Consider the following 125,304-nt stretch of genomic DNA (forward strand, 5'->3'; position numbering starts at 1 on the left):
TAAATCCAAGTCCAAGCAAAAAGCCATTGAGGCATTGAAACGAAGCACGGGGGGCTTGTTTCAAACCATATAATGAACGTTTAAGGAGGCACACATGATATGGTTATGAGAATTAACAAAACCTGGGGGTTGTGTCATAAAAACCTCTTCCTCTAAATATCCATGTAAGAAAGTTGTTAGTGTCGAGTATGTAGGGGTAATTTTGTCTTTGTGCTTGTGTTTAGGTGCTGATGTGTAAGCTTATGTTAGATTTAATGTCCCTAACTTAAGTAGGGGCATATGTGACTTTTTCACTTTAGTAATATAAAATACATCTAGCCGAATGTGAGAGTGAACTTTTTCTCTCATTCGAACCAGAATCTTTTCTCCTTGTTTCTCTTATGCTCTTCTCCTTTCTCTGTTTCTCTCCTTCTCTCTTCTCTCTCTCTTCCTTGATTGTTATCAGTCTAACAGGCAGATTGAACACTAACATGGTATCAAAGCTAAACTGAGCAAATCGGATCTACCCAGAATTCTGTTATCTGCACACCCAGCCTAGGGTTTTCTCTTATTCTCTTCGCCATCAGCTAGAGATAAGGGACAGGGCTAAAAAGGAGTGATCGCCCTCTTCCCTTGGAGGTTTCTGTGCCTCCAGTTGTGGTGTGTGTGGTCGGTTGCTGCAATTTCTAAGAAGCCCTCCCCTAATCGATGAAGAGAAGAGGGTTGATTCGTGTGGTGCAATGGGTGTCTTGTGTGGTCTGATTTTCGATGATCAGGTAAGAGGTTTTATGCATTTTTTTTGTCTGAATCAAATGAGAAGTCTATTTCAGACTGTATGGCGGGATTTCAGATTGTAGTGTTCTAGGGTTTGTGCCCCCTTCAATGTGATTCGAAGGGGGGGGGGGGGGGTTCCTCAAACAGTGTTGGGAAGTTTCAGGCAGTCATAGAGTTAGGTTTGTGGTGTAAAGAGTGCAATTTGCAGCAGTAGTAAGTGCTGTAATCAAGGTGTAGTGTGATCTAGTGTGCAGTTTGCCGAATTGGCAATATCAAAATTCAACAATGGGAGACAACAGTGATAGCAAGACTAGTGTGATGGTCCCTACTGACTACCTGAATGTTCAAATGACATCCATTAAGCTGAATGGAGAAAATTATGTACCTTGGGCCAAATCTGTAGAAGTATTTCTTAAGGTAAAGAAGAAGGTGAAACACATAAGGGATGAAAAACCTTCCACCGATTCTCCTAAGTGTGATGATTGGGAGTAGGCAGATACACAGATCATCACATGGTTATGGAATAGTATGAAACCCAAGATTAGTGTAAATTTTATGTTCCTTGATACTGCCAAAGAAGTGTGGGACCATGCTAAGAAGTTGTATTCAGGTCAAGACAATATAACCAGAGTATATCAGTTGTACCAAGAATACTTTAGTCTACAACAGGGTAATCAGAGTCTTGAGGAGTACTATGATAGTATGAGAAACATTCGTAATGAATTGAATGTTTATCACCCCCTCACTTCTGATATCAAAATTCAGCAACAATAAAGATAACAACTTGATGTGACTCGGTTTTTGGTGGGGCTGAAATCTAAATATGAACCAGTGCGGGCTTCAATACTAGGAGGGTCAGCTCTCCCTTCCTTAGAAGAGGTGTTTGCTCGACTCAAGAGAATTTCCATTGGATCTACCGATAACCCTAATATTTCTAATAGATCAACCCTAGCAGTATCCAGAGAACGTGGTGTTAGAGTTGGAGCTCGGGGAGCTCAGTTTGGCCGTAGTGGTAGTAGTGGACCGCCATATGGCCGGAGTGGTGGTAGTGGACCTACATATAACTGTGGTGGTGATCGTATTGGAGGTCGAGATTCAAGGGGAGCCCGTGGCAAAAAACGTAGTTCTAGTCCAAGGAGGTGTACACACTGTGGTATAGATGGACATACCATCAATTATTGCTATGACTTGCATGGTCCACCTTCAACTTGGGCCAATCATGTCGTGACTAGTGATAGTAGCTTTAGACAGGAGAGTCATTTAGTCGATCAAGTACCTCCTACATCCACAAATGTTGTTAGGAAGGAGATGATGAGTATTCCCTGTGATGAGTATGAGAGGTATCCACAAATGTTGTTGGGAAGGAGATGATGAGTATTCCCTGTGATGAGTATGAGAGGTTAGTATAGGCCACATCTCAACAGAACACGGCCACTCTCACACACTCAGGTATGGCTTGTCTGGCATCCACACCCCATCCCTAGATTATTGATTTTGGAACCTCCAGTCACATGATTGGAACTCTAGGTGTGTTTTCTCCCCTCTCTCATTGCTCAACATCACAATTTGTTACCCTTGCTAATGGTTCCACATCCTCCATTTGTGGTGTTGGTAATATTGACCTGGACCCTGCATCCCTATCCTCAGTTTTGTACGTCCCTAAATTTCCTTTTAATCTTGTCTGTTAGTAAGTTGACCAAGTCTCTTAATTGCTCCATTACCTTTTACCCATCTTCATGTGTTTTTCAGGATCTCAAGACGGGGATGAAGATTGGTGGAGGGCATGAAGCTAGTGGATTGTATTATCTTGATGGTGGTGGAAGTACGTCAACAGCTCTCCAATCATCCCTCTCTCCTCTCTAGTGGCACTTTCGATTTGGTTATCCTTCACTGAAAGTTTTGAAGTCTTTGGTTCCTTCATTGAGTCATCTTTTTATTTTGTATTGTGAGTCGTGTCAGTTTGGGAAACATCACCGTGTTCCCTTTAGTCCTAGAGTTGATAATTGTGTATTGAGTCCATTTTCTTTAGTTCATTCAAATGTTTGGGGTCCTTATAAAGTGATTTCATACAATGGATATAAATATTTTGTCATTTTTGTTGATGATTATTCAAGGATGACGTGGCTCTAGTTAATGAAAGAAAGAAGTGAATTGTTTACCATTTTCCAAAAGTTTTATGCTGAGATTCGCAACCAATTTGGTGTTCACATTAAAATTTTTTGTTCTCATAATGGCCATGAATATCTCTCTTCATCATTTCAGGACTACCTAGACCAACATGGCATTTTCCATCAAACTTCATGTACCTACACCCTACAACAAAACAGGGTGGCTGAGAGAAAGGATCGTCACCTCTTGGAAGCATCTCGGTCCCTCATGCATTACATGAATGTTCCCAAGTCCTTTTGGAGTGATGCAGTGCTTACTTCCTTCTTCTTGGTTAACCGGATGCCCACGTCTATCCTTGATGGTCATTCCCCATCCACCACATTGTTTCCTACCTTGTCTCTATTTCCTCTCTCTCCTCAAGTTTTTGGATGTGTTTGTTTTGTTCATAATCTAGGGCCAAGAATGGACAAGTTAGATGCACGGTCTATTAAGTGCATCTTCCTTGGCTATTCTCGAACTCAAAAAGGGTATAAGTGTTATCACCCTAGCTCTTGACGTTCTTTTGTATGTGCTGATGTTACTTTCTTTGAGTCTACTCCATTGTTCTTGGGGTCTGATGATGTTTCTTCCTCCTCATCACTTCCTCCCCTTCCTCTTCTAGTTATGGACTTTGTTCCTCTTGTTCCCGTAGTGACCAAGTCTTTGCCTCCTTAGCCACCACCTGTTGAACGACCACCAATCCATCACGTGTATACACATCGCCCACATGTACTGGCACCTCCTCCAACTTCATCATCATCGACAAATCCAACAGTTGTTACCACACCAGCCCCGACCCCAATATCTGATCTTGATCTTCCCATTGCCTTGTGGAAAGGTAAGCGCAGTTGTACCCTTCATCCTATTTCTAATTATGTTTCACTGACTCACCTTTCCACTTCCCATCACCAGTTTATCTCTTTCTTATCCTCTGTTGTTATATCTAAGGATGTCTAGGAAGCCCTTGCCTCTCCAAGATGGTGTCGTGCTATGGAAGAAGAACTCTCAGCTCTGGCTCATAATCATACATGGGAACTTACCACTCTTCCCTCCTAGTAAGCAGGTTGTTGGCTGTAAGTGGGTTTATACGGTTAAGTACTTACCTGATGGTAGTGTAGAGTGACTAAAAGCTAGATTGGTTGCCAAAGGGTATTCCCAAACCTATGGTATTGATTACACAGAGACTTTCTCCCTGGTTGTTAAGATTGGTTTAGTCCATGTTGTAATTTCTCTTGTTGTGATGTATGAATTGCCTCTCTATCAGCTTGATATCAAGAATGCCTTCTTAAATGGTGATCTGCTCGAGGAGGTCTATATGGAGCAACCTCTAGGGTTTGTTGCTCAAGGGGAGGATGGTAAGGTGTGCCTGCTACTAAAGGCCATTTATGGGCTTAAACGGTCTCCTCGAGCATGGTTTGGCAGATTTAGTGAGGTAGTAAAGAAGTTTGGTATGAAACATTGCCAAGATTCCATCTTCAGTCATGACTCTCAGGTAGGGAAGATCCTATTAGTGGTGTATGTAGATGATAATGTCATTACCAGGAATGATAAAATGGGCATTGACAGGTTGAAGATCTTTCTGCAAGAACATTTTCAGACAAAGGACCTTGGTAAATTGAAGTACTTCTTGGGGATGGAAGTAGCAAGGTCCAAGCATGGTATTAACTTGTGTCGAAGGAAATATGCTCTTGATTTGCTTGAAGAAATAGGTTTTTTAGGTGTTAAACTAGCTGAAACTCCTATGGAAACAAACACTAAGTTGAGCAGTGATATGGGTGTAGTGTTTGAAGACCTTGGCAGATACCGACGACTAGTAGGTAAACTGAACTACCTAACCATTACTCAGCCAGACATTTCATTCGCAGTTAGTGTGGTAAGTCAATTCATGCAGAAACCTCTGGTTCTACATTGGGATGCGGTTATAAGGATTGTAAGGTATATAAAGGGGGTTCTTGGTCGCGGTTTGATATACAAAAGTGGTGGAAAACTTGAAGTAGAAGGATATACTGATGTTGATTGGGCCGGTTCTATATCTGATAGGAGATCTACCACTGGCTATTGCACTTTTCTTGGGGGTAATTTGGTGACATGGAAAAGCAAGAAGTAGACAGTGGTGGCAAGAAGCACTACAAAGGCAGAATATAGAGCTATGGCACATACTACTTGTGAATTAGTATGGCTAAGGAACCTTCTACGGGAGATGGGATACACTGTTGATACTCCAATGAAGCTCTACTATGACAAACAGGCTACAGTTCACATTTCCTCTAATCCGGTGTTTCATGAGAGAACCAAACACACAGAGGTTGACTGTCACTTTGTTAAAGAGAAGGTGTTGAGTGGAGTGATAGACACTGCATATGTCAACACAGGGAACCAGTGGGCAGATTTGTTTACTAAAGGGTTGAGTCGGGGGAGAGTGGACTACATATGTAACAAGCTAGGATTATATGATATATACTCTCCAGCTTGAGGGGGAGTGTTAGTGTCGAGTATGTAGGGGTAATTCTATCTTTGTGTTCGTGTTTAGGTGTTGATGTGTAAGTTTATGTTAGATTTAATGTCCCTAACTTAAGTAGGGGCATGTGACTTTTCCACATTATTTTAGTAATATAAAATACATCTGGCCGAATGGGAGAGTGAAATTTTTCTCTCATTTGAACTAGAATCTTTTCTCCTTGTTTCTCTTCTGCTCTTCTCCTTTCTCTGTTTCTCTCCTTCTCTCTTCTCTCTCTCTTCCTTGACTGTTATTAGTCTAACAGGCAGACCAAACACTAACAAAAGCATTGGAAATGTCTAACTGTCGAATTGTCCAATGAGAAGAAATGGCAAGTGAGAGAATTAATCGAATGGTTGTAGGTTTCACAATGGGGATAAAAGTTTCTTCGAAATCAGCTCCAGCATGTTGGTGAAAGCCCTTAGCCACCAAACGTGCTTTATAGCATTTAACATTCTCATTAGGGTGACATTTAATTTTGAAGACCCAACGGCAACCAACCACATTCTGCCCTTGCCCAGGGCGTGGTGGAACTAAGACCCAAGTTCCATTTTTTATAAGAGCATTAAATTCATCAGTCATGGCTTGACGCCACTTAAGATCCTTGGAAGCTTGTGTAAAACAAGTGGGTTCAACTTCTTGAGTAGTGCAAGCACCTGAGAATATAACTTTAGGGCACCAAGTCCCATCACGTGATGCCAAGGTGGTGGTGTTGTAGATGCACTAAATCAGCAGAAGAGAAAGATGTGTTTGTCAAGGGATGATCATCATGCGATGAGGAGCATGGAGATGTATCTCTGTGCTAATGAAGAATGGATGAAGAAGAACAAAGAGAAGTATCTGGATTGGAGATAGGAAAGATAAAAATACCTATATCACTTGGTGGAGAAAAACGATTAGAAGGTGATGCTCTTGCACAAGGAAAAGAGTATTCATAAAAAATTGCATGTCAAGAGATATACATGTATTTTGAGGATAGATAACAACACAAATAACCCATATGTGAAGGGTTGTATCCTAAAAAAAGACATGCAAGGGAGCGGGTATCCAATTTATTCTTGCTATATGGTCTCAGCCATGGATAAACAGTGCAACCAAAGATCTTGAGAAATCTATATATGGAATCTGAGAGAACATTTTCTCATATGGTGAGAAATAATGCAGTAACTTTGTAGGCAACCGGTTGATAAGATAAACTACAACTTTGAAGGCATAACTCCAGAAAATAGAAGGCATGGAGGCTTGTTGTAGGAGAGCTAAACCTATTTCAACCACATGACGATGTTTAGACTCTACAGCCCCATTCTGTTCATGGGTATGAGGGCAAGAAACCCTATGTAATATACCATTTTCAGCCAAATAGTTGGAGAGAGTCTGATACTTCCCTCCCCAGTCTGATTGAACTACTTTGACCTTACAACTTAAATAATTTTCAACCAGTTTTTTAAGGCAATGAAGATAGGAGTCACATCAGATTTACAATGAATAGGATATATCCATGAGTATTTAGAATAGTCATCCACAAACAACACATAATAGTGAAAGCCATCCATAAAAGAAATTGGGGCTGGTCCCCAAACATTAGTAAAAATTAATTGTAATGGCATAGTACTCAGTGAATTACTAGAAGGAAGAGACAATCTATGACTTTTACTAGTGTGGCAAGCCTCGCAAAGAGAAGGATCACACTTATTTACATATGGTAAATGATGACGATGAAGAACACATTTGATTATATTAATTGCTACATGACCAAGTCGATAGTGCCAATGTTGACTAACACATTCTCTTGTTGTAGCATATTTATTTGATGATTGTGTGATCTTGTCTATTAAGAGCTGATAAAGACCATTCTTACTCGGGCCACAAGCTAGTTCCTTCCCTGTCTCCCGATCCTTAATCAAAAATTAAGTTGGATGAAATTCAAAACACACATTATTGTCATGAGTAAATTGATGGACAGGTAAAAGATTTTTCTTGATTTCAGGAACCAAGAGAACGTCCTTCATAAGAAAAGGATGATGAGAAAAAGAAAATTCATAGGAACCAATATGAGATATCTTCAAACCTGCACCATTATCGACAGAAATAAGAAATTTGTTCGAGGCCTTGATATTTTGAATGGATAGAAAGATTGTTCATGTTGGCTCTGGAATCAGGACACCAGACATGATTGGATGAATTGTAATGAGGAGCAGTGGCCAAATTGGATTGCATATCACCTAAGAAGGTGTGGTTATAACATTAAGGGCAATACACAAAAACGTGCCCGGGCTGTCAGCAAAGTTGACAAAATATACGACGTGGGAAGTAACCATCATTATTTCCCTTTCCATTCTTGTTAGTGGTGCCACACCCTTGACCCCTATGCATATTTGGAGATCCAACATGATTATAATTTGGCTGACGGTAAGAATTACCTTGTGGTGGTTTAACTCTGTTCTTAGAGCTATTGGTTCCACTCCCTTGTTGAGTTTTAGATCAAATGGAGTTGGCAAGTCATTTTGTCGAATCTCTTGATTTATGAGCATACCACAAAAATCATCAAATGTAAGTATGCCAATACGGGTTGAAACTGGAGTTGCAAAGGCATCATACTCTGAGCTAAGCCCTCCTAGAGTGGAGAGGATAAGATCTTCATCACTAAGTGGTTTGTCAATTGCAAGCAGATTATCTACAATTGTACGTGTTGGATTTTAATCTCATAACAGATTAAATCCAATGGGTTTAATTGGTTAATTACATGAGAAATTGCACCTGCACACTTGATTAAAAAATTAGCTTTTCTCTTACAAAACCCGGTTTTGAACTTGTAACACATTGAAAAATTATAAGCTTTGTTTTCAGTATTTTAATAGGAGCTGATTTACACTCCTTAGAAATAGTAGAGGAGAGTATGGGGGTTTGATACTGCGCAACGCGTGCGCACGTGTGTGCGGCGCAATGAGGCGCTTTAGAGGCGCACTTTGCTCGCACTCGTGTAGCTCGCGAAGGGCGGCTTTGGTTTTGGTGTGATGCTGACCGTTGATCACCGTTGATGAGATCAATGGTCACGATTCAATCGGGTGTGATCAAGAGGCACAATTCAAAGTTAATAGTCATTAACTGTTAATTACTTTTTAAACAGTCACAATGTTTGAAATTGTGACTATTCAAGGTGCCTTCTCTGAACCAGCACCTACATTTTCTTCATACCTCTTCATAAACTATTTAAGGAGCATGAATCAGACTTCAAAAACCCACATTTTTTCGAAATCCACTTTCTCGCTCTCTCAGTCTGGTCTGATTCAGTCTCACAGAAGGTTTCTCCAGAGATTCTTCAACTTTTTTGGTTGCAGATTCTCGCCCAAGGCTCTGTTATATCTTGGGAACGGATTTGCCTGTAATCCAACAACAAACTCAGTGAAACTGAGTGGGGGCAAATAACATTCTAAAGACAGTGTCTTCAGACGCGTCTCAGAACTTCTCCTCCAAAGTTATAGTGACCCCATTTACCAACAATTTTAGAACGTTATTCTACAATGGAGGTGGAAGCAAGCATGACTTCGATCAAGATGATGAACCAAGATCTTGTTTGACTAGACCATTTCGATGGAGCAAACTTTAGTCGATGGCAAGACAAGATGATATTCTTTCTAACCACACTAAAACTATACTATCTGTTGGACCCGAATCTACAATCACTTCCTGAAACCACTGACAAAGACTCAGAAAAACTAAAGAAGGAAAGAGCAAAACGAGAAGATGACTCAATTATGTGCCGAGGACACGTACTGAATGCCTTATCAGACCGGCTCAACAATTTCTACAAGGAACTTATATCTCCAAAAGAAATCTAGAAGGCCCTAGAATTCAAATACAAGGTGCAAGAAGCATGTACGAATAAGTATCTTATTGCAGAATACTTTGACTTCACCTTGAATGACCATAAACCCATACTGAAGCAAGTTCATGACATACAGGTGATAGTCAACAAAATTTGATCCCTTGACATCATCCTTCCTGAATCTTTCCAAGTAGGAGCAATCATTGCCAAACTTCCACCCTCTTGGAAGGATTACAAGAATAAGCTTCTACACAAGTCTGAAGAACTTACCTTGGAGAAAATTCAGCAACACCTTCATATTGAAGAAGAGTCTCGGATTAGAGACAGTAGGGATAAGACCCTGGCCGGTATGTTGAACTCTAAGGTCAATTTTGTGGAAAACGGATCGAAGAAGACTAACCCTGCATTACAAGTAAAGAAGAAGGATGGGAACTTCAAGAAGAGCAATAATAAGAAAGGATCCTACTATGTTTGTGGAAAGAATGGGCATTATGCTCGAGTCTGCCGACATCGGAAAGGCGGAACCAAGTCTGCAAACATGGTAAAAGACAATCTAGTGGCCATGATTACTGAAATCAATATGGCAGAATTGTCTTCTGGATGGTGGTTTGATTCAGGCGCCACAATCCATGTTTACAAGGACAAGACCTTGTTCAAGATATATGAAGAAGTGACTGATGGCCAGGAGGTATAGATGGAAAACCAAACATGTGCCAAAGTTGCTGGAAGAGGCAGCATAGAGTTCAACTTCACCTCTGAAAAGGCATTGACTCTCCTGAATGTTCTCCATGTTCCTGACATTAGAAAGAACTTAGTATCAGTAAATCTTGTCTGTAAGAGGGGATTCAAAGTTATCTTTGAATCTGACAAACTAATCCTATCCAAGAATGAAATATTTGTTGGAAAGGGATATGGTTGTAATGGTATGTTCAAATTAGGTATTAATGAAGAAAAAGTTTTTGCTTATATTGTTGATTCTTTCTCTTTATGGCATGATAGATTAGCACACTTGAATTTTAAATCCATAAAGAACATGAGCAAACTTGGTATAATTGATTATAGTAATAAATCAACTAAAAAAATGTGAGATATGTGTAAAATCTAAAATGGCTAAGAAACATTTTCCTAGTGTTGATAGAAATTCTCAACTTCTAGAACTAATTCATTCTGACATCTATGAACTCAATGGTGTATTAACTAGAGGAGGTAAGAGATACTTCACAACATTTATAGATGACTTTTCTAGGTACACATATGTCTACCTTATGAGAACTAAGGATGAAGCCTTTGACATGTTTAAACTGTACAAGACTGAAGTTGAAAATCAACTAGAAAAGAAAATTAAAATCCTTAGAAGTGATAGGGGTGTTCAATACATTAAAAATGAGTTTAATTCTTTCTGTGAAGAATTTGGAATAATACATCAATGTTCTGCTCCCTATACCCCTTAACAGAATGGCCTGGCCGAAAGGAAAAATAGAACTTACAGAAATGATAAACTGCATGTTATTAAAAGCTAATGCACCAGTAAACCTGTGGGTGGAAGCACTCCTAACAGCCTGCCATTTACATAATAGAATTGTTTCTAGAGTTAATAACAAATGCCCATATGAATTATGGACAGGAAGAAAGTCTAATTTAGCATATCTAAAAGTCTGGAGGTGCTTAGCATATTATATAGTTCCAGATCCTAAAAGAATCAAGTCAGGACTCAGAACTAAGAGAAGTATGTTTGTTGGATATGCAGAACATAGCAAGGCCTATAGGCTTCTAGATTTAGAGTCCAACATAATAATTGAAACTAGAGATGTTGAATTCTTTGAAAATAAATTATATTCTAAATCTACGGAAAATAACAGAGAACCTGGAAGAGAAACTCATATCTCAATACCTATTAATAATAATGAGACTAAAAGAAAAAATGACACAACTATAATACCTACAATAGGACCTAGAAGAAGTTAAAGACAAAAAATAGAGAAACACTTAAGTTCAGATTTTATCTCTACTCAGTCAATTGTATTTTTTGTTGAGGATGATAGAGAGAAGACTTTAAATAAGATACCCATTGTCCTGAATATTGAAAATTATCCAAAAACCTACATTGAGGCATGACCTCTAGAGATGCTGCCTTTTGGAAGGAAGCTATAAATGATGAAATTGATTCAATAATGTCAAATAACACATGGGTACTAGTAGACCAGCCTCCAGGATCAAAACCAATAAAATGGAACTATACAAACTTTTAAGGATAGATTGGTAGCTAAAGGATTTAGTCAAAAGGAATGGATTGATTACTTTGACACCTATGCACCAGTGGCTAGAACAACTTCTATTAGAACACTCATAGCATTAGCATCCATTTATCACTTATTTGTTCACCAAATGGATGCTAAAACTGTTTTCTTAAATGGTGATTTAAATGAAGAGGTTTATATGGAACAACGAGAATGATTTGTTCTTCTTGGAAATGTGAAGAAAATCTGCAAACTGGTTAAATCACTATATAGATTAAAACAAGCACCTAAACAGTGGCATGAGAAATTTGATTCTTGCATTCTAGCTTTTGGTTTTAAACATAATAGTGTTGATAGATGCATCTACTCAAAATTCACTGAAAATTATGGAGTAATTGTATGTCTTTATAATATGCTTATTGTGGGTACAAATATGATTGGCATAAATGAAACTAAAAACTACTTATCCTCCTTCTTGAAGATGAAAGATTTAGGAGAAGTAGATATCATCTTGGGAATGAAAGTTAAAAAGCATAGTAGGGGTTATGCATTAAGCCAATCACATTATATTGAGAAAGTACTTGAGAAATTTAAGCATTTAGGGTTTAAAGAAAATAGCATGCCATATGATTTTAGTATAAACCTAGTAGAAAATGCTGGTAGAGCAATTCCAAAACTTGAGTATGCTAGTGCAATAGGAAGCTTGATGTATGTTATGCTTTGTACTAAACCTGATATTGCATTTGTAGTAAGTAAACTCAGTCAGTTTACAAGTAATCCCAGTGTAGAGCACTGAAAGACAATTGGGGGAGTTCTTGGGTATCTCAAGAGAATCTTGGAACTTGGCTTGTTTTACTATGATTATCCAGTTGTACTAGAAGGGTACACTGATGCAAGTTGGATTACCGGTAATGGAGATAACAAGTCCACCTCTGGATGGATTTTTGTCTTTGGTGGGGGTGCGATCTCTTGGACATCCAAGAGACAAACTTGTGTATCTCACTCGACCATGGAATCTAAATTCATAGCCTTAGCGGCTGCTGGAAAAGAGGCTGAATGGATTAGAAATTTATTATTGGATATAAAACTTTGGCCTAGTCCTATGCCTTCAATTTACATTTACTATGATAGCGAGGCAACTCTGTCAAAAGCCTACAGTGGTACCTACAATAGTAAGTCCAGACATATAAGTCTGAGACATGAATTTGTTAGGCAACTCTGTTAAAAACCTACAGTGGTACCTACAATAGTAAGTCCAGACATATAAGTCTGAGACATGAATTTGTTAGGCAACTGATTCAAGATGGAGTCATCACCTATGCGAGGTCAAGTAAAAACTTGGTTGATCCTCTTACCAAGGACTTGGCCAGAGAATTGGTAAGAATGACAACCAAAGAGATGAGATTAAAACCCTTTACTTAGTCACCTGTAATGGTAATCCAACCTGAACTGAAAAACCATCAGTATTGGGTTTAATCGGTAACAACAAGTTATAGCAATGTGAATGTTAGCACTGACATTGAGAAATTTCCCATCACAACATAAACAGTGTTGTTCGTTCTGATGAGATGTTGAGTTAAACTTTTAATGAAGTTCTGAAATGTGTCAAATAACGAAACACATAGTGGAAATTCACCTATGTGAACATAGAAGTGGTGCCGCTTCTCATGAGAGTTTGGGTTTGCTCTCGGGATTGTTCATGAAACCAGGAAAGAAGCACATGACCATAACAGTGCTGAGCAAAATTTGAAACTCTTGCAGAGACTGGACATTTTTGTGTGTATGGGTGTCTCCGGTTTGTCTTAAGAGTAATTGGTTTAAGGTCTTACCACCAATAACTTTGACAAGTCTCTGAGATATCTATACTAACAAAAGGTTTAATTTGATAAACACATTTTGTATGCATAATTGTGTCATAGTAGTTTGGATTGAGAGAGAACTATGTAATTGATCAATCAATGTAGGGGATGGTTGGATTTTAATCTCATAAGAGATTAAATCCAATGGGTTTGATTGGTTAATTACATGAGAAATTGCACCTGCACACTTGATTGAAAAAATAGCTTTTCTCTTACATAACCCAGTTTTGAAATTGTCCCACATTGGAAAATTATAAGCTTTGTTTTCAGTATTTTAATAGGAGTTGCTTTACACTCCTTAGAAATAGTAGAGGAGAGTATGGGGGTTTGATATTGCGTAACGTGCGTGCACGCGTATGCGGTGCAATGAGGCGCACTTTGCTCGCACCCGCATAGCTTGCTAAGGGCGACTTTGGTTTTGGTGTGATGCTGACCATTGATCACCGTTGATGAGATCAACAGTCACGATTCGATCGAGTGTGATCAAGAGGCACAATTCAAAGTTAACAGTCATTAACTGTTAACTACTTTTTAAACAGTTACAATGTTTGAAATTGTGACTGTTCAAGGTGCCTTTTCTGAACCAGCACCTACATTTTCTTCATACCTCTTCATAAACTATTTAAGGAGCATGAATCAGACTTCAAAAACACACATTTTTTCGAAATCCACTTTCTCTCTCTCTCTCTTTCTCTGTCCGGTCTGCTATAGTCTCACAGAAGGTTTTTCGGAGATTCTTCAACTTTGCTGGTTGTAGATTCTCGCCCAAGGCTCTGTTGTATCTTGGGAACGGATTTGCCTGTAATCCAACAACAAGCTCAGTGGAACTGAGTAGAGGCAAATAACATTCTAATGACAGTGTCTTCAAATGTGCCACAGAGCTTCTCCTCCAAAGTTACAGTGACCCCATTTACCAAAAGTATAAATAGTTTGAATATATTTAGTACAACTAGAGGTTCTTCTTTTAAGATTGGCTAGTTGGAAACGAAGTTGTTGAACCCGTACTCTAGAGGATGAAGAATAAGTGCGTGTAAGTTTCTACCATGCTTCATAAGCCATGTGTTGCAACTCACTACATGAGCCATGGAGGATTCTGTAAGAGTTGCAATGATCCAACTAAGAATCATTTGATCATTTTGTTGCCACTCGATATATTTTGGGTTGATACTTGAAGTGATGATGTTGGATGCACTATCACAATCACTTGAGTCACCAATAAACTGTGGTGGACATTTGACTGAACCATTCACATACCCCATCAATTGATGAAGTCGAAAAATAGGCATAAACTGTGCCTTCCAGAGATTGAAATTGTTCTCATTCAATTTAATGGGAAGAAGATGAGCAATATTACCCATGTTTAAAGGATAACAAGTGGCATAATTGACTGAAGCGGAAGCAACTCTACTTGTGGTAGTGGAGTTTCCTTTAGCCATTTGAAAACTATGAATTAGGGCAATGCTTTGATACCATCTCAGAATTGATTGCAGCTCAACTCAAAAGTTACACATTAACTTGAACAAACAACAATTATACATGATGACAAATTAATTACAATAAATATTTTCTAGATAATAACTAAATGCCTTGTTGGTCATCTGTGCTATTAGGGATAAGCCCCTAACCAAATTTAAATTAACTAACACTGATAGAACCTTCTCCATGTGATTCCTTCGTTTTTTTTTTATAATTTCTAGATAGGGAGACATTCGGTCTGGCTAATAAGACTTTGGAACCAAAAATCTACAGTATGAGCAAATACTAGCACCTTCATTGGCTTTTTACTCGCAAAGGCAAGATAGCGTAAAATGGCGATGTTTGGTAAGTCTTTTCGTACAGTCTTCCAGGTTTCAGCAAGTTCAAAAGACCTTCCATTTGGTAATCAAAAGCTGAAAAAATAAAGAAGGCGTGTGTGCGAAAAGACCCAAAAAGGCCAAAAATGTCAAATTTTAATAAGCTTTAAATGAAGCTTTCTAGTTCTTTGTGTGATAGATAGCGCCTCTAAATGTGTTTTTAAAATCTTGGTGAATAGAGCTTCTTACCAAATAGTCTTTATCTTTAAGGATAAGACCCTAAAAACTCAACATGTCTTTTGGGCATTTAGGCTGTTGGAAAATCTTTTCAAAAAGACTTGCCAAATGGCACTAATGTTTTAACATTTTGCATGAGCGTGATTATATAGTAGAAGAAATGGTTTTCTTATTGTTTGGTGATGCACCCATATTATTGAGCCACATGCATCTCACAATGCAATACATCCCAACGTGCATTTGAACATCTCCCCATGACAAGTACAGAAATGTTCCCAATGCACGTGTTGTAAGATGCATGTAGATGCAGTGACAGGATATAATAACAAATAAGTATGGGAGATTTTCCCAATGTATGATAGGATGTGGATGTGAGGCACTGGGTGTGAGGAACAGATTCGGTCTCGGGGATGCACTTAGTGTGGAGTAATATGTCAATAACTATTTACTGCATTATCCAATTGGGGTGATTTTGTGTCGCGGACAACTTTTGAAGATCTAACGGCTTGGGTTGTTTTATTCGAAGTTGAATTTATATTAAAGAAAATTTATGATGTTATTGGAAGAGTTTTTATCAATCAAAGCGCACTTACAAACTTTGATGAATACCATATCTTATCATAAGAGGCTCTTATATAAACGTTTTCTACTATATTTCATCTAGCGCTCGTGGCCTAATGGATAAGGCGCCTGACTTCTAATCAGGCGATTGTGGGTTCGAGTCCCACCGGGCGTGTGCCATTTTTCCAATCTAACGGTTTCATCAGTAATTATTTTCACTTCCAAGCTTCATTGGGCCTGGGTTTGAAAAATCGGGCTTCTAAAACTGACCTGGGTTTGGGCTGAAGTCTGGGAGAAAAAAACATTCAAACCTAAGTTTTGTTGTTTATAATATTAGTGGAGGAAGCTCGTGCGATGCAAGGTGAAATGAATAAAAAAATAATAGTTAAAAATATAATTAGATTTACTAATACAAATCAAGTATAATAAAGAAAATATAATTTGGGATGGAGATATCGACTTGACCCCAAGACTTGGATTTAGGTCATTAGAAAATGGTTTCTTTAATGTTTGACAACTTATGATTATTTCTTTGCTATTAATTTTTCATCTATTTGTATATCTTTCTCAATTATATTTCATGCACTTTTTCTTGCATTGTCTCTATTTTGCACTTTTCATTACTTAATCAAAAAATATATTTCAGCACCTTGTAATTCACAAACCTAAAGTCAATTTGCACATGTGCACCTACTTCATATGCTATAGTTATATGTTGGGTTTGCATTTTGCTCTTATTCATAATTCTTATATGCTCTTAATTTGGCTATGAAGTAAGTATAACTTTGTATGAAAGATATTTATACTTGATGTAGTAATGTAGAGGTTGTCAAGAGAATGGTTCTTAGATTTGACCAAATTGAGGTGATTAAGATATCACAACCATATAATTTTATGATTCCAATTGAATTGTAGTTTCAATCAGCTCAAATAAAATCAACATATCAAATGGTATAAGATTAAACAATCACAAATTTTATGATTTCTTCTTTGAAGAAGATATATTTCTTATGGTCCATTGAATGCAGGTCCCCTTTTTAGACAATCATAACATGGCTATAATAAATAATTAAAGCCCTTCTTATTGAGTCTTTACTACTATGTTTCACCTGTATCTCAAAAAATAAAATAAGAGACTATCCAATCATGCCCTAAATTTTTATTAATCCCATAATTGGGATTCTTATTATCTAATTAAAATCAATATTAGGCCATGTTTGGGAGTGCTTATGTAAAAAATAAGTGGTTATTCAATTAGTGCTTAAAAACAAGTGCTTATTTGCATTTGGCACCCAGCTTTTTCAAGTGTTTATTTCAAAAAAAAAAAAAAGAAGCACATATTTTTTATTGGGTGTTTGGGGGTCTTTTTCTCCAATAAGCACTTAAATAAAGACTTGTGACTCTTTTGTCCTTCATTTTCTTTCAAAATTTCGAAATATCCAATCCAAAGTGAATGAATAAAAGTACTTTCATAGAAGTGCTTTTGTAAAAGTACTTTCTTAAAGTGGTTTTCTAAAAGTAGTTTTGTAAAAGTACTTTCATAAAAGTACTTTATAAAACTACTTTCGTAAAAGTACTTTCATAAAAGTTCTTTATAAACCTTCATAAAAGTACTTTCGTAAAGGTACTCTTATAAAAGTACTTTTAAAAAAGTGTTTTCATGTAAAAGTTCTTTCACATAAAAATACTTTTATAAAAGTGATTTCATAAATTTACTTTCACAAAAGTGCTTTTGTAAATGTACTTTTCTTTAATAAAATTGCTTTCATAAAAGTAGCAATATTGAAAGGGTATAATTGATATTCTAAAAATTTATCGGGGACAATTTTGGGAGAAAATTTTTGAATAAGCAATTATTGTATGAACACTTAAAAAAAGCTAGAAATTTGGGCTTAAAAAATAACCTCTGCATAGCCCCGCTACATAAATCCAATATTAATCAATTAGCAATGGTCTTGCATGGCAGCTAGAAGATAGTGACTACATCCAACATATTGACAACCACCTCTTTTCGATCTCCTGCACATTTGCAATGGCATTGCAGTCACCAATGACTAAGGCTATATTTGGTCCATTGCTCTGGGCCTCATTCTTTTAATTCTTGCTCATTCAAAGCAAGAATGGGCAAGAATGAATAACATTAGAGTGTTTGGTTACAAAATTCTTGCCATGGACCACATTCTTTTTAGAATGAAAAATCAACAACATAACACAAAAATTGAGTAGCCTACAGTAGACATGTTCATGGGCCAGGCTCGGGCTTGGCTTTTGCCAAAATTTGAATGAGCTCGGCCTGATCCCCGAGCCCGATATAGTGTAAAGTCAAACTCGAAGCCTGGCTTGTGAACAGGTCTAGCTTGTAGCATGAAAAATAATCATGCCCCATCTTGCTCATTTTCATTATTTAAGGAAACTTTGCCTACAAAACTGCTGCCATAGATGTTTACTTTTGCGAACACACTTTTACGAAAGCACATGAAAGCACTTTTACAAAAGTAAATTTATGAAAAGTACTTTTATGAAAGTAAAGTACTTTTACCAAAGCACTTTTATAAAAGTACTTTTACATTAAATTAAAGCACTTTTATGAAAGCTCTTTTGTAAAAGTACTTTTATGAAAACATTTTAATAAAAACACTTTTAAAAAAGTACTTTTATAAAAGTACTTTTACTAAAGCACTTTTACGAAAGTACTTTTATAAAAGCACTTTTACAGTAGTACTTTTATGAAAGTACTTTTATAAAAGCACTTTTATGGGAGCACTTTTACGAAAGCACTTTTATGGAAGTACATTTTACGAAAGCACTTTGATGAAAGTACTTTTATAAAAGCACTTTGGTAAAAGTACTTTTATAAAATCACTTTTACGAAAGTACTTTTACAAAACATCTATGTCAACTGGTAAACATTGATTGCTGGTCATCCACCAATAAACATCTATGCCAACAATTTGGAGAGCTAGGTTGGCAGTTTATAAATACCAACACCATTTTTTTTAAGAATGAAAGTGAACATTTTTTTTTGCTATGGGGCTGATTTTTCATTCTTAAAAGAATCTGGCCTATGGCAAGAATTTTGTAATCAAACATTGTAATGTTATCCATTCTTGCCCATTCTTCCCTAGAATGGCCCAAAGCAATGAAGTGAAAGAGTGGTATGTAGTATTGGTTTTGAAAAGTTTTGTATCTACCCTCGAGTAGGGGTGGCAATTTTTCACCCAACCTACTAAACCCACCCAGTATCTAACCCACCCAACCCGCCCATTTACTTGGCAGGTTGGAAATGGGTTGATCACCCATTGGGTCAATTTAAATGGGTTGGGTCAGGTTGGATTGTGGATAACCATTGGATTAACCACTAAAGATATAAGTATTAATTCCTTATCCATTTTTTTTAATTTTCTTTATTTTAATGAAATAATTTATAAATAATGTATTAATTATTGACTAAAATTGGTTGTCTCAAATCAACACACTTCACCCAAATCAACATAAATCAAAATCAACTTAACCCGAGTCCGGACCAGCTCAACTTGGTCTAAATATGAGTACACCCGATCACCTCTATTTGGTTCGTTTGGGTTGGTCAGCCCAGTCTGAACCCAACCCAACCCAGGGCAGGCCGTTCCGGGTCGACCAAAATCTGAAATGGGATAGGAAGAAATGGTTTGGCTCGGACCTCGGTCTGGTCTGCCCCACTTGCTTTGACCCGGTTTGGATCGTCCAGTCAACTTGCATATATACAACCCAACCTGAATCCGGACTGGTCTGATTTACTTCCCTTGACCCGCTTCATGCTAGTCGGTTCGGTCCCAAACCCGTGCACAAACCTAATATGGGCTAGTCCAAGTCAATCCACCATTGATTGAATCGGTCCAATCTGGTGCAAATGGACTTATCCGAATCCAAATGGTTCAAATACTCTTAATGTGATTAGCTCAAAGGCAATCCAATTAGATAGTTCAAGTTGGTTTGATTGGTTTGAACCTATGTGGTTTGATCAAACCCGAAACTCGAACATAATCAAATGGCTTTGCCAGTTGTGTTAAAATAACATGCATGTAACGTGATCTAAACCTTCACCACTTGTATAAATAGCAACTACTATTACCGCCAAGCTATGACCAACTTATTTGTTAAGTGGGAGTTAAGTTTTTTGTTTTAAGTACATAAATATAAGATTAATAGGTTTGGGTGAGTTGGATTGGGTCAAAGCAGGTTTGGGTTGAACCCAACCCATTTAATTTTATATAACTAGGTCATTAATGGGTTGGCAGATTAGATGGATTGGGTTGAAGGTCAACTTGAACCAAACCCAACGTAACTCGCCCAACTGCCACCGCTACCCTCGAGAAGGAGTGAAGGGTGGATTTTGGTTGGATGGCATTTAGATTTGGAATTTGAAATCTTATGTGTTGAAAGATGTATGGTTGCGGGGCTTATAACTAGCTATCCACTGGGTGAGGAGTGGCTCTTAATTTCGGGTGTATATGGTTATCCTAAGTGTTAGGGGAGGGGTGTGTTATGGGATCTTCTAGAAGGAACTGATCAAAATTTTTCTGGCCTGCATGTGGTTAATTAGGCCATGTTTGGTTCAATTCTCATTCTTTCTCATTCTTACCCAAGATGAAATTCTAAAATGAAAAAAAAATGGGTAAAAATAGGCGGAATGAGAAAATATTGTTATGAACCAAACACTTTTTTCCTAAAAATGAATTATTTTCAGATTGACAAATGTCCTAAGTTGCTCATTTTCATTCTTAAAAAGTTCACAAACGGCCAACTTAGGTCTCCAATAGTCGATGCTTACCAATTGGCATAGATGTTTTGTAAATATACTTTTGTAAAAGTTCATTTATAAAAGTACTTTCATAAAAGTGCTTTTATACAAGTACTTCCATAAAAGTACTTTTGTAAAAGTGTTTTCATAAAAGTGCTTTTGTAAAAGTACTTTCGTAAAAATACTTTCATAAAAGTATGTTCGTGGAAGTGCTTTTATAAAAGTACTTTTGTAAAATTCCTTTTATAAAAGTACTTTCATGAAAATTCTTTTATAAAAGTGCTTTTATAAGAATGCTTTCCTAAAGGTGCTTTTGTAAATGTACTTCTGTAAAAGTGCTTTCGTAAAAGTACTTCCATAAAAAGTGTTTTCATAAAAGTACTTTCATAAAAGTGCTTTAGTAAGTGTTTTCGTAAAAGTGCTTTCATAAAAGTACTTTCATAAAAGTGTTTTCATAAAAGTACTTCCATAAAAGTGCTTTCGTAAAAGTACTTTCATAGAAGTGCTTTTATAAAAGTACTTCCATAAAAGTACTTCCATAGAAGTGCTTTTATAAAAGTAATTTTGTAAAAGTGATTTTATAAAAGTGCTTTCGTAAAAGTAGTTCCACAAAAGTATTTTCATAAAAGTGCTTTTATAGAAGTACTTTGTAAAAATGCTTTTGTAAAAGTACTTCCATAAAAGTGCTTTTGCAAAAGTATTTTTGTAACCAAACACTAATGTTATTCATTCCAGAGCGGTGAACCAAACATGTCCTTGATAACTATTCTCCAAATTGTGGTGGAAACTGACAACCGAGCACGCATCTATGGTGGGAGCCACCACTTAGTTGGTCTGAGTTAAAGTTTGGAGAAAAGGAAAAACAATAAAAAACTAATAGAAGAATTCTTGTATTTCTTAGCCCTGGTCGACCAGGATGAGATGGGTACAATATATATACACAAAGAATAAAATAATGATGGAAACAAGTAGAGAATAGGCGGTTGCCTATGTGCAATCATTCCTAATTGATTCTCTTCCTAATTTAGTTGTTTCTAAATTTGTACGAGAGTCATCATTGGCAACTGCTAATCTTGAGTGAGAGTTTTCTTTGGAAATTGCTTATCTTGTGAGAGTTTTCTTTAGTAAATGCTAAATGCTAGGGAGCATTTATTAGTAACTACTAAATTAGATTTAGGGCCTCCATTGGTAACTGCCAGACTTTCCTTAATACGCCCCTATTACAGAAAAAAATGACTTTTTAGCGGCAGTCAAAATTGCCACTAGAAATTTTACCGGCAGTCGGCAAAATGGCGCTAAAATATATGTTCTAGCGGCAGTTTTCTTGACTGCTGGTATAAACAAAAAACTGCTGCTACAAAGACTTTTAACGGCAGCTACGACTGTCGCTAAAAGTTGAGCCAACTGCCGCTATAAGTTTGGCACATGATCTTTAGCGGCAGTTAGGGGCATAACCTTGATGTTCTTATTCAGATCCATCTATGAGAGGAACCACGTTCTTTAGAAATAGGAGAAGCTAGAGTTTGGGTAATTTAAATCTTTATTTTGATACAAAATGAAACCATTTATTAGAAAGTAGAAACAAATCAAAAACGTTATATTTGGATGATACAAATACAAATAATGATTATTCTTTGGCGTCAAAGTTCTCTCTCCATATAAGGATATTGATTGTATCAGTAAACATGAAGTAAAACCCATTTACAAAATTGTAATATGACCATATATTTTTGTGATGCATATGTAACAATTTGTACATCATACATCAAAAACAGAATCAATTAAAGATGGTAGAGTTTCATTGTCAGCCCTTTGAACTCCAACATGGGCAACCATAAGAAAAGAATCCTTTCAACTTTCTGAATCACCATAGTGTGCATGCTAATTCCATCCTCAAAGGTGGGCCTATTTCACTTCCTTCATTAACTCTAACATATGAGGAGATAAGTTCCATAAACATGTCCATGCTTTCTATTTCACTTCCTTCATTAACCAGTTATGATTAAAAAGAATATCAGAAATTCATTGCAAGACCTCAAGGAAACATTTAACCCTTCTTTCTGCACTTCCTGCACAAATAGGAAAAAAATTAAAATTTAAAAGTTAATAAGATATAAAACTACCCATGAAATGCAGTCAGCAAGGAGCTAGACATGCCATGCAATTTATGTATGATGAATGGTTCTAATAGTATTAGGCAAGTGTACTGATTTTGCATAAGTATTTATGAAGTTGGATTCAAGATGTGATAACATCTTAACAAGCTTATTAACAAGCTTTAGTTGTAAATCATCCACACCTCTAATCTCTTTATTTGAGAAACATACATTCCCAACAACTGCATGGAAGAGAATATTAACATAATATTTGAAGATCTTCATTAAAAATAAATAATTATTAAGCAAGCCATTAATCTTCTTTGAAAATTGTTCAAAATAGTGTATATTAAGAAGATAAACACAAACACCATGCATGGTTAAAGACACTACTTGGTCTTGAGTCTTGACCCTTCTTGATTAGGACTAGAAGGAAACTCCTGTAATAACAACATGGTATTTTGAAGCCTATGAGAACGAACCTTGGGTAACTTCTTCTTTATGCCACCATTGGAGCTCCAATGTTACACATATCAGTTTTAACATTGGCAGCATCTGCCCATTTTTGAAGGTTCCATTTTGCTCAAACCAGGAGGGCGCCCTCATACTCGGGTCTGTCTCCACACCTTTCATGGTTTGCATTGTTGGTCAAAATTTTGAATTACCTTTGCTCATGGGAGATCTAGAATTATAGACTGAAATCCTCTGAGTAGCAGGAGTACCAATCCGAACTTTCTGTCCCACCTACAGTGATGCATGAAAGAATTAGAACATCCACTCTCTTTAACCAGTGAACAATTAAACTTTGACCAAAAAAAAAGCAACCTTGAGTACACCATCAGTTTTGATGGGCCGCAGAGATGCATCGGATGCAATCATGTGGTCAAAAAGGGAAATAAGCTTTGAGTAGTTTGGTTCTTCGTCAAAACTCATATTGGTGACTGTTTCAAGAAATTGTTGGAATGGGAGTGGGCAGAAACAAAGCATCTTAGGAGAAGTTGCCATCTTCTTCGTACAAAGTATAAACAAGAAAGCTTTTGTTATCTCCCTGCATGTTGATAGACCATTCAAACAATATATTAAAGAAAAAAATAGATTATTAAGTTACAAGAGACGATACAGTTAAAGGATAAAATAACTTACAAGAAACCCTTGCCAGGGAAGCTTTTCTCTGAGGAGGAATATTAGGATGTATGCCAATGACTCAAGGTCATCCCTTCTGCTCCCTGTCCTACCCAAATGAGAATGCACACTTGCATAACGTACTGTGCCCCTGAGAATAAAGTAGAACAGAATACTCATTAGATATAGATGGAAGCATCGGATCACGAACTTCAATAACCAATATACAATTGTAGAGGTTCAACTCACAAGAATGTAATAGTCTCCTTGGCAGCAGGGTTTTAGTATGGGAGCACTTGAGCCATTTCCCCTTCCAGTACCATGTCGGGTTGCTCTCACTGGATTTACAGTTGGAGTTGTTTCGAGATCATTGACCTGCTTGTATCTCAATTGCGCCTGGCAAACTCCACTTCGTAAATCTGGCATTTTTCTCCCATGCAAAGATTACCACCTTGTTCTAAGTTTATACTCCATTCTCAAATGATATTGATTGATTCAATCCTAAATATCAAAAACAATGAACAAATCAAGAAAAGAGAACATCCAGTGGTTGTTGGGTGAAAATCTCAGTAAAACATTTCCAGATTCAAGATGCCACAGGGGCTGATATGGAATAAACAATTTTAAACCACATGAGCCTAATAACAAGCTAAGTGCAGTCCAGAGAACAGACCTGGAGGCTCATGTAAATGTCAGAGCATATATATGTGCTCATCAACTGTATAGAGCCAATCTCAGATGGGATCAGACAATTTTAACCATGCCCAACCAAAAATATGAACGCCATCCAATTGGGCATTAGTACAGTTTGATGGTGCTGATCTTGGAGAAAGCAGGGGCCTGCACCATCAACATTGGCAACCCATCGGTGGTAAGGTAAGGCTTCTAAAGTACAATTGCAGTGGAACCCCTAAACCACATTTACGGAGAGATTATGATTCTGCATTACAGCATTAAGTTGAAGCTTTTTTATGATACAAAAGTTCATTGCATAAAGTTTAAAAACAGAGACTGTACAAAATCATCTTGTCATTGAATTTAGTACAGAGCCCATATTCACTAAAAGACAAGTCTACTCATTCAGTTTGTCCAGTTCATGGTACATGGATAAAGACACTGTTTCTTCTTTGTTATCCTACTCTTATCCCTACTCTACACATGGGAATACTCAACATACTTGAAGTTGAAACTATCCCAAGCATGCAAAACAATCTTGCTCTCTAAAATTTGATGGAAGAACTGAGCTCAAACAGATTCTAGTAGCTAAATCCAATTACCTGTATACTATAAATAGCCATCAGATTACAGTCTCACCTGAACTCAATATTAGTTTGATATTCAGTTAATTTTAATGCTTCTGTTAATACTCATAGAGGATCACATATGAGAATGGGGTCTGGTTAGTTGTATGAACGTGTGTAAATGGCAGACATAGTTCTGGCCCTTTGGAATCCAGTGGAAGAATGAACAAATGTAGGTGTATCATCCACCAGAAAGAAAAGAAATAAAGTTGTAATATATATTATTTTCTTCTATCAACTTCTATTAAATATCAAAAGTTCATATGCTTGATACAGTTGGTTGTCCATGGACTGGCCAACAGGAAACAAGTGATATATTCTCCCTCAGCCTACCATTTGGGTGTATAGATACTTTAACCCATTGTTCAACATACATGTTTTGGTTTTTGCTGATGTGGAGATTTAAAAAAAAAATGAAAATAAAAACATTCATGTTGTAGAACATCCTATTAATTTATTAAACACTTGTTTGGCAATGGAGTGGGATTTAGTTTCCATGATTTATGGCTTCAAGGCAACTCCCTCTTAACACAATATGATGTCTGTAAGGATCGGAGAAGCTACAACCTTATGAACGAAGATAAATCATAGCTAGAGAAGTTGTGATTTTAGTTAGATGTAGCTACCAATTCATGAAAGAAACCAGCTGCTTACTCAGCTTGGTAACCACCCCTGTTTAGTCATCACCATTAAATCTAGATCAATTGAACATTACCGAGATCATTGAGGCCTTTTTAGGGCACATACCATCTCACAAAAATACAAAAACAACCCACTTTCAAACCACAACAACCATAAGATAGATGTTTTGTAGAAACATTTAAAGACTTCCCTCCTGCTGTTTTAGGGCTTGCTTTCTATAGATCCTGCAGATTGTGGAACTGCAGCTTCTGCTTTCAAGAGTGAGGTATGAGGTTCTTCAAAATGTGGGCCTACAAAGTAGAAGTCAATCTATGCTTTTACCCGCATCATATTCTTCAGGTTATTTTTTCATTTGGTTTATTCTCTTTATTGTTGAGGTTTATTGATCTTCACCTATTAAGAAAGGATAGGAAAGAATCATAACAGGTAAGTCATGCCAAAATGATAAAGCAGTAGGTAGGTAATGCATTTCTCCTGAGCAGCAGGGGTGTTATTTTTGGACTATAGGTAACCACAACTTGTTATTAGACTAACAAATACAGTTCAAACAAGAGGGCAGACAACTGTTTTTAAGTTTAAAGGATTGAATCCCATTCTATTACCAGAACAGAACATTGCAGTTCACATCCTGAATCAAATCCCTCCTCAACTTATTTAGTGTAGGATAACATTTGACAAAAGCAAAGGACATCTTGAAGCAGTGAAAAGAAGGAATACTTCCAACAACATTTTAATTGATAAAGCAATGATTAAAAAGACAAATTTGGAATGACACCATCAACCTTGTCCACATGGTAAACTAATAAAAGGACCATTATCCAATGTTGGTCCCAACTATCCAGAATGTTGGGAGGGGTGTATTGGATGTGGACCTAACCTTTTGGCATTTTGTGCAGTTTACACAAAGTGGCCATTCCCAGACTTGAACTCATTCTTTCATACTAATCGGCCCAAGGTTTTACCAATGCACCAAAAATGGTCCCTTTGTCAAATAGATTAAAAGGACCTGCAGGAATTTCCACCAGATGATCTTTGACGGTTAGACATTCACATTCCTTACTTCTAAGCAGAGAATAGAGAAACCATGCATACCACAAAGAACCACCAAACCAAGTTATATCAAGTGGTTTACCAGGAGAGACGTCATTTAGCTTGGAAGAGGGATAGCTTGAAGCAATGGTCAGCCCCATTGAAATTGGTAATTTGGTACTTGATGACATTTATCTTGTTTAACCTTCCTATTTTGGTAATTGGTTCTGACATTTCCACCTCTTCAATGTGGAATTTTTTGTGTATGAATTAATTATAAAGTGATAAACCTTTGTTCTATTTGTCTCTTTATATTTTTTTTACTGAGTGGAAATAGAGAAGAAAAATGGAATCCTTTGGGTATCCTCAAGAACCATGTCTATATTATGTGTGTATATATGTGTTTCATACTGGACATGGCTACATATCAAACTAAGTTATACTTAAAAAAATAAATATATCAGAACAAAAATGACAATGATATTAAAATAAGAAAACATAAACTATTGATGTAAGTACGGGGTATGTGTGTATCACATTCAACATGGCTCCACTTTCATCCTAAACTAGAGAATGACCCCCGTACTAAGTACTGGGTAACAAAATGTGTGCATAATTTAGTTTGAAGTTTACTATTTAGTTATCAAAAATTAAATAAAAAAAAAACTGATATACGTCTTGCATCTTTGTAATTGACAATCTATTTTGACCTACTTTATTTGAAAACCATTGTTAATTTATGTTTTTCTTAATTTGATTTAAGATATTAAATGAGATCTTATTCGTAAATAATAACCCACTTTATTTGGTATTTATTATTTATCTAATAAATCTATTTTGAGTTATTTATTTTTAAAAGTTAAATTAGGTTGCTTCCTAAAAGTTAAAAATCAAGTTTGTAATTAATAAAGTATTTTCTTTTTAAAAAAAAAAATCATTTAAAAACAAGCATGAATTTATGATAATCTTTTAATGGGTCCCACCATCCGTATTTAATAGAAAATATATCAGAACTACCTATATAGATAGAACTGATAGACTAAATAGTGTTGTAATTAATAATGTTCTCAGTTCTACCTATATAGATACAAAATAACATGTTATATGGTAGCTCTTTTGAAGCATCAAAAATTCGAATAAAGATAGACTTCAGTATAAATGTATAACCTGATGAGAGATAAACACGAGTGCACATTGGCCTTCAAGCTCAACAATTACAAGTTCTAACCTACATTAATATTGCAAAAGAAATTATAATGCATCCTAAATAAAAGAAATAAATGTATGCTTTTACTCAATATTAAAATGCTAAATAAAAGAAATAAAAGAAATTATCCTAGCTAGGGCTTTTGGAGAAACACAATCAATACAAAGAAACCCCAACCAGAACATACCTATGTAAACTCACAGAGGTAGAAGAAAGAACTCACGGACATGGACATAGGAGAAAGCACCCATAACAAAGACAAATAGAATGAATCAGCCCACACAACACTTTGTAAAGACAAAATAGGAAAAACAAGCAACCAATAAGATCAGATCAAACCTAAACTCCCTTCTCTTGAGACCGAGAATAGAAAATATTTACTTCATTTGTCTACCTCAATTTACACTGAGCATTAAACTGGGTGAGTTGATAATCGATCAAACCTTTTAAGGAACAGCAAGAGGAGATATTGTTCCATAGGTCATTGACTAGGTGAAATATATGTAAGGGTCTTCTGCTTCCACTAGCAGGAAAACGCTTAAACAGGCTAAAACTCCAACAAGGAGATTGAAGAACATAACTCTTATCATCATACCAGGAGAAATAAAGACTCTCCAAGAGAGACAAGCGGGAGGGTGGGAAAAGGCTGTATTTGTTGGGGTTAGTCAATCTGATCTTTAGTGACGGTTTTCGACAACTGCCACTAAAGACTTAGAATTTCTACCCACAGCCGCCCATGTGCCGGCTAAACAACTGCCGCTAATACCCATTTCTGTGTGAATGCCCCTTAAGAAAAATTGGGCTGGAAGCACATTAAGCTTGGACCGGAGAAAATCAAATTGAGCTAGAGCAAGAGGTTTGGTAAAAATATCGGCCAACTGATCATCGATAGAAATGTATCGAGCATCCAGATTTATGCAGAGAATATGATCACGCAAAAAATGAAAGTTCACTTCAATGTGCTTCATCTGAGCATGAAAAACTGGATGTGCCGCTAGATACGTAGTACCAATGTTATCACAATAGAGAATAGGTGGAGATGACTGATGAACACCCAAATTCCGTAACAGAGACTGAAGCCACAATAATTCAGTGGTGGTATTGGCTAGAGAATGAAACTCAACTTCAGTACTGGACTGAGAAATGGTGGGTTGTTTCTTAGCACTCCAGAAGATCAAATGAGACCCAAGAAAAATACCATAACCGTTGGTAGACTGGATGTCATCAGAACAACCGGCCCAATCAGCATCTGAAAAGACAACTAAACTCCTAGGAGAATTAGATGCAAAGAATATCCCAAACTCAATTGTACCTTTGAGATAATGCAAAATGCATTTTACTACTGCCCAATGATCATCAGTTGGATTTTGAAGAAACTAGCAGGCCTTGTTTACAGAAAATGCCACATCTGGCCAAGTCAGAGTAACATATTGTAAGGCTCCAATAATATTGCGATATTGAGTAGGATCAGGAAGAGGTTCACCTTGAAATTTCGACAATCTGGATGTAGGTGCTATAGGCATGGTCAAAGGTTTAGAGGTTGCCAGATTGGTCTTCTGCAGGAGGTCCAAAATATAACGCCGTTGAGAAAGAAACAGCCCAGTCTTGTCTCAATGAGCCTCAACTCCAAGAAAATATTGTAGAGATCCAAAGTCCTTGAGAGAGAAACTCCAAGACAAGTCCAGAATAAGTTGAGAAACATGAGTAGTAGAACTAGTAATAATAATATCATCAACATAAACCAAAACGTATAGAGAAACATGATCTTTAGTATAGATGAAGAGAGAGGGATCATGCTAGGAGCCTCTAAAACCAAAATCATGAACCCTGCTACTAAGCCGAGAAAACCAAGCCCGAGGAGCTTGACGAAGACCATACAGAGCTTTTGTTAACTTGCAAACATAATCCAAACGTGTCTGATCTTCGAAACCCTGTGATTCCCTCATATATATAATGTCCCATCCTTGTGAGGTAGCCAAAGACAAAACTGTACGGACAGTGGTCGTCTTAACAATAAGGTTGAAAGTGTTAGGGAAATCAACACCAAGAACTTGAGAGAAACCCTAAACAACTAATCTGGCTTTATATTGTTCTATAGACCCATTAGGTTTTCTTTAAATCTTGTAAACTCATTTAGAGCCAACAACATTCATTGACGGATCATAAGGAACAAGTTCTCACATGCCATTTTGTATGAGAGCATGAAACTCAGATGCCATAGTAGTACGCTAGTGAGTAGACTTCGACGCCTGAGAATAGGAGGATGGTTCTACATCACTTTGACTACTATCTGCCAATAATCCTTCAGGTAGAGGATACCTTGTGGCAATCTACGCATGTTGGGAAGCCATGGAAAAGAGATAATAGAATGTGTCCGTGCAGCCAGGGCAGGAACAATAAATGCGGTGTCCAGAATGTCTTGAAGCAACCGTGTTCTCTGGTGTGGAGGCTCTACCTAATTGTCAGTATGAGATACAAAATCATTAGTATCAAAAAAAAAAGATCTTGTAGTTGTACCTTGCTTAGGAGGATGAAAGTCATGTGAAGGACTATCATTATCTTGTGCACCAGTAACTGAAGGAACATGTAGTAGGGTAACTGGTGCCGAATTTAGAGGTGTAGAAGAACAACTTTCTTGATAGAATCCTAGAAATTGTTTCTCCTAAAAAATCACATGTTTGGTAATAATTTCTTGTGAAGTTACTAGATTATAGCACTTGTACCCTTTATGAGAAGAACTGTATCCAATAAAAATGCAACAAACAAATCTATAGTCTCCATCTTATGCTTGTTATAAGGCCGAATAAAAAAATAACAAAGACAACCAAAGCTCCGTAAAATAGAATAATCAGGTTTTCGACTAAATAACTTTTCATAAGGTGAGAGATTACCAAGGATTGGTGTAGGTAACCGATTAATGAGAAACAATGGAGTTTTTGTTGCTTCAACGTAGAAGGATTTGGGAAGAGAGGAGGGTGCTAGTAGAGAGAGAGTGGACTCAATAATATGTCGATGTTTCCGTTCAACACTTCCATTCTTCTCATGAGTATGAGGAAAGTTCACCCATTGCAAAATTCCTTCATTATCCAAGAAGGGAGATCATTTTCAAAATTCTCCTCCCCAATCACTTTGGAACATTTTAATTTTAGTAGAAAATAAATTTTCAGCATATCTCTTAAATTTCAGAAAAGCATCAAAAACATCTAATTTTCTTTCAAGGGGGATAAATCCAAGAGAACTTCAAATATGCATCCATAAACAAAACATTATATCTATAACCTTTAATAGACAAAACTGGGATGGGTTCCCATACATCTGAATAGACTAATTCCAAAGGCAGTGAAACACTACTAGAAAAAACTAACAAATGTAAATGATGGGCTTTGCTTAATTGGCAAGTTTCACAAACAAAATTATCATTCACATGTCCTAAATAAGACAAACCAAATTTAGAAATCACTAGTTTAACAACTTTCAAGGATGCATGTCCAAGTCGATGATGCCAATCCTGGAGAGAAGCTCTTTCTCCAAAGCACTTCAACTAAATTTTCTTTGTCATCACTGGTTCCCGAAAACTGATAGAGTCCATCTCTACTCGGTTCTTTGATTAAAGTCCTCCCCATATGATCCTTCAATAGAAAGAAATCTGGGTGAAATTCAAACACTAAATTATTATCTCTTGTGAGCTTGCTAACAGAAATCAAATTCTTTGTCAAAGCAGAAACATGATAAACTTTTTTCTAATTAAACTAATGTTGATCATAATTTAAGGAAGCATAACCAATGCGCTTAATAGTCAAACCTTCACCATTACCAATTTTCACTTGATCCGTACCCAAGAATTCAGACTTGTTATGTAAGTTATTAGCATCTAGAGTCATGTGATGAGTTGCTCCACTATCAAGGTTACCAAGTAGGGTCAAAATTGGTTGTTGACCCATTATATGAGGACATACCACTATGAAATGCAGTCATAGGGCCTGGAGAATTATTATTTTGTTCTCCTTGATACGAGAGATCATACCGTTTATAGCACTTCAATGCGCCATGACCAAGTTTGTTGCATACTTGGCAAATAATGGGATTACCTCTGCCTTGACCTTGTCCCCGTCTAGACTGATTGCCACGCCCCCTGCCTCTACCACGACCATAATTGTTTCCTTTGTAGTTCTGAAATTGAGAATTGTTATTGCTGGTTTTGTCATTATAGTTGTTATTTGCGGCTATATTGGCATGGGGAGCTTCGCTGAAGACATTATGTTGAACAAGTCAGGATTCATGACTAAGAAGCAAACCAAGAATATCATTAATGCTTAACTGATCAGCATATGTTCTGTTAGTAATAGTAGTGATAAGAGATTCATATTCACTTCCTAGCCCAGATAAAACATATAGGACAAGATCATCTTTGGCTACTGGTTTAGAAACAGTAGACAGATTGTCTGCAATAATTTTTGCTTTCTGAACATATTCACTTATGGACAAATTTCCTTTTTTAAGGTTCTATAGTCGATGCATAAGTTGTAACACCCTAGATCGTGAGTGAGAAGAGAATGATCTCTCTAGGGAACTCCAGACTTCGGCTGCACTGCACAGTCCAACAACTTGGGCTAATACGCCCTTTGTTAGAAATGCAACAAGACAACTTAGAACAAGTTGGTCCAATTGTACCCAAGAAGAATAATTTGAGTTAAGAATTTTCTTACTACCATCATTAGGATTTGTGATTCCCTCTGGTGGTTCCTTGGTCGACCCATCAATTAGGCCCATCAGCTTGTATGCTCTGAGTACTGGCAAAAGTTGAGCTCTCCATAGAAGAAAGTTTTCTCCGTTCAACTTGATGGTGAGATAGGGAGAAATATTGAGAATGGAGTTCATGGCTACTGTTGTAGTCATGTTCTAAAGATCAGAAGAATTGGAGCTCATGGCTTCATACGAATCAACACTGTTAGATGCCATTGGCTCTGATACCAAGTTAAAGTTTGGAGAAAAGGAAAAACAATAAAAAACTAATAAAAAAATTCTTGTATTTCTTAGCCCTGGTTGACCAGGATGAGATGGGTACAATATATATACACAAAGAATAAAATAATAATGGAAAAAAGTAGAGAATAGGCATTGCCTATGTAGAATCATTCCTAATTGATTCTCTTCCTAATTTACTTGTTTCTAAATTTGTATGAGAATCATCATTGGCAACTACTAATCTAGAGAGAGAGTCTTCTTTGGCAATTGCTAATGTTGTGAGAGAGTCTTCTTTGGTAACTACTAGGGAGCCTTTATTAGTAACTTCTAAATTAGATTGAGAAATAAGTAAGTAAATAGGTGAATTTCCCACCCCTTGATGGAAAGACGCAAGTGTCCTAGCTAAATCAAAGATTTCATTGGCCCACGTCGTCCTGTACTGTCTAAACTCAAAATAAACTAGTAAAAAACCAATCTCGAAAACTCTCAAACTCGTTCTCTGAAGTGGAGCTGAAGCGGTGTCGTCTTCATCGTCTCAAGCGACAAGAAGTTTGAGAAAGCTCGATACCACACCGAGCAGATGAAGGTTGTATTTATACACGTATCTTGAGTACAAGGTTTGAATATTAAAGTAATTAAAAGTTTTAATGAAAATACAACAGTAACAAAATTTATCATAACAGAGAAGAGATCAATATTAAAGTTTATTTGTGTTATATAATTTAGTTATCGTTCTAATTAATTTAGATAATTAAACGAAATGTCTCGTCCAGTTCAGTTTAATTCGGATACTGTGAGTAAAACAGGTCACCTTCCTTGAAACAAAAATGGGTTGACAACACAATTAACAAATTGAACATGCATATTCCAAACCAGTAACGGAAACATTTTAGGCTTATTCATGGGAATAAGCTTGCAGAAGGCACATCGATTTTATATCTTTGATCAGTTTGTCCCAGTTGCAGGAAGAGGAACCTCCTTCGCTAACAGACATCCTCGCTAACTTCGCCATCTTATCTGCCGATTTCAACATTTCATCCATTTTCTTCTCCATCAGTTCTTTCACCATTAACTCCACCTTCCATCTGTCGCACGTATCCTTCATGTCTAGACCCAGCTTCCACACCTCGCTGACAAATCTGCTGTTCACCTGCTGATCCGCGAAGTAGGGCCAACAGATCATCGGAACTCCTGCGCAAATGCTCTCCAGGGTAGAATTCCACCCACTGTGGGTCAGAAAACCACCGACGGCCGGGTGGGCCAAGACTTCTTCCTGGGGAGCCCATCCCACTATGTATCCCCTCTCCCTCGTCCCCTCCACCAATTCTGTCAAGATCTGATCCTCCCCTTCCTTTCCAGCTAACAAGTCCGGCCTTATCACCCATAGGAACCACTTTCCGCTGTTTACCAAACCGTGCCAGAACTCCATTATTTCTTCTCTGGTCATCACAGTTATACTTCCAAAGCTTACATACACCACCGATCTCAACGGTTTTGAATCAAGCCATCTTATGCAACTTTTGTTCTCTTCCCACAGGCTATTGGACGAAACAGAAGGTGAGAAATCTGCAATCTGGGTTTGTAAGAGAGCATGGAGAGGTCCGATTGTGTACAGTTTCGGACAATGAGAACGAATTTGAGAGAGAATCGGTCCTTCTAGCTCCTCAAATGTATTTAGTATGAGGGCAGATGCTCGTGTCGTGTTAAGGGTCTCTGCCATAATGAACTGGAGAAAACGATCACTCAAGTTATTGGTTCGTAAAAAATTCGGGAGGTCTCGTCGTCGGAGAAAGCTTTCCATCCCCGGCACGCACGTTATCGGACAATCCATGTCAGCATCTCCTACAATTCGATCACGACGAAAGAAACATTAAAATACTTGGAAATAGCAAGAGGGGAAAAAATTAGGGAAAAAAGAAACAAAGAGAAAATTTGGAATCTTGCAGCGTCAACCGATTTCTAATATAATATAGCTGTAAGTTTATTTATTTATGGGGTAATAGCATATAAGGGCAATTTTTGGGGTTTAATATCAATAAAAGTAATATATTTAAAAAAAAATCAAAAATAGTTTAACTTTTCAAAAATAATATCAATAAAGGGCAAAAACAATGTTCATTTTCTTCTTCTTGCCATTTGTTCACATGAGTCGTCATTCGCCACCGTCCGCTGCCGCCCACCGCCGCCTCCACCTCCGGCAATGTTGCCAAAGGTGGTCGGAGGTAGAGGTGGCGGCGGCAGCACTAGTGGTTTCTCTGTCCAACGCCGCCACCTCCACCCACCTCTGGCAACGTTGCCGGAGGTGGCCGGAGGCAGAGGTAGCAGCGACAGCACTGGTGGTCATTCCTCTGCCCACTGTCACACCACCTTTGTCTCCACCCATCTCCGACAACGTTGTCGGAGGCGAAGGCGGAGGTGGGCGGCAGAACGGTGGCTCAAGTGAACAAAAGGCAAGAAGAAGAAGATGAATATTGTTTTCGCCCTTTATTGATATTATTTTTAAAAAGTTAATCTATTTTTGAAATTTTTTTAAATATTTTATTTTTATTGATATTAAACCCCAAAAGTTGCCCTTGTATGCTAGAAACCCTTTATTTATAGGGTAAATTGTTGAAACCTCCCCATAATTTTAGTAATTGCAATCACCTCTTGAAATTTCTAATATAGCTGTAAATAGAACTCTCTTAAAATCCATTGATAAGAGGCATGAAAAAGTCCAATTTAAAAAAGAAATTACAATTTTTATGAAAAACAAAAAAAAAAGGATTTGAAGTCGTATATTAGCTTTGAGCCATTAATATGAAGAGCAATTTTGGAAAATAAGCCATTTTTAAAAAATAGATTGTAGAGGCTTAGGAGTTAGGATAGTGATTCTTAAAAAGAAAAAAAAAATTGGAAATTAAACATTTTATTAAAAACTAAGTGGATGAGAAATTTTGGACATTTTTGTACCTCTCGTTGACAAGATTCTGACATATAGGGTTTATTTGCAAATGTATCAACACCAAATGTCAGGGGAGGTTTCATTATGGCGAAAATCTAAATTCAAGGGAGGCTTCAAGTTTTAACAATTTATCATTATTTATAATATAAATAAATTAATTTTGATTTTATTATAAATAAAAAAGTATATCAAAAATTACTATATTATTATAAACTCGATTAAACTAACAAAGCGAGTAAAGCTCAAACGAAATCGAGAAATTCCGACCTACCTCCAAACGGAAGCTCGCCTGCTTCAACGAGTTTGGGAATACTGAAATAAGCCCAGAAGCTGCAAGCGCTGATAGTACGGAAATAAATTACTGGAATGTTAAGCTCTTGAGCCACATCAATGGTGAATGACAGGGTCCCATCTGCTATAATGCATGTCACAGGCGGCCGGACGTCAGATTCCCTTCGATTGGATACGAGCATCTCTCGTAAAGGAGGGATGGACGTGATTTTTAAGGAGTCGAAAAACTCCATGAGCTGGGGGCCTGAGTTGGGGTGATCAAATGGGAGATCACTTGGGATGGTTGCAAAGTGGAATCCGGGCCAACGGGCGAAGCGGGAGGTGACGTTGGTAAAGCGGAGGAGGCGGCGGTGGATGTGTTCGAAGGTGAGGAATGTGACGTGAATTCCGGTGAGGGAGAGGAGCTCTGATAGCTTGAGCATGGAATTAACGTGGCCCTGCACGGGGATCGGGAAGACGACCACATGAGGATGAGGATGAGCTTCTGCTTCTCCTACTAATGCCTCCATCTTCTCCATTCTCAGCATCCACTACAAATTAAATTAAACAAGACCAGAGAGTAACGTGGGGTAACTCAGTTGCTACGATCTATTATTTATTTAAAAAGTAACATCCACTACCCTCACAAATGGGCGCCTCCAGACGGTGTCAGACATTGCTTCGTTAAAAATAAAATAAAGACAAAACTAGAGAGTAGAGACATGTGAGGAATCTAAGTCTTACGCAAGTTGATGAGGGGTAATTTGGCCAGATTTATCAATAACTAGACAGGTGGAAGACAATAATTCATCATTTCTTTTTACCTCAGCAAGTCATGTCAGGTTAACTCAAGTATTTTGGGCACCTCAACCATCCGACCCGCTAAGGTGACACGTAGCCAACTTTCAGAAACTAGTTAGCTATTTCCGACCTCTTTGAAATCATGATACATGTCTGCAAACCTTATCCTAATCTCGTTTGGATCAAACAAACTTGATAAGCCTTATCAATTAGTACGAAGTCCACCTCCTGATGTAGAATGAATTCCTAGCAACACAGGCTAAAAATCTCGGAGGAGTTTCATAAGACCCACAATAAATCACATATACAAGGGCATCCATCCCAACATCTCAACGTATGCACGATTTATTGTTCACTAACTTACTAGCATTCAAATTTTCATCACTAACTTAAACGTAGAAGCATCCACACCGGATAAGCCACCCCGAGTCCTTTGAACCTTACTCCAGCTAATAGCATTCAGATAACACACCATCACAACCAATCATAAATGAATACCCCACTTGCTTTTAGATAACACCCACATGTATTAAATAGGACGGAATGGAGTACCTTTCTGTTTTTACTCTCCCAAGTAAAAAAGTGAAATTAATTGAAATCTTTCTGCTCTGAATCTAAGTTTAAGCCGATGGCTGTTCTTTAATGGGTATTCGTTAAACACTAACAGAAACTAAGGTTCCTTTCAGATCTGTTAGTATCTCTTAGATTTCAAATATGGGTTTCTTGCAAAGAGATACTCTCAGATCTGGAAGAAATCTAAATCAGAAAATGGGTTATGTGAAACAACTCAAAGAGGTTTGTTAAGTCCAAAAGGTTGCAGCTTTTCTTCAACAACATAGCCACCGCTTCTAAGTAACTGACAAGGGATCAAGCAAAGGAGAGGCTAAGATTTCTCAGCGACCTTATCCAGTTGGCAATCTTAGCTGATATATTTGTAGATCGTCAAAGTGGACGGTGTCAAGTTTGCAACCTTCTTTTATGTCTGAATCGGCCTCTCTTTGTTTGGGATGGATTGATTTGCTTGCAGAGTATCGTCCTACACTCAGTGCCTTCTTTGACTATAGTTGTAGCTCAACCCGCCGCGAAGAATTCCAATTTACTTCATCCATTCTCGTTCGGAGATGGAGCCAAATAAACTACTCTTGCAATGGTGGGTTTGAAACGACCAGTGGGTACACTGGATTTGTGGGTCTCCAATGCTGGGAGATGATACAAATGATGGATTTGGAAGTGGGAAGAGGAAGGGTTCGGAGATGGAAACGGAGTTAAGAGTTAAATCTTTTGTACTTATTATGTTTCTCTTATGAATATATAATTGATACATTTTAATTTTATAATTTATTAATTGGTTGCATAAGAAGTTTGTACTCTAAGAACATAAGGATTTGGTCATGAGAAAGCTTTGAGATAGGTAAAGGGCATAAAGCAATAAAATAAAGGTGGGTTATGATAAATATGAAATTGATCAAGAGAGAATTAGAAATTTCCCTCTTGATGTTTATTTGGATTAGTGGAAATAAGTAGTTAATTATTTCTCAAGTGATATATATATAGTAATTTAATTACTGCCATTACCGAATATAAATAATTACTGATTATTATAGTAATTTAATAAATATATAATTAGTGATTATAATTAATAATTACTGTTATTATAAATATTATTAATTAATAGATATTTACTTTAACTTTACATTAAATTAAAATTATAAATACTATTATTTAATTTAGTAAGCTAATTTTAATAATTACTGATTATTACAGTAATTTAATAAATTATATAATTAGTGATTATAATTAATAATTATTGTTATTATAAAAATTGTTAATAGATAGATATTTAATTTAATTTTACTTTAAATTAAAATTATAAATACTATTATTAATAGATACTGTCAATAAATTTAGTAATTATTGCTATAGTAAAAATAATGAAAAATGTTATTAAAAGTATTGTTATTGATTATTTAATGAAATATTATAATTACTAACTATTACTGATAAATATTGTTAATTTAATTTTGGTAGTTATTAATTTAATGAATATCGTTAATAAATCCTATTCATAAATTTAATAGTTATTAATATATTAAAAATAACTAAATAATAGTATTAAAATTATAATTACTGATTATTTAATAAAATATTATAATCACTTACTATTATTGATAAATGTTGTTCATAACGTTCTGACAATCGATGGTTCCACCATCCAGTTCGAACAAATGGTCCATTCTAACAATAAAAATTACAAGCAAAAATTACGAAATCGTTTTGGCCACTGGATTTTGGGTCAACGGTTTGATCGCCCATTTGAACGAATGGTCCATTCTGACAACAAAAATTATAGGCAAAAAATTGAGTGTGTGAGGTCCATTAAGTAGTATCATACATGTTATGTCATTTGAGTGTGTGACTCATATGACCCAAAAATGGAACCATTTTGGCCACCAGTTTTTAGGTTGACGGTTCGACCATTCGGTTCAAACGAATGGCCCATTCTGACAACAAAAAATTACAAGCAAAATTATGAAACCGTTCTAGGCCTCTAGCCACCGGTTTTCGGGTTGACAGTTTGACCGTCCAATTCGAACGGACAACCCATTCTAACAACAAAAATTACAGTTAAAAAATTGAGTCTGTGAGGTCCACTAAGCAGTATCATACTTGTTATGTCATTCGAGCATGTGACTCATATGACCCGAAAATGGAACCGTTCTAACCACCGATTTTCGAGTCGACGGTTCAACCATCTAGTTCAAACGAACAACCCATTTTGACAACAAAAATTAAAAAAAAATAAAAAACGGCCAAAAACCATTGAACGGGTCAATAGGTTAATGGTTTGACCATTTGGATCAATGGGTCATTGACCAATTCAACGGTTTTTGGCCAAGGACTAGGATTGGGGTAAAACGGAACCGGTTGCCTCGATGGTTCCCAATTAAAAAAATAAAAAAATGGACAACCCATTCTGACAACAAAAATTACAGGCAAAAAATTGAGTGTGGGAGGTCCACTAAGCAATACCATACATGTTATGCCATTCGAGCGTGTGACTCATACAACCTAAAAACAGAACCGTTCTGGCCACTAGTTTTCAGATTGACAGTTCGACTATTTGGTTCGAATGGATGGCCAACAAAAATTAAAAAAATAAAAAACAACCAAAAACCATTAGATGGGTCAACAAGTCGACGGTTCAACCACCTGGGTCAATGGATAAATGACCAATTCAACGATTTTTGGCCAAGGACCGAGATTAGGATAAAATACAACCGGTTACCTGGATGGTTCCCAATTAAAAAAATAAAAAGAAAGAACAAAAACCATTGAATGGGTCAACGAGTCGATGGTCAAACGCTTAGGTCAATGGGCTGTTTACTGATTCAACAATTTTTGGCTAGGGACCGGGATTGGAGTAAAATGGAACCGGTTTCCTAGATGATTCCCGAGCCAAAATGTCCATCTACCTGAGTCAACAAGGGTTCCAAATCCATGGTTTTTATGCTTTTGGATTTTCACTATTCAAAGGTTTCTTCTACTGTTGGCTCTATTCGAGCGTATGTGGTATATTCCCTTTTTTTTTCATTTTCTGCTTTTGTTTTTTTTTTGTGTGTGTTTGATCTTCTTCTTCAAGATCCCCCAAAACGGTCTAGAGTTTACCACCATTTTATTTCTTCCCTTTTGTTTTTTCTTTGGGCTTTCTTATGCAATTTTGTTATTTTCTTACAAGATGATCTGCTTTGTCTCTTTCTTTGATTGCATATATGTTTAGCTCCATCTCAAAGCAGAACTTTGGAATCAATTTTTTGGTTTTTTTCCTTGGTTTTTCCAGTTTGGTAGGTTTACCGCCAATTTTTTTATGTGTTTAAGGTCACTTTGAATTTTTCTTTCAAGGTTTTGGAATCCCTTGCAATGTCCACCCTTCCCATGACTACAACTACAAAGTTATTTCGTCTAATTATTGACACCTAGGAAAAACGACCCAAAAATGGAACCATTCTGGCCACTAGTTTCTAGGTCAACAGTTTGACTGTCCAGTTCGGACAGATGGCCCATTCTAACAACAAAAATTAAAAATAATTAAAAATAAAAAATGGCCAAAACCGTTGAATGGGTCGACGATTAAACTGCCTGGGTCAATGGGTCATTAGCTGATTCAATGATTTTTGGCCAGGGACTAGGTTTGAGGTAAAACAGAACCAATTGCCTAGATGGTTCCCGGGCCGAACAGTCCTATCATCCAGGTCAATTAGGAGTTCTTGGTATGAAACAAAGGACAACTATGAAGTAGAACTCATAACTATCACTGTATGATTATGTTCTTTTATATGAGATGCTTTGCTGAAATAATATTTAAAAAAAAAGCTCATGATAATCTCTTTTAAGTCTTTATATGAGTTTCAAGACTTGAATACTTATAATTGCAAGTTTTTTATTAAGAAAAAATTGTCTTTTTTAATATAGCAAATAGCAATGTTACAATTCCATTCCAACCCCTACGAAGCAGGGCCCCTCCGCTACCTTATATTATTTTACAAACATATACAATAATCAAATGTCCTAGAGTACACCTCGATTGGTAGATTCATCCCTAAGGTAGAATCCTTCTACCGGTAGGGTTTCTTTGTTATTTCTTTTCAATGATGGCACATAGCACTGCCTTGTTGTTTACTGATTTCCTTGGACCATTCCTATGCCATGCTCCATAGGAAACTTCATAGCAAGGTGGTATGAAGATATCACCGCCTTGAGGGCATGAAGGCTTGGCCAACCAATAATAGCGTTGTAAGGAAAGCCACCCTTTACAACCAGAAACTTAGTCATTCAGGTGACATTTTAAGGCTCTGTCTAGGGGTGAGAAAAAAAAAACCGAAAAATTGAACCGATGAGAAAATCGACCAAAACTGAATTGAAAAACTGGTTAATTGAACCAGTCGATTCGGTTTTGGTTCGATATTCTTAAAAAACCAACAGTTTCAGTTCGGTTTTGGTTAACCATTTAAAAAAAATCGGCGGTTAACCGAACCGACCGATATATATACAGTAATATATATTTATATAATATTATATTATATATATTTTGTTTGAAAATCGAATTGAAAAGTTCCAAGAGAAAGGTTGAAAGTCTCAGACTACTGACACCTAGACTAGTGACTGCCAGTCAGTCTCTTCGAAAATATAAACTTTCAGCCTTTCTCTTTTTTCTCTTAGCTCTCACTCTCTCAGTCTCTCCTACTCTTTGTCTTTTCAAGTTCGAAACCTAAACCAGTAAACCTCTTTCAGTTCTTAGTTCTCTTCTCGGCTTCTCGCCTGTCATCTCCGCTACGTAGCCCGTGCCAACCACCAACACCAAGCGGCAACGCCGGTCGCTGCCTCACCAGCAAGCAAGCACCAACGCAATCTTTGTATCTCTCTTCTCTCTCTCTCATCTCTCCTCTCTACGGCTCCTCCAAGCATCACTTCTCAAGCTCTCACCGCGACAGCCAACAACAACCTCTGGAAATAACTTTGTTAGAAGCATAATGGCTCGATGCAAGATCTAAACAAGGCTATGATGTTCCCCCTTTAAAAATGAGGTCATTTCTAGCCCTCCAAAGCTCCTAGCAGTTGACGGTCTGCCGGGCTTGATAAGCTAGGCTACCCAATAATAGTGATGATTGGGTGTGTATCTTGCATCACCAAATAAGCTAGAGATCCAGCGTTTGACTTGTAATTTGTAAAGGCCTAAAACCAGCAGATCTGAAATTCAGGGAGCTATCCAGCTAAATAGTTCTCGCAAACAAACAGGAGAGTAACAAATGGCTAGCACCGATAACAACCACTATTCCATTGATAGTTTTAGATTTATCTTTTTAATTTTAAGTGCATAAAAAATTGAAAAACTGAACTGCGGTTAACTGGACCGAACCGTGAGCACCCCTATCTCTGTCCCCACTGTGAGAGGTATGGTGATTTTTCCCTCCGATTTTATGGTTACCCCGGAGAATTTGACTAGAGGTATGTCGATAAGATGAAGTTAATCCATGGTCAGTTGCATCTTCTCAAAGGCCTTATAAAATAGGATGTTGGTTGAAGAGAAACTGTGTATGAGGTTCCTTCTAACTCCATAATTGGCGATTATGAAGGAAACCACCAATGCGTCATCATGAGGTGTTGAGACCCCTCTCAGGTCGTCATTGGAGAAGTTGATAAGGTCTACCGGGTTCTGCTTTTTAGTGACATGTGCTTGACTTGCATTTCCCAAGCATAAGCCTTTCGAGCTAAAGCATTTTCTACTTTCAACACTACTCTACCTGAAATGATGTAGATGATTCCTATGAGGGGTCGGTTGGTGTCATAGTCAACTTTGCTAGGATATCACCATTGACATAATCTTTGAGATGTCCCTCCTGGGGTTCTTCTTTAGCTTGGGCGGCCACTTCATATACTCCTACTTCTTGACCTATATAAGGATATGGGTTTGAGAGAAGTTGAGAGCAGTGTAACTGTTGAGTGTTTGTATGGGTGGTTTCTTCTCTTTGTTTTTGTTGCCTAGGCTATTTGCAGACTCGTCTTTATCCTTTCTTTTCTTGTCTTAGGGCTCAGGCATTGGTAAATGCTTGTTGGCCTCGGCCTCTTCAGCGTTGATGTACTTTTGTACTCTCTAGAGAAACTCAACCTTGTTGTGAGGCAGTTTCTTAGAGATGGACTAACTAAAGGGAGACGCGTGAAGGTCGTTGATGGTGTCCATGAACATTGATAGGTAAAGGTCTTTGACTTTGAGCTCTTCTTGGTTGAAGTGGTGCATGTAAATCTGAAGGGATTCTTTAGGAGGGCAATCACAGTCTTTTGTCACCATCGACTACTTACAAAATATGCCAGGAAAAGATCCCCGAACTAGTTCCCATAACTTATGGACCATGGGGCAAGGCCCAAGAACCATCTTTGGGTAACTCCTTTGAATGTGGCCTGGATTGCCCTACACATCAAGGCATCGGAATACCCGTGTAAGTGGGATGATCGGGTTCGTTATACGTTTGCAGGTTTTTAGGGTAGGTGCATTGAAATTATAGGGAAGCAACTTTGAGGCAATGGAGTCAATGGCTGGTAGAGGCGTCGCCTCTACCTTCTTTAACTTGTTTAGTCTCAACCTAGATGGTACCTGATGTGACGGGTTCCAGTCACGTATCATTTTTTCGTGATGTGTCAATTTTTTGGCTAAGTACCTTGTCCTCTCGTCTGCTCCCATGTGGTCGGTGGCTCAGAGGCTGAAGTGGAGCTCCCTGGTCACGAGCTACCTGGAGGTGAGCTACCTTGATGAGCTACCTGGTGGTGAGCTACCTTGATGAGCTGCTTGGAGGTGAGCTACCTTGATGAGCTGCCTGGAGGTGAGCTACCTTGATGAGCTTTGTTGCTCTTTTAGAGGCCTACAAGGAACTAAATGTCAGAGGACCCAGGGTGTCTAACCCAGCGAGGTCACTCCGATGCCTTAGTGGAGAGCTGAGAATGATATTAGAGAATGAGAAAGCTAGAGAGCAGAGGTTACCCATCCTCTCTTTTTTGCTCCATCATGCATACCTTTGCCCCTTGGGGGTGAGGTCTTTATATGTTGGAGTCCATGCAGGTTGGTGGAATGGTCACTGGATCCCTGCTGTGATGGAACTTGTTTGCATGCTAGGTGGGTGAAACGCCATCAAACGGTAATACTGTCCCTTCCCATCAGAACCGGGGAGTTGGTGAACTAATGTGACCGTTACAAGTCATAATCCTGTAAAATGCGGGGTACGAAAGGTGTGTTCCTCGAGGTTGTCAGGCTGCCAGGTCGGTGCCTGGGCTAGGCTGCTAGGTTGCGCCTAGGCCAGGCCGCCAGCTCATGTCAGGGCCAAGTCGTGCTAGGGCCAAGCTGCCAGCTTGTGCCAGGGCAAGGCCGTGCCAGGGCCAGGTCACCAGGTCGCGCCTGTGCCAGGTCGCGCCTGTGCCAGGCTACGCCTAGTGGGACACCATTAACTTAGCAAAGGCAAGTTGTTGCCAAGGTGGTCCTAGGTGTCACCTAGTTGTTCTGAGGTGCCAGGCTACAAGATGGCGAGCTGCCTGTGTGTTGCATGATGACGAGCTGCCTAGTGGCGATCTGCCTGTGGCGAGCTGCCTGTGGCGAACTGCCTGTGGTGAGCTGCCTATGGTGAACTGCCTGTGGCGAGCTGTCTAGCTGTCAAGGGGCTGCACTTAGTTGGCATGAGGTGCCAGGTGTCACAATGTCATTGGAGGGCCAAATCCGCCCTCATCATTTTCCCCCTACTCCCGAGCTGAAAGTAACTCGGTGAAGGGAGTAGATTTCTCCTTTTGGCCCGTAATTCGACGAGCTCGTAAGTGCTGATTCAGTTTCTTAGGCTCTGGGAGCTGCTTGGAAGTGAGTTGCCCGTGAGGCACCGAGGTTTCTATCAATTCGGTACTTTAGCCCTTAGATTCTGGGAGCGGCTTGTAGTCCACTCACCTTGACTTTGCCCATGCCGACGAGGCGGCTGGGTCTTGTGCAATAGTGTTGCCCATTCCGTAGAGGTGACTAGGTCTTAAGTAGTAGTGTTGCCCATGCCGTAGAGGCGACTGGGTCTTAAGCAGTAGTGTTGCCCATGCCGTAGAGGCAACTAGGTCTTAAGCAGTAGTGTTGCCCATGCCGTAGAGGCGACTGGGTCTTAAGCAGTAGTGTTGCCCATGCCGTAGAGGCAATTGGGTCTTAAGCAGTAGTGTTGCCCACGCCGTATAGGCGACTGGGTCTTTCAGTAGTAGTATTGCCCATGCCGTAGAGGCGACTGGGTCTTAAGCAGTAGTGTTGCCCATGCCGTAGAGGCGACTGGGTCTTTCAGCAGTAGTGTTGCCCATGCCGTAGAGGCGACTGGGTCTTTCAGCAGTAGTGTTGCCCGTAGGCTTTGGGAGCGACTTGTAGTCCACTCCTGAACTTCGTCCATGCCGACGAGGCGGTTGGGTCTTTAAGTAGTAATGTGGCCCGTAGGCTTTGGGAGCGACTCGTAGTCCACTCCTGAACTTTGCCCATGCCGTAGAGGCGACTGGGTCTTATTGTAGCGCCGAGATCTCTGCCTGTGAGGTGTCGATCTGCCTGTGAGACGCTAGGCTGACCAGGTGTCGAGCTGGATTGATGAGCTTCGTTGCTCTTTAGAGACCTGCAAGGAACTAAATGTTAGAGGACCCGGGGTGGCTAACCCGACGAGGTCACTTCGATGGCTAAGTTAGTACTCTCATAGTAGACTGCGAGCTAGAAATCACAATCTGAGAGCTAGAGCTTGTTTACTTGTTTCTGAGGCTGGTGCCTTTCCAGCTCGTAAGTTCGCGCCTGGGCCAGTCTGCCAGGTCAGCGCTCGTGCCAGGTCGCGCCAGGTCGGTGCAAGCCACAACAGGCCGCCAGGCCATGCGCTAGCCGCGCCAGGCCGCCGGGTGGGTGTCTTAGAGCTACTTAATCTGTTAGCTCCCTACACAATCTTTGAGTTCATAAAAAATGGAAACTATAAAGCGAGAGCTTCAGTTTCTAAAAAGGTGAGGACTTAGCTTTCTGGGAGAAGAGGACTTAGCTTTTTGTAAGATAGGAACTTAGCTTTTGTAGGATGAGAGGTTGGCTTTTCGTAGCATGTTCCCACAAACGGCGCCAAATGATGTGACGGGCTCCGGTCACGTATCATTTTTTCGTGATGTGTCAATTTTTTGGCTAAGTACCTCGTCATCTTGCCTGCTCCCATGTGGTCGGTGACTCAGAGGCTGAAGTGGAGCTCCCTAATGGTGAGCTGCCTAGAGGTGAGCTACCTTGATGAGCTGCCTGGAGGTGAGATACCTTGATGAGCTTTGTTGCTCTTTTAGAGGCCTACAAGGAACCAAATGTTAGAGGACTCGGGGTGGCTAACCTGGCGAGGTCACTCCGATGCCTAACTTAGCACTTAGTGGAGAGCTGAGAATGATATTAGAGAATGAGAGAGCTAGAGAATAGAGGTTACCCATCCTCTCTTTTCACATCATCATGCATACCTTTGCCCCTCGGGGGTGAGGTCTTTATATGCTGGAGGAGTCCATGCGGGTTGGTGGAACGGTCATTGGATCCCTACTATGATGGGACTTGTTTGCGTGCTAGGTGGGTGAAACGCTGTCAAACGGTAATACTGTCCCTTCCCATCAGAACCGGGGAGTTGGTGAACTAATGTGACCGTTACAAGTCATAATCCCGTAAAATGCAGGGTACGGAGGTGTGTTCCTCGAGGTTGTCAGGTTGGTGCCTGTGTCAGGCCGCCAGGTCGGTGCTTGGGCTAGGCCGCCAGTTCGTGCCAGGGCCAAGCTGTCAGCTCGTGCCAGGGCCAGGCCACACCAGGGCTAGGCCGCGCCTGTGCCAGGCCGCACCTGTGCTAGGCCGCGCCTGTGCCAGGCTACACCTGGTGGGACACCATTAACTTAGCAAAGGCAAGTTGTTGCAAAGCTGGTCCCGGGTGTCACCTAGTTGTTCTGATGTGCCAGGCTACAAGATGGCGAGCTGCCTGTGTGTTGCATGGTGGTGAGCTGCCTAGTGGTGAGATGCCTGTGGTGAACCCGAACAGTCTATCTATCAAGGGGCAGCACTTATTTGACATGAGGTGCCAGGTGTCACAATGTCATTGGAGGGCCAAATCCGCCCTCATCAGTATCGATTTGTTCTTAGAAGTCCACAAAGTGGCAATCTTCATGAGGCAAAGGAACCTCGGCTTGATTGGGTGCTTCCCTTACCTGAGAAAGGGTGTGGTGGTTTTGGGAATACTCCAAGTTAGTTGAGTCTTGGTTTCTCTAAGCTCGATGGTTGTTGAGATGCTTACGAAGGTCAAAGACTTGGGGAGGAGAAGCACTCCTTCGGCCAGCTCCTTGGTGGTGAGGAGGGCTGCTGCGATAGCCAACACATTCATCCTCATTTCTATTGTAGTTAGAGGCAGCTCGGTCTTCTAGGCACCCCCTACGGTCATCCGGGACACCACAACAGTGGGAGGCCTCACATTTGACTCCTTGACTCGAGTGATGTTGGAGGAGTTGGTGCAGCGTCGGCTTACTCGATGATTACTACTTCCCGATTCCGAGGGTTCCTCTCCAACCCATCCTACTAACTGCTGGCTAATGGAGAGGTGGGTAGATCTCCTGCCATGGTGATCTTGTGCATCGATAGGTCGGTCATTTTGTGGAAGGACACCTATTGTGTGCCGCAGGTTGTCAAGTTGTTTGGCCAAGTAGTCCAATTGGCCATTCTGAGGAATAGTAAGGACATTGTCCTAGTAGTCGGCCATTTGATGGAAATGTTAAAAGTGAAGTGTTAGAGGAAAGACTTGTTTAATAAATCGTTCCCATAGATAATGCTAATTGTTGCTATCAAATCTGGAGTCAAGGGCAGCTTGGTCACTTCCTAGTGAAATAACAAAGGTCTCGAGGGCAGCTTGGTCACTTCCTAGGTGAAATAGTTGAGGGCCCCACCTGCAAGATTCAACAAACAATAAAGGCCCCAAGATGTGGTCCTAGGGACGAGGACTACGACAATCAAATTAGCCGAGGGCTATAGGACAACAGAGGTCACACTAAGCAAGGGAGTTCAGAGCTCAAGTGTGCATAAGAGCTTGCACCATAGGCTGTGATGTGCTTTTATAGTTGCAGTCACCCAAAAGCCCAACAGTGAGCAAGAGGTAATGGTCCTGTGAATTAAGTTCATGTATGTAGTAGCTGTTATTGGGGAAAGATCCTAGCAGCCAAGCGTTTACCCCAGCATTAATGCGTGGGGAGAGAATTCGGTCAAGATCATAACGCCTATAGTAAATGTTGTGGTAGTAATGACCCTGAGAAGTTACAGTATTGCCCTTTGCCGAGGTCAAGCTTGGGGTGTGCCATGCGTCATCATTTAACGGAGTGGTCAATTATACCCACATCAATATATATTATATATGTATTAAATATAAAATTAATTGTTTAAAATTCACCATGACTTTTCAGTATTTCTCTTAAATCCATCATAATTTTTTAAAATGTCTGAAACTCACCATGTCAATGAGTTTTTATTTTCCAAAAATTCACCTTCCATTAAAGCACCATTAATATTCACTAACAAAAGTTGTCCATATCAGTATAAATACAGTTATTATGACCAAATTACCCTTAATTGGCAAATTAGAAAAAAAAAAAGGTTCATTTAGGCAGCGGTTGATTTGAAGGAAATAGTAGGGAAAGGAAGGAAAAGACAGAGAAACCTTTACAGACCAAACATAACCTTAAGGTCTCTCTCTCTCCAATTGGGTGGAATCTATTGTTTCCCCGTGTTTTGTGAGAGTTTTAGACATCCCATTCGTCTTGAGAGTTTGCTTGTCTTGAGAATTTTCTTTTGCAGAACTCGAGGATCCCATTTATACTTGTCGGAGTTTCATTGAGTGGGGATATTCGACAAGAATTGATTATTTTCGGCTATGACGACCACCGTAATTCTGAATGCCAGTGCTCAGTAGTTGATACCTTGACGCTATGTTTTATCTATTTCCTAAGAAATTTGGTCACGTAATTGGACAAGGAAAGTTCTCAGATTCGGATAAGTTGCAATTGCCACTTTAGCACTCTAAATTCTCTAGCTATATTCAAAGTTCAAAGTGTAATTTCTATTTTTATAATTTTATGTATATTTGCAATTTCTTTTTTTTATCCAATATTTTTTGAGTTTTTATTGTCTTTTTCACTTTTCGAATTTCTATTTTTTATTTTTGCATTTTTAGTGTTTTGTTATAATTTACAATGTTTTTTTACATTTTTCTGTTTTCTACAATTTATAAATTTTCTTGTCTTTTTTGTTATTTATTTGTAGTTTCTGTGTTTTGTTTAATTTTTGGTGTTTATCTACAATTATTATTTTCTGATTTTGTTTTCCAATTTCTATAATTTAAAAATAAATATGTTTTTCCTTTTTTATGTGTTTTTAGTTAAAATATTAAAATACATATGTATATATTTTATATTTTACTATGAAGGGCAAAATGGTAATATATTAACAATCGTTAGTCTGTTTAACATCAAGTTAGTGACATGGTGAGTTTTAGACAATTTTCCTAAATTAAAAATATATGCACTATATATGTATAAATATATAATATATTATGTATTATTTATAATATAATATATTTCATATATTTTTAGTATTTATATTAAATAATTATATATTCATTTATAATATATAATATAAAATCAAAAAATTGAAGAACCTAACCAGTCAAAAACTGAACCGATCAATCAATTAAACGGTTGGTTTCGGTTTTTGGTTTTCCAAAAACCAATGGTACTGGTCGGTTCAGTTTGAAAAAACCCAACGATTCAGTTAATCAAACCATAAACACCCATAATTGAAATGGTATTAAAACCTTTGTGATCAAGTGGTCTAATGTTCGATCCTTATTGCCCTCAATATAATTAATTAAATTTTTGTGTAAAATATGGATTGGCCTGTAAGTGGGAAATTGTAGCTGATTATAATCCATCCTAACTGCAGAATAATGCAAGCCCAGATATTGGGCATGAAATGGAAGGAGACATTGTTGGGTAAAGCAAGGTATTAATTCTGTTGTTTTAAAGTAGTGTGCAGAACAATGCAAGCCCAGATATTGGACAAGGAATGAAAGGAAACATTGTTGGGTAAAGCAAGGTATTAATTCTGTTGTTTTAAAGTAAAGTAGCTAGAGGTACTAACATGGTTTCCTTTATTCCAAAACATCATGCATCAGCTAAACAAACTTGTGCCAGTCACTCTTCACATGTCAACATTTATTTTAATAAATAGCATTTGATACGAGAGAAATGGAATTCATATATCATGTACATTAACCCTTTAGGCTGAGTTTGGAAAGAGTACAAATGTAAATATGTACTGTGCAAATACATACAAAATATAAGGTTTTGCACTCTACATATTTGCATTTGTACTCCTTCCAAACTGAATTTATGTCAAAGTTAGAAGATAAAATGAAATGTCGAAGAAGTAGTGTGTCTTAGGAATTAATCCATGAACCATACGGCATAGCTTCTAAGAGTGGAGAAGCCAATATTAATGGCTTCTGTGACTTGTACAGAAATTCACTGCAACCCATCTTCAAAACTTTTCTCCTAGCTATTAGTAGATATTCCTCTCGTTTCAATGGAGAAAAAGTAGATGACAAAAGGAATTGATATTTAACTGATCTATCTGTTCCTTATTTTGAAAGCGTCTCTCTGACTCTCACATTAAAACCAATAAGAGATGCTTATATAATGCTAGCTAGATCTCAAGTTCTCAACCAAAGCTCTTATATATACATGCTAGTGGTGGAGTGCTAATAGCTTTATTGGAGGAAAAGGAAGGCGATCGATCATGGCCACCTCGAGCTTCATAGTTCCTGAACTTCTAAAACAGTCAATGGAGAACTACGAAACTTGGAGCCTTTATATGGAAAGATACATGAGAGGGAAGAAGCTTTGGGATATTGTGGAAAACGAAATGTCAGGCGTTGACAATATAGCCCAAGTGAAGGATAATGCCAAAGCTCTACATGCAATTCTAATTTCGTCAACACCAGAAGTTGTCTCCGAAATTAAAACGTTACAGACAGCAAGGGAAGCATGGTTGGAGTTGAAGGAAAGGCACGAAGATAAATATAAACAATATAGGATTTTGCTCAATACCTACCATCCTACAGGTAAATCCTTACTGCAAAATTCTTCTCCGATATATATAATTGATCAACTAGCAGTTTTATAGAACAATGCAGCTGCATGCGTTTTTGCTATTGAAGCTTCAGCTTAATTAGTGGGCAAATTAATAAAGTGAATTAAGCTTATTAATTAATTAAGAAGATGGAGGTGTGATCATCGGGAGCTTAGTTATTTGCTTGCAGGTGGCAAATTTGATGACGAGAGCATAGGTAAAAATCAAGAGCTATACAATGCGGCATTACAAGGTGACTGGACAACGGCCCAGAAGACATTGACTGCTGATGAATCGAAATTATATGCTAAGCTTGATCATTTCGAGCGCAATGTTCATCTGGTTGCAGCTGCCGGTGGGAACACCCAATTCCTGAAGCAACTATTTGACAAATATGGAGATCAGTGGGTACATACGGTTCTTAGTCAAGCTGCTTGGATGGGCAAACTAGATATTGCAAAGTTGGCGCTGGAGAAGAATTCCCTATTGTTATCACTTACACAGGAATCGCTTATCCTTGCTGCACTCAGTGATCAAAAGAATGTGGTTTCGTATCTCTACTCCCAAACACATATACAAAAATTAAGTCAAACATTTACTTGCACTCTTCTGGAGTCTTTGATCCAAGCTGATAACTTCGGTACCTACCTAATACCTTCCTCCTTAATTAATCCTTGTTTAAATATGGGATTAATTAATAGAGTGATGTTGCTGAATGTTCATATATGATATCAAGCTGTTAAATTGTTTATTACTAGTTAATTTTTATCTTATGTCTTTAGATTCGAATTGGATCCGACATTGTTCATGTTGGATCCGATTCGATCAGATCTGATAGGATTCAATTTGAATTCAAATACTATCGATAAGTCAGATCTTCGAATCAGATCCGATCCGACTTGTTTTATTTAAAAATTGATAAATTATTAAAAGAAAATGAAAATGTACTAATTTAAATAAAGTAAAAACAAAAAATACAAGTGTTGTTTAATTATTTTTATCATATATATGTTTTTTATAAAAAATAAATAATATAACAATTTTATAAAAATATAATATAAAAAATATATTTATAAATAAATAAATAACATATATATATATTTATATTTATAAATATATAATATCTATCGGATCAGATAAGGAGTGATCTAAATCCAATTCGATTTCTGATCAGATCCTATTATCCGATCCAATCTAAAGATCCGAACAGGAGTGATCCAAATTCGACAAAATAGGATGATCCGATGCATTTGCACCCCTAGGTACCACCTCGAAAAACAACAACGTACCTTTGTTTTAATTACCACTAACTACAAGAATTATCATTATCGTCATCGTCATCATCAGATGTTTTAGGTGGGACTCAACAAAACAATAGTGGGTTCTTCTGATCATTTTCTCTCCCATATTTGTTAATTATTAATTAAATTAATTAATGTTAACTTTTAGAGCTTGAGTTAATAATTAATTTAAAGTTTTCCATTATAATTAATTATATTCAACATTAGATAATTACTCTTATTAACATTACTTATGATTCATTCTAATTAGAGAACAACAACAAGATAAGAGTATTCACCACTTTTATACCTTCTCGCAGACCAATTGATATAATTGATAACTAATTCCCCTTCTGCAATCTGCATTGTTTTCATATATATCCATGCTGCAGATATAGCTCTCAAGCTAACAAGGGACCACCCCATGTTTAAAGAGGAATTTATCACATCATCTGCAAACTTGTTGAAGGATGCCTTAAAAATCTTGGCTGGAAGACTTCATTCATTTGAAAGTAGCAGCAATAGTTGTCTTGGATTTTGGCAAAGGCTACTGTACTCCTGTACGTTCAATACTTAAAAAAAACTTGGGCGAGTTTTCTTTATGTTCTGGATTTTTGTATAAGTGACATTAATTATTTTGAATATTATTGTTTAATTGAATGTGACCATAATAAAGTGCTAGTTAGGGGTGTCAATGCACCGATTTTGGGTTAGACTCTGTCCAAATCAAAATCCATTTGGACGGATTGGACGGACCAATAAGACATATTGAATCTGGATGGATTGGACAAGCCAATATGACATATTAGATTGGACCTGGTCCATCCATAATGAATTTATATTAGATTGAGTCAATTTCTGGTCCATTGATAGAAAATAAAAATATAGGTGTCAATGGAGTAGGTTTGAGTTGAAACCAATCTAAATTAACAGAAATTTGAACAGATTGGACAGTCTCTGGACCAATCCAAAATGGTCCAAAACATTCATTGGACTGAATTGGACCAGGTCCATTTATAATGGACTCACATTGGACTGGACTGGATTGAACCAAATCCAATCCAATTGACACCCCTAGTGCTATATTAATAGATTACTAGTGAGCACTTTGTCTTATAACTGATCAACTACAACTAAACATGTTTGGGAATAATGAGGCTTACTAATACTCTTTTCTTAATGGCCTCCCTATCAGTATGTTCAACAGGATTTAATGTCCAAGCAGATGGGTCAAGCTTGCAGCAGGGATTCTTTCAAGTCAATTCCAGCAAAGGTGGTTTTGATCCTTCCTTAATTTGCTATATATACACTAGTCCTTACAGTTATCCTAATCCTATTATATATCTACTATAATTTTATTTTTCTAGCTGCTAAATTTTTAGCAACTTTCTGTACATTTTAGGCAGTTCGTTAAGAGTATGGTTTTGTTTTTTGGAAACAAAACAGCCGCCACATCAGTAAATTTATATTGTTTTTGCTGATGTTTCAGATGTTTTTAGAACAATTATATATATATATATATATATAATTGTTTCTACAATATATATAATTTAATATAATGAATATGTAATATTAGAGATGTCACCAAGTGTTTCTGCATAATTTCTGTTGTTTTCTTCTTCTTCTTTTTTCTTTTTTTTTTTTTTGCTTTTTGAATTTTAATAATTTAATTACAACATCAATCATTTGACCTGAAAGTTGAAATGTTGGCATGTAACAAATAGGAAAGAAATTTCATTTTTGGATTATTGGTTTTAAACTTTGTATTTAATTTTTATCATCAATTAAAACAAATTTTATTTAACACAATTATTTTTTCTTTGATATGATTAATATAATGCATTAGAGATGAACACAATTTTTTCTATATGTTTTCTTGCCACCTAGTTGTTAGAATAGTTTCATTTTTTGGAATAGTTTTAAAAACATGGATTTAATATTGTTAAAAGTATTGGATATAGATCTAATTAATAGAATCTATACCTTGAACATAAAATTTAATGAGAGGAAATTGAATGGTATGACATTAAAGTAGTAATTCAAGTTACACTTTTGCCTTTACAATTAGAAAGGGACCAAATTCAGAAACAAGAGTATTTTAGTGTAGAAGAAAAGTTCAACAAGCTCATTCATACATTTAAAATTAGTGAGAGAAAACATAAGAATTAACGAGAATGGAAATTAATACCATAAATATGAGACTTAATGAAAGGGAATGGAATGAGGTGAGAAGTAGTAGTTCAAATTGAATTTTCTGCCCTTACAATTAGAGATAGACTGAATTAAAAAAAAAAATAGGAACATTTTAGTTAAGAAGAAAAGTTCCACAATTGATAGTATAGATATAAGTATGCATTTGCCTTTGAAGGCTCATTCCCACTTTTAATGGTAGCATAGATATAAAGTTTATATGTATACATTTGCATGGGAGTGTTCACTAGTGTATTTAATTTGATTTTGGTACCAGTTGAGTGAAATGCACCTTGCACCTTGAGCTGTATAATTGGTATCATGAGCAATTTAGGGTGTGCTCAACAACATGGTTGGTTTTGCTTTTCGAAAAAAAAAAAGAAACACAATTGTCACATCGGCAAAATTATATTGTTCTTGTTGACATGGCAGTTATTTTTATTTTCAAAAATAAAAAATAAAAAAAACATGTTGTCATGCCCCCTTAATGTTGCATTCTTCCATGTGTGGTTCAATGCTATAACATGGATTTTGCAAACTTATATAGAAGGTACATTATAGACTTTTTGTTGCATCAATTAGAGCTTGAGGTGCATTTCATAGTGCTAGCATAGAAAAAATTATGTAACTCAGCGTTTCTATATATAAAGTAATAAAATTTCTTTCTTCCATGATTTTTAGTTATCAATGGGCTTACTATAGTTACACAAATAAGTTTGTTAGTCTTGTCTTACATAGTGGTACTTGATCTTGGATTTGCAGTGGTCTACGGTATAAAACAACTATTTTGGTACATCCTCCACAAACTAGGTAAAGTGAAAATTCTACTCTTTTTATTAGTAAAAGGAATTATTGGAAAACTGATTCTCTTATTAGGGTGGAACTTGGGGCAGGGTTATCAGCTTGAAAATCGGGTTGGTTTAGCATTAGGGTTGAAAATATGAACCCGATTTGTCAGGGTTGAATTGTTGGGCAATTGAGTCTGATGTATCTTCATATTTATATGTATGTATGTATATATGCATGTAGATAAAATTTTTTAAAATTTGTGGTTTGATATAACTAATTATACTACTCCTAAGCCAAACTATATTTGTGAGTCAATCATTAGGAGAAATTTCATTTTAATATTTCTCCCATTATTCGACTTATGTGGTGTCTAACTGTCAAACAACAGTAAAAATGTTTATTAATCACTTTTTCTTGAATTTAAAGATAAATGGAATATAAATGTTTTTCAAATAAACAAAAATCATACCAAACATCACCTAAATCGGCTATGCCCGATGCCGTAGCCCTGGGCTGAAACCTGAAATCAATGTGAAACTATATATGATTCACGATTTAATTTAGCCTATTTGCGTTTGAAATTTTCCTGATATTTTAGTTGCTAATTGTAATGCCAACTTGCTTTCTTATAATTAACTACAGTGCCCAATGCCAAGAAGTTGCATGATAAGAAGCTGATGCATCAACAAGCACATGAATTGACCCAACAACTCTTCTGTTGCTTTCTAAAGTCGAAAGATTTCTACCAGACCTGGGAAATACTTGGATCATCACTTATCGAGGCTGCAAAGTTTGGAATTCTAGAGTTCTTTACCATGGCTCATAAATATCGTCCTCTTATCTTATTTTATAGAGATTATAATTTGAACAGTTCTTACCATGTTGCAATTCAAAATCGGCAAGAAAAGATATTCAAATTCTTAACCAATTTGCCTTTTTGGAATTCGGAAGGATTTTTAAAGGAGGGAAGTGTAGACAATTCTTTGCTTTTGGCCGGAAAAATAGCACCAGCTCATCGACTGAAATCTATTCCCGGAGCGGCTCTCCAGATGCAGAGAGAAGTTCAGTGGTTTAAGGTGATACTTATTTATATTTTTCCTCTTCCTGATGAACACTCTACACTTTACCATGTTGCAATTCATTTGCTTTTCTTGTCATCGATCGATCACAGACAGTGGAGCAGAGGATGCCCCCACTTCATAAGGGACACAAAAATTCAGAAGGAATGACGGCATATGAATTATTTAGCAGGGAACACAGAGAGTTAGTTGCAGAAGGAGAGAAATGGTTGAAGGACACAGCAACGTCATGCACACTTGTGGCTACACTTATAATCACAATAACGTTTGCTGCATTGTTTACGGTGCCAGGTGGCAATAAAGACGATTTGGGCACCCCAATTTTCCTCAGAGAAGTGGCCTTCATAGCATTTGTGGTATCAGATGCATTAGCGTTGTTCTCTTCCACAACCTCAGTCCTGATGTTCGTTGCCATCCTCACTTCTCGGTATACAGAAGAGGCCTTCATGTCTTCATTGCCTAAAAAGTTGATAATTGGACTTTCCATGCTTTTCCTCTCCCTAGCTGCCATGATGACAGCCTTCAGCTCTACCGTTTTTATCATGCTTGACGGTCATTTCCGGTGGATCTCCATTCTATTGACTCTGTTTGCTTCAGTTCCGGTGACTTTGTTTACGTTATCCCAGCTGCCACTCTTCATCGACATAGTGCACTCCACATATTTTTTCAGTATCCTCGATTAATAATATCGATCGATCTATACTAGATAAGTAAGTTAATTCGATGCATAGTACACAGTTAATCACTTTTAGCTTGATTTAAGTACGTAAGTGGATAAGAGTACACTACGTACGGATGTATGTGCATGGTTGCAATAAAGGCAATAAGGTCCCATTATCGGCCGGTTAATTTACTCCAGTGAAGGATCCATCTTCAACCTCTCGTACCTATTGGATGAGTAACATGCTAATTAAGTTCTTGGATCTGTATTCTGTTGTACTTAATGTTTAATTATTATTTAATAAATTCATAAGTGCTTAATATAATTTTTACCTTGCTTATTGTTTCACTTTTTTTATTAGTTTTAATTTAGGGATTATAGCTAATAAGGGCAATTTTTGGGCCCACATATCAATAAAAATAATCATTTTAATATAATTTTCAAAATAGGTTAACTTTTTAAAAAATATATCAAATAAGGCCAAAATCACTGTTCATCTTCTTCATCTTCCAAACCACGTCCGCCCCAGTCCCATAAACCTCAATGACCACCATCCATCAGCGCCGCCGCCGACACCTCCGTCTACTTCAATGACCAAGAATATGAAGATCTCCAACTCGACCTCTGCCCCAGCCCCACGACCTTCTTCGTCGGACTGTTGAATGGGCGGAGGCGGCCCATTCAACAACAGCAGCCCTGCAGTATTTATATGAGCGTTTTCTCAAAAAACAATATTTTACATGAGCAGCACTGTTTGATATTAGGGCCAAAAACAATATTTTACATGAACAGCAGCAGCCCTGACCTTCTTCTCCAGATCGACAGAAAACAATATTTTACATGAGTGCTGTCGGAGGTGGGCATAGGCGGCCCATTCAACAACAGCAGCCCTGCACTATTTATATGAGTGTTTTCTCAAAAAACAATATTTTACATGAGCAGCATTGTTTGATATTAGGGCCCAAAACAATATTTTACATGACAGCAGCAACCCGCAGCAACCCCCAACCTTCTTCTATCGACAAAAAACAATATTTTACATGAGAGTTGTCAGAGTTGTCAGAGTTGCCCTTATTTCATATATTTTTTAAAAAGTTAATCTATTTTGAAAATTATATTAAAATGATTATTTTTATTGATATTAGGGCCCAAAAGTTTTCCTTATCAGCTATAATCCCAATTTACAAACCATCTTCACTTGAATTTGAGTTCCCACCAAATCTCCTACCTTTGTTGTCTCCTAAAGTTGACTTAAAATTCCAAACAACACACACACACACACACACACATATATATATATATACATTGGATAGTTAAAAAATGGGCAAATTTCTTAAATTACCCCTGCTATTTAGCTAATTGACTAGCTATACCCTTACTGTCTAACTTTTGTCTTGCAGCACCCCTATTGTTTCCAACAATTGACATCATCATTAAGTGCTATCGGAAAAAATGAAATGTCAAATTTGCCCTCCATCATTGCTCAAATTTTCAATATCAAATCCAAATTTCATGAAGATAAGAAGCATATCTCTGCTCCATCTCTGTCTCCATCTTCATCCCCGTTTCCATCTCTACCTCCATCTTCGTCTTTGTCTACCAACCACACCATCAGGGGAGCAAACGGATACCAATTGCATGGTCGTGCTACTTGTGAAAGTAGCCAAATTTCTTAAATTACCCCTACTATTTAGCTAATTTACTAACAATACCCTTATTGTCTAACTATTGCCTTGCACCACACCTATTGTTTCCGACAATTGACATCATCATTAAGTGCTAATGAAATAAAATAAAATGTCAAATTTGCCCTCCATCATTGCTCAAATTTTCAAAATAAAATCCGAATTTCACAAAGATAACAAGCATATCTCTTCTCCATCTTCATCCTCGCTTCCGTCTCGCCTCCATCTCCATCTTCGTCTACCAACCACACCATCAAGGGAGCAAATGGATACCAATTGCATGGTTGTGCTGCTTGTGAAAGTAGCCAAATCTCTCATATACGAAAGCCAAGGGCGGGGCCTACCTACTGGTCTCTCTCTCATTCTATTTCTTATTTTTCTCTTATTCTCTTCTTCTCACAGTTTTCGTCCCCCTATCACCACTGAACCAGTGGTGGTGACTTCGGATGGCCCTTTTCACCTTATTCAAAAGCACCAATCAAGTTAGAATCATCTTCTTTATTTAGAATCATCACATGAAGCTGGGCTTTCTCCTATGCTTTTCAACACTACATGTCAGTGAAAAATACCCTTATTGTTTGATGTGCTGAATGGGAGACATCGACTTTGATAATGGGAAGGGAAGGAGGGTTTCAAGGTTCCGGGATTCTAGCAGGGGTTGCCTGAGACAAATCGCACCAACATTTTTTTCTTATGTTTCGTCGAAACCCATTACACAAATACAAATTTGGAAGAGAACCCAAATACAAAAAGTGCAAAAGTTCGTACCTATCTTCAACTTATTGGAGATATACCTCCACGTGTATTTCCCTGTAGACGTAGAGTTACTGCATCATTGGTCTTTCGATGAGTCTTGGCATAACACTCATTGCATGAGTCCTGGTATAACACTCATCGTATTCAGGATAATACTCATCCTTCCATCTGTAATCTTCTTATCGTTTATCTTTGTAAAACTCCATCATTGAGATAACACTCATCGCATTCAGGATAATACTCATCCTTCCATCTGTAATCTTCTTATCGTTTATCTTTGTAAAACTCCATCATTGATGGACTCCTTGTATGTGTACAACTCTTAACTATTATAAATAGAAACAAGACGATGGATTTCATCATCGATCCACATTATCATTAACTCTGCTATTTCAAGTTGGTATCAGAGCCTCCATCGATTCTCATGGCATCCAGCGGTTTCAGTTCTGGCTCTCAAAACTCAACAGGTGTTTCAACATTGAATCTATACTATTAATCCCCAAACCTTTACTATTACATTTGATCATCTAATGTAAATGCAGCATATACATCACCATCTGTATTTTTTAAATACCAGATAAAAATTCTAGGAGTGATAATTTCGATGAATTTTATCTTACATCAGTTAGAGGTAAAAGATACTTTGTCCCTCTTTAGCAAACATGTAGGCACAAAAAAAGAACTCTTTGATGACCCGATGTCTTAGCTTTCTTTTATCAGTCATTTGTCTAGATTTTTTTCTCTTTGAGTTTTTTTTTTTTAATCATTGCATATACTTTGAGCACAATGTCCTCATCTTTTTTTATTTTCCCAAATTATTCTTTTTTGGATTAATATTCATCATTTTATCATATGGATTAATATCCATTATTTCCTTATTTGGATTAATATTCATTATTTTCTCCTGACGAGTTTTGAAAATCAATTACTCAAATAATAGAAAACTGCTGACATGTATACGTTTCATACTATGATAGCTTAAACAGAAGCTCCATATATAAGTCTGGTCCATTGCATGAAGCATCACTTAATCCCAATATTTTGTCACGAACCTTTTCAAATAAACCACACGAAAAGACACATGATCTTAGCATTTTAACAAAAAATTGTTTTTTTCAAATCATTTTCACAAAACACTATTTAAGCATGGTTTTCCCATTCAAATAGTTATTTTCAAAAAACATATTTTCAATACCGTATCGTAAAATATGTAAAATCGACTTTGAGTCAATTTTATGAATTTTAAAATGAGTTTTAAGCAAATATTTACGCATCCATCACATATCTTGCAACTTGCTAACATATTTCTTACAACACCATATAGAAGCCTTGAGTAATGAGCATTCATCGCAATTCCTTGGCAACCCCAAGCACACATCTCAATTCCTTGGCAACCCTAGGCGCACATCGTAATTCCCTAACAACCCCAGGAAGGCCCTAGCAACCACCCTAGGTGCACATCTCAATTCCCTGGCAACCCCAGGCACACATCTTAGTTCCCTAGAAACCCTAAGAAGGCCCTGACAACCCCAAGCGCACATCTCAATTCCCTAGCAACCCCAAGCACACATCTCAGTTCTCTAGCAACCCCAGGTGCACATCTCAATCCCCTAGCAACCCTAGGCACACATCTTAGTTCCCTAGCAACCCCAAGAAGGATCTGGCAACCCCAAGCGCACATCTCAATTCCCTGGCAACCCTAAGAAGGATCTGGCAACCCCAAGCACACATCTCAGTTCTCTAGCAACCCCAGGTGCACATCTCAATCCCCTGGCAACCCCAGGCACATCTTAGTTCCCTAGCAACCCCAAGAAGGATTTGGCAACCCCAAGCGCACATCTCAATTTCCTGGCAACCCTAAGAAGGATCTGGCAACCCCAAGCACACATCTCAGTTCTCTAGCAACCCCAGGTGCACATCTCAATCCCCTGAAAACCCCATACACACATCTTAGTTCCCTAGCAACCCCAAGAAGGATCTGGCAACCCCAAGCGCACATCTCAATTCCCTGGCAACCCCAGGAAGGACGTGGCAATTTCAAGCGCACATCTCAATTCCCTAGCAACCCCATGCACCAAGGGTGGACACGAATTGAGCTTTTCATGAGCTATTTGAGATCGACTCGTGAAAATCATGGCTTGGCTTGGCTTGGCTTGGCTTAGCCCAAATCAAGCTTCAAACCGAATCCGAGCTCTATATATAGTTCGTGTCATAATCAAGCCAAATTCGAATACTCCACAACTTGGCTCGTTAAGCTCACGAGCCTAGTTGAGCCTTTATGTATATTGAAAGCGTATATGTATATTTATGTGTATATAATATTTATGCATATATTATACTCTTTGAACGAATGTTATTAATGGGGATATAGATGTATTGTGGTCCCATTCACATCCTATTCTAACTTCCAAATCTAAGAGAGTAGAAAAGGGAAAACCAAATGAAAAAACCCTTCGTCCCTTCGATCATTTGAACCCTTTCACCTTTCAGAGATAAAGACTCTTAGAGATTCGACCTCAACTCTCAAGCTCTCTCACAGCCAACGCCCGGCAATCTTAGGTTCTCAATTCTCACCTCTCACAGCTAACACCCCACGCACGACGCTCGATGCTCGATGCCCGATGCCCGATGGTCTCAGACTCTTAATCTCAGCTCTTACTTCTTCTTCCTCTTCTTCTTCTTCTTCTTCTTCTTCTTGATTTGGGTTTCTTCTTTGTCCTTTCTATAGTTGGGACTTGGAAGTTAGAAGGACTAATTTGTATTTGGTGATTGGCCCCAATCAACTCCTTTGTAACCACAAGGACCACCATCCAATATTCAAAGGTAACACCCAAAACCACAAGGACCATCGTCCATGCTACCCGAGTCCTACTCTTAAATAAATTACACAAGCTCATGAAAAAAGAAACAATTTGTCAGCCTACCACACAATATTCTTAAAAAATCTTTGGTGCTATTTTTAATTATCAGTTGGAGAAAAGACTATCCTTGTTTTTCTTCAATGTCATTTGTATTTTCATGACCCAACCTATGATCTGCTTTTTCAACTATGTCAAGTACTTCCATCAGCTTTTTAAGCTTTACCACACTGCCTTCTTGAATGTGGATTGGTACCTTCTCCTTGTAACCAGAACTATTCATCATCTGCATTAAATTTTCCTGCTACCCGCCAATACAAATTTGACTGACGATGTGGTGTTAATATGGAAGATAGATATTGAGATGCTTTGTTTGGTTTGGTGGTGTGTTGTAGGTCCCAAAATGTGATTATGTGAATTATTTTTCTTGTATAGTTTAATAGTTTTATGTGTGTTTGTTTCCAAAACTGAAACCTAAAAATGTGTTCTTGAATTATATTAGGTTTAAATAATATGTCATCCTATGGTAATTGATATCATGTTTCATAGATCATATGATGTTTGTACTCTAGAATTCATTTTTGTTCAGAAACCATTATTTTGATGATTTCAAAACCATTATTGTTTTTTTAAACAAAACCAACTTAGTTTTATTTCCCAAAACAGAAAACATAATTCAAGAACATGTTTCATTTTTTTCTTTTTTTTTTGTTTTTGTTGATGTAACAATTTTAAAACAAAAAAAATTAAAAATTAAAGAATGGAATTTACCAACTGAAGAAGGGGGTTAAGGTATCTGAACCAGATTATGATATTTGACAAAACCAAGTAGCTAGGGAATCTGTTATTAGGATAGTAGAGAAGGGTCACTTACATTTACCTAAAAATGTTGCTTATTTACTAAGGGCCACATGGTGTGTTTGTCTGTTGTGCAAATCTGAACCAGAACCTATACTCAACCTATTTGCACTTTCATGCATATAACATTCTAATTCTTTTTAGTTTAATTTTTTAATAGTATACAATATCCTTATCCTAGCATATTGAATAATTTATATTAAGGATTAGAACGATCAAATGGTAACTAACCATTTTGAAATGTAGGGATGTCATCATCCCCATTCATGATCACAATTTTTCATCAACAAATATTCCCTCAACTTCTATAGGACCCTCGCTCTCTCATTTTGTGTCTGGTCCATCCCCTATCACCATGGTTGGCACTACCGATCAATGATTCCTCACTAAATGAGACAAGTCAGATAGCAAATAATGCAAACAATCCCATTGCAAGTGCACCTTCTACCATAGTGGTACTCAGACTAGATCTTAGAGTCCTATTGAAGTTCAGGGAGATGGTCCAATAACGAAGTCAAAAAGACAAAAAACTTCAGGTGTATGGTTGGACTTCGAAGAGGTAAAATTTGATGATAGAGCAAAGAAGGTGTAGTGTGTCCATTGCAAGAGTATATTATCTACAGAATCTACTAGAGCTACAAGTCATATGGGCCGGCATTTAAAAGCATGCATACCAAGAAAAGTGGCTCTAAAAATTGAGAAACAACATAAGTAGCAAATGACCTTGAACTTCCAACCGGTAAATTCCAATGTTGATGCAAAAATTGTAGGTCCTCCTTTCTTAGATCCTAATGTTGCCGCAAAGTACAACCATTCCAAAATGAGAGAAGAAATTGATCATTGGGTTCTTATGCATGAGCATCCATTTATTGTAGTGGGAGAGGAAGGCTTTATTTTCATGACAAAGATGTGTACTCTAGCTTTTGAGAAGATTTCTTAGAAGTCACTAAAGAACGGTTATGTAATTTTGTATGAGGATCAAAAGAAGAAGTTGAAAAATCTTTTAAAGTGTATTTCGAAGATTAGCATAACCACAAATCCTTGGAAGTCACAAAACCAAAGGATTGAGTATATGGTGATAACTAGTCACTTCATAGATGCCAATTGGAGGTTATAAAAGCGTGTTCTCAATTTTATTCATGTTCCCACTACCACGTTGAAGGGTCGATATTGCAAATATAATTTACAAGTGTTTAAATGAGTGGGGCCTCGAGAATAAGGTGTTTACAGTTTCTATAGATAATGCATCATATAATGATTCATGTTTGAGGTTTTTGAGAGAGATATTTTCTAGGAATAGAAAATTTCTTTGTGATGGAAAATTGTTTCGTGTGCAATATTGTGCACATATTCTAAATGTATTGGTTCAAGATGGTTTTGGTGAAATTGGCTACATCATAGAAAATGCGAGTGAGAGTGTCAAATACATTAACCAGTTTGAGTGTAGGAAACAAATTTTTTTCTGAAATTGTAAGTTGGTTATTGATTGTCCTACCTATTGTAATTCAACTTTTGAGATGTTGTCATGTGCTTTGAAATTCAGAGGTATGTTTCTAAGATTTCAAAAAAAGGGAGCCCAATTATGACTACTTGACAACTCCTGAAAAATGGAGAAAAGTGGAGAAAGTATGTAAGGTACTTGAAGTGTTCAATGTAGTTATCAACATTATTTCTGGTAATGACTATCCTATTTCTAATTTGCACCTCGATGAGATCTATAGGATAGAGGAAATTTTGAACTTAAAGTTAATGGATGAAAATGATTTCATTCGAATGATGGTTGGGAAGATGAAAGAGAAGTTTGATAAGCATTGGAGTGAATGTAATCTATTAATGGCAATGGCTTCCATTTTGGACTTGAGGTGTAAATTGAGGTTGGTTGATGTGTTTTCCAGAAATATATCCAGAAGCTTTAGAAGGAACATTGAGCAGGTTCGAGGGGCTTTATACCAGCTTCATGATGAATATGTAACTACTTATAATGCTTCTAGCAGTGAGCAATTCTCCACTAAAGGGAATGGTAGCAATAGGTTTTTTACAAGTTCTAGTTCCAACTCCCAGTCATCAACAAATTCAGGATGGTCAAAATTGATGAGTTATGTAAAGCAAGTTGGATTTGTACCTTGAAGAAGGTGTTTATATTTGTGAGGAAAAAATGTTACATTATGAGTTTAATGCTTTGGAATGGTGGAAGGCAAATAATTTGAAATATCGGGTATTGTCAAAGATGGCAATTGAGATTCTTGCCATTCCAATATCCACACTAGCTTCAGAAACTACATTCAATGCTGGTGGTAGGGTAATTGATTCTTACCGTGCATCTTTGACTCTAGAGACTATTCAAGCTCTGATTTGTAAAAGGGATTGGATTCATCTCCTTCATTGGGTGAAGAAAAACAAAAGGTATATTACACTTGATTTCTACTTATTATTACTTATTGGTACATTATTTATTTTTTGCTTTGATTTATTGTTCATCAATTATTTAATTTTGGTCCTTTTTCATGTTTGTAGGTGGACAAGAAACCTATTGAGATAGTTCTACCCATTTCTTAATGATGCCTTCAGCTTTGGGTAGATTGTTTGGATTCTATAGGATGTGGCCATGTCAATCATAGGCTATGGATTCAATTGCTTAGGATATTTAATTGAGATGCTTTATTGTTGGAATGTATATTTAACTTTTTTTAATATTTTACTATTATGGTTTGTTTTTTGGTTCTTGTGAGATGTTATTTGATGGTTTTGTTTGTCTATTAAAGAATGAACTATTGATTTAATCCTAGAAACAATCTATTGAACTCATTGCAAATCCAATTACACCTATGATTCCTCAGTAGTTATAACTTTAATGCATAGATCTCCATCAATTAGCTGAGGAAATTTTGAAGAGGATGGAAAAGATTGGGGATAATGTCCATCAATTAGCAATAGCATGGAGATTCCAACCGAGAATACTCTAGAACCCCAGAAATCCATTTCTTTTTTATGTAAATATTTTCTGTTTGTTGGCTTATGTACAACGGCTAGAGTCTCAGTCTAGTAAGATAAAACTTATTCATGCAGTTAGAGGAGCTTCAAAGAGCAAGATCTCAGGTTCCAAATATTTAATTTATTATCATCTATATAAATTTATTCACAAAGAACAAATACAACTATCTTTTCAGTTATAAATTGATACCTTAATTCATCATTTTTTTTTCTGTTGAATTGGTGATCTATAGGGTCTCTTCTTAGGAGTTAGGAGCCGGTGGTGCAGCAAGGTGGAAATATCAGTTTCGCAAGTTTTTTTCTTCTCCAGTAGCTTTTGAAATCACAATTCTTTCCAAGTTCCAATATATTAGAAACAAAAATTGAGGAAATTAAAAAGTGACGTAAGATCTTTCTAGCTTTTAGTCCATTTTGATGGTTCTGGACTGGGGTCCATGCAAGCAAAATTATAGGGTGGTTTAATGAAACTATATTTCAGATTTTTAAAATATTTTAAATGGTCGCGAATAACTTCCTGAATGGTTCGGATTAATTGGAAATGTCTAAAGTCGATGTTTATTTTAAATGATTGGAGCCAATGAGCTTGCATCTTCTGTTTGTGGATGTATCAATAGTCAAAGTAAAAAGTACAATAATGGAACTAAAGCTTCTGATGAATCAACTCGAGTAACAGCTGCAGTACTTGTGACTTATCAACCAATAGTAGTGCAGATGCTCATCAAACATCAAAGGGTCTTCATGGGACACTTAAGCAATGTCTGAGCATTCCTTTGAATCTTGTTCATGTTAGTATAAATAACTAACTCACCACTGATTGCTTTTCTTTTTATAATTTCCCCTTTTTCCTTTTATCAATTTTTTTTTGAATCATGAAGTGCATTCTTTTGAGCTCTCTATTGTGTAACCTCGTACTTGTAAGCTCAATGTTTCACATTTTTGGTTCATTAATTAGTTGAACTTAAGTTATTGTTTAATAGTATGTGTGATCACTTCCTTCACCTCTTACTTTTATGTCCTTTATAAGGTCATTAGATAAGTTTTTTCATGTCCTAGATGGCTAGATTACACTACAAAAATTTTGATTGAGAAATGGATACAGTGGCTCTGTGATCCAATATGAGATTCAGGGTAATTGATTAAACATTTACAAAGTTGGTTTTCGAAGACCCATCTTAATACGTATAGGAGGAAAGTAGTATTTGATGCAGGTGACAGTGTTTGGGTCATTTTAATAGAGGAACACCTACCAGTTGGGCAACGTGGAAAGCTAGCATTAAGGAAGGTTGGACCATACGAGATAGTTAAAGTCATTAATGAGAATGCTTACAGATTAAAGCTACCCCTAGCCATATACCTACCCATGATGTTTTCAATGTCAAACACTTGGTATCATATATTGGAGATCAATCAGATGATGATTTGAATCCAAGGACAAATTCCCCCCACCCTAGGAAAGATGATGCAGTACAGGAGAAGGTCAATAAGTTCTATACAAGTTGAAACCACTCCAAAACATATAAGAAGCACTACTAGAATATGTAAATTTAGAGGCACTTGGCCAGTGGTGGTGCAAAATAAATGCCTCTATGTCATGTTAAAGAAGGCAATTTCGTGTCTTTCTTGTAGAGGCGCTATTTTATGCTTCCATTGTTGGGAGAATGACCGATCAGCCTATAGTTAGAATTTCTAGACTCAAAGTATTGTCGGGGTAGGTGCCAGCTCGGAATGATGCCAATTCATGGGCAGCCATTGGTGCATAGAGTGTGGGTTGTTGTACTTTTAAATGTTTATAGCTCTTCGGTGGAAATCATAAATCTTCACTACAAGAAAAACCGGCTAGCCGGCGGTTTGAAAAAGCACCGGCCTAGATGTCTAGGATGGCGGTTTTAACAACACCGTCGACTTTGAGATAAATTAAGCACAAAGTCAAATATACCGGCGGTTTTATAAATTAGACCGGCCATTAACCAATATCGAACCGGTTAAAAATTACAAAAAAATTGAGAAGTGGCACCGTTTTTTTATTCAACATGGAATCTCCCCTTTTTTTATTCAACACCGTCGACTTCCTTCCCCCGTTTTTTTATTCAACATGGAATCTCCCCTTTCCTTATGTAGTTTGCGTTTCCCTTTGGAGTCTTTGAGTATCCCTTATTGAGTTTCCCCTTATTGTGTTTCCCTTTGGAGGTCTTCTTCAACGCAGAGTTCCCTTAGAGTTTTCAATACTCCAACCTTGGAGTATCCCTTCTTCTATTTGGAGTTTCCCTTAATCTCAAAGTTAGTTTACACTTTCCGATTTCGTCTCTCCCCTTCCTCTTCTAGTTGGGTACAAACACAAAGTTTGAGTTTTCCCTTAATCCCAAAGGTTTAAAGTTTTCGTTCTTTTGAGAATAAATAGGTCAGGTTCTGATCGAAGATAGACAAGAAAGGGGTTCAGCATCATCCTCATTCATCTGCTCGATTGATATACGTCAACTGAGTTAATTGGAGGGAACAACACATGGTTTTTATTGAAGGAATAATCTGCTCCATTCGTTTCACTTGAACGGCACAGCAAAGTATGTTTTTAAGTATTTAGCTCTCCCAAAAAAGTCTGAATACCTAATCATTCAATAGTGAGTGCATTCAATTTTTATTTGTTTTTCTGTTTGTTCCATAATGTTACATATATATATATATTTGTTTTTGTTTTTATTTTATTTGTTTGCCTCTACAAATGTATTTGATGTTCTCAAATGGTGAATTCATTGGAAGTTTTTTTTAATGTGTATAATCAACCCAGGCTTTGAAAAAAAAAAAAAAACAAACTTTAGAACCCAATGCTAAGATGAAAGTTCTGAAACTCTTCTCACTAGGGCTGCTTATAGGCCACCGTGTTCTAAAGGGAATGTTTGAATTTTTAACTCTTTTCAATGCGTAGAAGCAGATGTATTTTAATGTATAAAAAGGGACATACCTGGTGGAGAGATGGGTTACACTCTTATTCCTGCCAGTTCTAAGTGACGGCAAAAATGATTGCTTTTTGTAATTAACATCTTTGCAACGTCTTAGACAAAAAATGTTGAATATTAGCTGAGTACCCAATTTGGATCTCTCTAAAACAAGGGAAGAGTCTCGGTTCTCCAATTTCCCTATAGGGAAGGGAAGGGAAGAAGGAAATTGTTGGTTCGGCTGTCTTAATATGTATGCTTATCTTTGTTGGGTCTTAAGTCATTAGTTGTTGGGTCTTAAGTCATTAGTTGTTGGGCCTTAGTTATTGGGCCTAATCTTATTTAGTGTTTTATTTGTCTAGGTGTCCCATCACTAATCAGGGGCATTCTAGTCTATTTATGTAACATTATGTAATACACTTATTTATAATAGAGTAGGGTCGGCTGAGAGATTTTTATTGCCGCCATTCTCAAATCTTCCTCTTCTTCTTCTTCTTCTCTTCTCCTTCGGCAACTGTATTCCAGCAAACATGGTATCAGAGCTCTAATCTTTCACCTGGTTACAGCCGCCGCTCCTCTTCTAACTCTCTTTTCTTTCTTTTCTATCTTGGTGGCTGCAAAGAAACCCTAGGGTTGGTCGTAGAACACAGTAGGACCTACATCTAGGTTTTTCCTTGGTTGTAGGGCCCAAGGGGAGTTAGTCCCAGAAGTTGATGCCCCACTAGACTCAGTACAGCAGATTGTAGCCATTCGGCTAAGAGAGATCTGTGTTGAACAAATCTAGGTGGGAGGACTGATTGCGGCAGTCCTAGAACTGGTCGTAGAGGAGATTACAGTCTGCGACAGCAGTGATTAGAACACAGCAGAAGTCAACACAACAGATTACAGCCTGCGACAGCAGTGGTTAGAGCACAGTGCAGCCGTGTGGTGCTCGTGGTTTCAGCTCTGTTACGGGTTCTCAGGACTAAGTTTGCAGTGCAACAAGTTCCGTAAGTCTGAAGCAGCTTTCTGTATATTGTGTTCACGGCTTTGATCTTTGCAAGTAGGAGAATATGTCTTCTATATCTGGGGAAGTGTCTTCTAGAGATGTTAGGACTGGTGTGAGGTCTCCTAATCTGGAGAATCCAAATCTACATAGCCTGCAGATCACTAATGTGTTGTTGGATGAGTACAACTTCAGAGAATGGTCTGTTTCAGCCATGCTCTTCATCACACCCCGAGAACTCATTGGTTATTTGGACGGGCTGAAGAAGGAACCTGAAGTGGGTAGTGTGGAATATGCAGTTTGGCATAAGGAGAATGCTACTATTATGTCCTGGCTACTTGCTTCAATGACTCCAAGGGTAGCTAGGACTGTTCAACATTTCTCCATTGCTGCCAAGATATGGGAGAAAGTGTCTAAAACTTATGGGTAGAGAAAAAATAATGCCAGAATTTATAGACTGAATCAAGACATTGCTGCCTTGAGGCAAGGGGATATGACTATTGCAACATATTTTGCTACCTTAGAAGGACTATGGGAAGAGCTAGATCATCACCTTATTCTTGATTAGGAGAATGCCAGAGACAAGGAAAGGCATGACAAACAAATTGAAGAGGGCAGAGCATTTAAATTTTTGGCTGGCTTAGATCCAATATATGAGGGCATAAGGTCCCAAATTCTGGGAAGGGATGAAATGCCAGACTTACATCATGTCTATTACCACATGAGGAATGAAGAGGTTAGAAGAAAAGAAATGCAAGTTGATACTCAAATTAAGCCAGCTGAACAGCCTGTTGAACATTCGGCCCTAATTTCTACAAATCAAAAGAGGAATAAGTACTCGGACAAGAGGCATCTGAAGTGCACCCACTTTGGAGGAGAAAGGCATGTGAAAGAGACTTGTTGGGTTCTCTATCCGCATCTGAAACCAGCTGCTTTGAGGAAAGATAAGAAGCATCAGAAGGGTCAAGCTGCAAGTGGAATCTGGTTGCTAGTCACAGTGATGATAGCTCAAAACACTCATCCACAGTTACTTCTTCTCCCATGGGATAGATTGCTAATTCCTCCGGACACGGGTCCTTGGGTTTCACTGCTGCTGAGGTAAAGGTACTTAGTCGGGCACTAGCCCGTCTAAGAACCAATTCTCTTGCTTCCACCTCCCTAGCCAGATCAGGTATTGTCTCTGCTTTTAGTGCAACTAGTTCTATTGATCCTGCCTCTTGGATTATTGATTCCAGTGCAACTGACCACATGACACATATGTCTTCTCTATTTTCTTCCTATCATTTATTGTCTGGCCAAGATAAGATGAGGGTTGCTGATGGTTCTCTCTCTACCATCTCTAGGAAAGGGGTGGTTGACCTAAGCAAGGACCTCTCACTTAAATCTATTTTGCATGTTCCCAATCTTTCTTCAAATCTCTTATCTGTAGCATAACCTTTTTTCCTACTCATTGTGTCTTTCAGGACAAATTGACGAAGAGAACAATTGGGAGCGATCATGAGTGTAGAGGTCTCTACTACCTTGATGCAGACATCAGCTCGGCCTTACAAACATCTACTACTAGTAGTCAGTCCAATGTGGAGTCAATAGCTAGGTTACATCTGTGGCATGCTAGGCTAGGTCATTTACCTTTTTCATCATTAGAAGTGTTGTTTCCAGAATTATTCAAAGGTGTTTCAAGTCAAAATTTAGTTTGTGAAGTATGTCAGCTATCAAAATAATGTAGAACTGTTTATCCAATTTCTAGTAATGAAATTCAATCTCCTTTTGAGTTAGTCCACTCTGATGTTTGGGGCCCTTCACCCCTTATTTCTGTTGATGGCTTTCGGTACTTTATCAGTTTTATTGATCACTACTCTCAATGCACATGGATCTACTTGTTAAAAGGACGTGATGAAGTGCCACGGGTAACCATAACATTTTACAAAATGATTGAAATACAATTTGGCAAGAAAATTAAACAATTTAGGTCAGATAATGCTGCTGAATATTTTGAAAGATCCTTGAACCTGTTTATGGAGGATGCTGGAATGATCCATCAGTCATCTTGTGCTAGTACCCCCCAACAGAATGGGGTTGCTAAGCGCAAGAATAGACATCTATTGGAGACTGCTCGAGGCTTACTATGTCAGCACAAGGTTCCCAAACACTATTGGTCTCAAGCAGTCCTTACTACATCATATTTGATAAATCGAATGCCATCCAAGGTATTGGGGATTAAAACTCCTTTCTCTGTCCTTTGCCCTCATCTTCCAGACTTTTCTCTTCCACCGAGAGTCTTTGGTTGTGTATGTTTTATACATGTAAAGGATCCTAAAAAGACCAAACTAGATCCTAGAACTATGAAAGGAATCTTTTTGGGGTACTCTCCTACACAGAAGGGTTACAAGTGTTATGATCTAGTCACCAAGAAAAAATGTCACAAAAGATGTGGTATTTTTTGAGTCTCAATCCTATTTTCATTCTTCCCAGAATCCTCTTCATGGGGAGACTAGTGGGATGGAAGAAGATTCTTCTGTTCCCTCCTTCTTTGTGCCTCTTTCAGCCTCGGACCTTCTGTCTTCTCCTCCTGATCCTCCTAGTTGTGGTATCCCGGGTGAATCTAGTGAGGCTTCCATTGTACCAGCTACTACTCGTGATGTTGCAGATGTTACAGAAGACTCCAGCAGGCAACAAAAAGATATAAGAATCACCTACAACAGAAGGAAAAAGGGTTCTCTAACTCATGACAACAACTAATTGGACTCGGATCAACCTGTCTCAGCAACTCCAGGTAATCTTATCACACATCCCTCTGACTTGGATTTTCCTATTGCCCTTCGTAAGTCTACCCATTCTTGTACTATCCGACACCTCGTTGTTGATTTTGTGTCTTACTCACATTTGTCTCCTCGTTATTGTTCTTTTGTGTCTGCTCTTTCTTCTGTACATGTCCCTACTAGGTATTCAGAGGCAATGTCCGACCCAAGATGGAAAGAGGCTATGAACGAAGAAATGAAAGCCTTAATGAAAGCAGGGACTTGGGAATTAGTGGATCTACCGGAAGGGAAAAGCACTGTTGGATGCAAGTGGGTGTTCACTGTAAAGCATAGGGAGGACGAGTCCATTGAAAGGTACAAGGCCAGACTTGTAGCAAAAGGGTTTACTCAAAAATAAGTGATTGACTACAAAGAAACCTTTGCTTCAGTAGCAAAACTCAATACAATCCGAGTTCTATTGTCATTAGCTGCAAACTTCTCATGGGAGCTACATCAGTTGGATGTGAAGAATGCTTTCCTAAATGGCGATCTACATGAAGAGGTATTCATGGATTCTCCACCAAGTTATGGGTTTGGCAGGAAGGTGTATAGACTGAGAAAAGCATTATATGGTCTTAAGCAGTCTCCTCGAACTTTGTTTGAGAAGCTTTGTGGGGCCATGAAGAAAGGGGGTTACACTCAAAGTGGGGCAGATCATACCTTGTTCATAAGGAAGAAAAATGGCAAACTTACAACACTTATTGTCTATGTGGATGATATGGTGATTACAGCGGATGGTCAGGAAGAGATTAAAAGACTAAAGGAGTTCTTGGCTGCTGAATTTGAGATCAAAGACCTGGGCTAGTTGAGATACTTCCTTGGGATTGAAGTTGCTAGGTCAAAAGAGGGCATCTATATATGTCAGCGGAAATGTCCTTGATCTTCTACAAGAGACAGGTATGATGGGGTGTAGGCCAGCAGATACTCCAATAGAGCAGAACCATGGTCTACAGGAATCAGTAGGAGATGACTACCTTGATAAAGAGAGATACCAAAAGCTGGTGGGGAAGTTTATTTATCTATCCCTCACTCGCCCTGATATTGCTTATGCTGTACATGTTGTCAGTCAGTTCATGCACTCTCCTAAAATCCCTCACATGAGAGCTGTGGAAAGGATTCTCAGATATTTGAAGACTTGCCTAGCGAAAGGGATTCTATTCAGAAAACACAATAAAATTGAAGTTGAAGCATATACTGATGCAGATTGGGCTGGTTCTGTTGGGGGCAGGAAGTCCACTTCCGGGTACTGCACCTTTTTTGGAGGAAATCTAGTTACATGGAGGAGTAAAAAACAAAATGTGGTTGCTAGATCAAGTGTAGAGGCTGAATATCGAGCTATGGCTCATAGTGTTGCTGAACTTCTATGGCTTAAGATCCTTCTTGGTGAACTTGGAACAAAGATCAAGTACCCTCTCAGGTTGTACTGTGACAACAAGGCTGCCATCAACATTGCAAATAACCCAGTGCAACATGATAGAACGAAACATATTGAGATAGACCGCCACTTTGTCAGAGAAAGAATAGTCTCAAGAGAACTCTGCATTCCTTATACTCCCTCCGAGATGCAGATCGCAGATGTTTTAACTAAAGGGCTAGCTTCAATAAAATTCTTGGACTTACTTGGCAAGCTAAACATGATTGATATCCATGCTTAGCTTGAGGGCGAGTGTTGGTTCGATTGTCTTAATATGTATGCTTATCTTTGTTGGGTCTTAAGTCATTAGTTGTTGGGCATTAGTTGTTGGGCCTTATTTATTGGGCCTAATCTTATTTAGTGTTTTATTTGTCTAGGTGTTCCATCACTAATCAGGGGCATTCTAGTCTATTTATGTAACATTATGTAATACACTTATTTATAATAGAGTAGGGTCGGCTGAGAGATTTTTATTGCCGCCATTCTCAAATCTTCCTCTTCTACTTCTTCTCTTCTCCTTCGGCAACTGTATTCCAGCAAACAGAAATCATATATTGGGGAGGTTTTCTGTCTATATGTAGCTGTTTGGGGAAATTTCCCTCTCTAACATGAATTTGACTTCATTGGAGGGCTTGCCACGTGACTTGATGGGAGGCTTAGGTAAGGGAAAGGAAAGAGAGAGAGAGAGAGAGAGAGAGAGTTAATGAAATAACCAGGATAATGGAAGCAAGGAGAGACACTTTAAGGAGAATCTGGGAAAGGGAGAATGGAAGCAAGGGAGGGTATATGATGTGGACAACCTTGGATTATATATATAGTAAGTATAGATGTGCAACTGTTCTATCTCACAGAACGGAATTGTAGTAGAGACCTGAAATTGAACCCTGACTTCACCTGGGTTGGAGTGTCTAAGGATTAGTAGCTCATTACCTGGGTTGTGTAGCTCATTACCAAAAAAGATGATATTTTGTGTAGAGAGAGCAAAAGATGATATTTGGAATTATATAGTATTTTTCTTATAAAAAATCTTCAAACCCGCAGCTATTTGTGCTAATGGAATGTTGTTTTCAGCACACAATTAATTAATGTTCACCATTCATTGGCCTGGCCGCCTGGCATTGACAGGGTAGAGAAGGCTGGTGCAAGCTGGTTATTTAGAATTTGACTTGATTGGATTCTGATCATGATCCAACCCATTGACAGCCTTATCTATAGAAACTAGAAATAAGAGAAAAACTTCCCCAGTATCTTCATCATATGAAATACTAAATTACCTCACATCTTCCTTGAAATCTTCAGAGTCCTCATATGAAGAAAACCGTCGATAGATAGTCTGACAAAGAGTAAAGAAAGTAAGTATAAAGAAGATGGAGATCTGTTGACATTAAAGAGAATCCTATTCTTTATTAAAAATGGAGGATTTATGTTGCCAATAACAATCAATGGGCTGAAGATGGTGATCAAAGACCCTAGCACATTTACTGACTACAGATAAATCATAAACATTAGTAGGTGTAACTTTGATATTAAAAGCAAAAGAATTCAAAAACAAAAAAAAACAAAAATAAAATAAAATGAGGTCGTGCTAGTGCACATGATGAGCAATCATTTATTTAATAGAACAAATTAGAACTAAGAAAGAATACAGTAATGCCAAATGTATCTTATCCATTCATATATACCTTTTTCATCTTTTCCTAATTATCGGTACTAATCTGTGAACACAATTTACATCTTATTTACATATTTTCAATATTATTATAAATTTGATACTTGAAAGGACCATTTCCACCTTCCAATCTGAAGAGGACACTGAATTTGGATGAAGGAAGCAATGGACCTCAAGAATTGACAACCAATGGCACAAACATACACATGGCAGACATGCACTGAGGTTGCTTGCACCAAGTCAAATCAGCCTGAAGTTTTGGGGATATTTTGTAGGCCATTGACCATAATTTCTGGCAGTGCAGTAGCAGGATTTGCAGATAAAGGGCCTCAACATGTTGCCATTCTATAGACCAATATCACATTGGTAAACCTCGTGTAGACTCAAACCTAACTGGTTCTCACATTTTGAAATGCACATATGATGGGTAGCACCACTTCATGAGAACACAAGACAAAGTATGAGAATGGTCAATTCATGCAAGAAAATGCCAAATTTTATGTCCATATCCAGCCCACTCTCCAAATTCCCTGGATAGTTGGGACCAACATTGGATAATAGCCTTAAATGCCGGATAGGACTAACTGGATCCATGCCCAGACAGGATTAAGTCAAGGACTTAGGTCTAGTATACAAGAGGATGGAATTTGGACTTTCAGTTGTCAATGATAACAAGATAAACCCAACATAGTTAGTTGCCAATAAGGAAATCCCACCATAGTTACCTGGTTTTGACCTAGACTTGGGCCTAACATTGCTGCCTTATAATATAAACCAGTCAAGCTTAAACTTACCTCAGTTCAATCCATGTGCGCACCTAGTCACTATTCCTCTCCCTTTATCATGGATCCATATCCTTTAGAAGCTCTTTAGCTCTATCTTTAGATATTGTGATCTCATCCTTCACAACGTGGGAAGCAATTAACTCTTGGCCTTCTGGCTCTATGGGACCTAGGGGGTGCTTTTCTATGGTCTTTGGTTCCTTATGCATATGTTGGGCTGTTTGGAAGGAGAAAAATAGAAGAGTTCTCAAAAAGTCTCATAGACATTTATCATATCTTTGTGCTTTTTTATTAAATGTCTGGACACTTGCTCCTGAAGTGTTTAAGTTCTAAATTGAAGATAGATAGTACTATCTTTTGGGTTTGGAAGGTGGTATATTGTAAAGCATTAGGCTAGGGGTCTTTTTCATGTCTATAAAAACTCTTCTCCATTAATATTTGTTTTATCCAATATGCCAAACCTTTGATAAAAGAAACATCTTTGGCATGAAAGAAGGGAAAGTGTACTTTTAGAGAATTATTGGAAAAGACTAGCTGAGAATAAAGAATAAGTACCTATCTAAGGCCAATAACACCAATATGTTGCAGTGTCTTCTCCCACTATGAAAAGGAGGGTTCACATAGGGTTATAGTGCAATTTGATTTGACCAGAATGGAGTTTTAAGGCTGAAACTCTTCAACATGCAGAAATCTTTAGGGGGGGGGGGGTGCTTGCCAATGTGTAAGGTTTTGTTTAACAAGAATACCTGCCACATCAGCATAAACAATATTATTATAATGGTAAATGTATAAATTTTCTAATATTTCCTAATGGATTTCTGTTTTATTTTTTACTTGCAAAATTTCAAATGAAAATTAATTAATGATCATGGTGTTGTTCGTTCTTGTTTAGTTTAGTTTAGTATCAACTTGATATCTGACATGTCTCTTCTCGGGTTTCAGCATACATTTTGTTCAGTTCTGACATTATATCAGAGTAGGATCAGGACAAGGATTTAACAGTGATTCAGGCTAGGATTCTGTGCCTAGAACATCAACAACTTAGTAGTCTGTTGATAGTCAGTTAAGGTAAGTAAGGGAAAATCAATTTAATCAGTTAAAGTGATGAACATCCTTGGTGAAAGACAAAGAAGCCACTGTTGAAATCTGAATTTGATAGATCACCACCCTTTAAATGAAAAATTCCCTAATTTTTTTTACAGTAATTAGAGTGAGTTCATGGCCTTTGAGCAATACAGATTCAGAGAAAATGTGAAGAAATTTGAGTTTTGTTGATGTTAAAATGATTGACTAATAACTCATAATAAAAAAATGAAATAAGCATTTCCATACAGCTAACAACCTTCCAGACTACAGAGTGATTCAAATTGATAGAAGATGGTAAGTCTTCCTATTGAAAATATGATGGGTACCTTTTCTTGCTTGCTTCTTGGTACTTATCACATTGATAGTCTTCAAATAGTTGGAAGTTAAAAGACTTTCACTTCGCCAAACTACCAGAGTACTCTAATGTATTTGTTAAGAATTGGTCATTCTCCCCACCCCCACCCCTCATCTTGCTAAATTTCAACTAATTTTTCTTTGGCCCATTTATTATTGCTCTAAATATGGTGTTCTCTATAGTTTGTCATCTTAGCATCCATTAATTTATTTTAGGATATTTTGGTTCCATAGAAAAATAACAGAGAAACATAAAGTTGAGGGCAAAGTTCTTAACAACTTCTATTAAATTCCTTAATATTTTTTTCTCATTTTTTTGTTTCTTTCTTTTTTTGTACACTGGTTGTACTTTCTCTAGTTAAATATCTTAAATCGGTTTTAATCTAGACTGGTTTGGGTTGAAAATGTTCTGGCCAGGCTAAGTCAAAGGTTCTACACCTGATGGTTGTTGAGGCAAATGAATTGCACTTTACAATGCCATGTTTTGGGTCAACCCCACATGAGAATACCATGCTATAAATGGTTTCTTCCTTAGCCAATGTCATGTCAGCACACCTAACCTCAACACCAAATTATTAATATGTGGTCAAGAGGACTTTTCTGTTTTGAGAGAGAGAGAGAAAGAGAGGAGTAAATAAAAACCTGGTATGTCATGCTCCAAATTTATATGCAAAGAAAAATTACTATTAGGACAGTCTTGAGGCATCATCTCTCCTAGAGTTGTGAATTGGGTTCAAACTTGTGAATTAGGAGGTTTGAGTTTAAAAGAAAATGCCAATGGGCCGTTATGGAACCCCTCCTGCACCACTAGGTGTTTTGTTAAAATGCCCAAATGAATGAGTAATGTGTTTTTGGACATTTATTAGACTATTCCATTCAGATTGGACCAAGGCTGCATTTGGCATTCCTTATTTCAAGGACCTATCTCCTTTTTGCAGTTAAAAACTTAACGTTTGAGGAGGCATTTTAACTGCAAAAAGGAGATGTGTCCTTAAAATAAGAAATGCCAAATGCATCCTAAACCAATTTTGGGATAGAGTGATTTAAATTGGGTTTTTCCGTTTTTGCTCCAAACTAGACTTGACCAACTAAGCTTGGATCACCTTGTAGGGCCCACATAGGCCTAGACTTTATGGGGACCTTTCCTCAATTTCCTAGTGATTAATGTCGACCTTGTTAAGCGTGCTATTCCCTATTTTAAGTAAATTATTAATTATTTTGGCCTCTTTTAAGATTGTTTATAGTCATTATAAGCATTTTTCTTGTCATGGATTTGATTTATTGAAAAGCATATGCATTGCATACACTACACATGTTCCTACATTGCATTCAGTCCTCACCTTGACTATAAGTGGCTCTTTGTGTTATTGTGAATAGATAACCATCCCAGAAAGTGGAGGAACCTTTTTCTTCATTCAGCATATATTGGGCAATTTCACCTGACTGAGGTTCCCTTAATCTTAGCTCCCTAGAAATGTCCTAAATTATTGCATCAACATAGCATGTTTTAAATTGCACGATTTGTGATATTTTCCACATGCATCTACTTTTACCTAGTATTTAAATTAGGGACACTAGAAAATTAGTAGTAGTCTTGATTTGATATTTTAAACCTTGGATTAATTCTATAGCACCAAAGTGGCATAAATCATGGCAAGGGAAAAAGATATTAGATCTCAATTTTTTCACTCTCTTAAGGATTACTACTTGGAACTACATAAAGTTGCATTTAAAGACATCATAAGCAAATGACTTCACCTAAGGTTATGTTTGGTTTGAAGGAAAAGGTAGGAAACCTATACAAGGTTTGTAAAGGTTTCCCTACCTCTTTCCTTTCCTTTCCCTACTTTTTCCTTCAAACCAAACACAGTCTAAAGGAAGGTCATTGTTTGGGTAGCTTTTTAAATGATGTAAAGTGATTGGCATGTTTTTTCATAGTTTAGAGGATTATTCTGCCCAAAGGTGATTAGCCTTAAAGAGTTGTGGTTAATTATGACCAATAACTCTAATTGGTAAATTAATGAGAGAACCACTTGTAACTCCCAATCTCGACCTAAGGGAGAGATGATTGTGATGGTGTGTTGGGTTTCTCAAAAGACCTGTGAGAACCGTTTGCATGTCACCTTTTCAACCTCTAAAGGAGGGACTATAATGATGCACTAGGTTTTTCACCAAAGGTTATCACATGCAATAACTTTGGATGAATCTAATTGATGCTTCTAGTTTGGCATCTATGGTTGCAAGGTTTTTCACCAAAGCTTATCAAAGTCGGTGTCTTTCTCATCCTGAAATGTACCAATTTATTCTGTTGATGGATCTCAAATAAATATGTATGATGGCAGGGATGATGATTCAGAAGTGGTGTCCAAATGGCATATCTATGTGACTGGTCATAGTTTAGGTGGTGCATTAGCTACCCTACTTGCTCTTGAGTTTTCATCAAGTCAACTAGCAAAGTGAGTTTTATATATTTATTATTGCATACAGTATATGCATTCTCAGTGATCAAGTAAAGATATGATTCAACTATTTTTTCCTATGGCTGGATATTACAAGTTTTTCATGCTGGCTATTTGCTGATTGATGTATTTCAGATATTTGATTATAATTTCATCCCATTTGTTCTCTCTCTTATCTTCATAAAAATCGTTCCATTTTTTCTTCAAAATAATATTTCAATTATTATAGTAAATGGACTTGCTACTGGATAGAGCAGAATGGCAGATTAAAAGATTAGGTAATAAGATATCATGTTTGAAAGAAGAGTTACAATCAGAGAGAAAATAAATCTACAACACAGAATTTCCTTAGGCCATGTGCTTTTTTTGGAAACACATTTACCTGGGAAAATGCACTTACCTAGGTAAGTGTTTCCTGGGTAACACTTACCAGGGTAAGTGCATTTACCCATGCTTGCTTTTTGTTTGATTTATCCAGGTAAATGAAATCCCTTACTTTCCCACGTTCTTTTGCAACACCTATTTTCCTGGGTAAGTTGTTATTTTTTAATCTCTTTCCAATTTTACCCTTTCATTGTGTCAGTCATTAGGAAGGGGATTTTATATTACAACTACAAAAGATTTGGCTATCTTAGCAATCAAATACCAAACAGCCCATAGAAGTATTAGAAGTAAAGAATGATGCTTTCAAAATATAAATTAATAATTAAGAAGCAAAAAAACTGATTTCACTTTGGTTTCACAAGCAACTGTTTAATTTCCAAAATTGATAAACTACAACCGTCTCAAGAGATGTACCAAGCAATCTTATTGAATGGGTTAGTGCAGTTTGGAACCCTCATAGAGATTTAAATGATTAGGGGGTTCCCTAAGTTCTTGACTTACTGGAAAACCTACACTTAACCCAATCATGCATGGAAATGACAAAAGACCTTGGAGATAGAGTAAGGATGGAATGTTCTTGGTCAGATCTTTTCATGATTGGCTGATTGGTTTTGAGGAAATCAACTTTCCTTGCATTGGTCGATCCCCAACTTGGCGATGACATGCTCGGCATGCTAGACCTTCTCAGCCCGAGTCAAGGTGTTAGACAATCTTAGTAGTGCGGTAAAATACTAAGGTCACAGTCACAGTTAGATGTGGGTGCTAAATCAAGTGTTGAAACAAAATATCAAGCTTGCAGATCTATTTATTAAAGCTTCTAGTTAACTTAGAGTAGATTTTATCATAACCATATTATTGGAGCAGGGGCAACCTTGTTATTGTAGTGGAGTACATCAGATAGTTAGGGTGGTGAGAATTTTTTTTGATAATTCTTTTACTGTTTGGATTTTATAATAACCATTATCAGTTAACTTAGGAACTTTTCATTGTACTGGTCATCTTTGGAGCAATCAGCCATATAAAATGGATAGGAGCTGGATTAATCTCCCAGGGTACCCTTCATAGTACATAGCCTCTCTTCTAGGAATAAGTTTCATTATATGGTATTTGATTTGGTAATATGTTGTTTGGGGTTTAATGCATTCTGTAGGGATGATCCAGCATATATTGAGGGAGCGCAAAAATTTATTAAATTTGTTGTTAATGGATCTCGTGGTGATAGGATATTGTGTCCATGTAAAAAATGTGTTAACTTTGCATTAGAAGATAAACATGAAGTCTTGGGGCATTTATTGTGGAATGGGATGATAACAAATTATACTAATTGGACTAAACATGGGGAGAAGAAAAAGAATCCTAATGGAAATAATGCACCAAATGTGGATGTTGATATGCATGGAATGTTGCGGGATGCTTTTGAACTATCAGACCAAGTGTATGAACAAGTGAATTAAGAAACTGAGGGACTAGATGAATATGCAAGAGTGACGTCTAATACAGTAGCTAAAGAATATTTGTTAGGTGATGTTGAACAAGATTTGTACCCAGGCTATAAAAATTTTACAAAATTATCATTTATAGTGAGGCTATTTCAGATTAAGTGCCTTTGTGGGTGGTCTGACAAATCGTTTACCATGTTACTTAAGCTATTGAAAGAGGCTTTACTAGAAGGTGAGGTGTTGCCAAGTTTGTACTATGAAACAAGGAAGATCATGAGGCAATTGGGTTTTGACTATAGTAAGATTCATGTGTGCCCTAATGATTGCATGTTATATTGGAAGGAAGATGAGCATAGAGACACTTGTAAGGCTTGTGGTACTTGTCGATGGGATCCTTCTTACAACACAAATAATGGCAATGAGGTATCTTCATCTAAACATAAGGGAAAGATTCCAACCAAGGTTTTACGCTATTTACCTTTGCGACCAAGGCTACAAAGGTTATTTATGTCATCCAAAACTGCTTCATCCATGAGATGGCATGAAGAAGGATGTAAGAAAGATGGGGTATTAAGGCATCCCGCTGATTCTCTAGCTTAGAAAACTTTTGACAGAAAACACCCATCATTTGCATCAGATCCGTGTAATGTAAGATTTGGGTTGGCAAGTGATGGTTTTTGTCCATTTGGAATAATGTCTAGTTCTTATAGCATTTGGCCTGTTGTTCTTGTCATTTATAATCTACCCCTTTGGATGTGCATGAAGCAACCATATATGATGTTGTCTTTATTGATTCCTGGACCGGGTGCACCAGGTAATGATATTGATATATACTTGTAGCAATTGATGGAAGACCTCATTGATTTATGGGAAAATGGTGTACTAACATATGATGCATCAAAGAAAGAGTTATTTTTATTGCGTGCAGCTGTCATGTGGACAATCAACGACTTCCCTGCTTATGCTAATTTGTTAGGGTGGTCTAGCAAAGGTAAATTGGCATGCCTTGTGTGTCAAAAGGATACTTGTTCACTAAAGTTGAAGAATTGACACAAGTTCTATTATATGGGTCATCATAGATTCTTAGATGGAAATCATAGGTCTTGACATGATAAATCATCATTTGATGGTAATGAGGAGTGGAGATTAGCACCTATAAGATTAACAGGGAAGCAAGTGATGGATGATGTGCAAGGATTAGAGTACACACTTGGGAAGGGAAATGAATCCAACGGTGGAAGAAAGAGAACGTGGGGAGAACTCTAATAATGATAATCATAATGGTGATAAGCACAATTGGAAGAAATAAGTATATTTTTAATTTGCCTTATTGAGAAGATCTGTTGTGACACAATTTGGACATGATGCACATAGAAAAGAATATATGTGATAGTTTATTGGGGACACTATTGAACATTGAAGGGAAGACAAAAGGCAACTTAAAACGCGTCAGGACTTACAACATATGGGCATCAGAGAAGAACTTCACCCTAAGCCTGGTTCTCGGCCTGATGGAACCTATCTACCTGCAGCATGTTACACAATGAATAAAAATGAGAATATTTTTTGTCAAGTGCTTGGTAATGTGAAAGTTCCAGATGGGTATGCATCCAACATTTCATGCTTAGTGCAAGTGAATAATAATTACAAGCTTAAGGGGCTGAAGAGTCATGATTGCCATATACTAATGCAACAATTGCTTCCCATAGCCATACGGAGGGTGTTACTGAAGAATGTGAGTTCTGTTTTGGTTGAATTATGCATGTTCTTTAGGGACTTATGTTCAACGGTTGCGACGGGTTATGGCTTTGCTAGTCTAGAATCCAATATTGCAATAGTACTTTGTCAGTTAGAGATGATTTTTCCACTTTCATTTTTTGACATTATGGTACATTTGCCCATCCACCTAGCAGAAGAGGCTAGGCTAGTTGGGCTACTTCAATATCATTGGATGTACTCAATAGAGAGGTATGCCAATTATATTCAATTTTGAACATTTTCTATTTTATTAATCTATTGATTAAACCATTTCCACTCATTCTATTTTTCATGGATAGGTATCTTCGTACGCTGAAGTCATATGTACAAAATAAAAGTAGACCAAAAGGATGTATAGCCGAGGGGTACATAGTGGATGAGTGCATGACCTTCTGTTCTAGATACCTCCAAGGTGTTGAAACTAGTCTAAATAGGCCAATAAGAAATAAAGGGGATGGGCTTCATGAACTCGACGAAGGATTTGAAATTTTCTCAAGCATATGCCATGGCATTGGAAGTCCCTCTAATGTTCAACTAGACAAGGAAACACTGATGAAAGCACACCTGTATGTATTAAGCAATTGTGATGCTATTGGCCCATATATTGAGTAAGTTTACTAGGTTGCTGTATGTTTGAGGTTTCTGATGAATAATTCTCCATTATAACCACGGCTCATGTTTACAATTCTATGCAATTGTAGGGAACACCTTGAAAAGATTCGTGGAGAGAACCCTAGATCATGGCCATATGTTGTGTAGAGAATACACAATAAGGAGTTTCTTAATTGGTTTATGAACCATGTTAGTAATGCATACTTTAAGTTTCCTTTTGGGAAATATTTGATGTTAATCAACTATCATGTTTCTAATAAGATATCCTTTAAATTTTATATAGATAATGGCACTGCATATTGAGGGAAAGGAATAAATTTTGAACAGTTTGAATTGGTTGGCCAGTGGCCCATGCATAGCTACAAAGAGATATAAAGGAGTTAGCATAAATGGGTTTAGGTTTCATACAAAGGAACATAAAGCCAATAGAAAAACCCAAAATAGTGGCAATGTTGTAACTACAAAAACAAATAGATTTTCTAGTACGTGAAATAAAAACCCAGTTTTAGGTGGCATTGCATATTATGGTGTGCTCACCGATATCATAGAATTGAATTATTATGAGCATTTGAAAGTAATGCTATTCAAGTGTGACTGGGTTGATGTTGCTCAAGATAAGGGGATGAAGGTTGACGAATTTGGATTTACCCTTGTCAACTTCAATCACTTGTTGCGTACAGATGAACCATTTGTTTTAGCCTCTCAAGCGGAACAAGTATTCTATGTCCAAGATCCCATTAACTCAAATTGGCATGTTGTTGTCAAGACAAAATCTAGAGACTTATATGATATGCGTGGGGATGATGATGCAAATGAAGCTGATGGTGAAACTTTAGAAGAGCCTCACAATGTGTAAAACTTGGCAAACAATATCTCATTAAGTGGTGATGATGTTAGTTGGGATAGAACAGATGCACCCGGTATAGAGCTTGAGCAAGCTTATGATTCCATACAATCAGTTGGAGTGGGTGAAGAAGATGACGATTATATTGAATCTGATGATGCTAACAATAATGATGGGGACATTGACAGTGATGCCATTAATTTTGAAGAAAATGATGAAGATGATTTTGACTAAAGTTAGAGTCAATGTGAATTTTATTGTATCACTAGAGAACAATTAAATATTATTTTAGGTTGTATAATGCCTTACAAATTCCAAGTATTCCGTTATTTTAACTTTGTGCATGGTTGGTTAATGGTTTTTTTTTTTAATCTTTGTGCATATTTTTGTTTCTTTTTCTCTTGAGTCACTGGTGGTCAACTTTATATTTCTTTCTTTTTTAATTTTAATAAATTAAAATAAGTATAAACTAACCATTTTGAAAATAGGTGAAAATGAGTTTGCGTTGGCTAACTAGAAGAGAAAGGTTCACAAGCAAGCCAGCCAATACCCCAATCAACCACTATACCAAGACATGAGAGTGAGGATGATGCAACCAAGTGGTCAAAGAGCAAAGCAATTGATTAAGTTTTTGGGTTCTATTGCACGAATGCCATATAAATTGCCCATAGACTTTGTAGACTAGAGAAAAGTCCCCGATGAATTAAAGAATGACATATGGGACATAATTGAGGTAATCAATACATTTTGCATTTAATATTATGATTTATCTTGTGTAGACATATTGATTGGTGTTTTATTTTGGTTTTAGAAAAAAATTTGATGTTGATGAGCGGTTGAAAGACTTTTCTATGAAGTCCTTGGGTAAGAAGTGGAAAGATTGGAAATGTGATTTGAAGACCAAGTAATTTGAGCCAAATCCAGATATTGCAGATCAATACAAATTGGCAAACGGGGGTTGATCCAGAGCAATGGAAGAACTTGGTTAAATTTTGGAAGTCTGAGAAGGGGATTGTAAGTGTGATAGATATTCTAAAACAGGCTCCATATTGAATGAATTGAATATCTAACATAATTGTATATGATTATAGGCACGAGCTACAATCAATAAAGCTAATCGCTCCAAGCAAAGATTAAAGCACACTGCTGGTGCAAAGAGTTATGCAAGGATTTGGGAAGAATTGGTAATCATGTTATTTGATTTACTGATTTTGTTGTTAGTAAATCTTTTATGTGTTAAGAATGGAAATATATATAATTTTTTTTTATAACAACGAAAGAAAAGGAATAAAGAAATATTGCGTACAGAGGTATTTATTGTGACTCATAGGAAGAAAGATGGGGCACCTATTGATCCACAATCTTCTGATATAACGGTAACCATATTTTAAATATAAAACCTTAAAATTTATTAATGACATGTTAAACCATTATTATTAATAACATATTAACATATGGTCTTCTAATGCATTCAATATTTGTGTTCTACTTAAGGAACAAATGCAAAATTATATGTCACAAGATCCAGAAGATCAGGTAGAGGATAATGGACTGAATGACATATATGCTCGTGTCATGGGTCTAGAGCGTCATGGTCAAGTGCGTGGACTAGGGTTGGGTCCAACCCCAACTAGGTTCAATGGCCCCCGACAGAGGAATGATGTGCAAACAATGAGCTTGAGTATATATATATATATATATATATATAATACTAAATTTTATTATGGACTAAATTGATCTTTGTGCTCATCATTTATAAATAAGGTCTCCCAAGGGGAATCATCTCAGCTTCCAAACCACTCTTCAGTTCATGCTTTTCAAAGCCCCTTTTACCATCAATTTAGTGCCAACCATAACAATGATTTACAGAATTTAACTGTAAGTGTTACTTTTTATTTCAAACATTTATTTTTAAATAATACAAAGACATTTGTAAATGATTTAATTGCATTTGTAGGAAAACACGAAATGCTATTTGTTGACTAGCCATCAAGGATGTTTGCCTTTGTAGCAGAAGCAACTATTATAAGTACCAACCCATCAAAAACTGTAGGTGGTATCCGACTTGGTCCAGGATGGGTTGAGGTTGTGATTGACATTCCTATCATTAATGATGCACCTCTAGTACGTCCACATGGACGTTACAGAACAATTGGAAGTGCTGTTGGTGTACCAATTGCTTGGTTTTATGGATTTGTAAGATTCTTTGTTTTATCATTTGTATCCTTATGATTAAAATTTTCAACATTAATTCTAATATCTATCCTTTTTCTATTGCAGATTGAAACAATTTGTTAAGCAGATTTACATTGGGAGCATGGGATGTCTTTGCATCACTCGTTATCTTTTGAATCACCCCTTGTCTTGCAAGAGGACAATTGGATTTTTTTATTGAATAATTTATTTAAGATGCTTATAATAAATCATTTTTTTACATTAAATGATTTTGTTCACACTTCCACCTTTTATTTTGATTGGTAAAGTGCTTATTTCCTTTGAATACCATATATTATGCTGGTTATTAGAAAAAGAAGGCTTGATGGAGAACTTCTATGGGAATCAGTTAGGACTTGTTTATGGAGTCAGTTCAGTTCCATATCTTGTGCCTGTACAAGATATGCAGTTGGAGCAATCGATGGACGTGCTGCATTAATTAGCATGTCTAGATCCTTCTGAGGAGAATGCGAAGGGGTAGAATGGGGAAGAATGATCTTTCAAGAGTATCACAGGAGCTTGCTTACTTGGCAAGTGATGCTGACCTAGTTATCTTGGAAGGGATGGTAAATTATCAAATCTCATGACTCAAACCTGCCTTTTCGTTAGTTTGAGATTTTACGCTTTCACCAAGCTGGAAAGACAATACATATTAACAACATTTGATGGTTAATAGTTCTTAGAATGCATTGTGTAAAGCCTATGAGGAATTGGGTCATTCCTTTGGTAGATCAACCAATTAGTTGCCAAGGACTTAGGACAGTCTCTGGACCAGTCCAAAATGGTCCAAAATATTCATTGGACTGGATTGGACCAGGTCCATTTGTAATGGACTCACATTGGACTGCACCGGATTGGACCAAATTCAGTCCAATTGGCACCCCTAATTGGATATAAGCACAACAGAGATTAAGCTAAGCTTAGCTTCTACAGACTATTGACACTTGTATCCAAGTGACCTGTGATTCTTATTATCATGTCTGGAGGAGGCATGGATATCTCATTTGCCAAAGCCAACAACAAAATTATGAGTATTCTCTGGGTTGGTTACCCTGGCGAAGCTGGAGGGGCTGCTTTAGCTGATGTTATCTTCAGCTATTACAATCCAAGTAAGCAAGCATGATTTGGTTTGTTGTTTCCTAGAAGGACTCTTAGCTTTCTCTTCTAGAATTTGGGAACTGAATTGTCTACTCATTTTTTATTCTCAGGTGGAAAACTACCCATGACATGGTACCCACAAGCATTTGCAGACAAGGACTCTTAGCATAAACCCTCTGCTGCACCAATAATTCCCTCCCATTTGCAATTCTGTAAGATGGTTCAGACCTCCTAAAGTATCCGGTATCCCTCCATTCATTCTGTTATCAGATAGCTTCAGCAGTTCTATATTCACTAGATTGCCAAGTTCCACTGGTACGTAGCCTGTGAAGTGGTTTATGCTAAGGTCAAGCCTCTGGAGCTTTGTACAGTTTCCCAACTCATGAGGGATACTACCAGATAGTTGGTTAGAAGAAATATTTAAGATCACAAGCTGTGCAGTGATCTTAAGCTTTGTCACTGATCACAAGCTATGCAGTAATCACAAGCTGTGCAGTGATATCTTAAGTTTCTAGTGAAAGCATTGTCATTCAAAGCAAGCAACTCCAGGCTACTGCAGTTCCCAAGCTCAGGAGGAATCTCCCCAGATAAATGGTTCTGCCAAAGAATCAATGTAGTTAGATTCTTAAGCTTTTGGATCTCCCTGGGAATAGAACAATAAAAACATGTGCCAAATAGATCAGGGAATTTCAAACGGACAGTTTTATTACTACAAGGCATAACTGGGATTTGTCATATTACACTATGCACTCCATCACTTGTATGAGATGACCATTGGATTTAGATTGAACATTTGTCCATGTCAGTTTGGACCTAGGTTGCTGATACATTCAAACAAACATTTTCATTTATAATATGCTCAGGGTTAGTACCATTGGGTTGCTTGTGTTAATGATAACATTGCCTTTCTATTTATGCCATTTTGTAATTTTTTGTCATGTTACAGAGATATGACATTGTCAATGGTGTGGTTGAAGTAGAAGGTGTTACAAACGAAGCTGCAACAGATCAAGAAGAGGACAAAGGTGCAGAAGGTGCCTGATGAGAGCAAATCTGGTTGCTTTTATTAGTTTTTAAATTATGTTAGATTTTTGTTTGCCATGTCTGATCATTCACTTATGCACTCGAGCAGAGAAGGGAGTTCCTAATTTCTGGCTCACTGCTATGAAGACCAATGAAATTCTAGCAGAGGTGGTAAGGGAACATGATCTACAAATTTTCCTTGTTGGTTGTTTCTAAAGTGATTGACTTTTTGCATAAAGGCATATGAATTTTTGCACCAATCCATGTGAATTTCTTGAATGGGTTCCTTCCTTTCTGGTCCTCAATCTCAGCTAACCTATGGTAATCCATAAGCATCAGGAGTGATAGGTTCTATAAGTTTGAGAGATTTGGTAATTTTTGCATTTCTGTGCAACCACTTGCATACATTCTTTCCAGACTTGATGGAAGCTCTGGTATTGATTTAAGTTTTTTACAGTCTTGTAGTGCAAGTTCCTTGAGTTGAGAAAGGCCATGGAAGTGCTTTAAGCCTTGTGCAGTCACCCATCCAGAGGTTCTTGAGCTTAGAAGTTCTGGCCAGCAGTTCAGTTATGCACACGACCATAATCCAAGCCTGGGTCTCAGACCGATTGAAAGGGTTAAAAAATAAAAGCAATTTAGATAAATTGTTATACTGAGGTTTATTACATCTGATACTTGGATTTTAACTTAGTATAATAGTGGAATACCTAAACTTGTAGAGGATAAACTGACCTGAAGCCATCTAACTTGTAAGGGATCATTTAGCTAATAAGTTGGGCTGAACTCTTGGTCTCACCTGCAAGCTGATGCTAGTGTAGCTCTTTGATAGCCTTACTGGTTGCAACGTTGAGATTGAACATAATGCACAGTTTAATGCAATTACCCTATGTAATTTTGTACTTCTAAAATGCTCTTGAAAGTTCTAATAACTGATATTACCACCATGAGGTGGCATTTTTCTTTCTCCCTAAAGTTGAGCAGTTATGTAGGTCGTGCTTAATCATTTAGTTATAGCAAATTGCTGAAGTTCCTCAATTCAGATGGTATAAGTCCCATGTGCGTTTTGGATTTCATCTTATGCCTTTCTTCTCATTCTTTTGTCTTTTTTGATTCACTTTCTTCCTTTGGATGTAGCGGCTGTTGGGCCTGTTTCCTAATGGTTTTTGGGTTCAATTTTGCTAGACATTGTCCAGACCATTATTGATCCTCTCAATTGCAATTGTTTTTTCTGATCAATCAGAGTGCAATAAAGAAACCTCAGAGGAGACCACTAGTTGTCAACAATATTTGGAACCACAATCAGAAGAGTCAACTCTTGATACAAGATACAGTGGATGAGTGAACATTTCAATGCCTAACTTGATACAAAGTCAAACTTAATTTTAACATTTTAGGCTTCTTGTATACAAGTTCTAAATTTTATTTTTTAAGTACATATATGTTAAATCAATGTTTATTGAGTGTCCCAAAGTGTGGTGTGTTCTAGAATACAAGATTTTGGTCTTCATTGTTGATTAATTACATGTAACGATAATGGATGTCCCTTATCCTTGGTGTGGATCTGATTCTTCTAGATAAGGTGGGCTGTTTAATCACAAACCAAACCCAATTTAGTCTCCTAAATCAATTAAAAACTCAGCCTGAATGCTTCAAGAGTTACCTCTTGGATAGTAGTCTCAAAACAAAATACATACATATAGTTTCCCAGCACTCAGTATGGGGTTATTAACTAGTATGAGCAGTATTTCTCAAGGCAAAAATAATTCTATGCATTCATTTTTATTAGAAACCCAATTCATTTCTATGCATTCATTTTTAAGCAAAGTAGCTTAAAAATCACAGAGATGGATAAAGTGAATAAAGCCCTTGAACAGGACATTCAATTATTAAAAGAAGTTTCCTGCTTGAGCCAAAGTGAGCTTGATGAGGCCCTCAAAGATAAGGAAAGATTTTTGGCACAGGTTCAAATGCTTGAGATTGAAAAGAAAAGACTTCATGAAGATATGAACACAAAGGAAGCAGTCTTGATTTCTTCTTCTGATCATATTTCGGTCCTTAAAATCCAAAATCAGAAGTTGCAGAATGATACAAGCTTGCTGGACTCTTCTGTTTGCAGGCTGCACGCTGAAATTGACCAAGAAAAACACAGATTGCAAGACAGAATTTCTTCCCTGGAAGCATGCATTTCTAGCCTGCAGACTGATCTGGAGATTAGAAATGCAGAAGTGGAGAGGCTTGAGCATTCTGTCTGTCTCTGTGGAGGAACTTAGATCCAATAGACAGGATTTAGAGTTCCAAATTGACAAGGTAAATGCCTTGAAGGAAGAAAATGCTTCTTTGAAATATGAACTTATGTCTGTTGGGCAGAAGAGGGATGAAATTCTCTCTCTGATAAGATTAAATGCTAAGAACTGTGTTGATTTATTTAAAGTTGTGGGCATGGCAGGGAACAAAATATGTGAAGTACTGGAGGAGAAAATTTTGACATTATTAAATAGAATGTTTCAGGAGATATCTGAAAATGAAGAAAGGGTCTTTAAGGTCATAGTAGAGTCGGAGCACTTGGAGCATTTTGCTCAAGAGCTGATCTCTGAAAATTTGTCTCTCCAAGATGAGTTACTGAGGAAAGAAGATGTTTTGAAAGGTCTGCTGTTTGATCTTAGCTTGATGCAAGATTCAGCATCCAATGCCAAGGACCAAAAATTAAGATGAACTTGAGGAAATGGTTGCTGCATTGGAGTCATTAGAAGAAGAACTTGCAGCTAAATCAGTCGAGCTTGATGAGGCTGTTCCCCATGGTCAAATGCTTGAAGGTCATTTGCAAGGGAAAATCAACATGATATCTTCCCTTGAGTTAGATATCTCAAAAGAGTGTGAGTCACTAAAGCTTCTATCAAATCAAAATCTTGAACTGAAAGTTCATGTGGAAGATCTTTTAATAGAAAAAACTTCTACTGAAGAGGAGTTAATAGAGAGAAGAAGAGTGACTGAAAGGTTAAAAGAGGAAGTCCTTGAAATGGGTAATGCCTTGGGAGAAATGAATAATTTCATTGAGTCCTTGAAGAATGACTTGGATAAAGTATCTACAGAGAGGAATAACCTTTACTCCGAGGTTCTTACATTGAAAGAAAAAGTAGAAACTGTGCAGGCTCTGGCTGAAGAAAATGAAGCTATTGCCATGGAAGCTCAACAGGTACGTCTTTATTTGGTGTGGTGATTATTTTAACTCTTTGTCATTTCATTGCCTTTATTCTTTTCTGAATCATGTTTTATTCTGTTACACTCAGATGGCTGAGTCAAGAAAAATTTATGCCAAAGAAAAGGAAGAGGAGGTGAAGCTGTTAGAGAGGTCTGTTGAAGAGTTGGAATGTACTGTGAATGTATTGGAAAACAAGGTGAACTTTGAACTTCATTTCTATTTTAGGTGTAGATCTTTGTTCTTGTTTACCTTTTTACATTGGTATTGCGCTTTTCTAGGTTGACATTGTCAAAGGGGAGGCTGAAAAGCAACGGTTGCAGACGGAAGATCTAGAAATGGAGCTTCAATCTTTGAGGCATCAGATGCTTACAGTACATAATTCTAGCATTATGATGAGTTCAGATACTCAAAATGTTTCAAATGTTGATCTCCTAAGGTTAGGAGCAATTATAATCAAATGCATGTCAGAGTCGTACTGAACTGTTCACTTTGACACCATTATCTATTCTTGCTTTCAACAGGAAGCTAGAAGAAAAAGAGATTGACATGCAAGAAGCCCAAAAACAAATAAAGATTCTTGAGAAGAATGTTGCTGAGAAGGAGGCAGAGGTTCATCTTTCGTATGTTTCATTAGAAGTTCCTAAATTTGTGCACAAGATGGTGAAAAGTATTCTAATAGCATACTGGAATTGACAAGTTTACCATTTATACAGATTTCACAGTGCATAGCACATATTTCAGAGTTGAATTTGCAAGCAGAGGCACAGGCACGTTAGTATAAGCAGAAGGTAGCCCATCAATTCACAATAATAAGTTTTTAAATGTTACAATATTGTCTTATTTTACTCCCTTAGTTGTTAGATGACATCATACAATTTGCTCATTACTGCCTTAGTTGTTAGGTGACATCGTAGAATTTGCTGCCTCCTTGTCCTCCTTTTACCATCTGCAGCTCAACTGACTTTGAGACATGAAACCAGTTCAAAGCATTGGAAGCCATGGCTGAACAAGTCAAACCTGAGCGGACATCCTCCCATGTTGCAAATTTGTCATCGAGTAAACCAGAGAAGAATGCTGCAAAATCTAGGGGTTCTGGTTTTCCTTTTTAATGCATTGGTCTGGGCTTGAGACAGCAAATAAACTCTGAGAAGGATGAGGAACTTAATGCAGGGAGGCTTTGTATAGAAGAGCTTGAAGCATTAGCTGCAAGTTGACAGAATGAGGAGCTTAATGGTCTAGTCCATTTGTAAATGGACCAATGTTGGACTAGACCGGATTGGACCAAATCCATTCCAATTGACAGGCCTAAGCAATAGGTGTTAGATTGCAGACAAGAGCACATGTAAACTATCTCTGGGTCGTTTAGATGAGTGAGAGTGGGGAAGGAAAGTTTTGGGGTGTTTATTTTCTGTTTTCTTTTTTTACAATTATTATTTTAGTGTCTTTTTTTTTTTAAGTATCAATATTAAGTAGGGTTGGGGATGTGGTCATGGTTATAATTTGTTTAGGCCTTTGGGGGTTTCTTCTTGTTGCCCTGCTTTGTTGACTTTTTACATGAACTAATTTTAGTAGATTAATTTATGTTTTGTTTAAGTGCTTATCAGCTTACTAGAACTTGAGTATAAGTGCAAATTAGATTATCAAAATGGATTCTATTGAATTCTGGTTTCAGGTTTCAGTTTCATAATTATGCTTTAGGCTTCAGCAGGTTTAAACTGACATTCTTAATTTAAAAAAAAAAAATTAAACCTACGCCGACAGTCATGCAAATTACCACCTTTGGTAAATCACTATACTTAAACCAGCAGTTTATACAATGTCTACGCCGGCAGTCCGAACCGCCACCTTTGATGAAATACAACATTTATGGTGGCGGTTTATTTACATGACAACCAAGTCTAAGCCGGCGGTTAAAAAAGCCAGATTTGATTACAAATTTTAACTAAGGCAGCGGTTTATGGAAATGACAAGTGAATATAGGCTGGCGGTCAAGGGCGCTGGCTCAATAACTAAACCGGCGGTCAAGGCATCCATTAACGGCAGTTTGAGTTGCTGCCATCCACTATATAAGCCGGCGGTTCTCTAAACACTGCCGAAAAAAGAATGGTTGGACCGGGTCCCTAGGACGGCGGTCTTTGTCTTCTAAGCCGGTGTCCATGACCTAGGATGGCGGCCATTGAACCGCCAGCTCATGTCTATGTCGGCGGTTGAAATGTCTATGCCTTACTTCTCCATATTTTTCACCCCTTATATCTAGCCGACAAAAAAATAGTCGCTATTTTAGCTTTGTCACCCAAAAGAAAGTAAGGCACTAAAATCTTCTCTGAGTGATTCTTCTCCTTCCTCGTACCAAACAACCTGTTGTCTCTTCTTTTCTTCCTCCCTTCTCTGGCTTTTCCTTTTCTTTCCCATTTTTCCCATAAACGGAGTTCGAAGCTTATGGGGGTTTTCATATTCTTGCTTGTGAAGACATCTGGTCATCACTACAAAGAGAAAGGTGTAAATGTTTAGATCTTCTTTCATTGAAGGTACTAAGATTTCATTCCCTAGGGTTATGGTTTTCTAATGCTTATTATTTGTTTGCTTTATATTCACTTTGAGCATAAATCATTTCAAAGTTGTAATTTTAAGGGTTTTCATCTGATTGTATTTTGTTCATTTTAGGAGTCATGGGCCTTCTCTCTTGGTGGAAGGGCAAAGAGGCTCCCGAGATAAAGCAGATCCAAAACCTAAAAAGTCGGCTGAGAAGTCAAGAAACATTGGGCATGAACAAAGCCACGGAAGTTCCTCAACCATGTGAAGTAATAGTGTTTGAATTTGTGACAGCTGCAGCTTCGGCTAATAAGGTGATGCTTGCAGGGTATTGCCCAGTTTCAAATGAACTTAGGCCGTGCCATTTGGAAATCTTGCTTGCTACAGGTTCTGACGCTCTGCATTTTTAGGTAATTTTCTGGTAAACCTGTATAATAGAGAACATCAATCACTTCCATTCCATTGAAATAAAATGGGTTTTGTTTAATGTCTTAAAGGGCTAATTAAACTTGAGATATGGTAGATAATTTGTTGAAAGAGTTTTTGTACATGACGTGTTGATTAATTGTTGATCACTGTCTTAGCAAATAAAATATTTTGTTAGTTTTATCTTTCCCTTTTTTTGTTCTATAAAATTTCTAGGCCATTTAGCAATAAAGATCTGTAGAACAGTGCATTTGAAGTTGTTACTTATAACGAGTATCAAAGGGAAGTTGTTGTCTCGCAAAATATAGTTGGAAGCAAATCGACAGGGCATTCACCTTTCACAAGGTATTCTTATTTGATTGTATTTTAGTTGGTTTGGTTCTTCCAGAATTTTAATTTAGGCTCCCTTTTGAAGCATTTCTGGTTTATTTTTTGCAATCCTTATTGTGTAAAATATCTTTATCATGATTGGTCAATCTATTGTTAATGAAAAAAATAAGAAACTTTGTTACATGAGAAATTTTATTTTTGTTGTTATTATGTTTTTTGCCCCATCTTATTCTTCAAGTTTCCTTTAAATACCTCCTCAATGGGGCTCAAGCTTCTTGAGTTTGCATGCTTAGATGTATGATTAATAGATCCTTTATTGCATTAATTTTTGCTTTGTTAACGAAGTGTTCGTCCATTATAAAAATCTAGAATTTGTTAGCTTGGTTTTGGGAGTGTGACTATTGAAGCATGGAAGGAAGGCCCAGGGTTTTAGGAGTTGCTTCAGTGCTTGATTGCAACTTAAAACTTACTTTACAAATTTTCTGCTTTTATCATTTCATGCAAAATTGTTAAGAAATACAAAAGATCAAATTTTCTCATTGTCACTTAAGTCAGGCTTGCAAAATCCATGTGTCTGTAGCTCCTAACTCAAGAGAAATAATTACATTAGCAACTAGGATTGAAGTATGTGCTTTGGAAATCAATTTGATGAATTAGATTTATAAACTGTGATGGTTCGATGTCCTTTTGAGCTTTCACTTGAACTATTCTTGGAAAGACAACTTAGATGCAAAGAGGAGAAGGCAATGTAATAAGACATGTGTATGGTTCTATGTCCCTTGGATCTTTTGGTAACAACTTTTTATTGTTGTTACCAATTTTGTTGTAGTGGTCGCCCTTCTATTGTATGTGTATTTTCTCTTATTCCATTTTGTGTAGAGTTTTCCAACTTCAGATTAATTAAGAAAAGACGTGTGTATGGAGAGTAGAGCATGGGTGGTGGACAAAGAAAGTCTATGAACCCTTTTCATTTTTTATTGATCTATTATCATCTTTTCTAATGGTGGTTTTGCTTTTATTGTTGGCATTTTAAACCATGTTTCATTACAATACTAGTTCTTTGCCATATTAATTTGAATTTTATATTATATAGTGGAGTTTTTAGTATATTTCTATCTTTCTTAATCATATTATAATTAATTATGTATGATGTCTTTTTTTTTTATTACAGAAAAATGAGACAGAGTAAAATCTTGTTGCCCATGGAAGTAGTAAAATCATGGAGATGATTGTCAATAAGCATTTATGAATTTTATCTTATTCTCGCCAGTAAAATAATTAGTTTTTTTTCTCCTTTCTGTTAACCTGTCTTTCTTGGATTTGGAAGATGAATTTTAAATGAATGACCCCTCATATGCTTCTTTGTCTTAATCAGTTTTCTCTCCCCATTGTTTGGAATTGATTATTTAGTTTCTAGAATATCTAATTGTATGATTGGGAGTGCAAGGAAGGCATGGAATTGAAATGAAATCGCTGGCATATAATGGATAAACTCATTTCTTTTCAATAATCTTAACAAGACTAGGCTAGAATTAAAATACTACAGATTAAAATTGTTAATTCATTTTCGTACCAATTACAAAGTATTTGTAGAAGGATCCTTTGATAGCAAGATAGACAACAGTGACAAGTATTGTCATATACTTCCCATCAAGGTGTTTTGACAATTTTGTTGCAGCAGGAGGATAACCTTGCCACACCAACACAACGGATGAAACTGAATTTTTTGCAAATGACTGATGAAGCAACTATGACAGAACAAATGCCAATAGCTCATGTCCATGTTGTTTACATTTTTTTCAGGTGCTTAAATCCCTCTTCTATTTTTATATGTTAAACCTTGTTGAGCAAGAGAAAGTTAAGAGAGGAGAGAAGAGAGAAAAGAGATGAGTTGAGTGACTGAAAGCCCTCCAGAACTTAGGGGGTGAAAGAATGATTTTATTATTTATATTAGTACAGTCGAACAATATGAACAGAGGAGAAATTACAACAGTACCCTTATGGTACTAAATTTGAATACATAAACAACTGACAACACTCCCCCTCAAGTTGGAGCATAGATATCAATCATGCCCAACTTGTCACAAAGATCATGATGTCTGGAAATGTTTAAACTCTTTGTAAAGATGTCTGCAAGCTGGTTCTCAGAAGTGACATAGGGGGTACACACTTCGCCTGTGATAACTTTCTCTCTGATAAAATGTTTGTCAACTTCGATGTGCTTTGTTCTATCATGTAGCACCGGATTGGCAGTAATGCTTATAGCTGTTTTGTTATCACAAAATAGAGTTATAGGTTTGGTTACTGGGAAACCCAATTCCCCCAACAAATTCTTTATCCACATGCCTTCAGCAACCCCGTGGGCTATAGCACTGGATCTAGTTACCACATTTTGCTTTTTACTCCTCCATGTAATAAGGTTCCCTCCTATAAAGGTGCAGTAGCCATTGGTAGACTTTCTGTCACTTTGGGATCCAACCCAATCTGCATCTGTATAAACTTCAACTTTCAAATGTCCGTGCTTTTGAAACAACAAACCAATACCTGGATACTTCTTTAGATATCGGAGGATTCTCTGCTGCTTCAAGATGAGAAGACCTAGGAGCATGCATGAACTGGCTGAGGACACCAACAACATATGCAATGTCTGGGCGAGTCATAGAAAGTTATAACAATCTCCCTACAAGTCTCTGAAACTGTTTCATATCCTTGAGCGATTCACCACAGCTGTCACCTAATTTATGGTTGGGGTCAATGGGAGAGTCAACTGGCTTCACCCCCATCTTTCTAGTGTCCTGAACTAAATCTAGGACGTATTTCCTCTGAGAAATGAATATACCCTTCTTTGATCGGGCAACTTCAATTCCAATGAAGAATCTAGCAGGTCCTAGATCCTTCACTTCAAACTGAGTGGCAAGAAAAAGTTTCAATTTTTGAATTTTATCCTCCCAATCACCAGTAACAATTATGTCATCCACATATACAATTAGAGCATCAATTTTACCTTTTCCTTTTTTCACAAATAGTGTGTGATCTGATTGACATTGCCTGTATCTTTTCTGCTGAACTGCCACATGGAATCTGCTAAACCAAGCTCTTGGTGATTGTTTCAGCCCGTATAAGGATTTCTTCAACTTGCACACTTTCTGTTCATTGTCTTGGGCTAGAAACCAGGAGGTTGAATTCATGTACACTTCCTCTTCAAGGTCACTATTCAAGAATGCATTCTTGATGTTCAGTTGGTGTAAAACCCAATTCAGATTAGCCGCAAGAGAGAAAATGACTCTAATGGAATTCATCTTGGCAACGGGGGCAAAAGTTTCTGCATAATCAACTCCATACACTTGAGTAAATCCCTTTGCCACTAAGCGAGCTTTATACATTTCCACTGTTCTATCAACCTTATGCTTGACTATGAACACCCATTTACATCCAACTGGAACCTTTCCCTTAGGAAGATCAACAAGTTCTCATGTGCCATTTTTGTAAAGGGCATTAATTTTTTCCCTCATGGCATTTGTCCATTGAAGAACTGAAAGAGCTTCTGCCACATTCTTAGGGATAGGGATACTGTCAATAGAGGTAAGGAAGGCACGGAATGAGGATGAAATGTTCTCATAGGAGACAAAGTTGGAAATGGGATGTTTAGTGGTGCACAATCTAACACCCTTCCTGTGAGCAATAGGACGGTCAAGATCATTAGCAGTAGAGGAATCATTTTCAATAGATTCAAGGACATCATTGGGAGCCAAAATACCTGAGTGAGTATGATCCTCCCCCGAGGAGTTCGGTGGCACTGGAGGTACAGCTTCCGGATTCTCTACAGCTCTTGAATTTGGTTGGCCTTTGCGACGACGAGAAAAAACACGAAAAGGTAGAGGGTCAAGGAGAGAGGGAAGCTGAACCAGTTTCTCCTCATGCCTACACTCCCCCTGAGGAGAAACAGAATAAAAAGGCTCATCTTCAAAGAAAGAAACATCCATGGAGACATAGAATTTACGAGAAACAGGATCAAAACAACGGTATTCCTTTTGAGTGAATGAGTAACCAAGAAATATGCAAGGGATAGCACGATAATCCAATTTCCCATGGGTGGGAGACAGATTTTGGACAAAACACCGGCAACCAAAGACACGAGGAGGAACAGAAAGAAGGGGAGCCTTAGGAAAGAGAAGTTGATGTGGGGCTTTGTACTCTAACCGACGAGAGGGCATACGGTTTATAAGGTAAGTGGAACAAAGAACAGCTTCAAGCCAAAACCATTTAGGAACATTCATATGAAGTAGTAAACCTTAAGCCACTTCAAGGAGATGTCGGTTCTTCCGTTCGGCCACACCATTTTGTTGTAATGTGCGGGCACAAGAGCTACAGTGAAGGGAACCATGCGAAACAAAAAATTTTGTGAGATCACTATGAAAAAATTCTTTTGCATTGTCTGATTAGAAAATTTGGATTTCAGTTTGAAATTGAGTGAAGACCATCCGCTGGAAATCTTGAATGATTTTTGGTACTTCTTCTCTGGTTCGCATCGGGTATACCCAAGTATATCTGGAATAATCATCAATGAGGGTAATTAAATACTTGTAGCCACTATCAGATGGTAAAGTAACAGGGCCCCACACATCAGAATGAACAATGTGAAACGGAGATTCAGATTTACTATTTTTTTGAGGAAAATGAGTTCTACAATGCTTACTCAACTGACACGTTTGACAAGAAAAATTAGAAACAGACATTGACTTAAACAGTTCTGGGAATACAACTTTCAAAGACTCCAAAGACAAATGACCAAGACGACAATGCCATAAATAGACTTTTTTCTTACAGGACTGACTCATAGACTCTGTAACATGAAGACCAGCCTTATTCTCCAGCATGTAAAGTCCATCAGCCATATGACCCCTACCAATCGTCCTCCCCGAGGCTAGATCCTGAATCACACAATGAGAAGGGAAAAAGGTCACTGATCAATTCAAGGAATTAGTAACACTACTAATAGATAACAAATTAATGGGAAAATTTGGAACATGAAGAACATCAGAAAGGGTAAGGCCAAGAGGAAGAGAAAGAGTTCCTTGACCAGCTATGGAAGAGTATGATCCATCGGCTAGTCTCTCCTTGTCTCTTCCAGAAAGAGGGTGATAAGTTTGAAAGTAAGAGGACATACCAGTCATATGTTTTGATGCTCCAGAATCAATGATCCATGGAGAGTCAGGGGTGTGAAAAGTAACATGGAAAGCAGTGGCAGGGTTACCTGAAGTAGATGCGAATGAGGTTGAGGGAGGAGTATCCATCTGACGAATTGCTCTACCATAGAGCTCTAAATGGTCACGGAAGGAATTCATAATATCCTCCATCGGGTCAGGTCCAGTGAGATGTGTCTGAGCCACAGTAGAAATGGGGGGCTGATTCTCCCGAGTAGCCATGTTGGCCATGTGATGTTTCTTTCTACTTTGCTGTCCATACTTCTTATTCACCTCTGAACCTTGTTTTTAGTCAGATCTTGAGCCCATTTTGGTTTCCCATGAAGATCCCAATAGGTATCTTTGGTGTGTCGGGGTTTCTGGCAATGAATGCACCACAATTTTTTCTTATCTTCTGTTTTTTTCTGGAGATCTCCTTTCCGGAAAGAAGATCCCACACCAGTAGGTACACCTCCTTTTGCAACTAACACAATAGCATCCACACCAGGGTTGTTCATCAAATTTCTCCTGCTTTCTTCAGATTGTACAAGTGCATAGACTTCTTGAACATAAGGGAGATCCTTAGAGCTGAGAATCTGAACCCTGATAGATTCATACATAGGATTCAGACCATGTAAGAATGCAAACACCCTTTGCTGGGAGACAAGCTGTTTGTACTTCTTAGCATCCTCATCACACTTCCAATCCACACTCTGGTAGTGATCCAACTCCTTACAGACAGGTGTTAAGTCAGAGTAATAGACCGATAAACACATCTCCCTCTGTCTACAAGTAGAAGATGATGCCTGCAGTTGATAAATTTTGGCATAGTGTCGCAATTCTGAATATGTAGGCTTTGCTTGTTCCCAGATTTCATTCGCTGTTTCAGCCCACATGAAATTCTTTCTGATTTGATGTTGCATGGACACTAAGAGCCAAGACATAACAATACTGTTCTCCTGATTCCATCTATCATATTCAACACTCCCGGATGATGGTTCTTTTATCCTCCCATTAAACCATCAAGAGGGACAACAGCCATGGGAAAGGATAGGTCACCCCCACCCATTCCATTTAGCATTGAGGAAACTCCAGATGTGGCTGAATCTTCACTGCCCATGATATCTAAATAAAAGGTTGAAACAGCAACCAAAAAAGGCACAGCCGTACAAGACTATTTCAGAGATAGGTCCTTCTGACCACTGGTTTCACTGAGAACAAAAGAAAGAATACTGTTGTTGCATTACAAGAATAGGTCCTTCTGACCTACAGCTTCACTGAGAACAAATAACAAACTGAACACTGCTGTTGCAGTACTGAAACAGGTCCTTCTGACCTACGGTTTCACTGAAACAAGTCTGCACACTGCTGTTGCAGTACAAGAACAGGTCCGTCTGACCTACAGCTTCACTGAGAACAAATAACAAACTGAACACTGCTGTTGCAGTACTGAAACAGGTCCTTCTGACCTACGGCTTCACTGAAACAAGTCTGCACACTGCTGTTGCAATACAAGAACAGGTCTGAATGACCTACTTAGTAGGGCTTAATAAGATTGATGTTGAGCAGACAATTAGTCAGCTAAAAATAGACCATCAACGGTCCACAATTCCAACAACAAAAAAGTTTGAATATAGTTACTGTGTTAAGGAATACAGTCGCTTAACAGTAGGGTAGTCGAATAGTTCATTAGTCGAACAAACAACAGTAGGGTAGCCGAACAGTCATCAAATAGTTCAGCAAACAATGGATATCCAAACAGACAAGGATGATAGTCCACAAACAATAGGCATCAAACAGTTCATCAGTCGAACAGACAACAGTAGGGTAGCCGAACAGTCATCAAACAGTTCAGCAAACAATAGGCATCAAACAGCTTAGCGTGGTTTTATAAGCTGAGTATTTGTATCCAATCCATTTTTTTTTCAATTTGTTAATCATATGGTGTCTATTTCAGGTACAACTAGGGGCTCATGTCACTACCACATCTATCCAAGTGGCCAACTTAAGGGGTGTTCGTCAACATGATTGGTTTTGTTTTGTTTTGTTTTGTTTTTTGGTTCTTAGAAAGTTGATGATTGGAGTACTTTTTTATTGTTTAATTTAATCATCATGGAACAATATTTATAGGTATATATTTTTGAATGGAGTAGTATAATATATTTTATACAGATTTTATCTCAATATTGTATACATGTTATTACAGGTTTAATGGAAACACATATTTTAAAACGTTCTTAAACCACTTTAGAGGCAACCAAAAGTGCCCCTAAAAAGTGAAACACATACATTTAGAGGTGGCCAAAAAGTGGCCTAAAAAACAATTAAAGGCATTCAAATGCACCTTTAAATTGGACTTTTAGAGGCACTTGTAATTTTCTCTATACAACACTTTTAGTGTTAGTGCAGTAGATTTTATGTGCCTCTAAAAGTCCAATTTAGACATGGATTGGCAATTCACCTCTAATTCTCAACCAAACACCTTTAAAACATATAGTGATAGGGCTTTTAGAGGCATTCACCTGACCATCCCTTATTTGTTTTAGAGGCACTTTTTATGCTTTTAGAGATAGTTAGACCATTTCTATGGATGAATTTTCCAATAGTGAAGCTTGGATGACATCATTGACCAATCGAGTAATCAATAACCGAGTTAACGCCTGTTTGAAACTTCTATCTTAGTTCGAAGTTACCAAGTTAGCACCAATACAGAATTTCTATTTTGGTTTGAATTTACCAAGCTAGCACCAACACGAAATTTCTATCTTAGTTCGAATTTACCAAGATAACGCCAATATGGAATTTCCATCCTAATTCGAATTTACTAAGATAGTGCCAGCATGCAACTTCTATCTTAGTTTGAAGTTACCAAGTTAGCACCAGCGCAGGACTTCTATTCTAGTTCATAATTACCAAATTAGTATTACATTATGATTTTCGAATTTTTGTTCATTTAGAATTTTTTTTTTTGAAGAGTTTTAGTAGGATTCTATTATGGAGTGTTTTTATAGATTATAAAACTTTCTTGCAAGAGCCATAAGGGTGTATATTTATATAAAGAGTAGCTAAGGGAAGGTTGAGACAATTTTTTATATTGAACTTTCTCTTAAGAAAATACTCCATAATAGAATCCTACTAAAATTCATCAAAAAGGAAGTCTTAATTGAGCAATTCTAATCTAAAAAAACACTCAATATAGAATCCTACTAAAACCCTTCAAAAGGAAAGTCTTAATTGAATATAAATTTGAAATCTTGCTATAATGCTAACTTGGTAAAAACAAAGTAAGATAGAAACTCTAAGATGGCACCAACTTGGTAAAAACGAACTAAGACAAAAACTCTATAATGATGCTATATATATCAGTAAATATTTACTAAGTTAGGCCAATGGTGTCATCTCTGCTTCTTATGTGTCTTGGAATGGTCCCAACATGCATAAAACTTATTAGCTTCCTTCTGTGATGCATCATCCTCTCCCTATATGTACTAAGAGGGGTCTTTGAAAACCAACTTTGTAAATATTTACTCAATTGGTCTAAATCCCGTACAGCTAGACCTGACCCATTGACAACCTTAATACTAGGTTATTCCCTACAAATAGAGAGATTTTTCAAATCCATAATAGAAAAAAAAAAAGAACACTACAATATGCTTTGAACTCTTCCTAGGCATAAGTATCACAAATGTAAATTTACAAGGGAAGAATAAATAATCCAAATAGTAGATTTAAGGGGGTTGTGTGGTACAAGTTCACTTTTTAAAATGTAGAAGTGAATAGTAGTCCACATACTAACTTTTGCCATCATGTGAAGTTTTTAATTCTCTTAATTTCTTTCAAACCAAATGCAGCCCCAAGGACAACAAACATATGATTAATGTAGGCCTAAGTTTATAAGCAATCATATCTATCTTATTTTCAATTTATTTGATTTTTTTATATTTTTATTTTACATTTTAGGTTAGTTTTACAGCAACATGGATTCTATGTTCTTGACAACCTATTGGTTGGAAGCCTTTAATTAGTAAAGTATTGACAATATAATTCCACTTCATTTTCAAAATGCTAAACTTGTTTAAAGGGGACATCCCTCCATATACCAAGCCGAATCATCATGTAAGAAAGTGTAGGTAATGAGAAAAGAACAAAAAGCCTAACAAAATGAATGCTAGATTGGATGAGGTTCTTGTAATTGTTGCAATCATCTAGAGATGAATATGACTGTGACACCACTAGGTGGACACAAGAAATGAAATCACTTTTGGAGTTGAATGATTGATTACATCATTATCTCTACTTGAAGGAAGATGGAAAATCCAAATAACTAGATTTAAACCCTACTTTTCATATGATAATGATCAAAATAGAAAAAAAAAACTCTAATTGATGGCATTAACTATGTTGGAGATGAAATTGAACTTGCTTCAAGCTATAGATCAACCAAACTTGAAATCACAAATGGATATTGGTATATGTATATCCCTGAATGATATGGCTATAGAGTATTATTATGAGTTTATTAAACATTTAAATTTCAACATCTTGTTTGACTAGAGGACTTGAGCTTAGGCTGTCAACAGGATGACCAATCTTGAGAGAGAAGCTAAACAGTAATTAGATAATGAGCGATTCATGCTATTGAGTATAAGAAGTTTGATCCATGACTTATTTGACAATGAAGATTGTGGTTTTCTATCATATTTTTTATCTGTTGATCAAGATTCTTATTCTATGATAGCTGATAGGGTGGATATTGGATCAAGATTCTTATTCTATGATAGCCCCTTAATCTTCCATTGGATTCTAATATCAGCCAACATTGCTAGACCTACTTAGCCAAATTATAATATTTATGTCAATCACTGATTCCTTGTTTCTACACAATTTGGGCATATCTACCCCACACTCAGCCCTCTTTGCTATAGTAGGGGGTAGGGTGACAAGTGGCAACATAATATAGTACATGTTGTGTAGCATCTGATGTTGTGGTGAATTACCATTCTTTAACTTGGCTATGGTGGGTCACTTTTTATTGAATTTTCATGATCTGATCTAGTCCTTACTCGGTTATTCCTCTAGACAGGTCTACATGCTCTAAGTTCATTGGTTTTACCTAGAGTGTCTCTTGTGCTAAATTTTTGGATTTTAGTCCTTATTGGAAAAAAGAATGGATCCTAGCATTCTTGGATTATAACTAGGAAGATAGGAGATAAATCAATGATCATCAGTTGTAAATTTGTAATGACTGAAATGGTTGAAAAGATCATCTAAAGTTAGAACTAAAAAGAATGAATGGAGTTTTATTGGTCTACCTAGGTCACTTGAGAAGGGAAAATAAATAATTGTTTGGTTTGAGAGTTTGAGACAAATGGATATGAAATCTTTAAGACTTTTTTACCAGCCTTTTAAATAGGTGATTGAGATTTGAGAGAAACCTCTTTGAAATACATGTTCACTAGAAAGCTCGAATTTGAGCTCAAATAGGCTCGGTTCATTATTGAGATTGAGCTGAATCGAGCTCAAACATATAGATTATTCATTCGAGTCGAAGTTGAGCTTACATTTCAAATCGAGCTCAAGCCCGAGCTTGAGCCTTGTAATATTCTATCGAGCTAAGATCAAATACCCAAATATTCGGCTCGGCTTAGCTCGTATCCACCTCTACCATGCACACATCACAAATCCCTGGCAACCCCAAGAAGGCCCCAACAATCCTAGGCGCTCATCATCAGTTCCTTGGTAACCCCATCCCCATTTGGCCATCCCATAGAACCCTGGCAACACTAGGCAGTTATCTTACAAAAAGCCATGGCAGCTCCATGCATTGCACATTTCTTATGAAGCCCTAGGTAACTAGCTTCAAGCACAAGCGATTTACTCTATCTTTGTCTATATCGCAAACAAGCACAAATATAATGGACCGTGAAGTTCACTATAATCAAATAGTTGCAAAAGAACTTGACATCAATAAGCTCCAACACCATCCATTTCATGCCAAGAGTAGAAGAAAAGGCACTATTTCATCTTGTTGCTAATCTTTCAGTGTACTAACCATTTAACATGACCACATATCCCGCACATGGTCCCAGTAAATCTATATTCATCATGGCCCATGATATTATCATTATAAGATTTCATGCTGTAACAAAGCAATCACAACAAATTCTCAAGTCATGTCACAAGAATATTATGTTCCTTTCGAAATCCTGCACACTCAATAGGGGGGGGGGGCTTCCCATTACACCACTTTTACATCGTATTTTTCCCTACCTAATACTTCATCTACCAAAATGCAGAGTCCTACTATTTCAAAATTATCTCTGAATCTTCTCTAGTTTTGGAACACATCAATCACATTAATTTGCAACAAATGCTTATTGACAAAGGCCTTGAGTACTGTGGCAACTTTCTACATCTATCAATGTGCCTAAGGTTCTATATACACCTCTTGAATGATTCTTGATAGAATGACTTCTATCAAGAAACAGGGGACTGGCATTTCAACATAATCTCTTCTGGCTCTTGATTGATTCTTGATAGAATGACTTCTATCAAGAAATAGGGGGGTTGAAATTTCAACATAATCTCTTCCTACTCTCGAATAATTCTTGATAGAATGCCTTCTATCAGGAAATGGGGGGGCAAGGGGGGGGGGGGGTTGCAAACTTAAAATGACAAGTCATAGCAGACATGTTTTTTTATAGAAGACCTTCCATAAAAAAGCAGGGGGGCTAAATTAGAGGAAATACTGAACTCCTATGGTTTCACCATCACTTACACCTTCAACACTTTGTACATGACTCAAACAATTCAGAAAACAACTGCAAGTCGGCAAAACAACAAAGTCAAGTCCAATTTTAATAAGTAGGCCCAACCATGTCCCTCATTCCAATAGAGTATAAAATCACCAAGTTTATTTTCCTTTTGCACCCATTAAGCCCCAATCTGTAACAAATCAATCAACTCCTCATTCTCAATCACCTAATCACAGTTACATGATACTATACGAGCAAAGAAAATCACATAGGATGCTTATTGACAAGAATACTCTTATTAATAAGTAGGGGGATAAGTACATGTAATTCATCATCACTGATACTATAAGATCCGCATAAGGAAACCTCAAATGAGAAAGAATACCGTGGTCAAGCTGGGTAAGACGATAAATAAACACATCAGGTACCAGGGTAGCCAAAATATCTTTGCAATGGTATGACAATACCCTACTAAGGCAATAGGAGACTTACACACCTGTAATGAACGCAAAGCACTATCTAAGACCTACGATGAGCATAAAAAGCCATCCAAGACTTGCGATAAGCATAACATGATAACACAAACCCATGGTGAAACGCTTTAAAGACGACTTACAAAGACATTCAAACACAAGTCTCAACATGTGGCTACGAGAGAACCAATGAAATGATAAAAGGGTGTAGCCGATATGTGTTATGTGAGAATCCTCAGGGAAAGGAAACTCTATCCCTAGAGGGTCTTGCTAGACATGTGGCAAAACCTTACTAGAGTTTGCTTGATAAGAATGCTCTTATTTCAATGCATGTTATTATTACATATAAGAAAGATAGAGAATGAGAATGAGGATAGCAATACAACATAATTTTTTTCTTAGCAAGTAATACAACATAATAAAGTAGAATATTAATAAATTAAATAATTTAAATAGGTTAAGGTTAAACAATCAAACATAAAACAACAAAGTGAAAAAAAATATTTTAAAAAATTATTAATTTAAAAATGCACTAAGCTGTTATTTAAAAATAATAACTATTGACAAGACCTAAAAATTAAAATACATTTATCTTTGGTTTCCTTAAAAAGTTGATTAGAAACATTTTAATTCCACTTAAAAATCAAACTTAATAAACACAAATAAAAATAAGAAATTTAAATACAAAGCATATTAATTGATAGTTTTAATAATATTATGATTTAAACATGGCTTCTATATATTGCACATGCAACATGTGTTCTAATACTAATACTGTGTTTTGCTTTATTAGATAACTTTGTATTAATACATTTTAATTACCTAATTAATAATATTGTTAAAATTAATACATTTTATGAATTGAGACTTTTACTGTGCATAGTGTACATGCTACATAAGAGACTTATATAAAACAGATGACCCATTAAAAATGATATAAAAATAAAAAATTAATGAAAATTTAAATTATAGAGCATGTTTATCACTCATGTGAAGAAGACAAGATAAATGAGTTTGTATTGACCCATTATTGAAAACGGTTATGATACATTTAGAAACTCATAATGTGTGATACACAATAAAACATACAAAAATAATAGTAATAGTAATCTATATATAATTTGAAACCTAAGAACTATAGTTAATAAAAAATTACTAAAACTAATAAAAATTAGTAGCTTACAAATTAAAAAACTAAAATACAATTTAATTTTATTTAAAGATACTTAATATTAATAGGATAGTTAAAATTAAGAATAAAAAGTAAACAAATTATAAAAATAATAAAATAAACCATTTGCATTCCATATAAAAATTATAAATATTAATTAAAATAATAAAACTAATAATGACCAAATTAGAAATGTCATAAGACTCTTATTTAGGGATGATAATTTATAACTTAGTCTGTCCTAGCTAAACCTACAAATTTTTGGGCTCAAGCAACTATTTTCTTCTAAGCTAGGTTAAGTTCAAATCTACACCATGCCCACACATAATGCCGACAATAGGGATATAAAATTAATAAAAAATATTATATTTTAATAAGTTTTGTCTAGAAACTATTAAAATTTAAAAATTAATAAAAATTAGTATTGATAGGAAAATTGAAATAAATAATAAAAAGTAACAAATCATTTATAACTTCACCCAACCTTGCTAGACCTATATATTTTAAGGCCCAAGCAACTATTTTCTTTTGAGCTAGGTATCCAAGTAGGTCTAATTCAATTATCAACATTCATGGTTGGACTAAACCAAACAAAGTATACCCCATGCATGCGTTATTTTTGGGTTTTATAACTATTTTTAGATAACATTCAATCCAAACAATGGGGGATGGCATACCCCCATTGTGTAGCCCAATGAATCAAAAAAATAAAAGATCTTGCTTGGCCCTACTAGTGTGTGTGTGTGATTCTATTTAAAGATAATTAATATTAATAGGATAGTTAAAATTAATAATAAAATGTAAAATAATTATGAAAAATAATAAAATAAATTATTTGCATTGCATATGTTATAAAAAAATAATAAATCTAATAATGACCCAATTAAAAATGTCATAAGAATCCTTTTACTTAGAGATGGTCATTTATAACTTAGTTGATAACAAATATTAAGTTTTAGCAAATTTGTCTAGAAACTAACTAGACTTAGTATTGATAGGGTAATTAAAATTAATAATAAAAAGTACCAAATCATTTATAACTTAGCCCAACCTGACTTGACCTATATATAATTATGAAATTTATAAATATGCATCAACATTTGATTATTATTATGTTCAATTTGAATTTTAAAGTATATATGTATAATAAATGCATATAAATATAAAATACTAAATTTATTAATTATAAATTCTATATAATTACACATAATATCTATATGTATACATAATTATACTACATATAATAATAATAATAATAATTTTTATTAGACATGGATTTTAATCAAATTGGATGGGGTTAAATCCACATCCAATCGAATTGTAATTAGATTTAAGTTGTAACATCCAAATCTAAATCGGATTCAAAGTCCAATTAGGTATTGAACTTTCGGAGTCTAATAATAGCCTTAGCGGATAGGGCCCAACAAGCCAAGCTAAGCAACCCCGAAGCTCAACTTGGAAGTTATATGCATATATGGTAAATATTATTATATAATATTTAGATAACAAATTTAATATTAACATATATATATATATCATATGGTATGTATATATATGTTATATATTTTTTAAATAGACTAAAATTAAATAACAATTTTAATTTGTAAAAAATCATATTTTTATAATTAATACAGGCAAGCCTGTCCATGTCGTAGGCCCGAACAAATATTATTACACTTGAGGTGTGGGTTGGACTAGGCCAAGCAACCTTAAAAATTGTTAATATACCATCAAAATTTGGTTCAGTGGGCACGCAATGGGGGTAGCCCATCCTCACAGCTCCTTTGGCTTCAATATTACGTAAAAATAGTTAAAAAAACCAAAACATAATAAATGCATGGGTTGCACTTGATTTGGTTCAATCCAATTACAAATATCAACGATGCATGCAATTTGGGTGGGCTGGGTCATGATAAAATCAATCCAAGCCTAATCCAAAGTCTTGAACTTTGAGTTTGAACTTACATTAATTTAATTATTACTAAAAAATTAATTATAGATTAATTTAATTATGACTATAACCTAATTTTATATATTTATTAATGCTTAAGTTTTAAAAAATTGTAACATTTGATCATTAATAAACTAAAATAAATAAAATAAAATAGAACATATAATATGAAAAATGTAATTAACAATAAATGCCAGAAGGCGCTGCGTTTCAACCGACTCTCCCCTGAAACGGTTACTAAATGTTCATTCACCAAATATAGCTGTAAATATGCTGTCCGTGTGGGTCCGAGTTCGGATCTTCTCCCAATAATCGCTCCGTGTCCCTATAAACCATCACAGTCGTACATCAAGAACATTTCTTCTCAGAAGACAAAAGGAGATGCTCCCGATATACGGCTGAAGTGACCTATTAGGACAATGTTGGGAGTCCTCCCCGTGGAGCCCACTTTGGAAAGTCGTGAGTCGTACGCTTCTATCTTCCAAACTGGCAGTCTGGCATAATCTATATACGCGATCTCTGTTTTTCCTTGTGTCTACGGTTTAAGCTTCTGCAACTCTTAACCCTAATCTTAACGATTCTTCCGTTGTTGATCGAGAACCATGCTTTTTTCTCCGGGTCATTCTCCTCGGCGCATCTCCTCTCCTTCTCCATCTCTCTCTGAGAAATCCCTTCAAACTCCTAATGACCTAATCCCTGCTAGAAACCCTAAAAAGGATCCCGCAGTTCTCGATGAAGACACATACGTCGAAGCGATTGAGAAGATCATCGAGCGTGATTTCTTCCCCGACATTCCAAAGCTCAGGGACCGTCTCGACTGGTTGGAAGCCGTTCGGAGCGGTGATCCTGTCCAAATGCGCGATGCCCAGTTAAAGATCTTGGAGCGGCGGGCTGGGAAGGTTTCCAATTCTGACGCAGAAAGTAGGACTCGAACTCAAACTCCTGGTTCTAATTTGCGAACACCCGGATCAAGTTTCTTTTCGACGTCCACTCCGTTTGAATTCGATAAGACCCCTGCTCAATTGCCGCGAGATTTGCCGGTCGCCGTAGGAGAATCTGGTGATGATTCGGTTGATGTTTCGTTGACGCTGGATGAATTTTTCCGGCGCTATACAAGTGAAGACAATGATAGTTTCTCGAAGATAATGGAGAAGGTTAATCGAAAGAGGAAAGAGAGGTTTGGGTATTTGACTGAAGGAGAGAAGGAACAACTTAAAACGCTGGAAACTGAGAAGAAGGATCGGATTACTGATGGCTATGGAACATCTGATCAGCCTCCGAGTACGTTAGAAGGTTGGAAATATGCTGCAAAAAACCTCTTAATGTATAACCCAGCGGATAGGGGTGAAGCCCCATTGACAGAGGCGGAGAGGGCAGAGAGGATTAAGGGCCTGACTAAGGAAATTAATCGTGTAAATACCCGTTTCCATGGCAAAGTGTTGGATTCTAAGCCGAAAGAGGAGGACACAGTTGCAGTACTTTATACGCCTGTTGCTGGAGCGACCCCGGTCCCTCTACCCTTGTCAGATAGAGAAGCAGAGAAGTCAAAGAAGTATGATCTGGAAGACTTAAGAAGGACTCCTAATCGATTTTATGTTGAATCAGGCAAGAGAGCTGACAATGGATATAGCTTTGTTAAAACTCCTTCTCCTGCACCAGGTGTTGATGAGTCGCCTTTCATCACATGGGGGGAGATTGAAGGGACGCCTTTGAGATTGGAACCAGAGGAAACACCGGTAGGTATTGGGGGTAGTAGTGATGGTCCGCATTTTAGAATCCCAAATCCACCTTCACGAGATGTTAAGGCCCACTCATTGTCAAGGGAGGCTGCTCGAAAATTGAGAGCGAGGTCGAAAATGTTTCAGAAACCACCATTGCCTTCACCAGTTAGAGGTGGGAGTGCAAGTCCAAGTGTTAGGACACTTTCTCCTGCTGCTCAGAAGTTTGTTCGGAATGCTATTGCAAAATCTTCACGTTCTGTGGATGAAACTCTTCGTGCCAGCTATCGGGGTGTGAGCCCCAGCGTAGGGACTCCAAAAGCGGGAAGGAGCTTGACAAGGTTTGGAAGAGATGGGAGCTTTGGGTCAAGGTCACCATCAGTAAGGGAGGGTTCTAATCCTCCTTGGTAATGTAAACTTATTTCCTACTGCACCCATCAAGATGGGTTTGGTTTGCAATGTTGAACAATGCTTTTATGACTATGTATATAGCTTTGGAGTTAACTTCTCTATCTTTCTTTTTTCTTTTCTTTTACTTTTTTTCTTTTTTGTTTAACATGTACCAAGAAATTCAATATTTTCACCTGAAGTTCTAACTTCATCAATTTCTGTGATGCTGAACTTGGTCACTTACTGGGTAGTGGTCATCGTTCATAAACTCTCATCGTTCAAATCGAGCCTGTGCCTTTATAACATTGTGTATAGTCCAAATGATCTGTTTTTTTTTTTTTGATGAATTAGTCCAAATGATCTGTTATGCTGAGTTTATTGGTACAATGCTTGGACTTGGTTGCAATCAAACTTCTGTCTTTTTTTTTATTTTTTTCTCTAGTATTGCTACTATGTGCCACATGGGAGCCATCGGTTTGTTTTCAATTACTGTCAGATCTCCACTCTCTTGCAACCTATACTATTGCTACATGGAAGTTATCAGTTTGTTTGCAATTGATGTCAAAGTTTCACTCTCATTGCAAAATCCAGAAACTGGAAACAGTAAACAAATGTTGGTTGTCTAAATATAAGAAACATGTTGGAATTTAGAAATGTCGGAAATATTGTGAAAATTATAGACATAAGAATGATATTTTATGAAATAATAAAAGAAGCATAGGCAAACCTTTTTAAATTATTATCTTGTTCCAAATCATTACACAAAGTTAGGAGCCAAGGTTATAGACAAAAGAATATGTTGAGCTTCATGATAGAATAAGTTAAAGCAAAATTTAAACTCATAGAAAATGCAAATGGTTGTAATAGATCAACCAAATAATCTATTATAAAAACTAAAAACTAATACTTCATGTTTGAAATGAATATGAGCTAGCTCAAAGTGGTAATCATGTAAGTTAGGCGGACAATAACATTGTCACTCCACATGTCTACAATAGTTTCACCAAATTATGTTATAATACTATCTCGTGTATTCTACATCATGCTGGTAGTATTCATTGGGGAATATGCCGATTCCAGTAAAATTTCATGTTGCTACCCATGGAAGTGGAAATGGAAACATGTCGTGGAAATTATCTTTTGTGCTCCACATAGTGCTGGCAGTGTTCATTGGGGAATATGTTGATTTTGGTAAATTTTCGTGTCACTACCCATGGATATGGAAATCTGTCATGGAAATATTAGGGAAATTAGGACATTTTAAACCATGGTTACAATGGAGAAAAATGAAAAAGAAAAAAACCATGACTGACTAACAACTTCTTGTTGGCGGATGGATTAGCTAAGCAAGGAATTCATAGGCAGCATTTGTTTTGGGCTCAATGTTAATTCTGTAGGGGGATCTTTTCTGTAAAGGGTCTTTGCCCTAACTTCTTGTTGTACCTTTTTGTTCTTTAATCTTAATAAAAATTTCTTGAGTTGCTGATAAAAAGAAGGCTTTTGAATCCTTAATTAAGAAGGGTAAAGCCATAAACTGCCTCTTATTATTTTGGTGAGGCTACAAGCTTAATTATTGATCCTTTGAGCTTTTCAAAAAAGCTCCTGCCCAAGTTTGCACCATCTCTATCTATTATTAGAATGCATGCACCAACTAAAATCCAAAGCCATGTTCTCTATGAATAATCAAATAGTAAAAATTTAGAGTAATGGGGGTGTTATGAGATGACTATAAGGATGAAGACAAGTATCAAACATACTAAAACAGAATTAGCTGAAACATGAAAAACAAGCAAAAACCCGGCCAAGTTTTAGTTTAGGAGAAATAAATTGTGAACCTAAAACTAAGAATGAAGGGGAAATTTATGTGGCTAACCAATATAGTCCATTTCTTTGAGCTTCAATTGTCTCAGCTGCAAAAAAAGTGTTCATCAAGGAGAATTATCCTGAGGCCTTTGAGGAAATCCTTCCAGCTCAGTAAATCATCAGCTGTTCAAACCATAGCTCTCTTGGCATTCTTTCTTAGGTCACCCATTAAACTGAGATTATGACTTTTCAACATCCTACTAATTGTTTAATTCTACAGGACCTGGATCATTACCTTGCATGACCCAAATGAAGATTCCATCAGATTCCCATTCCACCTAAAACTTTCCATTAAGAAGAACAGTTGGAGAAGGTTACTAAGAGAAAAATGCACTGAAATTTAATATTGCTTACAAAATTAATATTCCCATTCCACCTTGTAACTGTGAGATTCTGTTATCTTATGCATACAGAAGATTGCAAAATTATCTAAAAAGTTTATCCTGGTTATCCAAAATTATGTTATAATAGAAAGTTGAATTTATTTTGTATATTAGGTTTTTTTTTTCTTAAATAAACAAGGAGAAATGGATTGATAAGTTAATGAGGGACTTTCTATGGGAGTTGGGGGAAGGAAAAAAGACCATTTAGAAAAGGTGACTAAAAGGAAGGAAGAAGAGGAATTGGGAATTGGTAATGTGTTTGAAAAATTTGGCTCTCTTAAGTGGTTGTCGCAATTTCTTGTGGAAAATGAGAGGTTGTGACATAAGGTTGTGTCAAGTACCCATGGGCTATCAAGCAACGGATGGAGTGCTGCTTGTTTGCACAGAGCTACTCTTGCTGCACCTTGGAAAGCTATTTATGGTTTCCTTCTCTTCCTTAATCGTGTGAGGTATGGTTTGGCTTCTGGTTTGAAGATAAGGTTTTGGGGAGATGTTTGGGTTGGGGGGTCTCTTTTGATAGTTGCTTATCCCTCTTTGTTTGTTCTTTCCAACCTCAAATAAAAGTCTTTGTTTGATTTTCTTCTCTCATCCCTCACATACTGGGTTGAATTGTAATATGGGTCTTACTAAGGAATCTTAGGGAGTCAAAAATCTCCTCCACGTTATTCTTCAAAAAAAAAATCTCCTCTACGTCCGGTTTGTTGCACCTTCTGGATTCTATTGTTATGGATGTAGAGGATTTTAATAATCGAGCTTGGGCCCTAAATAATGTTGGGGTGTTTTCTTGTAAATCATTTTTCAAGGCTCTTATTGCCACTGCTTCTCATCCCTCATTCCCTATAAAAGAAATTTGGTGTTTCCCTATTCCCCCTCTTCCTTTTTTTGTAGGTGATGAGCATGAGAGAGAATGTGAGAATAAGGGGAAAGGGGAAACAGGTGATGGCGAAGGCATGGGGAGTTTGGGGGAGAGCTACGATGTGGATTGTTTTCAACTTGAGGAGGTGAAGGCAGGAAGACTAGGTGTTGATCTAGGCCGAAGGAGCAAGCTTGATGAAAAGGAAGAGAACTTGATAAGCGAGGCGATAAACAAAAAATCACATAGCTTGAAAAATCATAACACAGTGCATGTGACGAAGATATTCTCTAGCTAAAACTTGGTTTGGCGGTAGCAGGACCTATGAAAAACTACAAATGGGTTTATAAAAGGAAAAGATTAAGAGGCAGTAGGACATCTGGCATTGATAATAGGGGGAGAACGGTGTAAATCCAGCCAGCGACCTCCCATTCAGGGAAGGAGCAACAAAAGAACAAATTGAATAATGCTGACTCTACTTCTGGTAAGAGCGAGACAATGCAAAACAATGATGGAGTTGATAACAGGACATGGTGTGGGACTCTCCAGAATTTGTTGGGTAGAGAGGTCACGATTGGAAAGAGTTTGGGTTTGTTTTTCTGAGGTGGTGAGGAGCTTGCTAGAAAGGCCTTTGAGGTGGTTGAAAAAAGGAAAAGGGAAGAGAAGGTGAATCTTAAGAGAATTGTTTTAAGAGAATCCTAAAGTTTGATGCTGACTCTCAAGGGGATTTTCTGGGTTGTTTCCTTGGCTTTTGCTTGAGATTGTTTTAAGAGAATATTAAAGTTTTGTCAGTTTTGGTTTTTTGGGGTATAGTATGAGACTCTTCAGATCTTTGTTGGGTTCTTTGGGTTTGTTTCCTCTTCGGGTGATGTCTTATCACCTTCCTATTGTATTCTTTTTTCCTTTTTCTAATGAATTTTTATTTTATTCTTCAAAAAAAAAAAAATTCCCCCTAAGGTCAGTGCTCTTTGTTGAAAAGTCTTCCATGGTAGCATTAACAATTATGATCTATTGTAGAAGAAAAGACCAAACTGGTCCTTATCCCCCAATTGGTGTTAATTATGTAAGTTGCATGGTGAGACTGCTGTTCATCTCTTAATCTCTTGTCCATTTGTTTGCTGTATTTGGGAATGTTTTTTTTTTTTATTTTTTTCTCTTTGTTGTTTTAGGTGGAATCCTCCGGCAATCTTGGAAAGGTTGTTTAGCCCTTTTGTGTTGATATGCATATCTAGGAGAGGCAGGATTCTATGGAGGTACACTCGGGCAGCGGTGATTTGGACATTATGGGAAGAAAGGAACTCAAGAATTTTTGAGGAGAGGTGCAAGGAGGCATTGATATAACACTAAGTAGCTTTTTGGGTGAAGACTTTGAAGTTGTTTGTTGACTTTAAGGTAGAAGATTTCTTCAGGAGTTGGGGGGACAATTGCTGGATCCTCCTCCAGGAAATAAAAATCCCTAGAGGTGTGATCTCCCACAATGGGTGGGTGGTTGAAATTGAACTTTGATGGTTGTAGTCTGGGCAATCCAGGTCCTTCAGGAATTGGAGGGGTGGTAAGAGATGAGGGTCGCATTATACGTGCTTTGTATTCAGGTCCAGTTGAGCAAGGTGATTCTATAAGTGCACAATTCTTTGCTGCCAATATTTGGGGTAAAGATGGCTAGAGACATGAGAATAGATTGGTTCTTGAAGGCAACGAGATCCCTTATCTTCGTTTTTGTTTACTTTAATAGTAGATGTCTTGGGAAGGTTGGCTCTGGGGTAGACTCGAGGAACCTAATAAAAGGTTGCAGAGTTGGTAAGGATGGGGTACCTACTCATTTGCAATTTGCGGATGATACAATCCTCTTTTGTGAAGCAGGTGATTGTAGATGGTTTAGGAATTTGAAACTTAGCATACAACTGTTTGAGCAAATGTCTAATCTAAAAGTGAACCTTGACAAATGTTGTATAGTAGGGATAAATCTTGAGGAGAGAGAGGTGAAGAGTGTGTAGACATTTTAGGGTGTGTGGTGTCCAATTGGCCAGTGAAGTACTTGGGGTTGCCTCTTGGGGATAATCCAATGAGACAAAAGTTCTGGGATTTGGTGGTAGAGAGATTTGAGAAGCAGCTAGCCTCTTGGAAGAGGAATTACTTGTCCTTGGGAGGGAGAGCCACACTGATAAAATCTACCCTTGCCAACCTTCCAATATATTTTTTGTTAGTTTTTAAAATGCCAGAGAGGATTTCCAGAAGGTTGGAAAAATTAACAAGGGATTTTCTATGGGACCCAGGTGAGGAGAAAAAAGATCATAGGGTTAGGTGGCATCTGGTGTGCAGAAGCAAAGAATGTGGAGGACTAGGGTTAGGGAATATTCAGAAGAGGAATGTGGCTTTGTTGGGTAAGTGGTTATGGAGGTTTCCCCTAGAGAAAGAGAGGTTGTCGGTAAAGATTGTGGAGAGTATTCATGGGTTTGCAAGTAATGGATGGGATGCTGGAATTTCGACTAGGACTACAAGAGCTTCTACATGGAAATCTATTCAAGCTTCCTTACCTCTGTTCACTTCATGGACATGGTACAATTTGCATTTCGGTAACCTCATTAAATTTTGGGAAGAAGTCTTGATTGGGGATTCTCCTTTGAAGGATCAGTTCCCTTCTTTGTTTGCCTTGTCTAATCTGAAAAATAAGCCTATATCTAGTTTCTTGGTGCAATCACAAGCTTCCTCAGGGTTTAGGTGGAATTTGGGTCTTAGAAGAGTAGTTAGTGAGTCAGAACTGAATAGTACTGTCTCTTAATATGTTTTTTTTGATAGGAAATGGTAACTTTCATTAGATAAAACCATAAGAAGCAACTATCACCTTTCAAAGGAAAAGGTGACCCCTGAATAACAAAAATCTTACAACACTGCACAAAACAAAAATTCCCTTACTTTTGCATCCAGCTCCCTTATGAGGCTCAATAATTCCCTTACTTGTTGTCTAAGGGACCACGTTCCCAAACTAATTGATTGCAGCCAACCTACTACTAATTTTGAACCCCCCCCACTTCCAACTGTTGAAAACCCAATTGCTTGGCCCATCTGAGCCCTTGGAGGAGCGCCAAAACTTCAGCTCTAAGCGAGTCCCCCACACCTATTGGACTAGAATACAAACCTAGGATTTGTCCTTTTGCATCTCTAAACACACCCCCTATTCCAGAAGGTCCGGGGTTCCCAATAGAGCTGCCATCAAAGTTCAGTTTGACATGACACTGCAAAGGAGGGGACCAAACTGGTTGTATGGTAGGTGATGAAGTAGAAGATCTTGCTAAAATACTCTAGCCTCTAATCAAATCATCTGTAGAGACATCCTTGAACAAGTCAAGAGTTTTCAGCCAATGTACTGCCTTGATGGTGGTCCCTTCAATAACTTCAGGAGCTGATTTTTCTTTCCCATGTAAAATCCTATTGTTTCTCTCTTCCCATACTGCCCACAAGATAGCTGCCCTCGTTGTTCTCCACATCACCCTTCCTTTCTTCTTTGGTTGTTAGAAAAAGCTAGGGTCAAATAAATCCGTTATACGTGTGGGAGGATTCCACCTACAATCAAAGAGAGAGGAGAACCAATCCCAAATTAGAGCACTAAAAGGACAAGAAATTAATAGGTGATTCGCCGTCTCACCATTCCTCAAGCAAAGGCTATAGACATGAGGTGACAAGCACCAATTTGGTCTCTTTCTTTGAAGCATCTCCAAGGTATTGATTTTTTGGAGAATCACTTCCCAACAAAAAGCCCTTACTTTTGGGGGGACTGGAGCGCTCCAAACTTCTTTAATAGGAAAAGAGGAAACCGGGTTAGAAGGAAGGACCAAAGCATTGAAAAACGAAGAACAAGAAAAACTACCTGTAGAAGTTTCTGCCCAAATGCTACTGTTCGGAGAGGAGTGGTCTAGAAAAACTGAACTTAGAAGAGAAAAAATATCATTTGTTGAATCCACTTTTGAGTCCCTTAAACCTCTCCTTAGTCCCAGATCCCAAGAATCCCCATAAGTAAGAAAAGAAGAGATAAATTGAGATTTTTTCAAAGAAAGGGAATAAAGGTTCGGGAATCTATCCTTAAGAGGAGATTCTCCAATCCACAAGTCCTCCCAAAAAAGAATCTTATTACCCACACAAGTATCATACTTGATGAAAGGAGAGAAGAAAGGCAAGATACCGACAATATCTTTCCACGGGGAAAAACGCAAAGCTCTTGGGTTGAGTCCAACGTCCCATCCATTTGCTGCCATTCCATGAATACTTCTTATCACCTTATGCCATAGACTTTCTTGCTCCTCAGGAAACCTCCATAACCATTTGCCTAACAAAGCTGCATTTCTTATTTTAATATTTCCAACCCCTAAACTCCCTTTGTCTTTCTTTCTAGACACCACTTCCCATTTTACCCTATGATCCTTTTTGGTATCTCCAGGCTCCCATAGAAAATCTCTCATTATTTTTTCAATCTGGTTTGCAATCTTAACAGGCAATTTGAAGGTAGACAAAAAATACATTGGCAAATTTGCTAGTGTTTGACTTAATTAGAGTGATTCTACCCCCCAAAGAGATGTAGTTCATTTTCCAACCCGCTAGTCTTTTTGAGAATCTTTCCAAGACTGGGTACCAAAAGCTAATAGACCTCAGATTTCCTCCCAAAGGTAAGCCTAAATACTTAAGGGGCCATTCACTTACCTCACAACCTAGAGATCTAGCCAACGATGCCATCTGACCTTATTGTTTATTAATTCTAGCTACACGACTTTTATTCCAATTTACTCTCAAGTTGGAGACCTTTTCAAAATGTTCTACCAAGACCTTTAAATTTTCCAACTTCTCCAGATCTCCTTCACAAAAGAGAATCAAGTCATCGGAAAATTGAAGGTGGGTTACAACTATTTCCTCCCTCCCTACTCTCCACCCTCTAATCAAATTTCTAGCATCGGCTCTAGTAGTCTGGACACTCAACACATCAAGTATCAGGGTGAAAAGGAAAGGAGAAAGAGGGTCCCCTTGTCTTAATCCTCTCTTTGTCGGGAAGAAATCCTTGACTACCCCATTTACTAGAATGGAGTAGTGACATGAAGAGATACAACCCTTAACCCACATGCACTACCTTTCTCCAAATCCTCTGATGCTCAATACTTCCAATAAAAAGTCCCAGTCCACCAAATCATAGGCCTTCTCCAAATCCAGTTTGCAAATCAGACCCTTTTCTCCTTGTCTTTTTCTGTAATCCACACATTCATTGGCAATAAGGATTTGATCAATAATTTGTCTTCCTAACACAAATGCCCCTTGGTTCGGAGAAATCAAGGAAGGTAGTACCTTTTTGATTCTTTCTGCCAAGACCTTTGATATTACCTTATACATACTCCCAATTAGGCTTATGAGCTTAAAGTCCTTTGTCTCTTCTTAATATTCTAGAAGGTATTTTCTTAGATCCCTCTAAATCAGATAGAAGGGTCTGGACTTAAACAGCCTCTAGAATTTTTTCTTGTGTTTCTTATTTCAAAGCCTTAGTTCATCCATTGGGTCAGTTAGGGCAGCCTTTTCCGGTAAAGGAAGTCTGGTGCAAACCGATTCCTCCGAAGGTTGGGAGTTTCTGTTGGGAAGCAATCCTGGATAGAGTTAACAATTGTGGTCTCCTTCAGAGAAAGAGGCTTACGAGTTGTTTATCTCCCCACTGGTGTGTTCTATGCAAGGTTGAAGGTGTGACTGATTGCCATTTACTGATTTCCTGCTTTGTTATGAATCACATTTGGGAGTGGTGTTCATCTTTGTTTGGACACAGTTGGTCTCCTCCACCAGATGTACAAAGACTCTTTGCTCCATCCTTGTTTAGCTAGTCGAAAAAAAGAGAAAGAGTTATGTGGAGATGTCTCAGGGCTGCTGTTTGCTGGACTATTTTTGAAGAAAGAAACCGGAGAATTTGCTCAGATAGGGAAAGAAGACTGCCAGAAATTCTGGAGCTGATTCAGATCAGAGTGTTTCATTGGCTGAAGTCTTTGGCTCTTTTTAAAGACCTTTCAGAGGATGATCTGCTCAGAAATTGGAAGGAAATTGCAAGTTCAACTCCTGTCAAAGACACATCCTTACCCTCTTGGGCTCCTCCTCCTAGTGGTTTTGTTAAACTTAATTTTGATGGAAGTAGCATGGGTAATCCGGGTCCATCAGGTATTGGGGGTGTCTTAAGAAATGAGGAGGGAATGATAATTTCTCTCTTTTCGGGGCCAATTGGATTGGGTGATTCTCTTAAAGCTGAGATTTCAGCTGTTATCGAAGGAACTCAAAGGGCAATTGAACTGAATATCACCAATTTGGTCATAGAAGGCAATTCTAAACTGGTAGTGGATTGGCTGAGAATTGATACTGCTAACTTTTGGAGCTACAACAATGAGAGGAGGAAATTTAATTGGTTAACCAAGAACATTGAGGTGAAGTTGAGTTGGGTTAAAAGAAGTGCTAACTCCTTTGCTGATGGGTTAGCTAAACAAGGGGTATATAGGGGACTCTTTGTTCTGGGCTATCTTGTAATTGTTCTCTTGTTTTGTTGTTTTGATTAGGTGAGATAAGAGTGTTTATCTCCCTCTTCTTGTACCTGTGCTTTTTCTCTCTAATTTTAATAAAATCTGTGAGTTATTGATAAAAAAAAGGTAATTCGAAGCTGGTAGTCGGGTGGTTAAAGAAAGGTGAAGGGGTGATTTGGAAACTTAGAAGTGAATTCAGGCGCTTCAAATGGCTATCAAAAGATATGACAATTCAAATCAAGTTGGTTAGGAGATCTACTAATAGTTTAGTAGATGGATTAGCCAAACAAGGGGTTAAAAAACAACATATATAATGGGCTCAGTTGTAAGATAGGCTGTAACACAGTTGGCTGGGTCTGTCTTGTATTGGGTTTGACAGTTTTTTCACAATTTCTTGTTGTGATCTTTCTCTTTTTTAATTAATGAATGAATGAATTTTTGCTGATAAAAAAAGACCAAACAAGCAGTAATAAGTAAGCAGTTATTTTGGAGGATTATATAATTTAATGGAACATAGCTGCTTTTCTTATGGGGTTAAGCACATACTGATTGCTTAACAGATTTGGAGCATATTGTAAATCTTTGTATTTTTTTTTTTTGGAAGTAAGCCGGTAAAAACTTACAATTCCATGGTGAATTTGCTGTAAGGGTGCAATTTGGGCAGGCTTAGGTTGAGAATTTGTTAATTTTGAAAGGGTCCTAGCCAATGTAGTGGAAAATCTTCAAATTGGGTAACCAAGTTGCATGGTTGCACCCCCCTAGTTTGATGTAAGCTCCGGCTGTAG

The 125,304-nt window shown here is 37.3% G+C and overlaps 4 protein-coding genes and 1 non-coding gene across 53 annotated transcripts; 4 read left to right on the forward strand and 1 right to left on the reverse strand.

Annotated features, from left to right (window-relative positions):
- Positions 1–16,013: 16,013 nt before the first annotated feature.
- TRNAR-UCU (transfer RNA arginine (anticodon UCU)) lies at positions 16,014–16,086 on the forward strand. Its single transcript has one exon. It is a non-coding gene; the product is annotated as a tRNA-Arg (tRNA).
- A 17,761-nt stretch (positions 16,087–33,847) lies between these two features.
- LOC104612055 (7-deoxyloganetic acid glucosyltransferase-like) lies at positions 33,848–36,923 on the reverse strand. Its single transcript, XM_010279367.3, has 2 exons — positions 36,269–36,923; positions 33,848–34,895 (listed from the first exon to the last, which is right to left on the reverse strand). The coding sequence occupies exons 1-2, from the start codon at positions 36,813–36,815 to the stop codon at positions 33,949–33,951; spliced, it is 1,494 nt and encodes a 497-aa protein (XP_010277669.1). The 5' UTR covers positions 36,816–36,923; the 3' UTR covers positions 33,848–33,948.
- Positions 36,924–51,339: 14,416 nt separating this feature from the next.
- LOC104612086 (uncharacterized) lies at positions 51,340–58,093 on the forward strand. The gene is made up of 7 exons (XM_010279402.3): positions 51,340–51,761; positions 51,960–52,409; positions 53,442–53,609; positions 54,245–54,322; positions 56,002–56,049; positions 56,671–57,104; positions 57,200–58,093. Exons 1-7 carry the CDS (start codon positions 51,437–51,439, stop codon positions 57,788–57,790), a joined length of 2,094 nt encoding a protein of 697 aa, XP_010277704.1. The 5' UTR covers positions 51,340–51,436; the 3' UTR covers positions 57,791–58,093.
- Positions 58,094–68,933: 10,840 nt separating this feature from the next.
- Positions 68,934–104,677, forward strand: LOC104612052 (uncharacterized). Of its 49 annotated transcripts, none has more exons than XR_016081173.1 (18): positions 68,934–69,474; positions 78,437–78,562; positions 80,312–80,382; positions 81,277–81,390; positions 86,919–87,163; positions 87,242–87,444; positions 87,522–88,308; positions 88,388–88,626; positions 88,711–89,753; positions 89,853–93,072; positions 93,212–93,958; positions 94,053–94,160; positions 94,243–94,400; positions 94,486–94,573; positions 94,678–94,752; positions 96,629–97,267; positions 98,424–99,055; positions 104,393–104,677. XR_016081173.1 is itself a non-coding variant. In XM_088896333.1 (14 exons), exons 9-13 carry the CDS (start codon positions 93,488–93,490, stop codon positions 94,738–94,740), a joined length of 888 nt encoding a protein of 295 aa, XP_088752459.1. In that variant the 5' UTR covers positions 68,934–69,474; positions 81,277–81,390; positions 86,919–87,163; positions 87,242–87,444; positions 87,522–88,308; positions 88,388–88,626; positions 88,711–89,753; positions 89,853–93,072; positions 93,212–93,487; the 3' UTR covers positions 94,741–94,752; positions 94,860–95,557. The 49 variants fall into 49 exon arrangements, 3 of the variants coding, with proteins under 3 accessions (XP_088752459.1, XP_088752460.1, XP_088752458.1); XR_016081188.1 differs by lacking the exons at positions 78,437–78,562; positions 80,312–80,382 and having other exon boundaries at positions 89,853–90,776; positions 90,875–90,936; positions 91,223–93,072; XR_016081190.1 differs by lacking the exons at positions 78,437–78,562; positions 80,312–80,382 and having other exon boundaries at positions 89,853–90,776; positions 90,875–90,936; positions 92,640–93,072.
- An 8,611-nt stretch (positions 104,678–113,288) lies between these two features.
- Positions 113,289–115,176, forward strand: LOC104612051 (DGCR14-like protein). The gene has a single exon (XM_010279364.3). The coding sequence runs from the start codon at positions 113,388–113,390 to the stop codon at positions 114,912–114,914; it is 1,527 nt and encodes a 508-aa protein (XP_010277666.1). The 5' UTR covers positions 113,289–113,387; the 3' UTR covers positions 114,915–115,176.
- The last annotated feature ends 10,128 nt before the right edge of the window (positions 115,177–125,304 follow it).

The sequence above is a fragment of the Nelumbo nucifera genome, chromosome 1 (assembly GCF_055504915.1).
Source record: "Nelumbo nucifera cultivar China Antique chromosome 1, China Antique-T2T, whole genome shotgun sequence".
Lineage (NCBI taxonomy): Eukaryota > Viridiplantae > Streptophyta > Magnoliopsida > Proteales > Nelumbonaceae > Nelumbo > Nelumbo nucifera.

Excerpts from the sequence above, each read along its gene's own strand:
- LOC104612055 (XM_010279367.3), bottom strand. The coding sequence starts at position 36,815 with ATGCTGAGAATGGAGAAGATGGAGGCATTAGTAGGAGAAGCAGAAGCT. Across the intron at positions 34,896-36,268 it reads AGGCGAGCTTCCGTTTGGAG|GAGATGCTGACATGGATTGT; the intron begins GTAGGTCGGAAT and ends ATCGAATTGTAG.
- LOC104612086 (XM_010279402.3), top strand. The coding sequence starts at position 51,437 with ATGGCCACCTCGAGCTTCATAGTTCCTGAACTTCTAAAACAGTCAATG. Across the intron at positions 53,610-54,244 it reads GCAAAGGCTACTGTACTCCT|TATGTTCAACAGGATTTAAT; the intron begins GTACGTTCAATA and ends CCTCCCTATCAG. Across the intron at positions 54,323-56,001 it reads TCAAGTCAATTCCAGCAAAG|TGGTCTACGGTATAAAACAA; the intron begins GTGGTTTTGATC and ends TTGGATTTGCAG.
- LOC104612052 (XM_088896333.1), top strand. The coding sequence starts at position 93,488 with ATGGTTGCTGCATTGGAGTCATTAGAAGAAGAACTTGCAGCTAAATCA. Across the intron at positions 94,161-94,242 it reads TGAATGTATTGGAAAACAAG|GTTGACATTGTCAAAGGGGA; the intron begins GTGAACTTTGAA and ends GCGCTTTTCTAG. Across the intron at positions 94,401-94,485 it reads TCAAATGTTGATCTCCTAAG|GAAGCTAGAAGAAAAAGAGA; the intron begins GTTAGGAGCAAT and ends TGCTTTCAACAG.
- LOC104612051 (XM_010279364.3), top strand. The coding sequence starts at position 113,388 with ATGCTTTTTTCTCCGGGTCATTCTCCTCGGCGCATCTCCTCTCCTTCT.